The 144,179-nt window shown below is 44.3% G+C and overlaps 2 protein-coding genes and 1 non-coding gene across 4 annotated transcripts; all 3 read right to left on the bottom strand.

Moving 5' to 3' along the window:
• Positions 1-5,139: 5,139 nt before the first annotated feature.
• Positions 5,140-64,874, bottom strand: TRIM71 (tripartite motif containing 71). Its single transcript, XM_010982059.3, has 4 exons — positions 64,023-64,874; positions 20,234-20,401; positions 10,297-10,431; positions 5,140-6,695 (listed from the first exon to the last, which is right to left on the bottom strand). The coding sequence occupies exons 1-4, from the start codon at positions 64,872-64,874 to the stop codon at positions 5,244-5,246; spliced, it is 2,607 nt and encodes an 868-aa protein (XP_010980361.3). The 3' UTR covers positions 5,140-5,243.
• A 23,132-nt stretch (positions 64,875-88,006) lies between these two features.
• CNOT10 (CCR4-NOT transcription complex subunit 10) lies at positions 88,007-142,098 on the bottom strand. 2 transcript variants are annotated; one of them, XM_010982057.3, is made up of 19 exons: positions 141,805-142,098; positions 130,643-130,737; positions 129,618-129,779; positions 126,612-126,762; positions 124,036-124,178; positions 121,677-121,763; positions 121,036-121,119; positions 119,277-119,394; positions 116,623-116,772; positions 115,367-115,569; positions 111,770-111,891; positions 109,866-110,042; positions 108,873-108,953; positions 96,802-96,915; positions 93,569-93,699; positions 92,970-93,005; positions 92,647-92,774; positions 89,133-89,208; positions 88,007-88,452 (listed from the first exon to the last, which is right to left on the bottom strand). In XM_010982057.3, the coding sequence occupies exons 1-19, from the start codon at positions 141,824-141,826 to the stop codon at positions 88,301-88,303; spliced, it is 2,232 nt and encodes a 743-aa protein (XP_010980359.1). In that variant the 5' UTR covers positions 141,827-142,098; the 3' UTR covers positions 88,007-88,300. The 2 variants fall into 2 exon arrangements, with proteins under 2 accessions (XP_010980359.1, XP_031325687.1); XM_031469827.2 differs by having other exon boundaries at positions 108,873-108,950.
• On the bottom strand, positions 89,489-89,561 carry TRNAT-AGU (transfer RNA threonine (anticodon AGU)). The gene has a single exon. It is a non-coding gene; the product is annotated as a tRNA-Thr (tRNA).
• Positions 142,099-144,179: the final 2,081 nt, after the last annotated feature.

Here is a 144,179-nt window from a genome sequence, read left to right as displayed (position 1 = left end):
ACACAAAGAACTATTCCAGAGCTGGTTATTTAAAGAAAGTAAACACTTTGCTACACACATTAACATTCAGTCAGTGTGCTCTGAGATAGAGCCTTAAGAGAAATACTACCTGAGCTTGTAAGTTAATACAATCATTAAAAGGAGGTCTACGACCATGTGGATACACAAACTTTTAGAACCATTACTGGTTAAATGATGATGGAAAACATCCCACCAGACTGGCTTGTTAACCCGTAAGATCAGTTTTAAAATTAGGCATCACTGAGGTATTTCTTCACCATGACATTTGAAACCAAATTCACAAGAATGACAGTGGTCTTAGGACCCTCTCTTCCAACCAAAACCAAAATGAGCTGGGAGGGGAAGGGAGGTGGGAGAGGCCATATAGTATATCATGGTAATGTGCTTCTCAACTTTATCAAGTATTTCTTCAACAAGCAAAGGACAAGAACAACCCGTCAAAGAACATGTTACCTTTGGTAGGGGGAGGAAAAAAGCAAACAAAAGAACCCACCAACCAACCTCAAAACAAAAGAACACACAGGGCATGGTCCGCACTCAGTGAAGCAGTGACTGTTCCAATGTCATGAGGAACATCCTGCTAGGTCCAGAAAAGGTACAAATACAATCACGAGGTCCAAAGGACGCACATTCCCTTCAAATAAGTGATGTTCCCAACGAGACCCTTAGAATTGCTCCTAAAAGGGTGTATCAGCAGACATTCAAAATACAGATAAAATATTTTCCTCTTGAAGAGGAAAAAAAAAAAAAAAAAAAAAAGACCTAAAGGTCTTCATTTGCAGTTAAATCCTCAAGTAGGACAGATGGACCAGTAGTTTCCTAATACTGAACCACGTGGTAATGGTGTGCGCAACTCCTAGCCAGGTGGGTGGGGGTGGAAAGGCCAGATTGGTAAGACTTGGATTTATGACTACGCTTGCCTGAGTATAGGAATGTTTGGTTTCAAAGTTTCTTTCTTAAGGTCAATCGAACGTTTCTCCCGGGAAACGTCAGTTTTGGATTTACAAAAGTATTTCCTTCCAGAGGTAGCTCCCCACTCCCACCCATCCCCCGGTGGGTTAACACTCTTCAGAGACCAATCAGATGTTAACATGAGGTAGATGACTTTCTGGCCAAAAGTGAGGTAGAAACTAAACAAAAGCAAACGGGGTAGGGCTGGGGGTGGGGGTGGGGGTGTGTCCTGTGCCCTGGCCCGCAGGCAGCCGGAGAAAGCTGGGGCCTTGGGAGGGCCCGTCTCTGCGATCCCATCACACGCGAGTACAAGACTCAGATTTTTATACAGCCCCAGACTGTTGGAAACTCAATGAGAGTGATGTAAATAAATACATTTTGGCACCACTGGATTTTTTCTTTTTAAACAGAAAAACAAGCCCATAACTTTGGCATCTCTTTTGCTATCTACCAGAACACAGCAATCTTAGAATCTTCCAAAGAGGAAGACAACACACACACAATAGGATTCTGCTGCTTCAAGCCTAAAAGACTCCCCCCAGCCCCCACCCCCCGTCAAACCATTAAGCTTTGGCTTAACTAGAAAAAAACAGACTGAGCCAAACCCCCACCACTCTTACAACTCCATCACAAAGTGCCTTCAATCTGGCAACTTGTTTTTTGGCCCAGTGCATAATTTAGATTCTGTTTATGGTACCCTTCTCTGTGGTTCCCTGATTCCCCAAATAAGTTATACTTAAAAGGGTATCCTACAAATCCGTCCATCCATCCAAGTCAGTGCACTTGGGGTCCTGTCCGGGCCACTGGGCTCCAGACAACTCGCATGCCACCTGGCAGCCACCGCACAGCACAGGTTCTGAGACCACACTGCTTCTCATGACCAAATTCAGAGGAATAATGGGAAGGAAAAAAACAAACAAACAAAAAAGACAAAAAGCAAAAACAACAACCAAAAAAAACCAGTAGCACTTTTGAAATGTCAGTGTTAACCAAAGTGGTTTTTATCTGTGGGTTAATTTCCTTTAGCCATCTCAAAGCCCAAACCTATCTATCCAAATCCAACTGGCATCTCAAACCAGAAACTGAGCTTACACACCCCACCCCACCACCTGGCCGGATCAGACATACATGCGGATAATTGTCCAACTATCACATTTCCTCAATAGAAACATTTTATTCTCCTCCCTCACAGCACCCAGGGCCTTGTGTTTTCACCACCTTAAAGACTCCCTCTTTCACCCAATTCCTGCTCCCCTAGCAACACCTCACAATGGGCAGGAGGAACGCAATGAGATACATTTATTCTAAACAGCCTCCCTCACACTAGGGAGGTCCAAACGTTGGCTTTTCTCATCTTTCTTTCATTTGGAGCATTCTGCATCGTACAGGAAACACACTCCAAAGTGCTTCGCACCATTTCCTGGGGGTCAGGAGTCAATCGGCGGCAGCCACAGATGGCAATGTTTTAGAAACAAAAGCTTCCCAAGTGTGACCCTGTTTCTCAAATGGCAGTGATACACCACGCTGGGTGCAAAGAGGTAAGGAGAGGTACCACTGAGGAGGGCAAGGCGGCATCGCCAACCTGCATGCTCAGGGGCGAGGGACACCTGCTAGCTTTAAGCCTACAAATTGGACTGTCTATTAATTTAAGCCCTGATGATTCCAGCCATGCATGGAAACGCTGGCTTGACAACCAACCAAATCCACAGAAAAATGTCAAATACGCAGTTTTAGTTGCTGCTACCCACCAAGAAAATTCCCCACTCAGGTCCCACTGTTTCCCATATATGGGGACACTGAGAAGGAAGGCTCAGAGTGGAGATGAAAAATGAAGACAGAATAATCCAAGGCAGTGACTACCTGAAATGACTCAGCCAGCCATACTTGTGACTCTGAGAACACTTTAAAGAATGTTCTAGATGCACTGATTCAATAAGAAAAACTTTTAAGCATTTAAAACCAGTTGTCTTTGGTGTTTAAAGGGTGACTGGTTGCAGGGGCAGGGAGGTTGAGGGATGGACGGTCTGCACCATGTTATTCCAGAAGGAAAAACGGTAGAAGTGTTTAATTACATGAGCTCTTGACCAAAGAACTCTGGGGAAACACAAAAGGCAACTGAAGGGATTGGAGATGGATTGTTAACTTCAAAAAAGAAGAGGCGCTTCTACAAAACAAGATCTGCCGACGCCTCCCCAGCCTGGGACACAGCAGCTGGGAGGCAGCAGTTCGAGGCTACTTTCCAGATTTTGGATCCTCTCCTGCATGCAGTTCACCTTTATGAAACGAGTTCTCCCCATTTGTGTCACTCAGCAACCCTAGAATAAAGCCACGGGAAGAGACAGGGGGCTGAGAAGAGGCCAATGAAATGTCAACAAGAGTGTGTTGGGAAACACAATGTGCTTTGCTGGCAAACACTCTTCCACACCATCCCCTTTTCTTTGGGGACGACAGAAACAACTGTTTCACTTATTAGAATTCTGTTCAGTAGAAACTACATCCAAGTTGCAAGAGAAATCTCTCTTCGATATAGGAGAAGAAACTGATCTGTTAAGTCTTTCTATTTAAACAAGAGGTGTCGCCGGAAAGCCACTGTCATCTGAGAGCGCCTTGTCCTCCTGGGGTGTGCTGCTCTGGAATTTGGCTCTTATTTCAGTATTTGAAAGACAGCTAACGCCCAGAAGCACAAGGTTCTGCACCCAAGTCCAGCTCACTAAGAACCAACCCTGTAAAGTGACGGATGCCGACCGACAGTTCTGCAGCGGGAACCTGACTTACATTTTCATTCTTTGGTACCGAGACAGAGGTTGGAGAGAAGATCATATCCTATGTTTCAGGTTGGGGCAATTCGGTTTACAAATCCTTTACATTCAAAGGCCTTAGAGGGGGCTCGAGGGGATATTCACGTTAACCACGAGACCCCCATCAGGGCTCGGGGGGAGCAGACTGCTCTGTAAAAGTGATCTGAGCAGAGGGTGTGGAGGTGGACTGTTCCTATGAACCTGACTTGCAAACATCCTACTTCCCTGAACTTCCTAAGTGGGAAAAATTGTGCTTTTAAAACAAAAGTGCATCCCTTTGCCTACTCTTCTTAGGAAAAGAAATGCCTGGCATTAACAGAACAACATTCAACCGAGGGGAGGGCCGGACAGCGCCTGCCCTCCGCAGTCTGGGGGTACCTTGCCTGTTTCTCCTGCTCTCTGCTGACGGACTGAGCACACGCCCGCCCGCTCTCGTCCACATGCCAGTCTGTGTCCGAAATCCCTCTTTCTGAGAAGGAGGTTAATTTTCTTCTTCCTCCTAGTTTTTTATAACCAACAGCAAACTAAAAACACTTAACTTTTTGAGAATACTTTAAATCAAAATTCCTAAACTACATCTATTTTTTTGGAAACCAAAGTTGTGAAGAGAAAAAGTTCTTTGGGAGGTGGTTTATCATTTCCAGTTTTACTATTTTGGTGTAAGGTGGCTTCACAGCCCCTCAACACACGTACACACACACACCCTCCCCTAAAAGAAACAAAGACTACATACCCTAAAATAGGAACAGTCTGCTTTTCTTGGCTAGCAAGCCACAGCCACCCCTTCCAGGAATAAGAAAAGATGCTAATGCTGAACAAGCTGATAAACACACTGAGGTATAAAATGAGAACACAGGAAAGTTCCCTGTTGCAGCATTAAAAAAAAAAAAAATCCCCCAAAAGATCAAGATCACACAACACAACCTAACCCCATAAACACAGTATTCTCAAGAACACAAATACACTACAATTAAGCATCTTAAATCCTATTTTTCCCCGTTTTATAGTTTTTCGTTTTTCTTAGTAGTTTTCTCGTGTTTCCTTGGCTCAATCTACAGAATGCACCCCACTGCACACATCCAGCGCCCTCCCAACCACAGAGATGCCAGGCTTGTGCATGTCCCGCCCGGCGGAGGGAGAAGGGATGTGGGCTCTGCTGAGTGGGGGCGGGCGGAGGGCAGAGGGCCTGCTGGAGAAGGAGACGTAAAGGTTTCTGAGGTAGATAGTAATCATCACTTCACAGGCTCAATCCCTGCAGAAAAGGTAAGTACATTCATCTGTAAAAAAATAAAGATGAGGTAGGACGTAAGCAATGTTGTACTTTTCTTGTTCTCTTTCAACAAAAGAAAAAAAGAAATTTCCCTGAGACGGTTTCTTCTTTGAAATTCAAAAGAGGGGAGAGATAAAGACAGAAAGAGAGAGCGAGAGAGACGGACACCGCACACCCCGAACACAGATGCCTAGGAGATGTGATCAGAAGACCAGGATCCGATTGTTGCCGAAGTCCACCACCACGATCATCCCGTCCGGCGTGACGGCGATGCCGGAGGGGCGGTCCATCTGCCCGAAGCCGCTGCCCTGGCTGCCGAACTTGCACAGGAAGCTGCCGTTGGACTCGAACATCTGTACCCGGTGGTTCCTGGAGTCCGCCACGATGATGCGCCCCTCCTGGTCCACGGCCACGCCCTGCGGGCGCAGGAACTGCCCGCTGCCGGTGCCCTCCGAGCCCAGGAAGCGGGCCGACTGGCAGTCGGGGTGGATGACCAGGAGCCGGTGGTTGTTGAAGTCGGTGACCACCAGGTGGCCCTCGTGGTTGAAGGCCACGCCCCGCGGGGAGTCAAAGTGCTTCCAGAGAGCCCCCTCGAAGCCGTACTTATTCAGGAAGACCCCATCGGGCCCGAAGAGCTGGATGCGGTGGTTCCGGGTGTCGGAGACGAGGATCTTGCCCTCGGAACTGACCGCCACGTCCCAGGGGTAGTTGAACTGCCCGTTCTTGGTCCCCTTCTCGCCAAACTTGAGGAGGAACTGGCCCTCGAAGGTGAAGACCTGGATGCGATGATTGTCCTTGTCGGCCACCACGATCCTGCGGGAGGCGTCACAGGCCACCCCGGCCGGCCGGTCGAACTGCCCGGGCCGGGAGCCCAGCGAGCCGAACTTGTGGTGGAAGGCGCCGCAGGGCTTGAACACCTGGATGCGGTTGTTGCTGCGGTCGGCCACCACGATGTAGCCCTCCTTGTCCACGCTCACGCCCCACGGCCGGCATAGCCGGCCGTCCCCGTCGCCCTCGCTGCCGAAGCTCAGGCCTGGGAGCCCGATGCCCACGTAGCTGCGGCCAGACTTGACCAGCACCTTGAACGGGCTGTTCTCGATGTGCTGGTTGCACAGGGTGACCGACACCAGGTGCTCACCCTCCAGCTGGGGCCGGTAGCTCACCACGTATGTCCCGTTCTGCTGGTCGCTCACTTCGGCGCCAAACAGGTTGCCGTCGGGGCCCAGGACCACGGCTGACATGAGGTCACCGCCCGAGAGGCGAGGCTCCCCGTCATGGTCATAGCCGATGACAGTGAAGGAGGCCACCTTTCCCTGGAGGGCGCGCTTGAGGCCGTCACCCGTGGCCTTGGTGAGCGGCGCGAAGGCCCCGCTGCTGACGAAGCCAAAGGACTTGATGGCAAGGTACAGCGCCTGGTCGGGGGGCGTGAACATGACCCGGTCGTCCTCCTGGGGCTGCAGGAGGCTGCGTACGGTCTTGAGCTCCTGCACCTGAGCCAGCATGCGGTCGCGCGCCAGCAGGATGTCCAGCGCCCGGCCCTCCTCCAGCACCTGCTGGACGGCGCTGATGGTGCTCTCCAGCTTGCTGAGATTTTGCCGCAGCTTCTCCACCTGCAGGTACAGAGACTTGGCTTTCACCTGGCGGATCTTCTCTACCTGGAGGGAAAAGTGAGAGTCGGGAGAGAGGACACAGGGGCTTAGAATCAGGACAGAAAGTAGCACATCAGCTGACCCCAGCGACGAGGAAGCCTCATACTGAGGGAGAGTCTGCAGAAATGACGGGTCTGCACTCTCCAAAAATGGCCAAATTCAAAGGCAGAGGAAGGCAGAGGACTGTCCCCAATGACAGGAGACGGTGACGAAACAACAATGGCTGATCCTGGGTTGGGGAGACTGCTATTACCAACACTGCTGACGAAATGTGACTCTGAACTGAAGATTACATATTAGTGTTGTATCAAGATTCAGCTTCCTGTTTCTGATCAACTGGGATTATGTCAGAGAACATCCTTGCTCAGAGGAAATTGAAGTATTTAGGTGTAAAAGGGACAGCATCTCCAACAAGCCAACTTACTCTCAAATCACAAACATACAGAGAGAGAGGAAATGATGAAAACAGAGCAGGATGTAAATCACTGGTGAATCTCGGTAAAGGATACATGGAGTCCTCTTGTTATTCCTACAACTTCTCTGTAAACTAGAAATTACACAAAAAGAAAAGTTAAAAACAGCCATATAACAAATGTTTCCTGGGCACCTAGTCTGTGCCAGGCGCTGGAGGTACACACGGCCAGTAGAAAACATACAAGTCCAGAGGGAGGGTACAGCTCAGTGGTAGAGCACATGCTTAGCATGCACGAGGTCCTGGGTTCAATCCCCAGAAACTCCACTTAAAAGGAAAAGAAAGAAAAGAAAGAAAAGAAAGAAAAGAAAGAAAGAAAGAAAGAAAGGAAGAAAGGAGGGAAGGAAGGAAGGAAGGAAGGAAGGAAGGAAGGAAGGAAGGAAGAAAGGAAGAAAGGAAGAAAGGAAGAAAGGAAGAAAGGAAGAAAGGAAGAAAGGAAGAAAGGAAGAAAGGAAGGAAGAAAGGAAGAAAGGAAGGAAGAAAGGAAGAAAGGAAGGAAGAAAGAAAGAAAGAAAGAAAGAAAGAAAGAAAGAAAGAAAGAAAGAAAGAAAGAGAGAAAGAAAAGAAAGACTAAGCCCCACTGAGCTTATAAAGGGACAGACACAAAGCAAGCAAGCAAAGAAAAGCTGCAGGACAATTTCAGAGTACTGGCGATTAGAGTAGAAATAGCGTGAGTCACTGTGATGACAGGCCTGGTGTAGAGACAGGGTTGGCAGGGACAAGTGGGTTTGGTCCTGCACTCCAACAGAGCCTGAAGTCTCTTGAAAAATCTCTCTCCCTCCTTCACACATGTACACACACAACGAGAGGGAGAAAGACTGTGGATGCAGAGTAAAGGGATGCGGTGAGGATCTAATTCAAGATGACAACCCCCCACCCCTTCCATGTCCCCTGTCTTGACTGTTTTCTCTCCTCACAGGTTTTGGAAATCTTCAACAGGGAGCCAGAGATACCAACTTTTTGGCAACCATTAGCCTGGATTATTTCCTAAGGAGCCCTCTGAATCTACAATGCTGTAAGACAGATAAATGGATTCGGACCTGCCTCTGGGGCTCTCAAACCACACTATTAGGGAATATGGGTTTTTTGTTTGACTGATGAAACAGCCATTTCTTCATTCTTTTGCATGAGATAACTAAAAGCCCTCTAAGTGATTTCCCTTATGAGGAGAACAAACAGGTCGCCCAGCTGGTCTGTGCTGTTTTGCAAAGAGGACCAAGACTTCTGAGTGCTTGACTGATCTGAAAGCCACAGAAAGTCTCTATTAGAATAAAGTGTCCACTGTTGGGAAGGCTAGATTTTAATCAGACTTTCCCTTTGGGGGTGGATGATGTGATTTTTGACCCCATTCATGCTTATTCATCCGTCCACTCTGGAAGGACACGTGTGTGCAGAGAGGCCCATGTGGGGACAGGTTAAAGGAAGCTTTGTCCTTTGGCCTTGCACTGGGCCAAACCTCTGGGCTTTGGTTCTGATCTCTCAACTCAGTGCTTACAGCTACCCTCTCCTCAAGAGGCAGCCATGTCCACCGGAAATGCATAAGCCACAGGAAAGAAGAGGTCTGTCCCAATACCTAAAACTGGTCACCTGGCACCCAGATATCTTCAATGACCAGGAATGCAAGAAAACAAAATGTTTTATAACAAGGAGGCGCCCAGGCAGAGACAGGCGGGAAGGAGCAGAAAAATGAGGAATGAGTGAAGGAGAAGAGGGGGACTCCCACAGGACTGTGGCGAGGTACCCCAGCAAAAAGTAGAGACAAACGGGACTGAGGTGTGTCCAGAATGAGCAAGCTTATTTCAGAGTTATCCACGAATGAGTTTTCAGGCAAGGGAAGAAGTTTATTACACAAAGAAAAGACTGACTCTTCTTCCCGATTTGCTTCTCCTATGGTATTAGAAAACAAACAAACAAAAACACCTTGAGCTTCCTATTCCTCCTGAAAGAGAGCTGCCTTGAGAGAGAGGCTGGGAGTCAGCCCCACAGGAGGGAGGGGAACGAAGGTGAGACCTGCAGAAGCCCCTGCACACAAAGGCCTTTTCATCAGCAAACCCAGAAGAGCAAGTCTGTGGCAGAGTTCATCACACAGCTCTCAGGTTGCAAGAAGGGGGCCCCTTCCAGTTATAATTAACATTCGTGGGTGGCATGAGACCCGCAGAGCATGGGGACATCGGCGTGTCTGAAAACCACATCAGGCTCACAGAGGTGCTTGAATAACTTATGTGAATTAAATCTTGGACTGTTTCCATCCAAGGACTCGTCTCTTCTGTCAACGGGCAAAGGAGCCATATTCCTGGAGAGGTCAGAGAGTCGGAAGGCAACTGTGCGCGCACTAACTCAAAGGAAGAGGCACCGCAGAAGAAGCCCATGCAGCCAGCATTCCCACGCAGGCCAGGGCACAGCGCCTGGCCAGGGTCACTTCCAGAAAAGTGAGATGCCACCTCCCCCATCACATCGATTACATGAACCAAACAAGCACCACGCACCCAAGCGCACCCTTTCTAATCAGCTTTTTATAGTCTTATTTGGGTGTTTGGAGAACGTGATCACGGTGAAACTGGCAAGGTACCGGCCCAGGCTGGGCACGTCCCTCTCTTGTGCCTGAATGGGGATGGAAGGTCAGAGGGGGCCATGACACATGGGGATGTGGGTGGGGCGACTCATCTCTCCAGCTGATCTTCTCTAAACAGCCCATCAGCCTGCTCAGTGCCTAGCCCTACTCTAGCAGAAAGGAAGGGCACCAGGCTCCCCGTCCCCAGGAGGGGAAGCTGGTTTTCCACAGGGGTCAGGGAGCACAACCAGCCAGGACACCAAACTAAGGGTGTGCCCAGCAGTCTGCTGTCCTGACAATAATCTCAACCCTGCTCCCTCCTTTCTGCCCCCTTGAGTGTGTGCAGGACAAACCTGAGATTCCGTCCTTCCAGTCTCGGGGACTCGACTGCTTCTGGAAGGGCTTCTGGTTTGTTTTACTGTTCAGAGGGCACCCGCAGTGTTCACGGACCCCTACATCTCTCTGCCAACAAACGTGGGGGAAGACCACCAAGTGTTCTAAACTCAGAGCTGGGGTCCAGGGTGTGTGGTACCCAAAAGACGTGCAGCGGCTAAGGGGGGCCCCGGGTGGGGCAGCCCCGTTACCTTCCACAGCAGCTCACACTCCCGCTCCTCCAGGGCCTTCTTGTGTCTTGCAGTCACGGCCTTGACCTCCGACTGTACCACCTTTGCCTTCATCTCCACTTGCTCAGCCACCGTCTGGGCCTGCTCAATGCTCAGCTGGAAAACCAAAAACAGTCAGTCTCACAACACGAGAAGGACCTTCGCTCCACGCTGAAGTCTGCTTTTTTTCCAGCCCTGAAAGTGAACACCCTGGGCCCCCGAACCGGGTGGCCCACGTCCTTGGAAAGAGAGCAGGCCTCTCGGGGGAGAACGGCATCTGTCTGACTGTAACTGAAGGAGCTGCTTGGCAAGGGCTGGGTGTCCCTGCAGGGGAAACGGCACCTCTGCGGTGAAAGTCAGGACTATTGAGAGCTGCTCCGACACGGGAAAACCAGTGTAGCTGGGTCCCTGCCCAAATCCAGGAGCGAGGACCCGGTGTGAAATGGACTACTCTGGGCACACGAGCAACTTCCCACAGACCATCCAGCCTTCCTCCCCACCTGGGGGAGACCCTCGGGGGGGGGGGGGGTGCGCACCAGGCTGCAGCCCAGCTCAGAGGCCACGCCAAGTGCAAACTGGGAACAGTGTCTGACCCACCTGAGAAACCATGCCCGTGGCCAGCCAGAGACCATCTACACAGCCCTGCGCCCCCCGACCCCGTGCCACCAGGCCTCGTAAAGCAGCCAGTTTAATCAGATGTATTATTGTCCATAAAAAATTAATCCCAACAGAAGGACTGGTGTTTTCATGCATATTACATGATGTGTCTTGAAAAGCCACAAGGATTTGTTTGAGATACTGAGGTATTAAATCAGGGATTCCAAACTGACCGCTGGGGTGCAACAGGTTTTAGAACAGGTGTCCCAGATTAGGAGGGACCCGGGGAAGCTTCAAGACTTGGGAACCTGCCGGGACTCAGGAATCAGCTCTGGGTTGACCTGCACAGGAACACATGTCAAAACTGGCAAAGTCCTGGGCAAACCAGGCCGGATGGTCATCCCAGAAGTCAGATAAGTCCTAGCCCCACCCCCTACTAGTTCTAAGGCCGCAGACAAGTTCCTGGCCCTCTACAAATCTGGGGTGAATGTGAGAAAAGTGGAGGACAATATATGAGAAGAGCCGAGTCCAGCACCTGGCCCAGGATAAAATACTGTTCCTAACGATAGTGCTCAGCTGATAAACTAAACGCCTGCACCAAAAGCTCAGCCATCCCTTCCCCTCATCCTACTTAGCTCTCATCATAGAAGCAGCATCATGCACCTGGGCCTAGTCACGCTTTCTACCTTGTTTCGTTTTTACTTTTAACGTAAAACGTCCCGCTAGCAACGCCTGGCATACTCCACGTGGAGCGGTCATCACCCTTCTCCAGCTACGGACACTTCTTTACACCAGAGGACAGTTCCACGCCCAGGAAGCAGTCGTTCCACGCCCAGGAAGCAGTCGTTCCACGCCCAGGAAGCAGTCGTTCTCCACCTCCGCGGCTCTCCCCTGGGGCGTCCCGAGTCTACTCTGCCTCTCTAAGATCTGCCCGGCCTGGGCATCTCACTCAAATGCAATCCAACAATACACGACCAGCCTTATTGTTCAGAACGTGCTTTCCGCGAATCAGCTGTGACTCGTCGGGTCATCCGTAACTGGGACCCCTGACTTACCACCTTCCATCCTCTCGCAGTCTGGGAGACCCACAGTGCAGTGCCCCCAGACCATACACAGCCGACACGGCTGACTGCTCACTGCCCCCTCTGCCCTAATCCCTGTCAGGCCTCAGAGTCCACTGAGCCAAGGGGAGCTGGCACTTGGCTGATCTGGGAGGCTCACGGGTTCTCCATGGCCTGGAATGCCTTTCTCTTCCAAGCTCACCATAAAGTTTCAAAATCCAGCTCAGATGCCACTTCCTTCCTTCCTAAAACTGGAAAAGAGTGACACCTACCCATGATTCCGCCCCCCCTTTACTCTCCTGTCCCAAGTGTCAGGACATAGGAAACCAAAGTCTACCGTACTTACAACGGGGCTGTAACAGGAACAATGTATACGTTTAGTATTTACTCATGTCTATGGCTAGAACCATGTTTACCAAAGCACGAAGTAACTTCACTGGGTTACATACTGTCCTCCCAAAATTCAGCTGCACCTGAAATCTCAGAATGTGACCTTACTTGGAAATAAGGTCTTTGCAAACGTAACTGGTTAAGATGAGGTCATACTGGAGTAGGGCGAGTCCTAAACCCAATGACTGATATCCACGCAGGGCCATGTGAGGGAGGAGGCAGACACTGGGGGCGGTACAGGTACAAGCTTAGGCAGGAAGAAGGAAGGGAAGAGTCTTTCCTAGCGCCTTCACCAGGAGGACACCTTGAGTTTGGACTTCTATCCTCCATAACTCTGAGAATAAACCCTATTGTCTTCAGTCACCCAGTTTATGGGACTTTGTTCTAGCAGCCCCAGGAAACCAAGACCATAGCCAACAAGGTCAAGTAGATGGAGATACTCAAATCACCCACAAGGTAAAAAAAAATCAGGCTGGCCAATCAGTAAGTATGCATGTAAGCAGACATCACAGCGGGGTTGGTAGGTTGCAAATGCCTCCGGCTGTCAGTCAGGACTGATTCAGAAAAAGAGGAGCCTCACTAGACATTTAAACAGAGACAATTTAACGTAGGAAATCTGGTTAAAACAGGAAGCAGAGAACTGCCAGGGCAAAGTGCACACCGAGGATGAAGCAGACAAAAACTGCAGTCGGCAGCTCCCACCCCCTGGGCTCAGAGGACAAGGAGAAGGAAGTAGGGGTTACAAGGACCCAGAGATACTGGGTGGAGGGAGGCCCAGTTCATTCTGAGTGGCGAAAGCTAGAAATTTGGTGCCAACTTCTGCTGCCAGGGTGGAAAAGAGCTGCTGATAAGAACAGGAAGTGAAAACGAAGGAACAAGTCCCTTCTCTGCACTTCAGGACACGTGGTCTGCAGCCCCAGCATCACGGGCATGACCGGGAAAGGGTAGGTTGGTGAGGTAATTACTGGTTCACCCTTTTTTCAGATGTGTTGGCTCTTCATTAGCACAGAGCTGGTGTCCAAGTCAACATGTAACCGAGGCAACCAAGCTTCTGTCAGTAACATGCCTTAACGGTCCCTCAAAGGAAGGCCCAGGCCGCAAACTGCCTTCTGTTTATATTAATGTCTTATTAGTTATCTAACTCACCTTCCACCTAAATCAGAAGATATGGAAAGAACAGGACCCCCCATTCCTGCAGGACAAGAACTGGCCGGATGGAGAGCAGTGACCACGTCCTGTGCATGGACTGGGAGCGCCTGCTCACCCGCCCCGTCCCACCAGCCTCCCAGCCAGGCTGCTCCCTGTGTTTCCTCCCAGGTCCCCAGCAGGCCCTTGGGTTTGGAACTCCAGTTCTGTGACAAGAAGTTATTTCTTCCATTTTCCAAATAGGTAGAAGGGGTGCAAAACTCTGGCTGCCCTTTGAGTCACCCCGTTCCTAGAGTCATAAAAGCTCCACGTGCAGGACAAAATGGATCCTACGTTCCCCTCCAAATCATGCACAACCCAGGCAGGCACCACATTCCTGAGACGTGCAGACCAGGACCTGCTCGGCAAGTCCCCCTTATCTCACGTTTGAATTGAAGAGTGTATGAGGCATGGCGTTGGGGGAAATGGCAGAGGGTTAAAAGGGCTGGGGAAACTCCTAAAATGGAAACGCATACTTAATGTAGAAGAAAGGAAAAAGGGAAGGAAGAAGGGAGGATCATCCAACCAGCAGGGGGCTTGAGAAAAAATGTTATCTTTAAATGTTAACAGATTCAATCATCCAAGGTTGAGAGTCTCAATCTGGGCAGGCGAGTCAGTGATGCCAGCTGACTGGTGAGTGACGGCCACTTAGCACTGGGGAGGCGTCTGAGGCCGGATCTGGGTTTCATAGAGAGGAGTGCAGACAGCGATCAGTGACGTCTGCTAGGAGAACACTGGTGGCCTGATGACAGCTATCGAAAGTGTCCAGATAGAAGATAACAGAAGATGCAAGTGTCACCCATAAACTCAAAGGCCACCATACCAGATATGGGCATTACTGTAGTTCACTCTAAAATGTGACTGTTCATCCCATTTACGATCTTTGAACTTACGATCATCTTAACACTGTCAGTGGGCTTCTTCCCTTTGTTAGTTGTATGTAAAATAAATGTGTATCTTACAATTAATGGCATCTTAAATGTGATGAAAGTAAGAGGAAAGAAAGAATCAAGGCTCCCTTGCATGGAGCAGACCATGGACATCCCCAGGGAATCAGTGCACCTTTATGAACTCCTCTCCTTACATCAGTGACCAAACTGTTGTACTTTCAGGAAGGTAAAAGGATGTTCTAAAAAGCAACAAAAATGAGTGGCTGTCCCAGGAAGACCGATAAGGTACACCATAGACATTCTCCACACTGTCTTTGTTGCGGGCAACTCAAGACCCTCATCAGGGTAAATTCTCTTCACAAGATGATCTAGAATTAATTAAAGGATTTACTTCTGGGTGTTTTTTTTTTTCCCCCGGAGAACTGAGACTCTCAAGTTAAATGTAGACAAATTATGAGTTTCTCAGAGTCCTAACTTAGGAACTGTGGTTCACAGTCAACTGTACAGCTGACACTTGTAATTTAATACTGGATAAAAAACAAGATCGTCAGTTGTGCGGCGGACAGGGGTGGGGGGGAGTGGGGGGGGGTAGGCCTTTTATATGTATACTGATCCCATCCAGGAATGATTTATTGGAAAGCTTATACACAAACTAATCTTGCAAACCAGTAGATGAGGCTATCGGGACTGGAGGAAAATCCAACAGAAGGTGACTTGCATGCAGGATGTACTACAGGAGAGGAGCCAATACAAGTCTCAAGCCTTTGACACCCACACAAACACATCAACTTGGATCAGTGGTGTGATTCCGGGTCCCGAGTGGCTGAAGAAAGGCAGAAACATCTCTGCTGAGTCTCTAGTGAGTGTATATTATCTCTGACTACAGAGGAGAAGCTAAGACACAAACGTCCTTGGCTGAAGAAAGGGAATGAGTTCCTGAAAAGGTTTTTTTCTGAACAAAAGCCAGTAAGTGGAAATTAAAATACCCAAACTCCCAGTGGTACTGGGTCCGGATATACTGTAAAATGCCACTGATAACTCATTTAAAGGACTTAAATTTACCTGCAGACGTGGCTGCTAGTATCCTTTACTTTTAGGGATGTGTTCAAGCTCTCATTTGGTCCAAAGGGAGCTCCCAATCATATGTCCCCCGGCAAGGACTGTCTGCAGGCTACTCAGTGTCAAAATGATCAAACAAAACCAGAAGTCAGGGACCAAGGTAATCCAGGAAGTCTAGTTAACTTACAATTTCACCTGTACCCTTCAAAATAATTATGCTTAGCATTTAAGTTTGGTTCTCCTCATTTTGGGGCCAATGTTTACTTTTGTAACGAGGCAGACAACTTACATGCAATAAAGGAAATCAGGAAGAGGGTAGGGCAAAGATAGCTGATTGCTCACAACATCCATTTCATCTTTACTACTAGCACTGATTTACTAGTAACATCAGAGCAAAAGTTAACAAAAACTCCATCTTATCTAAGTCTATAGGGAGCTGGGATGAAAACTCCCTTGCAACTGATGTTGTCATGGGTGTTGGCCAAAAGATAGAAGAAATGTTATGCAGAACTTCTGGGAAACCTCTAAAAGGTAGGTGTATGCCCCCTTCCTTTCAACTGTCCAGAACCTAAGAATGTGATGGCTTGAGTTCCTGCAGCCATTTTGGGCCACAGGGATGAATGTCAATACTTACAAATGGTGGGATAAAGCTGAAGAATTGTCCAATAACTGTTTGTATCCCCAGACTATTTTTTTAATAGGAGGGATTAAAACCTTGAGTATTTAAACCACTGCTTTTGGGGAGCAGAGTGAAGGCCAGTTTCTCATTGCTAAGTTCCTTTCCTAACTGATTTAAAAAAACACACACAAACAAAACCAAACCTTAATCTACGGCGCAGAAAGCAGGTGAGCAATTAGTTGGGAACACGGGCAGAGGGAAGGATTACCCTAAGGATAAGGAACCTTTTTGGAGGTGATGGACACGTTCACAGTCTTGCCTGTGGTGATGTGTTCTTGGTTGAAACCCATGCCAAACGTATGTTATGCAACACAAAAACGTGCCGTTTACTGTGGACCAGTTTTCCTCAATAAAGCTGAAAAACCTCTGCCTCACTCCCAGCACAACTGAGAAAACACTACTATTAATATTTTGGTCAATTTCTACTTCCTCCCCCTACAATTTTTCTGTGTGTTATTTTCTGGGTTCTGCATAATTTTTCTTGAATCAACTTCAGTTTGCTCCTTTTACTTAACATGATGTGTGTGTGTGAGAGAGGGAGAGAGAGAGGTAGATAGATTTATTTATTTCTTTACTTAGGGGGTGGTCATTAGGTCTATTTATTTATTGGTTTATTATTACGGGTTTTCCCCCCAGTGGAGGTGCTAGGAATCGACCCCAGGACCTGATGCATGCTAAGCACGCACTCTACCACTGAGCATAGTCTCCCCCTCTGTGTGTGTTTTTAATGCAAACTATTTCTAAAAGTGCATGGCTTAAAAAAAAATCCTAAACTCACACTGGTGACCATACATAATGGTGCAGGAGCTTCAAAGGATTATCCAAACTCCATTTTCCATTTTAGAGTCCCTGGGGTTTTTTTTAAAATGCTCCCCGACTCCATGTAGCCCTTTAACCCAGCTAGGGCTTCTCTTTGGTATTGCTGTGCTAATTTCAATCTATTCCGTCTCCCTCTTTCATCACACTTTGGTTTGGTATCTTAATTTTCTCTTAAGAGTTATTAGCAAAATAAAGTAGATATTCTAGAAAGAGGCTTTATTTCTTGGATCTGTCAATTTGCCATGACAAATTAGTAGCTTTTAAAAGTTCCAAAATGACACACTTCATACATCAATATGACCAAGAGCAAACGAACAAAGAACAAACCTAGGACAGTTTCTTAGACAAAGGACTTCCAGGTCAAACTTGCCGTTTCAGTGTTCTCTGTGAAAGACAACATCTCTCCATACCCTGTGACCAGGATCATTGTGTCTTTTGCTTTGGGTGGATTAAGTGGTTTCCTTTTTTTCAATTAAAAAAAAAGAGGAGGGGTGTAATATGTCTGTTTTCAAGAAACATTACCACCCCCCCCAGACTGTACGGAAGCTGATGGCATCCTTCCTTCTCCAATGTTCACATCAAGAACAGAAGACAGTCTTCACACCGCCTTTGCTATACTCCTTAATATAAGTGCTATTAAGTGACAACATAAAAATCACGTGGTTGGCCCATCTACCTCACTTAACATTTGACCAACTGCACCAAGAAGCAGTGAAGCACCGTGCAGCCAGACCACTGTTCTCTTCTGGCATTTCCAGGTCACTCCTTTAGCCTCTGAGGCACATCTCAAAATTTCAGTGGCTATCATCCTTTCCTATGCTTAGTAACCAACAAAGGAGAAAACACCTGTATATTCACACAAATCCAAATAACCTCCTTGTATAAATAAATGAATACACAGCCTGAGCTACACAGTGGCTGCTCTTCCTGTGTCCTCCCTCCAGGTGTACTTTTAATTAAGATGACTTTTGGATTAGTCCCCGAGACTGATGCCTACAAAAGCTCTCAGAACACTGCTCTCCCCTTGGGAAAGAGCAAAAGCTCTGTTATTTGCTGAACACACACAGGACACCCCCGCCCCTCACTCTCACCACCCTCCAGCCTCAGGGACACACAACTGACTGTCCCCACCCCGATGAGGAACCTGGGGGCAAAACATTTGTTTATAATGAAAACGGTCACACCATTCTTCTGACTTTGTGGACAGAGCTCACGTGGGAACAAATGGACATTTTGGCAAGTGGTTTTTCAGCAAAGCTAACTTGTCCTCAGTCCTCACCTTCCTGCCCCTACAGGCGTGAGCCAGCATCAGAGTTAATTCAGAGGGAAGAGTGCTTTGTACCAACACCCGAGGACTTCTCTTTTAAAAGGAACGAACCCTGATGCTCTGTGTTCAGTGGCCCCCAGAGTCTTCTAGGAATAGTCAATCATTGAGAACACGTTAAGAACTTTCAGATAGAAATGGGTGACCAATCATACACCAATCTTCAGATGACTGGTTGAATGTAGATTTTCGACACTTATAACCAAGAGCCATGAAAGGGTGTACATACACGTACACACACACACACACACGCAGCATGGTCACAAGAACTTTCTAGGAAGATAATTCACAACCTATGCAGTTGATGTACCTGGGTGTAGGTGTAGAGATTACTAACATACCGAGCCTCCCACCTCCCTCTCCCCCAAGAACCCACCTGTCACCTGGCTCCTCTACACAAAACCCCCCGGGATCCAGTATTTCCAGCAGCAGCAGGCACAGTAGCAGCAACTAACACCTGAATTTCACTCCTAGGGTCCTTTCACTACCCCCGCGGCAGACGCTCAGCTAACCTGCACTAGTTTCAGAAAGTGGAACGTGGCAGACAAAATCTTCCAACCCTCTACTTCTCTCCACGAGAAGCCCAAATTTCCACTTCCCTGCAATTTCCTGACTTTAACCACAGATCTCCCCTTCAGCCTTTGGCAAATCACTAACAACTCACTCACTTTTCACTCCAGAGTGGCTGACCCCACAAAGCACAGGGAGTACCAGGAATTCTCTCAATCATGTTTCAAGACCCCCTCCAGTGTTCTGTCCCCAAGGACAGGAAGAGGTCAGAAAGATTATACCACCGTCTAGGGGGTGGGACCTAAACACCAGCAGATCTTTTCCCTCCCAGGTGATGCCAACACCAGAAAGGAAGGCGTCCGACAAGGTCCTAACTGCAGTGGCATAAAAACAAAGCCACAAACCACTTATTTCATCCACAGGGACAGAGTCACAGAAAGAGAACAGAAAGGCCAGCACTGCGGCCTAAGTATGACAGACTAAGTCATCCCAGAAATACAGACCCTCAAACTTCCTATTTTATAACATGACTACCAGATAATCTGACTCATCAGAAAGATTACTTCAATATCATGCACAGGAATCTGACAGAAACTTATGAAAATCCTAAACCATCTTTCTGCCCCGTCCTTTAGAGCACATGATCAATTCTGTAGCATTTCCCAAAAAAGGTCTTTTTTTTAAAATAATTCACATATTCTAATGCTCATACTAAGCAGTTTCTTACTCACTTTCTGCTCGAGGATTAGCAATGTTTCTTGACTTTCAAGCTTATCCTACAAGACGAGGATAACAACCTATGATTTTTTGTTTTCCTAAAATCTTGTCACCTGGATCAGAGAAGACTCAAAATCAATTCAGCCACACTGTTACCTGCCTCTGTAAGAGAACTTCACTGTGCCCCAAAGTTACACGTGTCCCCTCCTAACCCCAAAGGGATGGGAGTCAACAGAAACAAGGGTCCAAATTACGAGGATGTGACCTTACTGACACCCCAGGAAAGCATTTGAGACTCTGACCCTTATATAAAATTTCCCAGGCTCACTTATTTGTTACCTATAAATAAATAAATCTGAGCAGCAAGATCTCTGTCTGAGAATCATGAAGTGCCCCGTCTTTCTGTAGTCCTGACTGAAGCATGCTAATGTCCACTTGGATCTGGGGAGGGGACCGGATGGAAAACAGGCAGCTGACATGAGGGGGGTCCAGCCTAGGTGTCTGGAACAAGCCCTGAGTGGCCAGCAGCTCTGGCTACAACACTCTCATCTTCACAAGACTGCGGGGAGGTCTCCGTGCACCCCTGTGGGTCACTGTCCCGTGGCTCCAGACAATGGAATATATATATGTCTGGAAGGGAGTGCAAGAAAGAAGAAGGGGAGGAGGTGAAGGGTGGGGAGGGACTGACCTGGATGGCCTGGCGGCCCTGCTGGGCGTCAGCCAGCAGCTGGATGGTGAGTGCCCGTGAGTCCTGCAGCGCCTCCTGGAGGTAGACAAAGCTGTGGCCGCCGTGCCGGCCCACCGTGCACTCCCGGCAGATGGGCACCGAGCACGTGTCACAGTACAGGTGCAGCACCTGGGGACCAGAGAGGCAGCAGGGTTAGTGAGATGCAGGATGGGGAGGGAGGCTGACTGAGTACTCTGGCTCCCGGAACCCCGCCATAAACAAGCACACCCCACAGGGAGCACCAGCCCTGCAGTCAACAGTGAGCACTTCCTCAATAAGAAAAAACAACCAACTCCCTCATTCTACTCCAGTATCATTCAGAACCGTAATGGAGACACTTCAAAGGCAAAGACGAAACAAAACAATCTCCTGGCATAAGAGATTTCCCTGTATCTCAGATTAATTACTCCCAGAAGTTTCAAGATTCTGTTTCCTTGGTATCAGATTGGCGGCGGCAAAGCTTCCCTCGCCACCCCAGCCTCTGGTGTGTGAAGCCAGGTTAGGGGCGAGGATTCACGGCCCTCACAGCACAGCCTGCTGCCCCTCCCTCCCTATCAAGGATCTAGATGATTGCACCCAAGGCACTCAAGCAGGGTGCGGGCCTAAGCTCCTGGAACGAAGGCAGAAAGAAAGCCAGCCAGCTTCTTGTCTTTCCTCTTCCTGTCAAGTTGTTCCAAGGAGCTGACCCTGGGAGGCAGTCTGAGCCCACGGGACTGCTTTATGTGATGCTCTGTGTTTCCCTGGGGCCCAGAATGCTGGGCAGGGAGAGCGTGCTTGCCATCACCTCCTTCTGCTGGTAAGTCAGGAGCTCCCAAGAGTCACTGTTCCTTGGCCCAGAAACTGGGCAGCCCCGGCATATCCCTCCACAGGGCAGGCACTCCGGAAATGTCCGCTGGATTGCTTTCAAGACCAGAGCTTCAATCTGCCTCTGGTACACCTGGGGGTGAGGGAAAGCCAGCCAACTTGCAACAGGCAGGGAAGTCTTGTCCAAGAAAAGGGGGGGAGAGGGGTCTTTCAAAGACACAAGCGCTCAGTCCCTATAGAAGGTGTGTAAGGCCACATGGGGAGCAACGGCGGGGCACTCCGACGAGCTGGGTCCAACACAGGGGCCCTGGAGACCTCATCCAGAGCACAGAGCACCTGGCGGACTTGAGACTCAGGGCACTTCTGGGAGCAGAATGCTGTGGCAGGGAGCAAGGGCTGGAGGCGGCCCTGAGGTCCAGAAACTTCCCACGAGTGAAAGCCCCAAGGAGTGAGAAGTCTGCTTCACTCATTCTCCAGAGGTTATCTTATTCCAACCAAAGTCGTGGTGTGGAGCGTGTCCACAGGAAGTGATCTCCCAAATGGCTGTCAGGCAAGCAGCGGGTGTGACCCAGCAAGGCTTAGGCTGCTTCTCGGGGAACTCTGGGATCCAGAAATAGGAAAAAGGAAAGATTTAGGCTATCACATTTCTACTTTCAAGAAATGGCTGGTGGGGAGGGAGGGTACAGCTCAGTGGTAGAACGCACGCTTAGCATGCACAAGGTCCTGGGTTCCATCCCAGTACCTCCTCCCCCCCCCCAAAATTAAAAATAATATAATAAATTTTTTTAATGAATGAATGAAGGAACATAAATGTGCCATACCAAAAAATGGTTGTGATATGGCAAGTTTTATGGACACTATTTTATAGCAGGAAATGTGATCAGGTTTGTAACCTTTACTGCTGTTTTTGTCCCATGAAGTACGTGTCCAGCAACCATGGGAGACACTGCCTTCTTGAAGGCCAATCACTTTTTGAAGAAGGTCCACCATCCAGAGACCACCTAATCTTTATGATGTGATAAATCTAAAATTCTCAAGCTAGCCTTTGATACTAATTGAAAAATGCTCAAGTGGGTGAACCTGGGGACACTGCTGGACACTTTTTGCAACGTGGTGCTAAAGCAATTCTCTCATCACCTTCGACAACTCAACCGCATTCCTCCCCTCTGCTCTCCCCATTTGTCACGGGAATAAAGGGATCACTAGGCTCGTGTGAAGTGTGAAAATCTTCCACCACTATGTTCCCTGCTCTTCCCAAACAGCTAAGCCATCTCCTTTTTATCTCTTCTCAGGATTTACCTTTTCTCGGGACAGCTGTGTGCTGGGTTTAGCATCCTCAGTCTGTGGGCTCATGGATATGGTAAAGGCTCATCTGCGCAGGGCGTGAGCAGGAAAGAACCTCGAGCCCCAGCCGGGCACTACCTGGCCAGGATACACTATCCAGTCACCTGTCTGGGCTTCAGTCCCACATGTGGAACACACGGGGGTCTGACAAGGTACCTCAGGAAACTCCTTCCGCTCCGGAAATCCCAAGAACCCTATCTTTGAGGACACTGGAAAGCTACGGCTTTGAGTTATTAATTCTGGGCTGAGCCAGAAGCCAAGTTCCAGGTGCCAGTTGTGCAACTACAAGGAATTGGGGCGATTTTTCTGGGCTTTGGGTTTGCAAAATCCAGAGCCTGGATGATGCTGTGCATGGGAGCTATCTTACAAATGGTAGGTTTTAAAGGATTCTTCAGATGAAAAGGCTGGGGAAGAAATCCTGGTCATGATGGGTGGCCGCAGGATGCCCGAAGCCCGCGTTCCCAGCCCCACCAGGCCCAGCCTGGAGAGCCCAGATCCTCTCAAATGGGCAACTGGGTCCTGGGATGTTATCCTGCCCGACATCATCTCACACGGGACTGATGCTGCTCTAAGTGCCTAGAACACACTGTGACTTTCGAAAGTGCCCCCGTTTCTGCAGTTCCAGGCTAACTGGACCACGGAGATGGGGCTGGGGCTGGGCGTGGGGGGCACCCAGCTAGTGGATAATACAAGACTCTGGGTGGGTTAAAGCAGAGCCCCTGTGGTGCTTTTCATTAACAGACTATTGATTTTTTTTAAAGAACACATCGTCTAAACCTGAAAATGCCATCACATTTTGTGAACTTGCTAGTGAAATGCTGGAGTAAAGCTTTGGGAAGATGTTGCACTCCATTTAGAAGCTCCACATCTCAATTTCTAAAGTCGAAAACCTACAATTTTAGGGCTTGTGAAACTCAATGAACAGGCAAGGATGCATATGGGTGCAACTCTCTCTGAAGCAGCTTATTTAAGGCAATTTTATAAGAATAAACTGGAGGGCTGCTCAGAGGGTCCACAGCCAGGAATGAGGCAGAGGCCCTGCAATGCAGCTCCGGGAAGGGGGCGGGGGCGGGGGCAGGAGCAGTGCTCCGGTGGCAGGAATTCCAGGGCCTGGAGCAGCCGGTCTGGGGCTTCCCGGGCAGATGCTCGGACACGCCCCCTCCCCCCCACATGGCGACAATCTGGCTGCCCCAGCTGAATGGAGCAGGCTCGACCTCTGACCTTGCAAGTGACCACCCTCTTCCCTGCCCCCAGCTTCCAGAATGCCCCACCCACTGCCTTCCTCTCCCAAAATTTCTAAAATACCAGGCGGAGACAAAGACCCAGGAATGTGGGCTCAGCAGGAGAGGAAGGGGGAAGGTTTCAGAAATAAGTAAATAAATAAATAAAAATACCAAGCAGGCAGGTTTACCTTAGCCAGTGTGTGAATTGCTTTGTTAATGAAAAACTGCGCGTGTCTGCGTGCGCACGCGCATTCCCAGAATCTACTTTTTTATACCACGTGTGATCCAACAAGGAACACCCCACCCGCCCCCAAGTCCTATTGGAGCACCAGGTTAAAATACAACTACCCGCACCAGTGAGAGGTGTGCAGAGAAAGGGTGGAGGCGGCCTCTCACTGTCAAGATGCCCCCACTGAAATAATAAATATGAGTCGCTGATAAACGTATTTTTTGCGATGTCTTTGACGGGGGACGTCTAGCTTCCCACAAGCTCAGGCCTAGACAGAAGGGTTGTCCACCTGCCTGGGAGGGTTTCTGTGTCTCCACCACAGACTGAAGTGGAGGAGGGCTGGTGACAAGCAGAAGCCTTATCTGTCCCTGCCACTCAGCAGGCTCTCCTACTTACAAATGGTACAAGGAGTGAAGCCCAGCCCTGAAACTAAGTCTAGTCAACAACATCAAACCAAGCTTTAGAGGCGGGGAGGAGGGTACAGCTCAGTGGTAGAGCCCATGCTTAGCATGCACGAGGTCCTGGGCTCAACCCCCAGCGCCTCCATTACTATGTAAGTTTAAAAAGCTAAAGATCTAATCTGTTCTTAGAAACAATAATTGGTACATATATGTAAACTAAAAAAAACGTGCAGTATACTGTATATATGTATTTACATGCAATATAATGTGTATGTGCAGCTGAACTGTAATAATTATACATAATAAAGCTGAAAAAGGAAAAAAGTTAATAAATAAACCTAATTACCTACCTCCCCCCCAAAAATTAAAAATAAAAACAAAAAAGCAAAAAACCAAGCTTTACTCGATTTAGGGAAAGCACACTGAATGTCGGGAGCTCTTAAACCCGCAGAAGAAGCCTTTCTGCATCCTGGGCCACGTGCTGTGGCCTCGGGCGCCTGGGAAGAGAGCAAAGAAAGGAATCTGGCCCCTCCTTACACCGTCAGTACCAGCTCAGGACAGCAGAGCCCCGCTGAGGACAAATGACCTCTTTGGGGAGTAAAGGGGTCTGGAAATCTTTTTAAAAACTTAGACAAGGAACACATATGCATTTTCAATGCAAAAAAACACACACAGATGCAAACAGTTTTTTTCGAATCTCCCCCAATTTCTCATTCAGTTGTTTCTAACTTTTTTAACCTAATCACTCAAAATGATGCTCTATTCTATGCAAACATGAATTGTTTTTTAAAGATGCAAATAGGAGAGTGCTATGCTAGACTTTTTTCACTTAACTATATTAACTTGGAGAATGTTCTGGGTCCACTGGGTGTTTTATGAATGGTTATGTGGTGTGTCTGTCAATGTACAACTTATTTAATTAGTACCTGCTGATAGGATTTTACCCTGTTTCCCAGTTTTTGAAAAACCACAAGCAATGCTGCAGTGAATATTTGGCGTGGGGGGAGTAATTAGGTTTATTTATTTATTAGAGGAGGTACTGGGGATTGATCCCAGGACCTCGTGCATGCTAAGCATGCACTCTACCACTGAGCTATATGTTCCCCCTGCAGTGAATATTCTTTATATGGGTCTTTATAAAGCCCAGAATTTTCAACGTGCTAATATATTCAACTGCTATACCATTTGCCCTAGGAGAAGGAAAAAAAATCTACTCACAAGTGTGGACAGGAAGGCTTTTTTAATTTAATAACTTGAAGTCAGGTCAACCTCCATCTCTGTGAGGAACCAAGGTTGTCAAGTGCCAGTTTCTGTTCCCAACAAGACCGAACATACACAGTGAGGCCAGCTCAGGGACACCAGGGAGACAACGGGGGACTGGGAGTTGAGGTCCACTCTGCTGGGCTGGGAAGGGGGGGAAGGTGGAGGCTGAGACTGAAAGAAGCCCAGAGCAGAGGAGCAGCAAGAAAGGAAGGCTTGTGCTTTGTGTCCTCAGAAGTGGCCGCTAGGAGATTCTCCCAAACACAAAAGGCTGGGGACAAGTGAGGCTGCTTGGGGGACGACTCCAGGGGGACAGTGCAAGGGGTCTCAGGCAACGTACAGGCTGAAGGGTGTTGAGGATAAACAGTCCCAGAGGGTCTTTCAAACATCCAGTGAAACAAACACGGGGGAGCCGCAGACAAGCCCAGAAGCCCTCCTGCGATCCTCAAGTCCAGCAGAAGCTGGAAACCAGAACTTTTTACATAGTTAGCAGCAAACCTGAACTGGCATGGAAATGATTCCTAATTTTAATCTATACCATCTAGTGTGAGTTTTCATATATTTCACTGAAGAAACAGAAGGCTAATATTCATTATTTTGTGGTGCTGTTTCATACTATCCAGTTCCCAAAATCAGAAATTCTGGGTGTCGAGGCACACCTGATCCCAAGAGCTGGACTAAGAGACTGGATGTGAACCTGTCGGGCCAGGGAGCCGAGTCAGGCTCATCATTGGCTAAACGAGCAATGGGAAGAGCTGAGACCCTGAGGTGGAGGGGGTGAGGGTACACACAAGAGCCCACGTGGGGTCAGAGCAGCTCTAGACCCAATTTGTCAGCTCCTGTGGACAAGGCCAATCCAAAAAGGAAGGGTTGGAAGCAGGAACGCCACTGGCTCCAACGACACCTTCAGAGCCAGTGTGGTCGCCAGTGCCAAAGAGAAGCACAGTTCTGCGATCACGTGTTGCTCACCTGTGATTTCTGCGCCACTCTAAAGCCACATCGTGACCCCTCTGCTATTTTCTGGAAGAAAATTTTCACACTCCTAAATGACCACTGCTGCTCCTTTTCCCTACGCCGACCAACCGCCAGCTACACCTAGCGAGACCCAGCTCCTCTGGCATCCCAAGCCACGAGGCTTCCTTGAGGCTCCCCTTCCCCCATCACCTGCCCCCCTGCTTGTGGGACGGGGTCCCAACACCCCAGAGCCGGGTGCACCAGGTCCCCACTTTATATACCAGCAATATTTATATTTCGTACTTTATATTCCATGACTCAGGGCCCTCAAATACACCGTCCATTCCCCCAGGAAGAACCCTCTCTGAGTACGCAGTTTTTAGTATAAATACATGCAAAAAGCAGAACCATGGGTTTTATGGAAAGGCACAGATGGTTTTATAAAAAGGCACAGATAATTAGAAGAGTAAGATGTGTTCCAAAGTTTTAAATTCGACAGACCTTACCTGCGGATTTGGTAAAAAGGAGAAGTAACTCAACGTGGGGAGGGAGGGGTGCTCACAGAACTGTCAGATTTGAAAGTACGAAAATGAGTTCACCCTGGAAGAAAACCATTTCCCCTCTGGCACCAGAGAACAGGGACACCCTGGCCAGCACAGCACACGGCTCTGTCCACCAGCTGTGCCAGAGTCACAGACAAAACAGCTGTACCAATACTTCTTACCACAGCTCCCCTCTAAAACTTAGGTTGAGGCAGTACATCTGAGTCCAAAGGGCCTTTAGGAGGCAAGAAAGGACATATAACCCAGGTGTGTGTTTTTCTGGGATCCTGGCCCTAAGGGGGATGGGGTGGGGTGGGGGCTGCAGTTAGTTTTTCAGGGCAGAAGAAATCCTCCAACTGAGCTGTATATAAATAAGCCCAGATATCGAGGTGACGACGTGGGTAGGAAAACGGCTGGCAGAAGACTGAGCTACTGTTAGCATTTCCCACGGCCATGTGAAACCCCACAAAGAAACATGTAACCTATAGAAGTTTAATCGCGAAGTCACAAAACACTCAGCGCGGGACAACACACACGGGGACTCGACATACAAGCCAGAGGGGGACACAGCTATGCCTCTGTCCACTCCCTTCTGGTACCCGGAGCGTCCTCCTGCCACCAGCCCCGGCCGGCAGCTGCTGGCATCACTGAGCCTCCTCGGGCACCTGCATCCCTCCTGCTTCCTCCCTTGCCTCACGCCCCACCCCCACCCCGACGCCCACCCCCGGGGCTGCTGACAAACCAGTTCTCCATCTAAACTCCCCCAGCCTCCAGGGGGCCCAACCTGCACCAGCTCCTTCCTGCTCTGGACTCTGCATGGTCTCCTGATTTTCAGGCTGGAGTCCTGTGATCTCTGCCAACACACACAGCTTGAAGCACATTCATGGCCACCACAACCCCTGAGGCCAGCAGGTTCTGCCCACAGCCTGGGGTGACTGATGTCACTTCCGTCTGGAAGGCTTTGACACCGGCCCACAGTGACAGAGGGTCCTAACAGCAGCAAGTGACTCACCTGTGCTGGGGGTTCCCTCCAACAGACCCAGGTTACCTGACACAGAGTGACACTTTGGAACATGCCAGAACTGTGTTTTGGATCACTGCCTACCAAGCAGTTTTTAGCAAATTAACTTGTTTACTTAAATTTAAAACAAAAATTTTTTTTCAGTTCAAAAATATAAGTAAAACTTCCCTATCAACAAAGACACAGGTATATCCATCCACACAACAGACTATTTTTAGTGATGAAGATCAATTACTGATTTGGGCAATCACTCAGATGCTTGATGGAAAAATCTGAGAATCAAGAAAGCATATCCTGCATACGTCCATTTATATTAAGGCAAAACTAAGGTTAAAAAAATTAAACAAGTTGCGATGACTACTGTGTAGCACAGGGAACTATATTCAGTACCTTGTAACAGCCTATAATGAAAAAGAATATAGAAAGGAATATATATACATATGTACAACTGAATCACTATGCTGTACACCAGAAATTAACAGTGTAAACTGAGTATACTTCAATAATAAGTAAGTAAATTAATAAAAAATTTTAGTGAAAAAATTTCAGGCGAGAACAGGTATGACTGGGGGGAACTGAAAGAGAAATACTCTGGAGTGATGGATATGTTCTATTACTTTGGTGGAAGGAGTGGGTACACAGATGTATATAACTGTAAAAATGTATACTTGTTTATGTAAATTATACCTTAAAAATAATCACTGAGGGGAAGCCCTCCCACCTACCACCTGGTGTTGGTGGGGTGAAGCTTGCAGCCTAGCCCTGGCCAGGTTCTTCATCGCTAAAGACCTAATAAATACTCGCTGAGCCCATAAATGAGTTCCTCCAAAGGCCCCACGTAATTTACTTCTAATAGGTTGCTACCATTCTTCCCACAATGTTCCCATTAGGCATTATTTTTCCTGTGTCCTCCACTATAAATATTATCTTAAGTTCAATCTCACAAGAGGCAAGTCGGACTAACTCCCTGGAGGTTTGGATAAAATTAGAACCCCGAGTCCGATTTACAGCACCACAGGCGGCCAGTGGTCACACAAAGCCGTATGAAATCATTAGTGTCCCAGCGGCCGCCGCGGCGTGCATCTGACCTCGGATGTACTAATGAGTGGCCCAGGCAGCTTCCCGCAGCAAATAAAAGAGATTTGTTCCAACACTCAGATCACTGCCCACGTAAATTGTAGATTTTTAAACCAGCCATGAAAGGACAGATTTTGACACAGATACACAGTTTTCCTGTCGCCTCCAAGGTTGCAAAAGCAAGACCCAGTTTTAATCTGCTGGTTTCTAGACAAAAGTTGGTGACACTTACAGGCCAACTTTAAAAAAGGACCAGACTCTGTAGGTGGCCATGTAACTCAGTCCTCACCTCTTAAACAGTGGGTGACACTGTGCACCTGAAATCTTTCACGCCCCCAAAGTAGCAAAAGAGGTCTCAATGGCCAGTGTGGCTGCAATCACATGGTCAGGTGGACTTAAAGCAAGGGAAGGCACTTATCACCTACAGAAAACTGTCTCCAGAAGGAAGCAGAAATACTCAAGTATAAAATTAATCACAGAAAAGTTTAAAAATATTACTGGCCATATTTTATCCCTCCAACCCAATAAAAATGTTCCTTTCTCTCCCCAGTTCAGCAAGTTCTATTACCTTGAGTGGCTGGGCACCTACATTAATGTTGTCCACCGCTTTGGGCAAGACAGGTCAACTCTAGCCTTCCAGATGGCCCCAGGTTACACTCTCGCATCCGGTGACAATTTTAAGAGCGGGCTAACCTTACTGAGCACTGCCTCCAAATCAAGAGGTTAACCAAGTATTTACTGCTGCAGGAATCTTGTTTGAATCCGGAGTTGTTCACAGGCAGGGATTATTTACATGAGGAATAGGACCAATCAAGGGAGCAGTAGATGGCCTCTGTGAATTCTCTCAACGCCAGCCAGTGACGCTCCTTGGCAAGGACTCCTGTGTGTCTGCAGTGTGGGGCCTGACTCCAAGTTCCAGGCCAAGGCTTTTTCTGAGGCACTCCTCAAAACTGCCCCATCAACCTAATTAAACGTAAAAGCTTTTGCACAGAAAAGAAAACCATAAACAAAACTAAAAGACAACCTACTGAATGGAGAAAATATTTGCAAATGAAGCAACTGACAAGGGATTAATTTCCAAAATAGACCAACAGCTCATACAGCTTAATATCAAAACAAGCAAACAAAAAAACCAAACAACCCAATCAAAAAATGGCCAGAAGACTTACACAGACATTTCTCCAAAGACACACAGTAGGCCAATAGGCAAAAGAAAAGAATGTTCAATGTCCCTAATTATTAGAGAAATTCAAATTAAAACTACAATGAGGTATCACCTCACACCAGTCAGAATGGCCATCAATGAAAAGTCTATGAACAACAAATGCTGGAGAGGGTGTGGAGAAAAGGGAACCCTCCGACACTGTTGTTGGGAATGCAAATTGGTGCAGGCATTGTGGAGAACCATAGGGAAATGATCCAGCAATCCCACTCCTGGGCATATATGGGGAGAAAACTCCAATTTGAAAAGATATATGCACCCTAATGTTCATAGCAGCCCTATTTACAGTAGCCAAGACATGGAAGCCACCTAAATGTCCATCAATAGATGACTGGATAAAGAAGCTGTGTATGGGGTGTGTGTGTGTGTGTGTATACACACACACATACATAATACATGTACAGAGCAGAGGAAGACATATGATATCACTTATATGTGGAATCTTAAAAAATGATACAAATGAACTTACTTAGAAAACAGAAACAGATTCACAAACATAGAAAACAAACTCATCGTTACCAAAGGGGAAAGGGCAGGGGAGGGATAAATTACAAGTTTAGGATTAGCAGATACACACTACTATATACAAAATAAACAAGGACCTACTGTATAGCACAAGGAACTAAATTTAATACCCTCTAATAACCTGTAATGGAAGAGAACTGAAGAATATGTGTATGTATAACTGAATCAATTTGCTGTACACCTAAAACTTGTAAATCAATTATATTTCAATAAAAATAAATTTAAAAATAAACAAAATCTGCCCCATGGAGGAAAGTGTTAAACAGAGGGCAGACACACTCAGGAATCAGTGGAGCTTCCTCTGTGAGCAAGAGCAGAGGGGCCTCAAACCTGAGCTCGGAGCAGCTGCCGGGGGAAAAAGGAAAGCCTTAGTCTTGTCAAGAAATGGATTTTTTAAAAACTCTTTTCAAGTTAGCACTTCATTACGCAATTAACTTAAAATCACACCCTCGTTCAACTCCAAAAACAGGAATCAAAATCGCAGACACCCCCACAAATGCAACAGAGCCAGGCCAGGCTAGGAGGCCGGCTTTAAAGAGTCATCCACGTGGAGACACGGAGGAACAGGAGCCCGGGGCCGTTTCTGGGGTGCAGGCAGTTTACAGAGTGTGTTTCCCCTTCCCTCCTCCGACCACTGACCTGGGTCGGGTGGGAATAAGAGGCCAGCTGATACATGAACAAAGCAGGACACCTCACTCAGAGGAAGCACCACTAACATTTAAAGACCTTTTGCAAGAAGAAGGAGGGGAGCAGAAACCAAGCTCAAAGGGGAGGAATTGGAGCCTAGGCAAACCAGAGGAAGCTGGTCCAGCAGGGAAAGCGCTGGGTGGCAGGAAAGCTGTGTTCCAGTCTGCAGTGACCTCACCTGGGGAAAGAAGGGCCCATCCGAGGCAGGAAGCACAAGGCACAAACAGGGATGAGCCCTCCAGCTGCAAAGGATCAATTCAGCAGCCAAAACAGGCGAATGGGAACCGTGGCTGGGCTCCACTAAGACCAGCAATGAGGTGCTGGCGCCTTGGAGCTCACCCATCCCGCTTCCCACTGGTGCACCCAGCTCTTAACAACTGTGGTTTCAAAGAAGCATTAACTACAGCAGGAATTGGCAAGGAGTCGGAGAACCCCAACACCCAGGCCAGCAGGATTTCAGTCAGGGGAATGCCAAGTAACGGGTAAAATAAGGTACACTCTGGAAACAGATCAATGCTAACACTGCCAGTAAAACCACTGGAGTCAAAGTTTAGAAGCCAGAGTTCCCCAGATCACTCACCGTGCATGAATGAATGAATGGTCTAGGGAGAAAATGACGATGAGGAGAAATAATTTCAACCCTCAGATATGGAGCTTCCTTAGAAATCCCACTTCATCCCAACAAACGGAGCCTGCGCTTCATCTCTTTGGAACTGCACCTGTGCACCTGTCAACAGAACTTAATGGATGACCTGCTGACCCTGACCCAGCAGGTAATGCAACCAGGAGCCCCTATTTTCTGCCAAACATAGAAGTGAGGGGCAGAACCCTCCCCCGCCAATACCTCCCAAGCAGATATTCAAGGAGAAACTCCTGAAAAGGACTGAGGTGGAAGATTTGTAAATGAAATTAAAAAGAGCACCCTGAGCACCTTGGCCCAAGTGCAGGGGAAGAATCTGGAGTAGATGGGAGGGGAAAGTTAGCTGAAGGTCAAGGACCAGAGGGGAAGGAAATGAGGGGCTGGGGGAGGCTTCTGAGCCGGGATCTAAGTGGCAGCCGGGTGACCTTGAGGGGACAGCCTGCCCCAGTCGCCTAGACTTGGAAGAAGACCAGGGCACAGCCTGGGGGCACCTCTGAGAAGTCAAATACCTGGGTTCAAACATGGATGTGGTCCTTCCTTCTCCAGCTGTTCTGGCTAAGTTGGTTCACCGAGATGTTCCTGCCCACAAAATAGGGAGAAGGCACTTCATCTCTCGGGAGGTGGAAAAGAAAGTGCATGAAATCCAAATGGCTGTTCTAACAGGAAGGAGAGGGTAGCAGCTGCTCCAGCTTGGTAAGGGGCAGGGCACGTAAAGTCCATCTCCAGGGGCCGTTTGCAAGGCTGGACATGTTAGCAAGGCAGAACTGATCGGGCTGTAAAGCCACTCCAATGGCCTTTCCAGCGTTCTCCAGGGCTGCGATTCTCTTTGCCCACTGAATGGAAGGAATGTTGAGCGATTCCACAAATATGACTGGGAAAAGCATACTGAATGTGACCACCTCTGTCTCACATCTCCAACTTCCTATGGGGTCATAGCACCTGCCCACGAGCCAAGGACCCCGCCCCTCCACTCTCATCGGTCAGATCAGCACCTTCCAGGCCCCAGCAACAGTCATTTTCAATATGACTCCGCAAAGCACGCGCATTTCCTTAACTGCACCCATTCTCGGCACCATGCCCTTCCCCTCAAAGAGGCTACAGTCCACCAGGAGGGACGATGAGGAAAGCCAAGTTTAGGGCTGAGGGAAGAAAACCAGAAAACCCTGGGCTTTCGATGGTAATCTCAGCAGACCTCTTGGAGGAAGGGAAGCCTGAGCTTAGTCTAAAAGTGCAAACAGGAACGGGTGGGATAAATGGTCCAGACAAGGAAGGCTCTACCTTCTCACTCTGCCTGCCAAATTCAGCACTTCCACGACTGCGCCCAACGGTTTCTTCTTCATGCAGAGAGTGCCTTTTAAAAAGTCAGAGCACAGCCCCCTCCTTGACGCCCTCCAGGGGCTCTCCATCCACTCTGTGCAGCTGGGCCGTCCTGGGCTCCTTGGCACAGGCTCCACCTGCTGCTGAGAGCCCTATTCCCACCCCCTGCTGCTGCCCTACCTACAAGGCTCTCTTCTCAGTTCACTCATCTGGGAATCACTTCCCCTGACTAGCAGTGGTGTGGTCCTGGGTTCCCGGCTTCCTCTGCTGAACTTTCTCTTCACTCCCTGAAAAGAAAATTCAGCCCACGGTCTGTCTCCTCACTGGAATTTAAGCCCTGCAAATGCTGCGAATTTTGTCTTGTTCAGTGCTTCGTTCCCAGCCCCTCAGTGTCTGACACATGGGTGCTCAATAAATATTTGGATAATTCTATTTAGGTCGGGGGGGGGTGGCACTGGATCCCACCAGAACAAACAGAAAAGGGGCGAAGACCGCCTCCTGCTCGACCAGCAGGGCTACAGCAGCTCCCCAGGTGATGGACTGATTGACCCTGCTTAGCAATCAAACCAACTGCCGACAATAAACACCCCACCGCAAAATGAAAACCAAACAAACAAACAAGGAAAATGGAAGGGGGAAGGAGACAGGGTGGGAGATAAAATAGAAAAACATGTGTCAAGGTGCACAGGTCTAACTGTGAACAGAAATCTAGGTTATGATAAGGAAACCCAGTTCCCATCACTGGGCACTGGTATCTGGGTGCATTTACGAACTTTTCCAGGAAAAGCCACTTGTGCACAAGTGAAGATGGCTGCACATCTTTTGCTATTCTTCTCATCAAAATACAAAATCAGCTTCCCCTCTGCTTGAATCTGGGCTGGTCTTGCAACCTCCCCTGCCCAGCGCAGTGCAGCAGCCACACCATCAAACTTGATGTGCTTGGTCAGAGCAAGCACTCAGGCTACGAGAAACCCAGGCCACAAGGAGAACTGGCACTGGGGCTGACAGCCGGGGCTGGACCCTCCACCTCCAGTAACAAGGACGAAAGACTCCCTCAGCTGAGTCATGAGAAACAGTCAGTAAGCAAAATGCCATTTTAATTCGATCCATTAGGAAAGACAGAACCGTTTTCACTGAGTTGGAGCGAGAATGCTTCCTTTCCTTCTTTCCCAGGGATTGAACAGACAGCCAGGGTTCCTTCCTAGCTCTGCCCACAGCTAACCCCATCAAGACTCCATCTGTGGATACCATTCCGGACCCTGACTGGGCAGCAGCCACAAGGAGAGTCCGAGGCAAATTCAGGCCTCCGAAACCCCAAGAGCTGGTCACAACCCCTCGGAGTCAACAGCCTACTAAGCCCGACCAGAAGCATCTTACGCCCATGTCTGAGACCAGGTCTATGAACAGGTGGTTCTCCAGAAATAACTGCCCATGAGAATTAGGTGGAAAACCACTGAAGTGGGGGAAAGGAGGGTTTAAATTCCCAGTAAGCTTCCCAAAGGGCCAACCCTAAGATGTCTTTCCACAGGGCTCCCCCAAGCCTCTGTGTCTCCCACATGCTTTCGACAAAACCAAACCCCTGATCTGACACACCTGTGTGTGGGTCCAGAGCTATAATCTTATTTCTCACCCAAAGAGGGCACATACTTCTCTGGTAAGCAAGAACCTTTACAAGCTACAGGACATATCCTGATATGTTCAAGCCACCCAGCTAGGAATTCAACACTCCCTTGGAAAAACAAATGACTTACGGCATTGTGTCTGAGATCAGAAGCAAACTCAATGTCCATCAATAGGGGACTAGTTAAACAACTGTTAAATAGACTGATTACTGGGCAACCATGAAAACGAATGAGGTGATTCAAGGAATAATCTCCAGAACACATTATGGAAAAAATACAGAAGGAGTAGTGTACACAGTGCATCATTTGTGTAAAGGAGGAAAACAGGTCCAAGTGTTTCCTGTCCACCAAGTCTACAGTGAGGGGTCCCTGACTGTGCTTACCTGCCATCACACACTATCGTGGAGCATTTTTCAGGCCACGCCAAACTGGGACATGTCTACCTAGTTAAGTTATCCAGAACTTAATGAAACTGTAAATATTTGTAGCAACAAATATTTCACATTCCTAAAATATTTGCTAAGCTACATATTTTGTTTACACTAAACAACTAATACCAGGTATTAACCCGATACACTGTGAACTGAAAAACAATGTAAGTAAGTACTCACAGTACAACCTTAATAGAGGAATGGGGGGCAGGGAGAGGCATGTGCTTTCTTTTAAGTCATAAAATCAAGAATGATATAAACCAAATTGTTAACTCTGGGTTAAGGTGACAAGCAATTTAATTTTTAAAAATTTTTAGCTCCCACACAGGGCATCTATAGGAGGCTTGAATGAAGCACAGGGCTCTCTGCTGAGTTCTGTCTGTCCGAACACTGTCAGACTCAGGAGGAACTGAGTAACAGCAAACATTTCTCTAAGCATGTAGCAGGGTCAGCTCTAGAGAAGATGCTTACAAGCATTAACTTGTCTAGTCCTCATTGCAGCCCTGTGGTGTACGTAGCTACGGTATATAGCTACTATTATTATCCATTCGACAGATGAAGAAACTGAGGCAGACAGTAACTTGCCCAAAGACATGATTAGAAAGTGGGAGAGCTTGACTCCAGAGTCAACCACGGGGCTTTGCCATCTCTACGAACAGTAACACTCCCTCCCTGCCAACTGCCTTGGAAAACTCAACTTCCAGCTACTTAACCTGGGCTTTATCATCCCAGGGCACAGGCATTTTGATCGTGTATCAACAACCACTGCTGACATCAATCCTCCAACTGATTTTTTTCAGGACAACCAAACTCAACAACCCTTAATGGCTCCCTACTACCTGCGGGTCAAGAATAAACTCTCTCTCTCTCTCTCTCTCTCTCTCTATATGAAATCATTGAAAAGAATGAAATTTTGCCATTTGGAACAACATGGATGGACTTGAAGGGTATTATGCTAAGTGAAATAAGTCAGACAAATACTGTATGATATCACTTACCCGTGTAATCTGATAAACACAACAAACAAGCGGATAGTAACAAAAAAGCAGCAGATTCACAGATATAGAGAACAAATCAGTGGTTACCAGTGGGGGTTAACAGGAAGCAGTAGGGAATTGTGAGATACAAGCTATTATGTATAAGCTAAACCACAGTAATATATTGTACAACACAGGGAATACAGACAATATTTTAATAATAACTATAAATAGAGTATAACCTTTAAAAATTGTGAATCACTATACTGTAACCTATAACTGTACATAATTTTGTATATCAACTATACTTCAATAAAATGTTCAAACAAATTTAAAAAAAAAAGAAGAAGAAACTCCTCAAGCTTAGCACATCTTACTTGAACAGCACATTGCCAAGGCACCCTAGAATGAACTTAGCAGGATGAACCCTCTCTGGGTCACCAAAGATTCTTGTCCTGCTTTGTGCCCCTGCTCCTCAGGGGTTGCCTCTGAGGGCCCCCCTCCTCCCAGCTCTCAGGGAGCCTCTTCCCTCTGGGCAGCATTTATTCAAACCACCCCTCAAGTTTCTATAGACAACCCCCTCAGGCATAACCCCGTAGTGGACACATGGTGAGACGGGAAAACCTTTTCATCTGCCCCCCAACCCCCATCTCGCTGGTCAGAGGGAAGGAACACAGCTCTCAGTGTCCTTTTCCAGGATGTGCCCCCGGGCTCCAAGTTTAGGCAACAACACTGTCCCTGTCCCTAATTTCACTCAGGCCCCACAATCCAAAAGGCTACCCCCAGGGGATCTGTGATCAATTTGGTCCAAGGCTGAGGGCCAATCATAAAAGAGCGGGGTCCAAGATGGCAGCTGGTCCAATACAGGGCCTTTGTTCCTCCAAGCTCCTGCAGGCCCACTCCAGCAAGAAGTTCCAGGCACACTCTCCCTCCCTCCAGTCTCTTGCAAGAGGGAAGCTGATGGAAGAGGGAAGTTGATGGAAAATTCCTTCCCCACCCCCCAAGAGATAGCTGTTCTTATGCCTGGATGGTAAAATGAGGTTTCCTTTCTTTCCCTTTTGTAACTTTAATACACCCTTCAGACCACGCCCCACCACCATCTTGCCACCCTGAAATCATTAGTTCCTAAAAGTACATTTCTGTGATTGTCACACACAGGAGGTAATTACTTTAAACCAGAATTGCCCCCATCCCTCCCAAAGCTGCCAGCTCTAATATCATTACCAATCGGAAGAAAAGGTGTGGATAACACCAACTGAGACTTCAAACGGCTTTGCATTAGCTGAGAGAACTCAGTTGGGGAGGAGAAAAGCACACAGTCAACTCTGCACTCGCTCGTTAGGGACTCAGCTCTTGGGCGTGCTGTATGCGATCAGCTATTTCCAACTGTGTTCATCTGGTATCAACTGTATTCCGTTTCTCTGCTATTTATAGGCTGAAGTTTAAATTTCAGGTTCTAGGAATTGTTTAAAAAGTAGAAGTAGGGGTGGGGGCGGAATTGAAAACACTTATCAAAAAGAACAATTTTTTTTAAAGGCCTGTTCACGAAAGTCCTAAAACAACAAAAACAAAAACAAAAACAGGAAGGTGGAGAGGATTGTTTTAAAAAGTAATAGTGGTGTTCATTTTGTGTATTTTGATAAACAACTTTTTCTATTCAACCCCCTCCCCCACTCCCACCCTCGGGTTAGGTTCCTAATGTGAATGGGGTGGCTGGTGGGGGTGGAGAAATGACTTGAGATTTCAGGATTTGATCAATGCAACATGTTAGGGGCAGAGCACAAGGTCAAAAGGAAATGATTAATCCCACAAGAGAAACAGGCGAATGGGGCAGGGAATGGCTCCCCTACAGAAACCTCACTAATAAATAGGTCAAAAGATACTCTGGCGAGCACAGTTTTCTCCCCAACCCAGACTCGGCAGCTCATCCTAAACCAGTTTTTAAAATCCAAAGCGCATTCATCAATTGACAGGAGCTAGTGTTCCTTAGGGTTATTTTTATTGGCCGATTACATTCCAGCTGTTGCCAGAGGGGGTCCAGAATCGAGGGAGAAAGACTCCAGTCATCTGGACGACTAGACACTATGACAATTTCCATTACTGGCGGGAACCACGCTGTCATTAATGCAGACGGGGATATTTCAGGCCTACTTAAAAGAAGTCAGCAGTCCAGACATACAATATCCCTTTGAAATGCTATGACATCAACACTCTGAAAGTACATAAATAGGTCAAACACAAGGGAGGGGGAGGGGAATGGCTCACAAAAACCCTCTGGGAGACAATTTTCCTCTTAGCTTTTTTTCACCCTTTTAAAGCTTGCTTTTAGAGACTGCCACGCAAAGATTCGTATTTCTAATTAATGATGCTCATCTTCCCCCTCTAACCAGCACGTTTGCCGACACAAACCCCAGATCTGCACGCTGTCAACCAGCTCAGACCCTCCTGCCCCATCCCCTACCTCATCCCCCTGAAGCACAAATCCAGAGGGGAAGGCTCCCTCGCCGCCAGCCTCAGACTCAATCCTGACACCACCCAGGCTGGGTGCGGGTCTGTTCCACTTTTTAAAACTCATGGGAACAGATGACTATCTTGACTGAGAGGCACTCAAGACATCCCCCAAGTACGCTTTGAGCCACCAAATCTTACAAGCTCCAGGGAATGACCCTCAATTTGTGTGCAAATTATGAGTGTGCACTTTCTGTGTACACTTGTGTGCAAATGAGTGTCTTTCTGGGGAGAAGGAACACAGGTATCAGATTCCCAAAGGTCCCTATTCCCAGCCCCCCCAAAAGTAAAGAATCCAGTCAATGCACTGAACTCTGCCACTTCCATCAGGCAAAAAAGTGGGGAGGAAGGGGTCCTCCCTAGGATTAGAACTTGGTCCTTTAGGGCCCCCTACCCAGGCTCCTTCCTCTACCCATGCTGTTTACAAATCAGTCCTAGGAGGGGAGCCCAATGCCAGGTTTACGGTCCAAGGTAAGCAAGAGGACTCAGCCCCATCAGAAAAGATCTGGTCCCTTTTGACCTTGTCCATCCAAACTGAGGCCCATTTTCCAACTGACAGTTTGTAACCTGAAGGTGCACTTATCACGCCCATCCCCTCAGCTCTCTGCTTACGGCCCCCTGACCTCCCAGGGCCAGGCTCCCTAGGATCCCATTTCTTAAAACAGGAGAGTCCTTGAAAACGTTTAGTGTCTTAACCCTCCCCCGACCCCAGACACGGAGGCTGCAGGGAGCTCACTCACTGAGCTGGAGGTGAAGGTGGAGGGTGTGTGGGTCCGTGGTAGGCAGGGCCCCAGCCTCTAACTGGCCCCGGGGAGCGGGGGCAGAAGCAGCAACCCACCCAGTACTGCAGCCACAGGAGGCCTGCTTGGTAAGCAGGGTTTTCCTGCAACCTTGGGTCCCAGCTGCTCCTCCACTGGGTCCACCTCAGCCTGGCTCCTGGCCCAGGCTCCAGCCAACTGCCACCACTGGTAGCCCAAGAGTGAAAATGAAGAACACACAGCATTTTAAAGATGTGCAGCAAGGGGAAAGCAACCCCACACTCCTGTTCATGGATGAAGGACAGTGTATTTTTGAGCCTCATTTCCCAAAGGAGCACGAAAAGAAGCAATATTTAGAAACATGAAATGAAGACAGGGCAAAGAATCAGCAAAAGCCATCTCCTTTTGTCTTCAGAGACATTCCCAACCACCCGATGCTGGGATGACTCAGGCCCCCATCCCTCGGGGCAGAGGGGCGGTGCCAGGGACAGCAGGGAGGAAACCAGCTGACTTCTGCAGAAACTTTAAGAGTGGATGGGCCAGACTTGCGGAACTCCCTCAGCAGGATTCCTCCGTCCTGTGCAACCAAGAGGGCAGAAACGCACCCTACCCTGAGGTGCACAATTGTCAAAACTCAAACATCTCAGATGGTGCGTGTAGGAATGCACCCACCCTTATCCCTGCGCAACAAATAAGGAAATCGGGGCAAAGGGAGAAAGGAGTAAACCTGTACGAGGTCACACGATAGCAGGTGGCGCTTGGCTCTGCCACTTTTGCATAAATGACACTGAACTCACTCCTTCCAAAACATGTCCTGTCAGAAAAGGACAGAGCCCCCAGACAGAGCCACCTGAGCTCAGACAGAGCCACAGACTCAGAGACTGTGCAGGAGGGGGTAGACCCTAGGCAAATCTGTCTGGTTGTCAGCACATTCATTTGTCACCCGAGGAAAGGGCTGTACTTAACTGAGCGCAGAGCTGAGCTCACCAGACACTCAACACATACTTGCCAAACGGACGGATACAGTGAGTCAGGCACTGTCTTTACAAAGCGCAACTAATGAGGCATAGTCCCATCTCCATTTTACACAGGGTGGAAACCCAAGTCACATGGCTGGCATGCAATCTGACCCAAAAACCTCATGAAAGACACCAAGGGGCTTTATTCTCTCACGGAGCTGGGCAAGTTGATATTATTAATCCACAATATGCACATCTGGTTTGTAATTGCATTTAATACTCGGTCACCCGGTGCCCTCTGCTCTAAGGTTTGTACATGTAACCCCCTACCACTCGGCTACAGTGTGCCAAAGGCAGAAGTACGGGTTCACCAGAGAGCTAACTGCTATATAGGCAACACTGAAAAGAAAGAAAGGAATGAGGGGAGGGAGGGAGGAAAGGGAGAGAAAGGAGAGAAGGGAGGGAGGGAGGAAGGAAGGAAGGAAGGAAGGAAGGAAGGAAGGAAGGAAGGGAGGAAGGGAGGAAGGAAGGAAGGGAGGAAGGAAGGGAGGAAGGAAGGAAGGGAGGAAGGAAGGAATCAGCCAGGCACCCTGGAGTAGCAGCAGGAGCTGCTCAGGAAGCTGAGGGACAAGGGGACTGAGAACTAGCTGTGAGCAGAGCAGCTGCACTCTCCTTCCATCTTTTTTGCCCCGAGGGAATCCTACATCTTTGCAAAGTTTCTGTAGGTCTAGTTCTGTATCAGGAGCAGGGTAGGGGCCACTATCTCCCACATCTCCACCCAAGCAGTGGAATTCACCCTGGACAGTGAATGGCAGCCCTGGGGCTTGGTCTGGGGGACATAGCCACAAGCTCACCATTTCAGCTTTGTCTTCTTCCCTCTTTTTGGTCCTAGGCAGAGTTCTTTTTCTTCTTCTTTTTTTTTTTTTAACTTTTTAAAAATTGAAGTACAGTCAATTTACAATGCTGTGTTAATTTCTGGTGTACAACATAGTGATTCATTTATACATATATATTCATTTTCATATTCTATTTCATCATAGGCTATTACAAGGTATTGAATATAGTTCCCTGTGCTGTACAGTAGGTTCTTATTGTTTATCTATTTTATATATGGTAGCATGTATCTGCAGCTTTTTCTTAAAATTACTCCCTACCACAGCACAGCAGCAGCTATTTCAATACAACCTTTAAATGAAAGGGACACATGGGGAAGATGTGTCCCATTATGAACGTTCCTCCATGCACTTGTCAATGGCTGCTCTGCTGGGGGTGGGGGCAGCAAATGAATTCAAGGTGGCCTTTGCCACTGTAAGGAGTCTGGATGAAACAACTAGACAGAGGACTTACGGGGAGAAAAAAAGAGAAAAGCTTTATTTACTGACTTAGTCTTTCAAGGAAACATGGAGATTTAAAAAAAAAAAAAACCTGGGCGATAGCACAGTATGAACAGATACCTTCCCCACAGAATAGCAGTGTAGCTCTAGAATTATTATTTCTTAAGCCCAAACGAAAGCTGAGTGTGCACCTCCACAAGTCACGGGGAGGAAGGCCCGAGCTGCTTCCACCCTTCCTTTCTCCTGCAAGTGGCCCTGAGACCCTTCTGCAGCCTCCCAGCAGCCTGAGTGCCTGCGCAGGCCTGGGGCCCCGTGCCCTGCAGACCAGTACCTGGAAGGCCTCCAGGTGGCCCCCGCGTGGCTCTGTTTAGACAGAGGAGGTGCCAGCTGGCAGCAAGAGCAGCAGCTGAAGACCTGGCAACAGACGCAGCCTCTCCCTTGGCAGCTGCGCGGGCACCGGGAATCCCGTCCGGGGTGTGTGTGGGTGTGTGTGCGTGTGTGTTGGTGGGGGTGCCCTGTTCCAGCTGCTTCTGTCTGTGGACAGCAGAGGTCCGCAGTCACAACTCTGGCAATTTCACTCTGACCCAGGCAAAAACATTCGCTGTCTTTGTTAACTGGTCTAAACTGGATTTTCATCCCGATGGTAGTAAGATCGGAGAACTTTGGGAACACAAAGTAATTTCTCAGAAACAGAGTGGCCCCTGACTCTTTTCAAAAGTGGTTCAGAAAAGAGGATGGGATCCAAAGTCTGTAATGTTACAGCCTGCAGTTGAAGCAGCAAGAAATGCTATGTTAGAGCGGCGCCACTAACAAGGGCCGCTGAAATCAGGGTACCTGCCTGATGATCAACAGACTTGGTAACTCAGCTCCAGTCACTTAGGATGAATGATAAGAGAATTTGTGATTGATATTTGGGTCTTAAAATGCTAATACAAAAAAATGAAACAGTGTGCTCAGGGCTCTGCTGCGACCTTAAATCCCCTCTCCCAAGGAACCATTTAAATCTCTCTCTCAAACGGGCCACCTGCATTAGAACCCCAAGGTACTTGTTAAAAATGCAAATCAGAACCCCACCTCACTTTTAAAGAATCAGAATCTCTGTGGGGTAGGGAGCCCCAGGGTTAATCAACTCCCGTCACTGTTAAACAGGAAAAAGCTGATTTTAGCAAGAAATAAAGACTGAAATGAGAAAATATAAGCATGCTCAGAGTAGGCAGTCACTAAAAATGCTCTCTACATAAAATAAAGCTTCTGCTCTCAAAGTTTAGGACACTTTTCCCTCTTTATTTCACCTCCAGGCACCTTAACAGAAAAGGTACATGTTATTTGCACATCATTAAATCCAGGAGCGCCTCCTGGGGCTGGTGTGAGTTTCATGGGCAGGTCCCAGATTAACGCAGGTTGCTTGCCCTGGGTGCTTTGGGGTTTGGCTGCACACCGTCCCAGGAGGGCAGCAAGACACGAGTTTTCAGGGAGGTTCTAATAGCCCTTGGGCAAGGACTCCTTCCCAGAATGTTACTTGTCCTTAGCTAGGCTGGAACAGAAACTCAGCAGGTAATGGGATAAGTATGCAGGCGGGCAGCCCCGGCGAAGATTAAAAACAGTTCATTAAAACCTTCAGAATGGGGGAGGCAGGGCACTAGTTAGAAAGCAAGGAAAAGAAGAGATGCCTACCTTCCCAGCTGTCTCGCCCCAGTAACATCCAATGTGCAGTGCACCCCAGCCATCATTCCACTGGCAAGGTCCCAGCATCCCTTACTTAATCCCAAGAGCCAGGCAATCTCAAACACTTTTTTCATCAAAAAAATGAAGTTTCCTGAGGGGTAACTGCTACATCTTAAAATGCTGATGAATGAAACAAAGGGAATGGGGTGGGGAGGGATTCTCTGAAATGCAACAATCACTCAACCCTCTGTTATGGGCACCTTACATTTTCTCCCCCACCTACCCAGTCACGCAGGCCAGATGTGGGGGGACTGCAAACAGCAGGAGCGTGAGGTCCCGCCCCTCCAGGATTCCCCTGTGCCTCTCAGTGCCCCCATCCAGTAGAACCCAGTACCCAGGGGGCCCTTGTTCAGTCACAATCTCTCCAGCCCAGGCCCAGCTGGAAAGGGCTCAAGCCACCACCCTGGTGATCCTCCAAGGCCTCCCATCTCACCTCCCAACTACAGAAAACCAAGGGCATCCCCATCAAACAGCATTTATTAAGCACCTAACTGCCTAGAGTCTGGGCAAAGATTCCGAGGGGCCTGGCCCCTGCCCTGGGAGAGGGTCATTTATGACCATTAAGACCAGAGTAAGGCAGGCTCCCCGAGGCCCATAAAACTCCCAGGGAAGGAAGTGGGGATTAACCACTTCCTCCCGCCCCTCAAGAAGGGGTTTCAAGCTCTACCAAATTGCAGAACAGAAGGGTTCCCAGGGTGGGAGGAGACAGGGACGCGGGTCAGAAGATCCTACACACGGCCACAGCCCCCAGGGGACACAACTGACACTGGGGTCTCTCAGATTGCTTTGACTTTCACAAGTGAGGGCTTCAGAGGTCCTGTTGCCCCCGCAGCAATGCGGGGCGCACAACAGCAAGTTTCCTCAGCACCCCTCAGCACGGGCCGGACTCTGTCCAGGGATGGACAGAGCATACATGAGGATTACGTGCTTATTTGACAAGTACTACGCTGGCACAATGGCTTAATTCTTTTAAGCTTACAACTCCCTCATCTTTCATTCATTTTTTTTTAAGTAAAAGCAGATTTATTTAGAGAGATGTACACGGGGTGGGGTTTCGGGGGGCAGTTAAAGTAAAGGTAGATACACACTCTACAGAGTGCAGGCTGTCTCGGAAGGCAAGAGAGAGGCTGTTTCACTCAACTTTTACTGAAATTTGTTTCAGCAACTCTTACCCATTTCTAAGAAAAGCAGCTTAGAAAGCAAGCCAGTAACATGCAGAAACAAACCTGGAGAAGGCATGCCAATGAGACGTCCTGGATTGAAACCAGGAGTTTGGCTCTGAGTTTCCTGGCAGTCGAAGCAAAATGGGCAGTACTACACAATTACGTCATTGTCAAACCATCAGTGTGAGAGAACCAGTAGTCTTCTTGGCAGCAAATTCAGACACAGCAATGTGCCTGCAAGTCACCCTCTCCTCAACAGTCCCAAATATGCATGTGTAACCTGCTCTCTGGGTTCCCTTATCCCCTCCTCTCTGAGCTGTGCAAATCCCTGCTGAAATCCTATAGGGTCAATCTTTCTTCTGGTAGAGAAAAGCAGATACAGGTGCCCAGAGCCCCTACGGTGTGTGGAAGAAGTTCCCTACCAAATCCTCTTCCAGAAATCCGGGAACTACTCTCCCTCGTGTCGAAACCCTTTGGACAGGAGAAATGAGATACCCTACCCCTGTAACGACCTGGGTGGCGGCAGGGCGGCAGAAGGGGCAGTGTTCGGCAGCAATGGATCAAGAGCAGGGGGAAAGAGCTACGCTTTCTCTGACTCCTAAGCTGGCATTTGGTTTCCAAGGTAAGCCTCCTTCTCTCTAACCAATTTTTGGTTGCCAGGACCTGCAGCGACTGGGGTAGGGGTGAGGAGCTCAGAGAAATCCTATTCCAGGTATTTTGTCCTGTGACAAACTGCAGTCACCTATGAGGAACTGTGCAACAAGGGTCGGTAGGACCCAGATGCAGAGTGGGGGAGGGGTGGTCCCCTGGGGAACCCGCCTTTCAGGTTGGGAAGTCCGGCCTCTCCCAATAGCTGTAAGAGGAGCGTCAGAAGCAGAACTGCCATATAAAATACAGCACCACCCAGTTAAATTTTAATTTACGACAATTTCTTCTCTAGGTGTGTCGCAAATATTGCATGGGGCATATTCATAACTAAAAAAAGTATTTACTGTTTATGAACTGAGCCTCTTGGGGGGCTGGAGGGGGGTAGCTAGAGCTGGCAATGCTGGTCAGTGGGCCTCCTGGTGAGTTCTGGGGGGGGTCCCCACTTGGATGGAGCAAATCTCGAGAAGGGGAGAAGGGGAGTCCGGAAATTTGAGATTAACCCTCATAACAAGTTTTATTTTTTTTAATGAGGGGAAGAGTCTTTAGTTTGATTGTAGTTAGGACAAAAGCTGGCTCACTTAATCCAGCCCGAGGGTGACTGAACTGGGAGATGCACCCCCTCTATCCCCACCCCTATGGAGCCCTAAGAACCACCCCCCAGGAGCGGAGACCTACGGCTTCAATGGTGCTGGCCACTCAAGCCAAGGTGATCAACATTCCGGGAGGCAGCCCTTGCCGCCCTTCTGGAGGAACAAAGAGCCTGGGGAAATTCCTGCTGCCCCAAGCCTGGGGGTGGGGTGCTATCCAAACAAAACGGGGCAGAAAAAAGCGCCCCCAACAAGAGGCCCTAGAAAGAGCCCACACCCGCCACGTCCAGTTAGAGGAATGAGGGCCCGAGGAGAGACTCCAGCGCAGATATTAGAACTGGACCTTATAAACACGGAAAGCAATTTGGGGGCTGAGTCTCTAACCGGGAATAAAGTTCAAGAGAGAAAATTCTCTAAAGGAAGCAGGCCAAAAAGCTCTGCATTTAATCATTAACTTTATCTCGAGGGTCTCTGTATTCTTGCTATGGACTGGCTTTTACTGTAACCAGTGCAAACATTTTACTGTCCTTCAAAACAGAGGGTGGGATTCGCGGGCTTGTTTTTCCTGCATCGCCAGAGATGATTCCAGGCAGATTCCAACCAGGGAGCCCCAGCCCAGGACCTCCGGAAGGGGAGCAGGCAGGGATGAGAACTGAGGACATCAGCGTGTCTCCCTCTCCCGTGTGCATGGGCACGCACCTCTGGGGACCACAGTGGACAGATCTTCAGACAGCTTGAGGGGAGAGGAGAGACTTGGGTTCTCCAAGACCTTGGTAAAGAAGTCTGGGGACAGGCTGGCAACTGCAAGGGTCTCCACTGCTTTGAGGGCAGAGGTGGTTCCCAATATTCCCATGAAAGTCCCCTCTCACCGTCCCCAACCACAGGTTTTAAAGGGGGCGCCAACAGTTCCCTGGAGCCTGTTTGAATTAACTCGGTAAACATTGGTTGAACATTTGCTTTGCAGATAAAGTTCTAATCGCCAAAGGAGTCCTCAGCAAAATGCTTCCCAGTCTTTCAAATGCTCTCAAAGGCTCCAGGTCTTTTTTTCTGGAGCACCACCCTGGTCCTCCCCCTCTGCCGAGGTACCTGGGTCCCTCCCCACCCACCACCCACCTCTGCCTGCACCAAAGAGTTTGTTTTCATGCCTTGTACCCAGTACCCTCTCCTTACTCTGTCCCAGCACAGCTCAGCAACCTGCCACTTCCTTCAGCCAACCCAGTTCTCCCTGGGCCAGACACCATGCAGGAGGAAGAAGGAAAGTGCAGAAACCAGGGGTGGGGGAGGGTTGTAGAGCTCAGTGGCAGAGTATGTGCTCAGCATGCAGGAGGGTCCTGGGTTCAATCCCCAGTGCCTCCTCTAAAAATAAATAGACCTAATTACCTCGCCTCCAAAATACAGTGCAGAAACCAGCTCTGAACCGTGACAGTATCGGAGGTGAAGGACCCCACCCCCCACAGCAAAACTCGATGATCAACTTTCTAAACTGAAGATGCAACAATTCTGCACACAGGAAAACAGCCTGAAACCAGTGCAAGGCAGTTCCGAATGACGGAGGTTTCCAATAGCTGCTGGTTGGGGCAAGGAACTGTCCCCACCCCAAAGTGAAGCACGTCTTCTGGAACCACTCTTTATTTTCTAAGAAGCTCAAAACCAACAATTTCCTAAAAGGAGGAGACTTTGGACATGGAAGCCACCAACGTGTCACCTCCAACTGACTTGGCAGGCCTGGAAAGCTATGGATTTTTTGTCCTAGACTCAAGGACAGGACAGCTTCTACTCCCCTCCACCGACCCTCTCCTGAGGGACACGCAGGAAGCTGGCACTCTGCTGTTAGAACTTCACTCCTCCATGGACTCACCCTTTCCTGAGCCCTTGAATTTAGCTATCATACTTAACCAGAAACAATTTAGTATTTTTACATGTACCTCACTCATCAGAACACCCCAAATCCCTGGTCATTCTATTTCCCCTTTATAGTGATGTTAAGAGTCCTCAGAAGGCAACCTCCGTTTTCTTCCTTTGTGTCCTCAAACACCCGGAGAGAGCCAGGCACATGGCACATTCAATAAGAAGTGTGCTGATGGAACGGAATTCACTTCCACATTTTCCGAGCAATCCTGGAGGAATTTGCCTCCCAGCAGGCAACTGCTTGCTGGAAAACAATGTTCCCTGACCATTTGCATTGTGGCCCTGAAATAGCAAATGTTTAAGAGAGGTGGAAAAAAGAGATATAATCTGGGCCTTGCAGAGGCCAAAATGTCTCAGAGGTTAAAGATTTTTTTTTTAGGGCGTTTCACAGCTACCCCCGCATCAGCAATAAACCAGGACATCAGCCATGGCAAGACTCATTCACATCCAAAGGCCCACGTCTTGCTCTGGTTTCCATAAATCCTCCCGAGACCCATGGCCAGAGCAGCATGCCAAACTCTCCAGAGACTACCGCTGAAGGCACTGCTGCAGCCAGGAACCTTCTAGGGTGGTGGAAATGTCCTGCCTCGATTGTGGCTGTGGTAGCACAGATTATACATCTGCCAGAATCCGTCAAAAGCTGTGCTTAATATGAGGGCATCGGATCATGCCTAAACTACACTACACCTCAGTAAAGATGGTGTTGGGTGAACAAGCTGAATATTGTCATGCAAGGGTGTACCAGGTTATTAGACTTAAAAAACAAAGCAAAACGTAGAACTATAGACGCAGTGTACAAATGAGAGTTTGAAACAGCTTTATTCACGTCAGTGTATGCACACAATGAAGGACTAAATAAAAGACAGAGTCATAATGCTGCAAAGGCATAGGAAATATGGCCAATGATACAATCCAACCTGCGACCGCAGCAGTTACATCTGGGAAGGGGAATTAGCAAGGTGTGTATTTTTTAAAGATTTAACCCTTGCCTGTGTTAAAATGACTACTTCTCTTCCAGTTTAAAAAGCCCAGTGAAGATAAAAAAAAAAATAAGGGGAGAAAGGCGGGTCGGTAGGGCCCTGGACAATATGAGCGGTACACAGTTAGGCAACAGAGCAACACGTGCTCCAACCCTGATGGACGCCTCACAGGAGCACTGGCACTCATCTGCTCTCTGTTTCCTTCATAGCTACCAAACATCAAAGAGATTTTTGGGACATCACCGGTATAGGACCACAAAGCATGAACACTCAATATACATACATTACACTGCAACCCAGTTGGCACTCATGGAGTAAAGGCCTTAATACCCGCCCTCTCCACCCCCAGCTAACAGCTATATTCAGAGCTGTTTCCCAGAAATGTAAGGTTCAGAGAAAAGGGGGAAATGAGACCGTTCACTAGCAGTCAGGACATCGGGCTCATCATTTGTTCTAGACAAAATTAGATCCTCACCTCCCACAAGACACCAAGACTGTATTCTAAAGTAGGATTAAAGCCACAAGATGTCGAGAAACTGAAAGACGATCAATCACACTAACATTTAAAACGTCTACCAAGTGAACCTCATCGAGGCAAGCCCAGGAATCCTCTGCAAGAAACACCTAGGACTGGGTATTTATCCAAAATGCCTACAAAATGGTTTTTGAAAAACCCAGGAGAGAGAGACCCAGGATTCAAGGCAGTTCGGGGAGGAAACCCAAATGGTCAATAAACAAATGAAAAGATGCCCACCCCACAGTAATCACAGAAATGCAAAGTAAAACAACAGGACAAGCCATTTCTCCCAGTAGATGGATGGCCACAAGGCCGGGTGGGTGGGAGGAAATGTGGCTGGCAGAGAGGCAGGCTCTCAGGAGCAAATTAACATTTCAAATGTGCCCCTTCAGTATCTCAGCACGTCCCTGGCTGGGGGAGGGGGTGGGGGGTCTTCCCACTACTAATAACAAGGACACAAATCAATAGCAATGGCCAATGCAGAGAAAATCCCAGAGACCAGCTAAATAAACTGCAGACTATGAACACCAAGTTTGGCGCAGTAATGCCAAGCAAAGTACAGAAAGATGTCTACATGTTTTTAAGACTGTGTTTCTATACTTGTGTGTGTTGAGGGGGTGGGGGGAGGGAATGGCTGTTAACGTTTGGAAGAAAACACACACCCAGATCACACCCTTTGGGAAGAAGTGGGGCTGGGGGAACTCTTCTAATCATTTTCTACAGATAATCTGAACAAAGATATTTATGTGTTACTTGCATAATTAAATCAGGATTAGAGTTAACTGGTCCAAGTTACTTCCTGAGAATACAAGGCAGCCCCGAGAAAAATCTCCATTTTCCATTCATCCAGCAACTACGAGGTAAGGATGGTGCAGGAAAGAAAGAAAAGTCAAATAAATGGTCAGAGACATATTCAGAAAAATTACCACCCAAAATGACAACTGCTGTGAAGTCTAAACAAAATGTCAGTTAAGGGGAAAAAACAAAGACAAAACTTTTCAGTGCTGTTCAAAGAACACAAATTTCAAACAAAATTGTTTCCTCTTCTCCCCTTTGTAACCCCCATCAAGTGTTTGCAAATGTTCTATAGTTATTATTATTATTAAGCACTCATTCATCTGGGGTTTTTTTGTTCAGCATGGCAAACCTGTCTGCCTTTAGCACCAAGATGGGGTGAGACCCTCACCAGGTGAGTGACACCATTCCCAAGTGGAAGCGAAATGAGAAGGGCCTGGCAGATAGCACAGCGATGTACCCCCAAGTTAATTTTTTACTTTTGTTTTCTTCATCTGCTGAAACCACAGAACATTATACCTTGGATACTCTGGACTCCCCCCTACGCAACACCCCCTCCTCCATCATATTCCACGAGGCAGCAACAGAGCCTGAAATGCAATCCTTTCCCCAAAACCCTGAAAATGAGTTCTATGAGGCTGGAACAAACAGGCACTGATGAACATTAAATTCAGACAAATTCTGCACTTGGTCCTGCAGCAGACCCTACACAACCAATTCAGGGGAAACTACAAATGCTGAAAACACCAAATGTCAACATCATCCCTCCTTTTATGAGAGGGGAATGTCTGCTTTCCAACCTCAAAACTAGCTGCAGGAGAAGCATTTGCACAGGCTGAGATGCCCGGGTACAGGCAGTGCCTTTTTTTTTTTTTGGCATGTTTTTCTATGTTACTAACATTTAAATATAATTAACAATGACATAAACAAGTTTATACTGTAGAGCAGAGACAACCATATTCAATATCTTGTAGTAACCTGTGGTGAAGAATGAGAATGAATGTATGTTCCTGTACGACTGAAGCATTGTGCCGTACACCAGAACTGACAAAACACTGTAAACTGACTGTACTTCAATAAAAATAGATTTAAATAAATAAAATTAACAGTGATACCTCAGTTCTTAGATATCAAGGCACATCTGTGTTTTTACTGCACAGTGCACTTAAGGACAAATAATAAGATTACAAAATTAGCAGCTGTTGAAGTGAGCCCCAAATGTTGTCTAGAATTAACCGCTCTCTCTCGCCAGGAGAGGATTTTGCTGTCCCTTCATAAACTGGTTTCCACTGATCACCACAAATATAAACCCAAACATGAAAACCCCTTTTCTCTAGTCACCTTCAGTTGAAAGTGGAGACACTTAAACCTTACTTTATCCACGTTACATGGAAGTGATTCTTCCCAAGGTTCCCTCAAAGCTCCAAGTATCTGGACTCATCCATCGCTGATCTGAGCTATCTTTTTCAATTTTTTATTGGCACCCAGGTGACTTTTTAAAAATCCAATTAAATTGGGAAAATAAATTCTCCTCTTAGAATACCTCTAAATCCCTCAGAGCTCTGATAAAGGTAGCAACAAAGAAACAAAGGAAATAAAAACCAAGGGAAATTTTTCCAAAAAATTATTAACAATAAATATAGGGCAGGACTGGGTGCTTCCACTGCCCACCCCCGCCCCCCGCCCCCAGCACTGTTCCTTCACTTTGGATTTGTCTTCACTTGCATTTATATATACGGCACATGCAATTTTTACTCAGAAAATAATTCACTTGATTCTCAAACAAAAAAGATAGCCCTGGGCAGACAGAAGCAAACGTTACCACCCTACAGAAGGATGAGGAAAGCAGGAGGCTCATGGCCACACAATTTTGCTGACAAATGTTCCAGATCAAAACGGGGGCTCCAGAGGGAGAAAGAGACCCGACACCGCTCGTACTCCAGGCATTAACATAAATAGTCACAGTTGCCAAAAACAGGAAACTCACGTGCCCTTCAACTGGTGAATGTGTAAACTGTGGTACATTCATACAATGGAAAACTACTCAGCTACAAATAGGGAGGGAGGAACTCCTGGTACCAGCAACCTCGCGATGACTTGTGAATGCACGGCCCGGCAAGTGAGGAAACTCACTAAAGGATTCAACAACAACAAGGATCAGCTCCATTTCATAACCTTCCAGGGAGGACAAAACGATGGGGCTGGAGAGCAGGTCCCTGGCTGCCCGAGGCTGGGGGCCCGGGCACTTACGGGCTGATGCAACTGCTCTGTCTTGGGAGCAGGAGTGACTGCACACCGCATGCTTGTCAAAAGGTGCAGATTGTATGCCAAAAAAGGCGAAGTTTATGATGTGTACATTTACCTCAATAAACAAGAACAATACCAAAAACATCAAATAGGAAATCACCAGAGTATAAAGAAGTGAAGTCTTCCCTCCCAGCCTAAAGTTATGCAGCACGAACTGCAGGACAAAGCCTGGGATTGGGGGGGTGGCGGGGACGGGCCACCTCCAAGGCAGAGGAGAGGAAGGGGAAGCAGGGAGGGGGGCTCCTTCCTGCAGGGCTGAGGCTCCTCCCCTCACTGGAGGCTGTGACCACAATGGGCCCAGACAGCCCAGCTCACCCCAGGGCAGTACCCACAGATGCCCCTAGGCGCCAGACCAAAACACAAATCAGGGCCTCTGGGGGAGGGAGGGAGAATCCCCAGGCTTCTGGGGTGGTGTCAGCTCCCGAGGAAAGGGGTTTGGGGCTATTTTGCTCACTGCTGTTTCCCCGGGCCTCCTACTTTACCAAATCCCTGTCTTCACAGAATTTCAGGTTTGTCTACATAGAAACTGTACCCACGTCATTTTCACTTAAACTGTGTAATAATCCATGTATGAAGGACACACACAGGTCTGCCTCTCTTGGCCAGCACACCACTCACTGGACAGAGCTGGGCGGGGCGCAGGGCGGGGGTGCCGCCTGGGGCGCGTGCAGCTGGCTGGCAAGAGTCAACAGCAAGCCGGCCAGTCACATGGACGGGGACAGACGGCACTGCTAACTCTGCACACATCCCGGTTCTCCTTAGCCTGAGGTCTCCCTGCTATTTTCATGAAACTGTCAAATGAAGTCCAGTACCAAGTGATGCCGCTGGAGCACTGGCCCAAGCGGGTGGCACCTTCGCAGCTGTGCTGCTGAGCTCCTACTGTCTCCCAGCCTCACACCCATCCTCTACTTTGCCTGCTGAATCCCTGTGACGCTGACAAGAGGGGCTGCTGGAGGAGACAGGACACGTTCTCCTGCCTGCTTCCCAACAGACTCCTTTACTCCAGCAACACTGGGTCGTCACTCCAGGGGCGGCACCAGATTCCAGTCTTCAACACTGAAGAACTGGCTTCATCGTCCCTACCCAGAAGCCAAACCCACAGGAACCCTCCCCCTAAGTATTACCGACTCCAACCGCTCCTCTTTGGATCTCCCAGGCCTAGGATGGCAGCTGCTGCCCACAGCTGCTACTTCCCAGTTACTTCTCTTTGCATTTCAGCTTCCCAGGTTAACAACTCAAATAACAGGCGACAATTGTTTACATTAAATTATCTGTTGAAGTAACTAAGGTGGCTCTGGCTCAGGGACTGACAGTTATTTCCTTTACAGATTAGTAACCACGCCACTAGGATGGGTAAAAAGGGACCCCTAAAAATACAACTACCATATGATCCAGCAATTACACTCCTGGGTAGGTATCTGGAAAAAAATGAAAACACCAATTTGAAAAGATACACGCACCCTAATGTTCATAGCAGCATTGTTTACAATTGCCAAGAGATGGAAACCACCCAAGTGCCCATTAACAGATGAAAAGATAAAGATGTGGTACAGATCTACAACGGAATATCACTCAGCCATAAAAAAGGAACAAAATTTTGCCATTTGCAGTAATGTAGACAGGCCTAGAAAATATTATGCTCAGTGGAACAAATCAGACAGAGAAAGACAACTACAGTATGACATCAGTTATTTGTGGAATTTTAAAAAATAAAACAAGTGAAATAGCAAAACAGATTCAGACATGGAGAACAAACCAGTGGTTGCCAGCGGGGAGAGGGGCAAGATAAAGGCAGGGGATTGAGGAGATACAAACTACTAAGCGCAAGACGGATAAGCAACAAGAATACAGCACAGGGAGTTATAGCCATTATTTTGCAATGACTTTTGATGGAGGATAATCCATCAAAATACTGAATCACTATGCTGTACACTTAAAATTAATAATATTGTAAATCAACTGTACAACAAAAAGGGGGAGGGGACCCTAACACCTTTCTTAGGGAGGTCAAAAGGAAAAACTTGGTAGAAGATCTAAATTACACTCTCCTCTAGAGTCAATCCAGTGCAGGCTCCTAGAAACCCACTTCTGTCTTTCTCTCCACTTTCTTCCTGTAACACACCATCCTCCAAGTTTCATCTTAAATTCCTCTTTCAGCCCAAACTCCTAGATTTCCTCTGGTGATGTAAATAAGACCACATTTAGGGCTGTCGTGTAGGAAGGTAAGAACCCCCTCCCCATTCACCTACTTCCTTCCAGTTCTGTCTTCTCCAAGAGACAAACCAGGAGGCTCAGGGAGGGAACAGATCTCAGACTGTTCTTATCTGTCTTCAACAAGGGGCATGATTTTCAGCAGCAGACACTCAAATACCTTGATGACAAATCTTAACACATCAAGTCCTGCTGGCAATAAGGAACTGCCCAAATTATTTCATGGTACCAAATATTACTTGGCCATCAACCAGGTAATATTTTTCTGAGAAAGATAAGCAGCGTATTTAACTTCACGAAAAAGGAATTTTACCCGTTTGGCTGCGACTTGCAGGAAAAGCTGAAGACAATTTTTTTTCCACACATGGTTATGTACGTGTATATTGAAACACAAATTTTTCTACCTCCTTCTTCAAAGCATCTCTGTGTAAATTATAACACCCTCTACCATAGGTCTCTGAAAAGGTAACTCCTACCACCCCTACCTGAAAAGTCAGGTTAAGTGACTTGTCCAAGGTCACACCACTACTGCAGGGTAACACTGAACTGTAAACCCAGGTCTTCTTACTCTAAAGCTCATGCTCTTGTTACCAAGAGGCTACAAGCATTTCCCCATTTACTGTTGCCCTTTTCATCCCGAAACTCTCCCCTCCTTTCGCTTAACGTGAGAGATGACATTTACACAGCTGAGCAGCTTCTGAGTCAAACCCAACCTGCATTACCTCTGAGAACTGACAAAATCTTCCTGGAATTGGTCCTTCAATCCATCCACTAACATCAACCAAGGCCAGATCTGGTGTAAGAGCCCGACCAACTACTGCCAGAGTGCTTGCTCTTAAGTGCTGACGCCTCGGTGCAAGGACGCTGGGGCAGGGGCAGGGGCAGGGGCAGGGGGCGGCCTCCACTGCCCAAGATCACGGATAGAACAGGCCTGTGTCAGGCTGTTCGGCAGAGGAAGCACCATCGCATTCGGATACTGTAGAGATCTCCTGTGAGATGCAGTCATCAGTTCTAGAAATCAATTAAAACGCAAGGCTTCTTCCTGGCTGAATTATTGTTCTGGTAATACTCTGCATCGCGTTAATCCTGGGAGGGGAGAGGCAGTCACAGTAATGACTGTCACACTCACTTTTGCCAAGAGACAAAAGTGGCCCGTTTGTAATTATCTGTATGCTATTTAATTTCTCTGCAATAATTTAGAAAAGATGAAAACAAGATAAGACACAAGAAGCTAAAGATTCAAGCAACGTATTTAATACTAAATATCAGATTTTTAAGGACTAGTTTCAAAAAAATTTTTGCCAAATATTATATATAAATAGTGCTGTGAAGAGGGCTGGACCAGGGCAAGTTCCTGATAAGTTCCTTTCACCACCCCAGCCTGTATCCCCCTTTGTAAAGGAGCCATTTTTCCACGATGATTTAAGGTCTTTCTTGTAATAACTGAGGTTTCCTCTTCAGGGACACCTGAACACACACCTGACAACACCGTGAAATTAAAGCTTATAAAATATTCCAGTCCCTGAAATCAGGCTGTTCCCTTGAGCAAGTTGATCCGTTTCCTTGAAAGGCCAGGGTTCCAAAAAAGATCAAGACTTTAAAGATTAATGGTTCTCAAATACATCCCATAAAATGTGACCAGAGAAACTGGCCTTCCATCTTAAAAAAAAAAAAAAAAAAAAAAGCTGAGGGCATTGATGTAGCCTCTAAGTACACTCATGCCTCTTTGCCCCTCGGCTCAGGGAGCCCTGGAACCTTAAAATGGTCTAGAAACCAGAAGTTAAAGTTGAGTTCCAGCTTTTCTAAAGTCAAACAAAGTTTATGCATGTTCTCCAGTTCACCTAGAATCACCCGAAATAATCACTACATCTTTCCACTTAGATCACAGCAAACTGACAGAGAAGCACAGCTCAGCCACAATTTCCAGCGCTGACAATTAGTTTTCTTCTACAGCACCCCCTTTTGGGGAAAGGGGGTGGGGTGGGGTGAGGAGTCAGCTTCAATACTCTTAACAGTTTATTAATAAAAGCTATTACAAGTGTTTACAGCTGCCTTCTACTGTGGGACCCTGCCATGACGGTTAACTGGAATCCTCACGCACTGCAAAGTGTTACTGCTATTTTATTATAGATGAGAAAACAAAGGCTGAGCAAGAATCTCGATCTAAAACCACACTAAGAGTGCTTGAGTAAAAAATAAAGCTAAATAAACAGACACCTTTAATCAGAAACATCACAAAAACATTTTCCCAACTACGACTAAACTTTCCTTACCACAGCCACTTTGCTGCTCAACAAGCATTCAGAACAAGCTTACAGATGATCCTAAGACAGGAAGATCTCCCTCTGACACTGATCCCAAATAGAGGCAGAAGGCACAGACCACAATCTGCAGAGGTGGTCTATCTAACCCATAATCGCGACAGCTAATGTCACCTATTCACAATTCTCATTCTGTAAACACCTGTGCTGAAGAAGTCATAGCAGACCCACAGTTAGCAGGAAATCTACACGTGCAGATCTTTTTAGTACAAGAGCATTTCTGTAATTATCTCAATTAGTCAAAGATAGGAAAGTTTGCAAAAACCCACTGGCATATCAAGAGAAAAACACATTTTTAATTGCAAACAGTTAAGGTTAGAAGGAAATGTCGGACAAAACTTTCCAGAAGTAACAATTAAAGGATATAGTTGCTGACAGAGGACAGAGGCTGGGGGGACGGGGGTCCTCTCAGGGGCTCTCAAAATTCAGAGTGCGGGAGTTGGGGGGACGCCCTCAGTCTACACAACTGGCTCTGACCCACTCTGTACTCCTGTGCACACTGCTCTGCTTCATTCAAATTCCATTAATGTAGACGGGATCTGCAACTCGGCAGAAGCCTGTCTGATAATCACAGTCAAGAATTATCCCCTTATTCATGATCAAGGGTCCCCTTCTCAATATCTGCAACTTCAGGTTGCTAACCTATTAGTAGTAACTTTATCACCAAAGAGCACAGTTCCGTAGGGCATGTGTGTGGAAAATTGTTTTGAACAAATTACCAACTTCTTGGGCGCACTGATCATTAAACTGGGGTCATCACGCAGATTTACTCAAAATAGGACTCAATGGGTGGGAACTGGAGCTCAGGTAAGGAACTGTCTGGGGGGGGGGGTAACAGAAAACCTGTATCAAGGAGGACAAAATACTGGCCTGATGTCTTCAGATTGAAAATCAATCTCCCAAAATCTCAGTTGGGTGTGGGTGGGAGATGCAACCCAGCAGCTGGGGGTCTTTCTGTCCCCCCTCGTCATTCCACCCTCCCTTCAAAGCCAACTGTAAGCAAACTATCTAAAACATGAAGGAAGCTGGAGAGGCAATCTGAAGAGGGGAAGAATTATGCTGGAATAGGGTTTAAGCCAAATAGTTTCAGATGTAAATAGCCAAAGCTCAGCCCCGTACTCCTCCCAATTTTTCTGTTAAAAAGTCAGAGTTCTGTCAGTCAAAACAGTCAGTCTGGTTTCAGTCAACTACGTTTGTGGGTACAGACAAAACCTCAAAGGGAGAAGAATAATTTAGTATTGAAGTAGCATGAGGTCACATCAGCTGAAGAGGAAAGATGGCTCGAGCTCCCTCCTACAAGTCACAAAGCTTGGAAGGTCGAGGAAATGGGGAACAGAGTGGGCTCCAATGGTGGCATTGAGCTCCCTTTAGGTAACTGTAATTCTTTATCAACATCTTTCCTCTGCTCTCTTCCAAAATAAGAAACGGCCACAAAAGCCTTTAGTGAGCCAAGCCTTTAACTCTGTTAGTGTTATGCGGAAAGCGGGGAGGGACCACCACTTTGAAAGTGCCTGCATGGTAGAATTCTTCTCAACCTCTCCCTGAAGTGTCCTGAAGGAATGACATAGAAACGGTCCTTTATTCACAAAGAATGAATACATCTGAAATAAACCATGCCCAGTGTGAGGAACGGGTAAGAAAAAGCAACTCACGTGACTTAAGTTAGCACCAAAGGAAATACAACTTGGAGGTGACTAAACTTTACAGCTACAGGATTATCAAAGAAGTTAAAATTTCTCATAATCAGAAGAACTTAAACCCTTTCTTCTGGCAAACTACGTCAACAACAAAAGCATTTTAACCATTTCACCTCATTTTTATCTTCCTCCAAAGGTATTCCCTTTCCATATATGCACAAGTTGCTTTTAAAATGAAAATATAAATAGCCAAACAGCTGTGCTCAAAACTGTACACGACAGAGGAGAAAGTTGCTTCCATTAAGCAGTGCTTCAGGAAAGTAGGTTTTACTGCTGGTTTTAGCACCCTGAAATCTGAAAGGGGCTCTCAAATTAGTATTTTTAAGTGGCTAAAATGGGAAGGAACACGTGGGGGGAAAAGGGGGATTTTACTCAGTCTTCACTTTCAGATTTCTTTATACCATGTACAACTATTTAACTTGAAAACACCTGAATCATAAACAGTGTGCAGTACTATCACAGGAAGAACGAAGTCTGAGAAAGTGCCTGTTTTCTTCCTAAAATATCTTCATTGTTTCCAAAATATGTATCCCTAGATGGGAAATAAAGACCTTGCAGACCAAAAGCAAGTCTACGCAGCCCCAAACCAGTGTTTACTCCTTAGGAAGGAAAACGAGTCTCAAGTCTCCCCAGACAGTGCTAACACTTCCTCGGCCTCAACGTTACCAGCGCCCTTCAGGACCCCGGGCTGTGCCTGGAGGTGAGCGCTCCATCGCAAGCCAACCAGCCAGGGCCCACCTCCCTGGGAGCCATGTTGATAAAGCCCATCTCGGTGCACTTCAATGGAGGACAGCATATTCCTCAGCTCCAACGTGAATATTTAAAAGGCCCACAAGTAAATTACACGTAAAGCTAAGTTACTAAGATCTCAATAATGAACAATTCTCTCCCATATAGTCTCACCAAGCATTTTCTTAATTCAACAGATTTCAATCTACAAACATCTCCCTTCCTGCTGAACTGGATTCAAAGCAGGAAATCTCCAGTTACTTCCAAGGTATGGAAAGTTCGGTTTTCTGGTGAATAGGTGAGCTGTATGTGCAAAGCAGACACACATGCACCTAGCCTACGGAACGGGTCAAAAATGGGGTGCTGAAACAATGAGAATGCATATATCTTCACTTTTTCTCTTGTCCTTATCAAAAAAAAAAAAAGTCTGCATATAAGTTTTACAATTTACACAACACATGCACATGCATTTTAAAACTTCCACTGGGTATGCATGCCTGAAAAGCTCAGACTCTGGGAGTGCAGAATAAAATGAACATTGGTGCCAACACTAGCACAATCGTCATTTACAGTGACTTATTCGACTTATTCGAAGTAAGATCACAAGACAGGAATTCATTCCACAACCAATTATTTTAGGCAGCAAACCGCCTTCCTCAAAGTGGTTTGAGGCTGATTTTGAGAATGGTGTTCAGGGGAAAGACAGTCCCAGTCCCCCTCCAAACCTAGAATGGCTCAATATTCAAGGTCACATTGGGTTGGAATTCTAGGACTTATCTTTCCAGGAACTCTATTTTTTTTTTAAGTCCAATGCAGGGACCAAAAATTAATTCTACCAATACCTACACCCCATTTTCCATCTAGGAGACTCAGGAAAAATCACCCCCACCCCACTGCCTTCCTAACTGGGAACAATATTGATACCCTTGGTGTGACAGTTTACAAAGTATCCCTCAAGATGGCAACTGTGTCACCCCCTCCCCCCAGGGACAAAGTCCAGGGAACAGGAGAACAGGAACATGCTCCTACCCCACTCTCTCCATTTACAGAATGAACTCTCGCCACGTACAGAATCCTGACGCCCAGCCCTGAACACACACCCTTTCTGCTCCCAGTGTCGCCTCGAGGCAGCACAGGGCTCACATCCCATTTGCAGTAACAACATTAAAGGGCACCTCGGGCCGGCTGCTGCAGTGCGCTCCAGTCCCGTCCACCCTCTACCTCACCTCGCAAAGGGGTGCAGACCCTCGCCCAGTCCCGCTGTGCCCCCCTGGTCCCGCGCCGCCTCCCCCCACCTCTCCGGGGCCCCTGTCTCCAGTTCCCCGCCCGCCAATCCGTCCGTCCATCTGTCCGTCCGCGGGGCCTGTAGGCCTCTGGAACTGACCACCCAAACTATGTTTTTGAAATGGGCCAAATATAGAGTGGGAGCAAACAACTCTTATCCTTTTGCTGGAAAGCTCACCTCCCTCCTTTTTGGTTTTAAAGTCATGTTTTAAACCAAAGGCTCAGACTACCTTGTCAGTCCTGAGGGGCCATTCCCAGGGGGATGTTCAAGGAGAGTCCTCGGGAAGAGACCCTACCAGCTGCCCCCCACACCCTCCCTAAAATTAAATGGGGAAAGCCAGGGTCGGGGGGGCCCCCTTCCCAAGGTCAGGTGGCATCAGTCCCCATAAGGCAAGGAAGCTCTGAATTATTTAATGGAGCCTGTTGAGACGGGAAGCAACTCAGGAAAGTAGCACATTTCAAAAATTGAAGTAGGTTATACATACAGTACGTGTACATTTTACAATACATGGATTTAGGCATTCAGATCCTCACAATCAGACAGAGGACAGGAAGGTCATCCTCCCAAGTGCCCTCAGACTTCTTTTCCCAACCAGAAGAAAACTACATTTTTTTTACAGGAACAATATTCCAAAGCTGTTAAGGGTCACTCTTTTGGAAGGAGAGAAAGAACTGAGGCCGTGAGTGGGGCCCCCAGGTGAACCTCCTGACTTACCTCCTAACACTTCAAGTTCTCTATTCACCCCATTGTTTTGTCCCTTTAAACTTGAATTTTCTAACATCCCAAATCCAGGAACGACTAAAGAGATCTAAAAATAAACTTCCAAGTTTCCTTCCTTTAATGAAAAAAATCAACGAGAAGTAGAATTTTTGCTCAAAATTGAGCAAATTTCACGTTTCTAAAGGATAGCTCCTCTAACAATGTGATCCCTTAATGCTTTTGCTCAACTTCAATCTAGTATTGCACAAGTTAAAAAATCCGATTTTCAAGGCATCCAGGTACCTTCCAGGGTGAGGGGAGTGCCACTTCTCACTTAATCCGCTCCCATACCGTTTGAATGGTTTTATAATTTAAAAAGTGTATAAACCTTTTACAAGTCTGGCAACACTGAGCATCTACTGTTTTAGCCCAAATAAAACGTATGTGGATCTTTAACTGGGAATATAAATAAAACCTGACATTTAAACTCAACTGGTGGGAGGGAGGGTTCAATCAACGCCCCTGCCAGGAGGGAAATTGTGGCGGATTCAAGGCGCCTTCTCCCTCGGCTCCCCCTCCTCCTAATCTTCCCAGTGAATTGGCTCTCTCCATTCCTGGGATTCGAATGATCGGTATTTGACTCAATCCATTTTTGAAAGAACTTTCTAGAAACATTCACCCATGAATGTGGGAAAACTTAAGGTTAGTTCACTTGAAACTTAAAAAAGGAAAGAAAAAAAAAACTACCCCCTATGTTTCATGCCTAGAAGGAAACTTTTTAAAAAATGATGCGTCCACAACAAGTACATTAGAATTTCAACTTTTTTCCAATAGGAGAAGCCGGCTGAAGGCCAGCAGGCAATAGCTCCGCCCTCCTCCCCAAATAACAGGTTAGGAGCCGAGCTGGCTGCGCTGGGCAAGCCTCAGCCGCGCTCGGAACCAGCACGCCCGCTCCACCTCGCAGGCAGCAACTCCCACCCCGACTTTGAAATCTGCTCCCCTCCAAGGCGAGACCATAGCACCAGGTCTCACCGGTCTACAGGTACAGATTGCATTAAGTTACCGACCCACTCAACAGAGGGTGCGCCTCAAAACTTCCCTCTGGTGTGTTCCGGTGGATTGGAAGTAGTCACATGGTGTGAAAAAAAGCAACAAAGGTTTATTCCACAGCCAAAAGAGCCAAATCAAGCCCAAAGGCTGCTATGCAGCCCTGGGACTCTGCGCACCGGGTTCGAGCCGCCTGCAGCTGGGTCGGCTTGTTTTCCATGGGAAGTCGAGCCCCTGGTTGAACGGGGTGGGGACACCTCCCAACCAGGGAAACCGGTTCCCGTAGGGATCGAAGCCGGCGCAGCCGGGGATGGCCCAAGGACTCCCAGCTGGGTGAGGGCAATGGGCAAGGTCCCCCGAGTCCGCTTCTCCGGGAGCAGCGGAGGGCCCACGAGGCCAAAGGGCGATTCCACACAAGGGAAGTTCAGCGGCCAAAACACGCTTTTTCCAGAACCGCGGGAGTAGAAGGTCTGAAAACCCAAGGCCCCTTGGCCCTCAAAGATCCGTAGTTGCCCTCCTACCCAACACAAGGAGACAACGACTACCAGCATCCCAACAAAAAATACAGTCCTCCCTCATAAGGGCGCACGTGGAAACCAGGTCTGCACACGCACACGCACACGCACTCCACAACCATCCACTCACCCACACGGCCATCTCTTCCTGGCTCATGCCGTACCTAAAGCAACAGTCGACGAATTCTACAAACAAACCTGGGGGGTGGGGGGTAGGGGGCCTAAAGCAGAGCCCTCACCAAGCTGGAAGGCCTCTAGTGTACCCGCACAAGGAGACTGCGTCTACACACACACACACACACGCTTCCATCCCGTGTCTCACTAAAACAATAGTCTGCAAGCTTTATCAAACAGAAATAAAAAAAATCGAAGTCCATCAAGAAGAAGGGGTGTCTCCAACCCCGGGAACCGTCGGGGAGCAGATGAGGGACCCTAGCACATAGAGGCCAGGAGTACACAGACACACATCTACCTCTTCCCGGCTCATACCTAACCGTTTTGCCACACAGAAAATGAGATACGGAAGCGGGGGACTTCACGTTTTGGGACCCTTCGGGGAGGCCCGCACAGAGACCAGGTCTTCTATATACAAAACTTCCCAGGTCGTGATCTACTTGGTGGCAGCAACTGCCACGTAGCCAAACGAAAAAGAAAGAATCCGGAAAGGAGTGGACACTTCCCTGGCTTAGGAACCAGTCCGGAGGCCCCCGCGAGCCCGCACGCGGCCCCCCGGGGGACAAACCCGCGCCCCACGCCGCCATGCCGCGGCACCCGCACTCACCTCGTCGTCGTGGTGCTGGCAGAAGCCGAGGCGCTCGGGGAAGACCGAGAGGATGGAGAAGGGCGCGCCAGGGAAGGACGGCCCGAGTCCGAGCTGCTGCGCCGCGGCGGCGGCGGGGCCGGGCGGGCCGCGTTCGATGTAGTGGTCCTTGGTGAGGCGCACGCGCTGGTGCGCGCGGACGCAGTTGTCGCACAGGTGCTCTTGGCAGTCGAGACAGCGCGACGAGGCCGCGTTGCCCTCGTCGCAAGAGCTGCACCCATGGGGCCGGCGCAGCAGCAGCGCCGACGGGGAGGCCGCGGGGCCGCCGGGGGCTGAGCGGGGAGGCGCGGGCGGCGGCGGCGCGGGCGGGAGCGGCGGCGGTGCCGAGGCGGCCGCGCGCGGGTGCGCGTGGTGCGCGTGGTGCCGGTGGTTACTGTGGCCGCCCGCGCCTGCCGCGGCGCCCGCCCGCCCGTTCTTGGGCGGCGGCTCGTCGGCTGTGGCCACCACGGCGTCGAGCAGGTTGCTGAGGAGGAAGGCGGACGACGGCAGCGCGTCCATGCCCGCCGCCTCGGCCAGTACGACCTTCTGGTCGCACACGGGACAGCGCAGCTTGAGCGGCTCTCCCGGCGCGCCGCCGCCCGCCGCCGGCAGTCGGTGCGCCTCGAGGCACGGGCGGCAGAAGGCGTGCAGGCAGGGCAGGACGTGCAGGCGGCGCGCCGCGGCCCCGGGGCCCCCGCCGCCGCCCCCCGACGACGTGGACGTCTGCGAGGACGACGACGACGCCGACGAGTTGGAGGAGAGCGGCGCCGGCGAGCCGCACATCTCCTTGCACAGCAGGCAGATCTGGAAGTCGGTCTCAGGGAACGAAGCCATTTGCAACCAGGCCCGAGGAGGGAGGAGACCAGAGAGGAAGAGGAGGAGGAGGAGAGAGCGGACGAGGTGGGTGGGGGAGCCGCCGACTCACTCAGAAAAAGGCATCGATTAGGCCTGCAATCCGGGCGCCCGCACCAGAGCGGCGCGGCCCGCTCGGCCTCGTCTTGTCCGGCCCGCGCGCTGCCACCCCGACAATGCGGGCATTAAATGCCACTCTCCAGAGGCGACACAGATTCCTCCCGGAGTAGGACGTGGGGGCTGCGTGCCTTCCGAAGCGGGAGCGCCGGAACAAGTCCCGACACGCGAGGGGCGAGCGGGGGCAGGGAGGTCAGAGGACTCCCTGGAGCAGCTGCAGCTTAGCTTCTCGCCAGCCGTGGGGAGTCCCCGAAAGTCGAGTCCGCTGTGCAATCCCAGTCCCGGCGGGAGAAGTAGAATTTGGTTCGACGAGTATTTGGTGCGTGGCTTTTCTTTAACCGGATTTAGTTAGTCTCTTCTTGGGAGAGGAAGGCTCCCCAAACTAGTAAAGGCGGGAGCGGGGCGACGCCGAGCCCGTGTCCCCCCGCGCGACGCCGGCCGCCCCGCCGCATGACGCGGTGGCCGGGGCTCCTGGGTGGCCCGGCGTGCGGCGCTCCGGGCTTGCGCACGGCCCGTTGCGGCCTCCCTGCAGGGCGGTCGGCCCCGCCGCAGCTGCAGCTAGTGGGGGCCGGCCGCGGCCGCACGAGTGTAGTACGCACGCGCGCCCCACGCGCCTCGAGTCTCCCGCGCGCCGGCCTAACCCGGCCGCGCTGCCGGCGCTTAACACGCACGCGCGCCCCACGCGGCCCGGGGCCCTCTCGCCCCCGCCTCGCCCAGGCTGGGCGCCTCCCGCGCGCTCCTTCTCCTCTGGTTTAGCCGCGCCGTAGCGCGGGGCCGCAGGTCCCCGCGGGCCGTCCTGAATTATTCATCGGCAGGAAGATATTAGATGTACTCGCTGCCCGCTCCGCGCGAGCCGTCGTGCAATGCTATCCGAGCTCCGCGCGCGCCCCGCGCCCCTCCTCCTCCTCACGTCCGTCCTCTCTGAAACCTTGGCAGCGAAGGGGGATCACATTTCCTTTGTCATCGGGCCATTTCGCCCTCGCTTGGTCCCCCCTCCGATCCCTAGCCGCGGGGACGGAGCCTCCACCGGGGCGCGCCGGAATCAGTGGAACCGGCTACGGCCCGGCGCGGGGAGCTCGGGAGCCGCGTGGTCAGCGCCGCCGGCCAGCGCCCGCGTCATCTTCTTTTTGAAAGGAGTCACCGAGCAAGACTCGGGTGGCCCGGCCGCGCTGCGTCTACCGGGCTTTGCTCGCGCCGTGCGCTCGGGCCTCCTGGGGCTTTGCACAGCTCCCCAATTCGGGGTGCGTGCGCGCGCGCGCCCCCCTCTTTCTCTGCTTTGCCGCCTCTTCTCCTCCTCCTCTCAGTAGGCTGGTTATTGGGACTGATCGGAATTCGGAATCCTTTTAATCTCCAAAGGAGCAAACTCACTTCCGCCCGAGTGCTGGGAGGGGGCTGGGGGAGGGGACACAGAGGAGGGGGTTCCAGGCAAACAGGAAACATTAGCCCTCACGGCACGGCTCGCTTTTGTGTGCTCCCTCCCTTCTCCCTCCCACCTCCTCCCTTCTCCAGGCCGCTGGGGAGATGAACGCCCCCGGGCTTCAGTGTGACGACCTTTGAAACCTTCCGAGCGAGGAATGGAGAGGGACTCTTCCGTTTATTTCAAAAAAGAAAAAAGATTTCATTCTGAATCCTGGTTCTACAGAGGCTGATATACACTGCCCTTGAGATCTGGATTCCCCACCATAACCACCTTTTTTCTTTTTCTTTTTACGTTTTTTTTTGGGACTGCATATCTGTGATCAACACCAAAACATCAAGCACTTGTGTGCAGTCGAAATTAAACAAATCTGAATTTTGATCTGCAGAGGGGTCAGTTTCCTTTTGAGTTTTACTGGGGGGAGGTGGGGGGCAGAGGGCAGCTGTTCAGGGGAGGTTCCTGGTGACGGCCCCACGGCCATCTGGGTGGTGCCCGAGGCTGCCTGGGCGGTTCTGGGAGTCGCACTCGCTCGGTCCTGGAAAGAGACTGACTTGGGAGAGCATAGAGGGCCACAAACCAGGCTTTAGAGGGTATCTGGTGTGGAGGCCTGCGGGTGGAACAACTGTCCCAGTCTTAACACCAAGCTGTGAGTGACATCTTGGGTCCCACTTATATAGGCAGCAGCCTGGATGAATCTCAGAAACATCATGTTAGGAGAAAGAAACCAAACACAAAAGAGTTCATACTGTGTGATTGCATAAAGAAGAAATTCTAGAACAGGCAAAACTAAGCTGTGGGGATGGGAAAAGAACACTCGAGTAGTGACTGGGAAGGATGAGAGAATCTTCTGGGGTGATGAAATAGAAATATATTTGTGTGTAATTTGTCAAAACTTGTAAATCTGCCATTTAAGATCTGTGCAAAATTTCACATCTGTGTAAATTATACTTAAATTAAAAAAAAAAAACTTGGTGTCCAACCTAAATAACCATGCCTGTATCATAACAATGAAATAAAAAAAGAAAAACAGTATATATACATCCCAGCTCTTTCTCTTTATTGGCTCACCAGAATTCAGGGAGTTTTCTAAAGAAACACCCCTTAAATCAACCTGCCGGACAAGCATGTAGAAGGCCCCAGGCTGCGAAACACCACTCTAAAGGGACAAAGCCATCGTGGGGGCCAGCGCTGTCAGAGATGGTTAGAATTCCAGGTGAGGGCAAGCCATGGCCCAAGCCCTCAGCTGCCCTCAGGAGTGGTCTCCTCAGCACCTGGAGCCAATCTGAGCTCAGTGAACATTCACCGAGATGTGTGAGCAATGCAAAAGTTATTATCAAATAAAACCAGAACATATGTCAATTTTATCTCATTAAAACTGGGGTTAAAAAAAAGGAGGCAAGTATTAGCTCAGTGGCAGAGTACATGCTTAGCGTGCACAAGGTCCTGGGTTCAATCCCCAGTACCTCCATTAAAAAATAAATAAACCTAATTACCTACACCCTCCAAAAAAAAAAAAAAAAGTGCTCCTTCTTTGCCAATGAAAGAGAAGTAAACATTTTATACTTTAAAGATTAGAGAGGAGCTTTTCATGCAACCATCTTCTTCCACGGTTTGAGACCTGAGTGTAAACACATGCAGGCTCACATGTGAATTTTCCTACAGAATTTTGTCCCATTCTGGCCTTGCTTCAGCAGAGGTGTTGTATGTATCCTTTCATTGTTTCTTTTTCTTTCTTTAATTTGCTTGCTTTTTTTTTTTTTTAAAGGAAAACAGATGGGGGAGGAGAATCTCCAGAAGGAAGATGGCCCCAGAGGGTCAGAAAAGGGATGGGCCAGACCTGCTGTCTCTCCCTTGGGTTGGCCCCACCCACAAGCATCTAAGAAGGTTTTTTTTTTTTAAAAAAAAAAAAAAAAAAAGGATTACCAGAGTTGGGGAAAAAATTACCAGTCCTCCTGGTCCTACAACACTAAATATCTTGCCAGTGGCTAGCGGAGGTGGCTAGTCAGCTGAGAGAGACATCTTGGAGGAGCAGGAAGGCTGTAACTCCAGAAAGAGGAATCAAACTTGACAGCAGTTGGTGAGTTTGTTTCCTGGGGACGATTGCGCACAATAAGCCAAAAAGAAAAGGAAAAAAAAAAAAAAAGGAAAGAGAAGGAGCAAAAGGGTTTTGATTTCTCTACATGAAGTAGCTTCCCTTTCTTTCCTTTCTTGAACTGACGGGACATTGCCAGGAATCAGGGCTGCAGTGTAAATTGTTAAATTAGCACATTTCTTATTTCCATTAAGACTAAATTTACCCTAGGTGGGAAAGAGGGAAATTTTTAAAGCAACTACTTTAATCTCAATTGTATAGAGATACAGTTATGGGTTTTTTAAATATGGTATAGTGATAAAGAACAAATTAGGATTCGACTTTAATAAGGTTATAGCTTTTCCAGGAGAGGAACAGGAGCCACATATCCAGATGAAAGGCCAAAGACAGTCTCTTGCTATAAACTAGTATTAAATTTTTCATTGCCATCCTAGCTAATAAACACCCTTTCTTAGCAAGGGAGGAGCAAGCAGCCATCCAGTTTTCCTTAATATTAGAAAGGGAGTATATATATACCTTTCCGAATCCTGAAAATAAATCATTTGTATTTAAATAAGCAACCACTTTTTAAAAGAAACCAGTTCTGAAATTATGGAGGCAGTAAATTTGCATGCTTTCTCAAATTCATTTGTAACCATATTTTGTTTTCAAAGATGACACTGGCCCCTGCTGCTCTCAGACCTGGGGTTGGGGTTCCACCACACTGCCATCTGAGTGACTCTGCATCTGCTTTTTCCATCTGATCCTTTAATTAAATATCTGATGTACCCGCTTGTTTTCATGTCAAAATTGCACCTTTCACCATGGTCCTCAGGGTGCATTCACATAAGTTTTAAATACATAAATCACCAGGAAATTCTTTTTAAACATTAAACAAACATTACATCACAATAACTATTTTAAACCATGGGGGCGGGGGTTGGGGGAGGCAGTACCAGACAACCAGACAACCCCTGAATCTTTGCCTGCAATCTGCCAGTGGAAGGCGGATTGGCGTTCCACACACCGGGTCAACTCTTAACTCTGCCCTGACTCTGGCCTTGGAGCCGTTATCAGGAGTGTGTCAGCTGCTTTCAACAACCCAGAGTTCAGAATAGCAACAAATTAGAGGATATAAACTCTGGTCGCCTACAACTTTATAGGCTAGGGTAAAGAACCTTGAATTTTACATGTGAGGTTAAAGTCAATATCCAGCTTTGGGAGTTAAAAGTAGTTCAGCGTTCAGCCAGGCTTACATCCCAGCTCAACAGTCTTAACTCTGTGGCCTTGAGCGAGTTACTTCACCTCTCTGTGCCTCCGATTTCTCATGCACATAACCGGACTGGTGCAAATACCCATCAGAATTAAACGAGCTACTGTGTGTACAGTGCTTAGTACAGTACCAATGACCTGGAAGCACACATTTAAACATTAGCTTTTTGTAGGGGAGGGTAGAGCTCAATGGTAGAGTGTGTGCTTAGCATGCAAGAAGTCCTGGGTTCAATCTCCAGTACCTCCATCAAATAAATAAATAAACCTAATTACCTACCCCCAAAACAAAAACAAACAAAAACAAAAATATATTTTTTAAAAAGAAAAGAAAATGCTTAAAAAATTTAGCCTTTTGTTTTCATTGCTGTTATTACCATCATTACTGTACTGCAGAGTAGTTTACAAACTGCCTGCCTACCCCTTAAATGTGCTGTTGCCCAGTCGCTACCCTCCACTGAACCTCAGCGTCTCATCCTCCTTCCCCTCCATCATAGAGTTGGAGTCTCGCCTCCCACCGCTCACAGCTCAAGACCCCATGGCGGCTGCCTGTGGCCCACCATGTTTAAGCTAAGTTCTCAGCCTAGATTTTCTAAAATGAAATGTGTGTCTTTCATAATAAAGGGGCAAAAAACTATAAAAGTCGTTTTTTACATAAACATAGCAGAAAATCAAGAGATACATAAATCGGTACCTACTGATCCGTAACTGCGGAAGCCTGACCAGCTTCTCATTCCAAACAGTCTGATTTTGTAGCTTCAAAAGACTGTCTGCCATTTAAGTTATCCCTGTTTCAGCCTACACCGACCCTTACTCATTCCAACTGCTCCAGACTTCATGCGCTCCCTCTTACCTGAAGAAGTCAACTCAGACTGCTTTCCCTCTCGTCCAAGGACCTATCTGCCCTGTCCCAAATCTTCGTTTCCATTGCTTTTCCGCACAAGCCCTGCCCACTGTCCACATACACCCAACTCAACGGCTTAGGACCCATGATGTCCTTCCTCTGTCAGGGCTATTCCTGAGGGGGGGAGTATCGCCCCTCCCCCAGGGTCTGGGCTGGCCCCTGGCTACTTGGGCCACTAGAGTATGGCAGAAGTGATGCTATGTCTGTTCTTCAGAACTGGCAGCATCCACCTGGGTCTTTTGTAGCCTGAGCCACCATGTAAGAAGTCTGACATCCCTTCTATACAGACCACATGGAAAGTCCAAGTGAGGGAAAGGGGCCCATTGGAGCCCAGCCTCCCAGCCGTCTCCACCAAGGATGCAGGCATGTGGGTGAAGCCATCTTGGACCACCTGGACCATCCCAGCTTGAATACCACCAAGTTGGTGCCACTGGGCTTCACTCACTGAGCCAGACTGAATTCCTGATCCACAAAATTGCAAAATATGATAAAATGGTGGCTGTTTTAAGCCACTAAATTTTGGGGTCATTTGTTACACAGCAATAGATCACTGGGACATGCCCACCCGCACCTGACACACATTCTCTGCCAGATTAACATCCCTGAGTTTCTTCTTCCTTTCTTTTTTCCTTCCTTTTTTTCCTTTCCTTCCCTTTCACTTTTCCTTCCTTCCTTCCTTCCTTCCTTCCTTCCTTCCTTTCTTTCTTTCTTTCTTTCTTTCTTTCTTTCTTTCTTTCTTTCTTTCTTTCCTCTTCCTTTCTTTCTTTCAACAGCTTTATTGAGGCACAACTGACATATAATAAACTACACACATTTAGAGATAGTTTGATACACTTCGATTTATGGATATCCCCATAAAAACTACACCAAAGTTTTCTTGGACCCCTTTCTTTTTTAAATTTTTTTAGTTTGAAGTTGATTTACCATGTTGTGTTAATTTCTAGCGTACAGCATAGTGATCAGTTATCATATATATATTCCTTTTTCATATTTTTTCATCATTGGCCATTACAAGGTATTGAATACTGTCCCTGTGCTCTACAGTAGGACTTTGTTGTCTAATTTATGTATAGTAGTTAGTAGTATCTGCAAATCTCGAACTCCCAGTTTATCCCTCCACCCCCACTGAACTCCCCCCTGGTAACCGTAAGTTCATTTTCTATATCTGTGAGTCTGTCTCTGTTTTGTAAATAAATTCATTTGTGTTCTTGGACCCCTTGATAAACCCTGCTTTTAACCTCTCCCCAAGCAACCACCCATCTGCTTTCTGTCACTATAGATAAGTTTGCATTTTCTGGAGTTTTGTATAAATGGAACCATATAACACGTATTCCTCTGCACCATTTCTACTTTCTCGAGGGGCGGGGATCTGGCTTCTTTCACTCAGCATAATTACTTTGTGATTAATCCATGATGTCCATGGATTGGTAATTCCTTTCTTTGTACTGCTGAGTAGATGGATACACTGCAATTTGCTGATCCACTTACCTGTTGATGGGTCATTTGGGTTTGTTTTCAAGTTTTGGCTATTACAAATACGGTTGCTCTGAACATTCATATACAAGCCTTTGTTTGGAAGTGTATATCATTTCTCTTGAAGAAATACCTATGCGTGGACTGGCTGGATCACAGAGCAGGTGTTTGTAAACTTTTCAAGGAACCACAAAATGGTTTTAAATAGTGTTGTACCATTTTGCATTTCCACCAGCAGCGTATGGGAGCTCAGCTTTGTCCACATCCTCACCAAAACTTTGTATAGTCAGTTACGGTTTTTGTTTAATTTTAGCCATTCTAATAGGTGTATGGTAGTATCTCATTGTGGTTATAATTTGCATTTCTCTAATATCTAGTGATGTTGTTTCTTCTTCTCATTTGTGTCTTTCTTACGAATCATAGATCTTCTTTGGTGCAGTGTCTGTTCAAAGTTTTTGCCTTTTTAAAACTGGGTTGTTTGCTTTCTTATTGCTTGAGAGTTCTTTATATATTTTGGATATGACTCCTTTATGAGACACATGCTTTGCAAAGATTTTTCTCCAAGTCTGTAGCCTGTGTTTTCACTCTCTTTTGAATGAATTTTACATTTTGATGAAGTTCAGTTTCTCTATTATTTTTAAAAACTGTTTTAGGAGAATATAAAACTGATTAAAGAATTAAATTGGGTGACCTGGGTTTACTCTAAATATGTTTATTTGTTTGTTTACTTATTTATTTTTATTGAAATATAGTTGGTTTACAATGTGTTAGTTGCTGGTGTACAGCCTAGTGGTTGGGATATATATATATATATATATATATATATATATATATATATATATATATTTCTTTTCATTATAAGCAATTACAAGGTATTGAATATAGCTCCCTGTGCTCTACAGTAGAACCTTGTTGTTTATCTGTTTTATATATAGTAGTGTGTATCTGTAAATCCTGAATTCTCAGTTTATCCCTCTACTCACCCCTTTAGTAACCAAAGCTTGCTCTCTATGTCTCTGAGTCTGTCTCTGTTTTGTAAATAAGTTCATTTGTGTCACTTTTTAAGATTCCACATATAAGTGATACCATAGTATTTTTCTTTCTCTGTCTTGCTTACTTCACTTAGTATGATGATCTCCAGATCCAACCACGTTGCTGCAGATGGCATTATTTTATTCTTTTTTATGATGGGTAGGATTCCATTTACCATAATGTCAGTATTCCAGTCATCTGTCAGTGGACATTTAGGTTGTTTGCACACATTGTCTATTATAAATAGTGCTGCTATGAACATTGGGGTCCATGTGTCTTTTTGAGTTAGAGTCTTCTCTGTGCACGGGAGTGGGATTCCTGGATCATAGGGCAAATATATTTATTTTTTGAGGAATCTCCTTACTGTTTTCCATAATGGCTGCACCAAACTACGTTCCCACCAACAGTGTAGGAGGGTTCCGTTCGATAGGTAGATAGTAGATAATAGATCACCAGAGGGCCCCATCTATTCTTGTCATCCCAACCAAGGAGCCAGACGTGCGCAAAGTCATCTCTGGATGATTCTAGCCTCAAACCCTTAGAGTCACCCTAGCCGTTCAAGTCTTCCCAGCTGAGATTTCAGGCATTGTGAAGCTGACACAAATAGCCCATGCCTTGCCTTGTCTGAACTCCAGACCCACAGAATCTGTGAGTACAATAAAATGGTGGTTGTTTATGCAACTAAGGTTGGGAATGGTTTGTTAAGCAGCAATCCATAATCAGAGCATTTACCATTATTACCATATGAAAAAATGTGCCTCTTCAAAATAATGAAATACACTGTATTTTGAAAGTAGAGCCAGGAAGATCTGCTGGTGGCATGGATAAGAGAAAGATAAAAAATCAGGAAGCACAAGTGGGGATGACTCCAAAGCTTTTGGCCTGAGTGGTTGGACAAATAGTGGTACCTTTTCCTGAGCTACAGAATCCTGGGGGATGGAGTGAGTTTATGCCTACTATAGTACTAAAACAACTGTGTAACCTACAGGTAGGACAGAAGACAATTCCCGGAGAAGTCCTGACCGGGCTGCTTCTGGACCTGTGTGCCCTCAGGTCTGTTCCCTGCCCTTCCCTGCTCTGTTCTGAGTCACAGAGGCCCTGATCCTTGTGGCCCCCGTCCCCAGGTTCCTGAATCAGCTGGCTTCTGGCTGGGTCTGGCCAATAGGAGTCTGGCGCTGATTTGGGAGCCTGAAGAAGCGTAACACCAGGTGTTCTGCCCTCTCTCCTTACCTTGGGTAGCAGCTCCAGTCTCCAGCCATGGCTGCAGCTCTTTCTGGCTGCATCTCGAGGCCCGTTGTGATTGTAGCTTCTGGCCGGGGTCCCCTGGGTCCTGATAACTCTGTCGCCTCCTTTGATCCTCCAGCCAGGAGAAGTGGCTGCAGCTTCCTGACCTCTGTGTTCCATCACCTCCTACCAAACCTCTGCATTAAATTCCCTCTGTTAGAAATCTGTGAAGTCATTTCTGTTTTGCTGGGTTGCCCCTGACCATGGCGCTGCAGGCTGAGGACTCGGGTGAAGGCCTGCTGGCTCAGGTGAGCAGCAAACCCCTTGCCCAGCCCCACCCGGGCAGACTCCCGGGCTCCAAGGTGTTTACCAGGCCTTCACCTTGGGATTTACTCATTCGTGACCTCTGTACTTTTGTACCAGACATTCCCTCCGTCCGTGTGCAATTTGTGGTTTCCATGCATTGGAGGCAATGCCCCCTTCAACCCCGGCTCAGAACCCTTCGCCCCCGTGGCCTCCTGTAAGCCTGTCAGCAATGACTCACCTGTCGAGCCTCCAGCTTGTGGCCTTGGCTCAATGTACACTTGCTGAAAAATCGCTCGGTATTGCATCCTGTCTCCTGCCTCTGTGCTTGGCAGACGGTCTCCTCTCCCATTGCTCACAACTTCCCTTTACTGGAAAACTTCAACTCAGCCTTCAAACCCTACTTCAAGTGTCCCACATGGGGAGTAAGTGATTTCTGGTAGGTTTCCTCCCCAGACCGAGAAGCAAACTCCTGCCTTACTGCTGCTGTCCGGATCCTGTCAAACCACACTGCAGTCATTTTACACTTACGTCTTCCAACTACGACTGCCAGCTCCTTGGAGGGGAGGCTAAGTCACCAGCTTCGGTCTGGGCACCAGTGGCCTCAGGAACTCTTGGCTGAATGCTGGCTCTGGGCATGTGGATGACCATTGCTTTCCGGTGATTGAAGGCAAGTGCCTTAGGTCTCCCCAGTCTGGTTGCAAGCCTCTCTGAGGAAGATTCCTAATTCTTGTCCAGCTTGTTGGTACCTATTTCAGGGCATTTTTCAGACAGGAGGAAACCAATAAATGCTGTCAACAGACGTGAACATTTTGTTTGTTTCCTTTCGTACCACATCTTTTCTTTCTTTTATTTCTTTTTTAAATTGTAGTTGATTTACAATGTTGTGTTAGTTTCTGCTGTACAGCCATAGTGTTTCAGCTATACATACAGATATTCTTTTTCATATTTTTTAATTATAGGTTATTACGAGATATTGAATTTAGTTCCCTGTGATGTACAGTGGGTCCTTGTTGTTCATCTATTTTATATATAGTAGTGTGTATCTGCTAATCTCAGACTCCTAATTTATCCCTCCTCTTCCCTCTTTCCCTTTTGGTAACCATAAGTTTGTTTTCTGTCATACCTTTTCTTTCTTTCCTTCTTTCTTTCTTCCTTTCTTTCTAAGCTCTAATCTCTTCTTTATTTAGTTTTACTTATTTTTATTTTATTATTACTTTAAAAATTTTTTCAGCTTTTTTTGGGGAGGGTAGGTAATTCAGTTTATTTTTCTCTAATGGAGGTACAGGGGATAGAATCCAGGACCTCGTGCTTGCTAAGCATGCGCTCTACCACTCAGCTATATTCTCCCCCCCACTTATTTTTGTTTTTGCTAATTTGTATATTGAAATAATTTTATTTTTTAATTATTTTTTTATTTTTTGAAGGGGGGAGGTAATTAGGTTTGTTTATTTATTTATTTATTTATTTATTTATTTATTTATTTATTTATTTATTAATTATAATGGAGGTCGTGGGGATTGAACCCAGGACCTCGTGCGTGCTAAGCATGCACTCTACCACTGAGCTCTACCCTCCCCCCCAAGAAATAATTTTAAATGTAGAGAAAAGTTACAATAATAACACAAAGAACTGCCATATATTCTTCACCCAGAGACCCTAAAGGTTAACATTTCCCCATTTGCATTATCACACCCTCTCCCTCCCCGTACATGTTATTATACACATGTAATATGTGTATAGTACATAATATGTGCATTGTATATCTGTATATATATGTGTGTGTATCTATGTATAAAATACAGATAGATGTAAAATAAAATACAGATACAGATAGAGGTAAAACTGGCTTTTCTGAACCATCTGGGAGGGTAAGATGCCCCTCGCTACTCCTAATCACTTCCTGGTGCCTTTCCAAAGAACACGAGCATTATCTTATGTAACCAAAGCACAGTATCTGAATCAGGAAATTCAGCGTTGATACACGACTATTATCTAATCCACAGACATATTCACATTTCACCAGTTGCCCCAATCATGTCCCTTCCGGGCGCGTTTGTTTTTCCCTCCCAGGACCCGGTCAGGGGCCCATCCCTCCAATCCCCTTTAATCAGCTCAGGTCGCCAGCCCGCCTTTGTCTTTCAGGACCTGACATTTGTGAAACATCCAGGCCAGTTGTTTTGTTTCCTCACAGGTTTCAGAATGCCCCAGAAGATTTCACCTCTCACCACGTTGTTACCAAACTCTCCTCTTGTCCAGACTCAGGGGAGGACTCTTTGCAGAGCCTTGTAAAACCTTAAATAAACTCCATGAACAAATTCCACTTTGACCACTGTCTTGTTAAAATTCCTTCCAAAAGTTAACTCGTTGGGCCCAAAGTACCTTAACAAAAGCCAGGCCGGACTTCTAGTCTTCCCCTTTCCTCGAAGGGTTTTATGTGCTGTTTAATGATTTTTCACAAATAGTTTTTCTTGCCCTTAAAAGTCAGATTAATTGAATTTTAATTCATTAGGATCACCCTCTAAAATGAGAGACCGTGGCCCTGCAGGCCAAGTGCTGGCCGCCAGACCCAGTAGGGATTTCAGAGGGCGGAAAATCCTGCCACACGGCACCCTACACTCATCTCTGTTTTGGATCATAGGGAAGAAATCCCTTTTCCTCCTCAGCAGAGGAAAATCTGGATGGCCTACCAAGGGAAGCTGGGCAGTCCTGGCTCCATCTGTCACCTCTCACATTTGAGGCCCCCGCCTTGGATGGGTGGGGGGCCTGACACCACTCTCCTGGGCACCTCCTGTCAGCAACATGCTCTTCCTTTTGTCCTGACCCTTGCTGAACTTCACTCTTATATTTAACAACAACACAACAACACAAACGTCTTATTTTGATTAAAGGTTTTTTGAACAACTAAACATCGTTAGAATTCCCCCAAATACAGAAGACTACCAAGAAAAGCCTAGACTTTCTCTCCTGAATTCTGGCCTCAATGTCCCCATCCGCAGGCGCTTCTGGCTCAGGCAGGCTTCCAGGGGCCTTGAACCTTTTTGCCGAATGAGTTTTACTGAATGAATCCTTAAATGAGGGACCAAAGCTTGTCATTTACCCCCAGAATCCTGTCCACCATTTTCCTGATCGCCTGGCCTGGACTTTAGTTAATGACGGATGGATAGCTAGACAGACAGACAGAAATGGATGGATGGATGGATGGATGGATGGATTGATAGATGACAGACAGGTAGATAGAAAAATAAGATAGCCCATACTCAGGGTGCTAGAAAACATTCCAACTTTAAGTAGAGAGGACAGTCATCACAGAAATACCAGGTAGCCAACAGCCACTCTGTTTCTATGGCCTCTGAGGGGCTGATAGAGGCTAAATGAGGGGCTGCCAGTGGCCTCAGAGTCCTCATCCATGAAGCCACTGTTTGGTTTTACAGGGTTTATTGCACTGTTCTTATGAAAGACCTAAAAGGAAGAAGAAACCCATTGCCAGGGAGAGAAGGCCTGGAAAAGTCAGAGGCTCCAGGCCAGGGGCAACCAGAGGAGGCCCTTTGCCACCTACTCATTCCTGAGCACACTGGCTTCTAACAGGCAGAAATTAAAAACTCAAGGCACCCCTCTTAAAACGGCTAGAGGCCCTTGCCTGAGCAGCTTCTCTAAGGAAGCACTTCTTGACATCGCCTGCAAAGTGAGCCTTACTCTCATTCTAATTGTGGAAGCTGAGGCCCAGAGAGGGCAAGCAATGGGCACATAGTCACACAGCTAGGAAGTGGCAGAGCTGGGAGCTGAATCCGGAAGTGTCTGATTTCAATACTTTCCCATGAAACCATCCTACATTCTTTCCCAAAAAGTAGAAGACAGCTGGATTCAGGGTCTCCAGAAGGCATTTTATAGTAGCTTCTACATCTTTTTTCTTTTAAATTTTTTTATTGAGTTATAGTCATTTTACAATGCTGTGTCAATACATTTTCTTAATTTATCTTTATTTTTGGTAGGAGGAGGTAATTAGATTTATTTATTTATTTTTACTGGAGGTACTAGGGATTGAACCCAGGACCTCATGAATGTTAGGCATGTGCTCTACCACTGAGCTACACCCTCCCCTCATAGCTTAATTTATTTAACCTTCACTGATCTGGCACTTAGTAGGTGCAGGGCCCTGTTTCTAGAGCTTTATAAATATTACCTCATTTAACCCTCATAACAGGTCTATGAGGTTCATATTATGATCCTAAGTTACAAATGAGGAAACTGCAGCACAGAGAGGTGAAGTAACTTGCCCAAAGTCACACAGGAAGCAGTGGAACTGGGATTTGGATCCAGCAATTGAGTTTCAGAGTATGTATGTTTCCTACCCTCCCTAAAGCCAGATCCAAAAAGAGGAGAGGGTGTACGAGAAGATGCTTCACAAACATATTAGAAAGCAAAGTAGGACACCTCCCAAAATTCATGGAAAGGAAACTCATCTTTTGCCCAGTTTGAGTGTTGAGAGCTTCCCTGGGAGTCAGGCCCAGACAGTGTCTTCACTGGGCTCATGGCAACCCCGTTCTTCCCGGGGAGCCCTTTCCCACAGGCACAGCAAAAACCCTGTCCAAGCAGGGCCCTTAGCCCTACCACTGGCTGTGGCAGCAGGGCCACGGGGCCAGGACTGGAAGGCGGCTTCCTTCTTTACACCACCTCCCACCCACGCCAGACTCTGAAAGCCCTGTGTGAGCTCGAGGTCCCCAAACACCTGCCCCCACCTGCACGTGGATTCATCAACTCAGGACTGCTGTCCACCCTGCGTTTCACCAGATGTGGGTCAGGCCCGAATAGCTGTGGCCATCCCCTTCTTTCCACCATGGTACTTCTCGGGATCCCAACTCGTTTTCTCCAACCAGCGTTTTGGGTGTGGCCTGGGGCTGCAACCACTTCCCATATCCCCCAGAGGCCTCCCTTTCCAGCATTCAGTGCTAAGGACAGCCACATCACTAAAGGGCAACACAGGAAATACTTCAAACATAGACATCAGAGACTGACACCTGTGGAGTCATTATGGAGCCATATTCTGTATCCAACCTTATCATTATGCGTGTTTGAGTCAGACCTTTTTAAAGAAAGAAAACATTATAGGAACAGTTGAGACTTTCTATACCCCTCCCTGACCCCATCCTCTTTTCTTCCTCCTTAGAGCTAATACTGTTATGAATTTGGTGTTTATCAGTTTCAGGCATGATTTCTTACTTTTAGTACATGCTTATGAATCCATAAACAATATAATAATTTTTCATATTTTTAGTGTTTTTAATTGTATTCAAAAGAACATATTATTCTACAACTTACTTTTTGTGTTCAACAGTATTTTTTTTCTTTTAAAAAAATTGAAGTATAAATCAGTTTACAATGTTGTGTCAGTTTCTGGTGTACAGCTTAGTGATTCAGTCATATATATATATATATATATACACACACATATGTTCCTTTTCATATTCTTTTTCAGTATAGGTTAATACAAGATACTGAATATAATTCCCTGTGCTGTACAGAAGAAACTTGTTGTTTATCTATTTTACATATAGCAGTTAGTATCTGCAAATCTCGAACTCCCAATTTATCCCTTCCCACCATCTTCACCCCTGTAACCATAAGTTTGTTTTCTATGTCTGTGAGCCTGTTTGTTTTGTAAATAAGTTCATTTGTGGCATTTTTTAAGATTCCACACATAAATTTTTAGATTCCATTTTTCAGATTCCACATATGATGTCATATGCTATTTTTCTTCCTTAGACTGACTTACTTCACTTAGTATGACAATCTTCAGGTCCATCCATGTTGCTGCAAATGGCATTATTTTATTCTTTTTTATGGCTGAGTAGTATTCCATCGTATACATATACCATAGCTGCTTTATCCAGTCACCTGTTGATGGACATTTAGGTTGCTTCCATGTCTTGGCTCAACAATATGGTTTTTTTTTCTTCAACAATATGTTTTTGAGATTTATCCACAATGATATATGCAGCTCTAGCTCTTTAACTGTTAAATGCTGTGTAGTATTCCATTATATGAATATACCAAAATTTAGTCATCCATTTTCCTGTAATTATATATTGAAACAAGATTCTGGTATTGTTTTGACTCAAAACGTATCTAATGAACTTGTCATAATACTGGAACTTACCTGTTTTAGTAATAAAAGTACAAAACTATTCACAGTATATATATATATTTTTAAAAAGGAGCAATACAAAGTTGAATTTCTCAACCCAGAAAGAGTGCCATTTTTAAAAGGGAAATATGGATGTCCTGGAGCTTGCCTTATTAGGTTGTTTGGGAGTGATGTTGGGGGTAGAGGTGTTGGAATTTAAAGAGACAGGACAGCAAGAACAGAAAACTTTAGAAACCACAGTCCAGGCTTCTGAGGAGAGGTCCTTCAGAGATCCTTCAGGGACAGGGTGTCAGGAATGAAAAAGTGACCAAAAAGGTTAGAGGAATGTTCTGAATTAAAGACTCAAGACAACCAAATGCAATGCAGGGTACTGACCAAGGGGAAAAACAGCCAGGTGTTCTGGGAGCAAATGAAGAAACTGAATATGGACTGTGTATTATTAAATTCTTATAATAAGTTATTACAATAAAATTACTATGGTTATGCAGAGAATGGCCCTGTTCTTAGAGACACGGGCTGAAGCATTCAGTGCTGAAGTTTCATGTCTACAATTTACTCTCAGAAGTTCACTTGAAAAATACACATAGAGAAGAGAGGGAGGAAACGAAAGCAAATGTTAGCCAAGTGGTAACTGGTGGATCTGGGGTATAAAGGTGTTCACTATGCCACTTTTTCATCTTTTCCATGTTCAATCTTTTTCCAAATAAAAGGTTGGGGGAAGATAAGGTGAAAACCCAGAAATGCAATTCCTAGTGCCTTCCAGAGAATTGATAGCAAATAGTGACTCACCCTCCCCTTCCCCAAAATAACATAAGACACACACCATATTGTACATGGTTTCAGGGAGTCACGAGCGCTCTGGTCCTCCAGGGAACACATAGAATCATCAGATCTGAGAGCCGAGGCTGCTCTGACAAATAAATGACCCCTTGCCTACCTCAAATACAGACCACTCTCCCTGCAGCACCTGAGACCCACTGCAGTGTGACAGGAAACAAAACAAAACAAAACCAAACCCTGGGAACTTCTTTCCTAGTCTTATTTATCTGGAAGGAGCCCGTTATGGTCCAGTCACTTGGTGCCGTCTCCCGCCCCCCTCCACCTGCCTACCTGAAGTGACACGTCCTCCATGAAGCCTTGTTGGAATTCCTGGGTCCTTTTTTCTGTCCTCAGTTTGGCATGGAGCTCCTGAGGCTAACAATCATGCCCAGAGCAGGTATCTTGATGTAGCTTAAAATATATGACTGATGGACATTATGTCAACTGGCTCTTGGTCAACACATTTCTCTGGCCAAATTATGACATCAAACCTTGCCCTTGACTTTTAGTGCTTCCAATTTAGTTGTGAGGATGAGACAAACATCCTTAATAATTAGCTGAGATAGTATTTGTCTTCACTATTTCTCAAAACTCAGAGGCAGGAAAATACATAAGCTTCAGAGTAGGATAAAAAAGTATCCATTTTTTTCCCTTCAACCACAAATAAAGTAAAATAAGAGGAAATGAATTTTAAAATAAGTGAAATGAGATAAAATGAATAAAATAAAATTAAAAGTCAATTAATGGCATGAAGAGAAAATAAAAATAAACAAAAATAATGAAATATTAGTAAAATCAAAAGAATATGAAATGAAATAACAGACCAAGTAAAATAACGAAGTGGAATAAATGGAACAAAAACGAAATAAAAGGAAGTAACTAAAATAAATAAAGCTAAATAATTATAAGAAAATCAGTAAAATAAAAAGGAACGAAATGAATCAAACACCGTGACGACTGGAGGAGAGTGAGCATGTTCCTTGGGCAGGATCCCATTTTTCTGTCTGCATCCCTTGGCCCCTGGGGGTCGGCCAGAATAAAGTTCAGCCCTGGGAAATGCTGGGTCCCCTGTGCACTGCGCCCTCGGGTTGGGTGGCTTTCCAAGCCGGTAAACGTGGAGCATTGCTGGGGAGACCGGGTCCCCTGGGCCGCCAGTGTCTGGGTTCTTCTGGGTTCTTCTGGGGCTGGTTCACCGCCGGCAGGTGGCGCTCTGGGCCCCGAGGCCCAAGCGTGGCCCCCGCGGAGCAGGTCCCCTCCTTGAGCCTTTGCTGCGGGACCACCAGCCCGCTTAACTCTCTGGACTCTCCCCTCCCCCGGCCACCTGCGGGCTCTTGGCTGCTCCCTCGGAGGTTAGTTTGGAGCCCCTGCAAAGTGTCACATCAGACGCAGGGTTCTTGCCATCAATGGGAAACTGGACTGGAGGATGTTCATGCTACGCCTTGATCTTCCTCGATGGGATAAACTGTTTCATATAAAATAACTGAAAGCGTTAAATAACCTGTTGGAGTAAAAAAAAAAAATTCACCTGCCTGGTGCCTCAGGGGAAAGGATATTCTTTCAGAAAGTTTCGAATAGCTACCTGTGGCTTTCGCAGGGACTGAATGATGGCAGAGGGGCGTCGCGGGCGGCCTTCCCTCAGTCCCAGGAGCCCCCCCCCCCCCCCCCGCAAAGCCGTGCTGGGGGAGGGGAGCGGTGGGGGTGGGGATGGGGACGGGGCCGCTCACATGCAAATGCAGCTGTGACAATCCGGTCGGGCGCCTCCGCGCCTCCGGGAGGCCGGCGCTGGAACAAAGCATTAGCATTTTCTCCATGTGAAAAGCCCGCATTCCTGGGCGGGGAGGCCATGAGGGCGCCGCCCCCCTCTCCCCATTCACACTCCGGACCACACAGAGCGCCTCTCGCGCCAAATGCTCGAAGGTTCGTTTCAGCTTTTCTTTTGACCAGGGCGATGCATACGAAATGTAGATATTTCCCTAAACGCCGGCTTTGACATTTAATGCGATCCTAAGTAGTCTGAAATGTGGACGGGATTAGGAGGAGGCTTGGGGCCCACAGGGACACTTGGCCAAATCCTCCTAAATCCTCCAGGACAATTGTTTGTCACCACACGGATCCCCTTTGCCCCAAATGAGGGGGCTAATGAACTCCGCGGCCTCCTCCCGCGACACTCCCACTCCCACCCCAGAGCCCTTATTTCTGCCGTTTTGCCCAGGGAGGAAGAGAAGCTGAGTGTGTAAATGGCTTGCCCGGTGTCTGTACAGGTCTGGTTACTTTCGGCTTGGCCAGCAGTTTGACCAGTAACCCACCCACCCTGGGCCACTGTTAAACTCGCTCTGAAAAGCTCTGAGGGTCAAGGAAGCTGAGGCCCTGTGAACCTTGGGATTATGTTAATAAGCCATCGCCACCTTGAAAGAAGTCACTCTGACACTGCCAGGCCCAGAAAGAAGTCACCCTAACTCCTGTTCTGCAGATTTCATCGTTCATGTAGAATAATCCACACACTTATAAGGCACAGTCCTGTCTTCAAAGCACTTGCAATCTGGGAAGGGAAGGAAAACAGATGACAGAGAACAGAACAGTGACTAAACCCCAAGGTCCAACAGGTTATAGTTGGGGGGGGGCTCACCTGAAAAGCTCACCAGAACAGAACACGCTCCCCTGTAAACCCCTGTGGAATGAAGAGCTGAGACCTAAGAGGTATCTCCTTGGGAGTCATGGACACGAAGAGGCCAGGATATGTGCACACTGGAACTGGAACAAAGTTTGAGGGGGTGGAGGAAACTGAGGCAAAGCCCTGAGGGTGGGAAGTGGTGATTCCTTTTGGGAGGTGCACAGATTCCAGTTTGAGTAACACATAGGGTGTAAGGGAGGGACCAAAGGAAGCTAAGGAACAGTGGCACAAGGACCAGGTAGAGACCCCTGGTGGGAGTCAGAGCTGTATTACAGGCAGTCAGGCCACAGGCGGAGGTGAGGAGGAAAGGGTAGAGGAAGGCTTCGACCTCTTGTCATCAAGGGATAAGGTTTGAGGAAGGCAGGCGAGAATGGGGTGAGAACATAGGATGCCAGTGGACACTGAACAACTCCCACGGCCCAGACACTGGACACATCCAAAGTGAAGGAGGCAGTTGTCTGCCTCATGGAGTCCCCTGCTCTCCAGCACTCAATTCCACAATGTCAGTGGCTCAGAAAAGTCTCTGCTTTGATAATCCTTTCTATTACGTAGTAAAAATTATAGAGTTCCCTTTCAAACATTTGGAATTCAAGGCACATCTGGCAACAGTAATGATGTCCAGCACCTTACACCTCATTCCAAACCCACGAGGTAGGCACTGTTAGAACCCTGTTTTTAAGAGACGAGGACACTGAGGCACAAAGAAGCAAAACAACGTGTTCCAGATCAGTCTGTCCCAGCGAGAGAGCTGAGATCTGAAGCCAGTCCAAGAATCTGGTTCGGGGTCCACAACGTCACTGGTCACTTTTCTCCAGGATGGCTTCCAAGAAGGGGCATGCTGGGAGGCTGAGAGGTGACCCTGAGATGAAGGTGTAGAGGGTGACCGGGCTGAGCAGGTCTTTCAGGCAGCAGCAGGTTAGGTGAACTCACCTGTAGTGAATGTCCACCAGGTGCTCTTTGATTCATTATCCCATTTCAATCTTCACACTGGGCCCTGAGGAAAGTTACCCTCATTTTGCCAACCCATCGAAAACCTTGAGAGATCAGGTCACTTTGGTTGGTCACAGGGGCAGAGATCCCAGTGAACCAGCCAGTGAGGGCCCCCGCATGGTGGGAGCACCAGGCATGCTGCCCTGAGGAGGGTGTGGGGGTGAGTGGTGTCCACGCAGGTGAGCCCAGGGGGCAGGAGAGACCCCAAAGGCACAGGCTGTCCTGTGGGTTGGGGGCCGGGGGCAAAATCAAAGACTACTCCAGCTCCTCTGAGGGTTCATGCCTTGCAGTTTTGGGGATACCTGCAGTCACGTTCTCTGTGGGTCTGTGAAGGGGTCCACGCAGTGAACTCTGCCCTGTTTTGCCGATGATGCCGCTGAATAGGTGGCGGAGCTGGAACAGAAGCTGCTGAGGCTCGTCTCAGAATTCACAACCCATCAAATATCACCCCACCCTTTGAGCCTCATGCCCACAGCACCCCACCTGTTACACTACAGAAAACCACAGACCGCAAGGGGGGAAGGGTACAGCTCAGTGGCAGAGCGCATGCTTAGCCTGCCCAAGGCCCTGGGTTCGATTTTACCTCCATTAAAATAAAAAGAAAGAAAACCATATACCGTAGAAGAAAAAGTGTGTATCAAGAGAGACACAAAGAGGGGAGAAGTGAGGAGAAATCAGGACAGCCAGGAAAAACTCCACGGACGGGGCATCTAAAACCTCTCAGCACAGTTTGCTTGCAGAGGCAGTGTGAACAGACTGGGGCAGGACAAACTGGCAGGAGGAGCCTTTCTGGCGTGTAGACTCAGGAGGATGGAGTCACAGCGGCGAGGAGCTGACGCTCACTGTGCCTGGATCTGCCCAGGGTGGCTGTGGAAGGCAAGGCTGGGCTGCTCGGACGATAATGTGACAAGGCATCCAGCAGAGTCCTCCAGCGGGAGACACTCCACTGGCCTCTCCTGAAGTCGCGCGGGCTATCCCAGCAACCGCGGCTAAGGATGATGCCTGGACGCCCCGACAGCAGAAGCAAGCTGGGGTCTGTGGGGGCTTCTGGGAAACTCTGTTCCTGAGGGTCTCCTATCAACACAGGAGGGCTGCCTCTGCTCTCTTCTTTTTTGCCTTCAATGCAGCTGTACTGTGGGAACATTCTGTGACCACGGGGACAAAAGCCCAAATACCAAGGATGGTGGCATGGAAAAAGAGTTGATCCCTGATGGCATCACTCAGCAAAAAAGCCAAGGCCGCTGGCTGCCAATGTGCCCCCTTCTCCAGTGAGAGGAAAACTCTTTGTTTAAATTATGGGTCCATTTTTTGCCACTTGCAGCCAAAAGTATTCTTATTTAACACAGCACCTAGGGCCTAATCTGCCTCATAGCTATTCCTGCTTTTCCAAAAACCAACTAGCAAGCAGGGAAAGTTCCAATTTCTTGAGGTTCCTCCAAACATGTAGTGTTCTCAAGTACAATGACAGGCTTTCCACCACATGACACTACCCGAGACACTGTGGAATCCCAGCAGTTTACGAAGTGTGTGGACTCTGTCCTGAAAATGCCCAGGCCAAGCAACTCTGCTACCAGCCTGCAGCATGGGAGGGCTCCTGTCGGGGGCTGGGAGAGTCGCAGCTGCAGACCTGGACCAACACCAGTGCAGCTGACGGGTCCTACTCCCATCTCATTTGGAAAAGGCTTTGAGACGCCCAAGGAAACTGGGTCACCTGTTTTCCGTATCCTCCCAGAAAGAATCTACTCTGTAAATAAAACAACTGCAATGTGGCAAAAGAGCAATTGAGCTGTGCACACCCATCCCATGCTCAAGTGGAAGGAGAATCCCCCTTCTCTGCGTCAGCCGTGGACAGTAGGTCCAGTCACACCACAAATCCTCAGTTCCGGTGTAGATCCCTAACTCAACTGATGTGAGCAACGGAATACCTCAGGTAATGTTCTGGATAAATCACATGCTTAGCTCCCCTCTCCAGCCATGAAACCGAGGATCTTGTAGATTCAGCTGGTATGTTTCCCTACCTGAACTTGGTCTCCAAAGTAGGGAGCCGAAGAGATGTCAACAGCAAGGGATGATCCTAACGACAAGCTTTGATGACTCTACCAAATGTGATCTTAACTAGGGGCCCACCAGTTTTTTTAAAGCAAGTCTGTAGAGTGTGTTTTTTTTCCTACTTTGAAGTTAGTGTATCGACCCTATGGACAAATTTTAGCCATGTCAACCACACAACACATAACCTGTCTCTTGGAAAGAAGCTTTTAAATTCTTGTTTGCATTTGCAAAGGGGTTAGCAATGAACCTTGAACTCCCTGCTAACAGACTCCAGAACGACTGCCTCTGCCTCCAGGTACAGGAGGCCGAGCAAGTGCCCTGAACGCTGTTTGTCTTCATCTGTAATTTTTAAGCAAAACGATTGATTCCTATCAGATCAGTCATCTCTTCTTAACTCGTCTGCTAGCCCTGTGGGTCTTATTAAGCATTTTCTGGTCCTTTTCGTCACAACTGTCACAACTAGGCACACAACACATCAGCTGCCCCTTCCCTCGGCCCTGGTCGGCCTCTAGACTGGCTACTCGTCTACTGCTTCTGTTCTGCTCTCCATTTTTAAAACTTTAACACTAAATCTCAGAGGCCAAAACACTCAGTAGTTCCAAGAAAGATAAAATGCATTCTACAAGACTATTCTAATAAGATTGTGTTTTAATTGCCTATGACACAGGCATCTCACATAATGGCTCAAAATTAATAGTCTAGCAACGATGAACGGAAAAGAGATGAAAATGAGTTTGTGAATCCTTAATTTTAAGTAAGCTTCTGGCAAAACAAAAAATCATGGGCTAGAATCGTTTCAAAATTGTGCCTTCAAAACTAGCACCCTTCATCATCTGTCTTTTATTCATTTTGCTGTGATGCAACTAAAAAGGTCTTGTAGATACTCCCCTGGGTCTCAGGTAACAGTTTTCCAAAAGCAAAATATCACTTTCTCTGTACAGTGAAAGCCGGCATTTGGATGGGCTGGATCGGATGGACAGGCTGAAACACTGGCTTCTTTCTCATTTCAGAGAGTGTTTTCACTGCAGGGAGCAGCTGATTCCTTTTGATGATCTGCAAGGCCAGCTGGGTATTACCTATAAAAACACTTCCCATTAAAAAAAGCGTATGACTGTGCCACCCCGTACAAAGCCAGCCATGGGAACCCTGCAAGCGGGGCAGAGGTGATGTGGAGGAGCGGTGGTCTGGAGTCACAGAACACCACTGTTCCGTCCCCAGACTCCGAGGGAAGAAACTCAGTGTGTGACCCGGGCAATGGGATTTTTAAAAGTTCCCCACTGATTTGAGGGTTTAGCCCAGTTTGAGAACTTGCCTACAGGGAGACTGCGCAGAAGGAGGGTGCTAAGAGCAGGCGGTGAGCAGTCATGCCTCGCAGGGGGCAAGGCCTGCCGGGGGCCCCTTCTTCAGCTGTCAGAGGGGAGCCCTGTGCAGAGGCCCGTGGTCAACAGGAAGGTATGACTAACAGCCCGTGCTACTTCCGTCCCCTTTCCCTTCTCCCATTCGTCTCTCCGTTTCTGTTTCACTCCACCTCTCCTGTGGGGCCCACAGCCTTTCCTCTAGCAAGCTACATCCAGGAGGCGGTATATGCCTCAGAGCTGTGACCTGGATTTAGCTACATTCCTGTTGAGAAGAACTTGATGGGTAACATCTTCAAGGAAGGCAAAGTTTCCATTTTGAAGGGAAAAAGCAGACATCAAAAATCTTGGGCTCTTTGAGGGGATGGATACAGTCCTGACTCAAGAGAAGAACCTCTTACCATTCTGCAGTTCGAGGTAGACGGCCAGTAAGATGGCTTCAGGGGGCACTTCTTTGGGATGGATCATTGAAGCCGCCTTTGCTCAAAACAAAAAGGAGACCCATGAAAAACCAACAGCTTAAGATACAAACTCCAAGTAATGCCACACACACAGACACACACACGTCAGCCTACCAATGAATGACAAGGTAGCAAACTTCTTCAAGCCCACTGGGGACCACTATAGTTCTGCTCTGGTGGCCCTCAGCTGGCTGTCTTAATCCCTACCGATTAAAGCAGATGTAATTTTATCTTTTTGTTTTTTTTTTTTTTGCAGGGGGAGGTAATTAGTTCTATTTATTTAGTTAGTTTTTTGATGGAGGTACTGGGGATTGAACCCAAGACCTCATGCATACTAAGCATGTGCTCTACCACTGAGCCATACCCTCCCCCTAAAGCAGATGTAATTTTAAATTAAATTTTAATCTTCCCTTACCTAGTCCACACTGAGTTCTTAGTATGAGAAAGCTTTTCTTCCCTCTTGGCTTTCAGCTGCCAGGGGTTCTTCTGCCTCTTGGCTGAACTTGGTTGTGAGGTGGGTGCTCAGACACTTGTGACTACACTCCCGTCTGCCGGTACTTCTTCACCGCAGACACAGGTACACCTCTGTCAAAATCTGCACGTCTACTTGTCTTCCCAAGTAACAACCCAATATTGTAAGCTGCCGGTTCCCAATGTCACGAGTAAGAATTCAAATTTAGGAGGTTGTAAATACAGGAAAAATATCTACCACTAAGCATGTTTGATGTCTCCCTTCTTAAGGACTGAAACAGCACAGTTTACTCAAATACAATAATTTATTTGTTTAGGCAACATGCCGTCCTTTCCTGGATCTGAGAGCCAGAGCACCAGCCAGCAGCTGCCTCTCTGATCCAGTCCTGACAAAAAGACGCCAGGGCCGCTCTGATTAAAGGTGCTGAGATTAAAGGACCCAAGTCTGGGTCCTCCTGGGCCTCATGCTGTGGCCTCACGCTGCCTTTTCCTCAACTCCCTATCACCTGGTATCGCCCCCTTCAGGTTCAGGTGCTCATGCTTCCAGACTCTGCATCTCCCCTTAATCTAATCAGAAAGTGTCCTTTACAAATCTTTACTGACCAGAGTGAGGCATGACGGTAAGACAGGGACATACCCTGACAATAAACAAGCCTGCAAATAACTAAAAATAATCCAAACAAATTTTCCTAACTGTGAGGGAGAAAGGGAAGTGGATGTACTATGAACATGAAGAGAGAAAACAGCTTCTTTCGAGTGGAGGGTTTTGGGTGAGGGGAGCCTGCCTTAGTCCTCGCAGGATAGACATCCTCCTGGGAGAAGATGGGGAGGAACAGAACTGCGGGCCAAGGTGTGAACGTGGGAGATGTCTGGGGGACCAGAAGCACGCACAAGGCCCGTTCCTGGCAGAATCAGAAGGAATCTCAGGCTAGTGGAGATTCTCATCCAGAGCACATGCTCCCAAGGTCCACATTGTGAACGAAGCTGGGAGGCTTTTATTCCTCCTGCCACATCACTGAGGTATAACAAAACTCAACTTAGAAAGTAAGATTTGATACTTTTGGCCTAGCTTTATACGGGCAAGGCCATCTTTACATCATTTTTGTGGGTACTAAAATCTCCACCTCCACTCCAGTTGGCTAGTTAGCACAGGTCATTTATCGTTCTTTGCTCTGACCACAGTCTGCAGCTTCTTCAAAAACACAAGAATTCATGGCAACAACTTTACGAGAGAATGGTATTTTGCTTACTGGCTGTTCAGAATGGTTAGTGGTGGGCAGGCAACCTTGGAAACATCTACTTGGAGCCCTTTCCAACTCTTCACACATCACTGTTCTGCCCTCCCAGGCACGGGGGGCCTCCCAATTAACAAAGGTCCAGCCATTGGATTAACCTAAAAACCAAGGGACCAAAACAAAACCCCCTTCAGACCCCGAACCAGGCCTGACCCCATCTGTCTCTCCCAGCGCGGCAGCCGCCGGGGCCACCTGCTGCACGGGAACCCGAGCGGGACCGTGCACACTGCGACTTCCCATCACAGGCCCTGCGTGCTGCGGCCGCCGCTGTCCACGGGCACTTTCACCAGGGCTGTTAACTACCCTCGCCTTGCCACGGAGAGCAGCGCCCCATTTCTCTCACCCGACTAACTCGGGCACTCAGCTCCCAGGGAGTATCAAACATGCTCCCTGGACAGTCAGTCCATCATTTTATAACTTTCCTGATTTTGGATCAGAAATGCTGACCCGATGCCCTAACTTGACTAAATATTCATGGTCATTTTCTACATGGAAAAACTTCACTTCCAGACACAACAAGGAAGGCAGACACACTTCCTTCCTTCTTCAGAGGAAGGAAATTTCCAAAAGCCACCTTCTCTCCCGAGAACAGGTTTCATCTCAGTTTCTGGTACTCTGGTAAACACCTGGTGAGATGCAGGCTCGCTTATGTGCTGCTGGTGAATACACCATTTGGCATAAAGTTTCAACATTAGAAGCAAAATTCTGCACACCCTCTGATCCTGCAATGCCCTTTTTAGGACAGCTCCTCACTGTAAGGTCCATGGGGCAAGGCTGTGCCTCTGTTACTGACTTACTGTCTCACTCCCTGGGCTCAGCCCAGCACTCCCTGGGCTCAGCCCAGCAGTCAGGGTGCTGAATTACACCCTTCTGAGGAATAAGCCCTTTCCAATTTGGTGAAGTCCTCAGTGGCAGTACCTGATCCCCTACTCCAGGTACGGGTCTCATGATCAGTCCAGGGTGGGCAGGTGACCTAAAGAAGCCCGATCACAACCTTCGCTGAGACCTGCTGACGAGGCGCCCTTCCAGTGCCGGAAGTCAGAGGTCTATTTTGGTTACACATCTCAGTCGCTTCCTTTACTGTATGTGCAATTTCTTTAGAACTGGCTTTGTGAACCCTTCTTTCTAAAAGGTGTAATTTAACTTTCTGAATAGACAGAGGTTCATACAATTCAGAATTTTAAAAAGCACATGAGTATCCAGTGAAAAGTCTCCCATTTCAGTGTTCCAGCTACAGAGTATTTACCTTGCCTGCCCTGCAGCCAAGGTTGGCAGTTGCTGGTGTGTCTGTTTAGAGATTTTTTTATGCATATATAGGACTATACAAAACTGCTCTGCATCTTGTTCTTTTCACTTAATATGTCTGGGCTATCTTATCATTTCAGTCCACAGAGTTTACAGCTACACTGTGTTTAACTATATGGACACACCATTGTAAGAGATCCTTATTTAGATGGTTTCCAATCTTTTGAAATTTTCATGATTAAAATCATCAGAAAAAAACTCCAATAAGCACCCAGGTTCATTTGCAACAAGAATCAGCTGTTTACCTTGCAAGACTATGCTTGGAAGAGCAACATTCAAACGTTTAACAAATTGACCAGAAGCCTCAAACAAACAACGAAGCCCATGAACTCCAACGCTCTGCTGGCTGCCTCACAAGGGGGTTGGCAGCGTCCCTGCCTCACCTGGTGGAGACACTTTCGGGCCTTGTCATACTCGCTCCGCAGGCAGTAGGCGCTCCCCAGGTTGAACAGCATCACGGTCCTGGCTGAGCTGACGGAGCTGGGGTAGCACTGAGGGGCCCGCTTCCCGGCTGCGGAGGAGACCAGACCCAGGTGAAGAGGACGGCCAAGGGCAGGGGAGCGACCCAGTCCACTGCCCCCAGGATCCGCCCAAGATAAAACCCAGCACCACTCCTCTGGTGGCAAAGGAAAGACACAGAGGCTTGAGTGTAAGTGTTTGGGACGCAGGCCCGGCTACTTCAGTATTGACAAAGCTGCTTACTTACAGGATTCCATTGCTTCGTTTTCACCCTTGTCTGATCCTACAAAGACATGAAAATAAAATCTGAGGGGGCAGGACAACAGAATCCGTTTTCTAAAAACCTACTTTTCTTCATGAAATGGAAATCTACTATTAAAGGAATGTCATAACATTTTTCCTTTCCAGGTGCTGGAGGTTCTATTAAAAGACACTGGAATGCTCCCACTCATCACCACCCCACGCCTGAGAAATAACCCTGAACAGAGTGAATGCTGGTTTCACTCCTTCAAAAACTTAGCCATGATTGAAAACCGACTCGTGAATGCAGTATTTTTACTCTCCCTGGATTGTGGAATCCCTCCGAAGAGAAAAATACAGTATGAAAATCAAAATGAATTGTTCCAACACAACCAGCCTTTCAAAAGTTAGAATTTAGACCATGTGATAATCAGCTCCTAGGTCAACTTAGCAAACAACTAGTACAAAGTACAGCCCATACTGTGGAGTGCCGACCTAGAACTCCCTTCACTTCACAACCGTGCCCTTAAATTTCCACACATCCTAAGTTATAACAGAAAGGCAGTGGAAATGGTGAACAGTTTTGATCAATGTGTCCTCATTAACCTTGGTCTTGCTCATTTGAAGAGATCCCCAAGGAGACATCAGTGACATTCTCTGGGTTCAAGTGAGTAATAGCATCAGATATTCTGTCCAGAGAGATGAGGGCTTCTGCAGCATATAAATGGCCCAAAAACCTAAAATTTGGGGGGGAAGAAAAGATTCCAAACTGAAAAGTAGGTCATCACAAAAATACCCAATGCGTAATAAAATCTGGTGTTGTGTATGTTTCACATTTCACATATTTCAAGTATTTAAATTGAAATTTAAGTTTATAAATGGATTAAGAGTCACTTAAATTTTCTCTCTTTAAAAATATCTTAAAATATACAGTAACTTTTATGTTAGCTGAGTAGAGGCAAATGACACATACTCATTAAGACAGCAAATTTATGCTGTTCTATGTATACAGAAAATAACACGAACAGTTCTGAAATGAGAGGCATGACTGAGGATGGAGGCCCTCCAGCGGAACATCACAGTTAGGGTCCTCCAGCCTCCGGTGCTGGAACAGTCAAACAGGCACGAGGCTGGGTGGGATTAACTTCACAATGGCTTCCCCCTCCTACATCATCCATCTGACGCCCACTTGGCAGATGTGCTGCCTCCAGGCTTCCAAGAGCCTGCTCCTTCCAGTGTCTGACTTTGAGCCATTTTCCCCATGATCATCTGATCGATTTTTCAAAATTAAACTAGTCTTAGACATATTACACCCTTACTAAAAATCTTAAATGACTTTTTCTACTTGAGAACAAGACAGAGCAAACAAAACTAAACTTTGATGGATTTAAAGCTCTCCACAATTCGGTCCCAGTTTCCTATATTCAGTTCACCCTCACTCCTGCGGAGTCCTCTGTTCCCACCAGACACAGTGTCCTGGGCAGGACACCCTGCTGCCTGCCTCTGAGGGCTCAAAGCCAGGCCAAAATCCAACTCCTCCCTTCAAAGGACAGCTCAGGTCTCACCTCCTCTAGACAGCCAGTCTCAGCTGCATCTGTCTACATGGATTTGGGTCCTTGAATCCTAGCCTGTTTATAATTTGACCATTTTTCTGGGATGTATGCACATTAATCACACAAGAGCTATTTCTTTTTTAAAAAAAAATTCATTATTTTTGTTGTTGTTGGGGGGAAGGTAATTAAATTTGTTTATTTATTTATTTTTAATGGAGGTACTGGGGATTGAACCCAGGACTTTGTGCATGCCAAGCATGCACTCTGCCACTGAACTATATACTCTACCCTCAAGAGCTATTTCTTTACGAAGCAGTTTCTTCTAATGCGCTGGAGTTGTAATGACCTTCTATTTTGCTTCCCCACCAAACACTAACAGAAATGACCAAAAAACAAAAACAAAAACAAAAAAAAAGTAACTTCAAATATATTCTGAAATAAGGTATTTCAAAAATTTCATTAAAGCAGCATCCATAAGCCAATAATCATTACAAAACACAGACATATTCAAAGAACTACTTCAAACTCTTCTCTGTGAATTTACTTAAAATTTTTTTAAAAAAACCAAATTAAATGCCTTCTTGACATTCAAAGCCCAGAACTCCTTGATGAGGTGTTTGGGAAGCAACTGTGGGATCTGGGCTGCCAAACGGAGAAATACCTGTTTATTTTCACTGGAAAGACAGCGGCCTGGCTATTAATCAGAAACCAACGCTAGGACAGAATGGTTAAGGGATTAAAAATGAAATGATCAGACACGCCGTGGCCAATCCCTCAAAGTTGGCTAAGAAATCACATAACCTAAGAATTTTGTTGCTTTGACATTCAGAGGAAAGAAGCTGCTAAGTGAGGTTAAAAACCCTCCAACGAACGCCAGGTAGACACCCTAGTCGGGATTATCTGAGAATAGTGGCCACAACGTCAGCCAGAGGATTGAAAAAAAAAAAGCAGCGAGGATTTGTGTTTCATTCTTGTTCAAAAGGAGAACACAAAGCACTGCTCTACCGATGCCACGCACACCACAGCCCGAGCGGCGCGCTCCTGGCGGGGCAGAGGCCACGGTTCTGGCCAGAATGCGCAGGGCTGGGTGATGGAAAGGAGCGGAGGAGCCGCAGACGCAACCAAGTGCCCGGCACTCAGCTCAGGGCCCCCCAGGTCTCGACACGAGACAGGGTTTTCTCACAGAAGAGCACTCCTATCTGAATCAGGACAAAGTTTCTTACGTTCCTGGATGTTTTTCATTATCTTTTTAAAAACAAAAACAAAAACACAAGGAATGTTTGGGGAACAATGACCTGAAACAACCTTAATCAATGTTAATTTTAGATGTTTGTATAAAGTAACACATTTTTTAAACAGACTTGCTCCTCACAGTATGACCTCACAGTTCTAAGTGTTGCATGTTACACACAACGCTACTTTTAAAAGGCAAAGGAACATGTTTTGCAGATTTTAAGTACATACCCACAGGGTGAGTGGAAAAACAGTTGCCCTCATTTAATGCTATGCAGAGGACTTGTGGTCCTAGATAGAATTTCTAGTATCAGCATCATACCGAGATTGAAAGAATGCTGCAGCTTACTCTACTTCCATACAAGGAAGGATGAAGTGCTTTAGAAAAGTTAGAATGACAGTGACACTGCTGCTGAGGAGGCATCTGAGGAATCCGAATAAAACTCATGTACTCAGGAAATGGTACAGTAGTTTGGAAAATTATTTTAAAATTCTTATTTGTTTACTTGAATTGCATTCCTCAAAGTTGACCACACTCCTTCTGGTGTGGGACTTCTCCCTGAGGACTCATCTTGTCTGGAGAGCTAACATGTGACAACATGCTCCGGCTGGGCCCAGCAGCGGACACTAGGGAGTCCAGAGTCCCTGCCTCCAAATGCTCAGCGCAGCAAGTGCCACTTCCGCTAACCCCTGAGGTGCAACAAGTGAAAAAAATTTCACTATCAAATAAACAATTACCAAATTAAGAAACTCTGATGGGGAGGGTGTAGCTCAGTGATAGAGCATGTGCTTAGTATGCACGAGGTCCTGGGTTCAATCCCCAGTACCCCCACTAAAAATTAAATAAACAACCTAATTACCTCCCCCCTTCAAAAAAAAAAAAAAAAAGAGTTAAGAAAAAAAAGAAACTTTGTGCTTTCTCTATAACATATATTCAAGTGGGAGAGTTAAAAAAAAAAAAAGCAACAGCAGCAGCAGCTGCAGCACACCACATATTAACTGAAAACCTCCAAACAAAACAAACAAGGAACACGCAGGGCAAGTCACACTTACTTAAGAGACCCTGACAGCTTGGGCTGCTGAAGGAGTTTATCTGCGTGATTCAGAGCCATGAGGTTATCACCCAATGCCAGAGCCACGTAAGCACTGCAGGCGAGAATGGAGCATCTGCAACACAAAAGGCAAGGGCCGTAAACCAGAGTTACAAATGACGATGACAACGTCTGTGAATCGGGAAAGGACGCCCTAATTATGGCTGTGGCAATCTGGACACCAGGAAAGAAGACAGGAAGCCACAATACTAATGGCAAGAATCAGAATGATGGCAAAAACTACAATCTGAGGCTCAGTTTAGCTATTTACCTAAATCATCTTTAGCTTCCATCCAACTGGAAGCCAAAATAACCAACAAAATAACCAAATAGTTACAATATATATTTAGCCTGTAAAAAAAAAAATAATGTAGTTAATGGCCTAGTGACAAGTTCCTTTAACCTCCAAGAAAGCAAGCTATAGAAGCACATCTGCTGCTCTAAGGAACAATTACCTTACTAAAACACCCACTTAGCTCCACTTACTGTAAAGCGTTCTTCTCTGAAACTATTAAGAAGTCTATAGCTCTTGCTAAGCACCAGTGTCCAAAGTAACAGAATTTCATTCACATAGGTAGGTACTACTGTCCTATATGACTATTCAGGAGGGAAAACACACACACACACACACACAGGCTGAATAAATACACGCAAAGATAAAAAATTTAAGTTACACAGATTTTCCTAAGTTGTGTTGGAAACCTAAATTTCCATTTGGTTTTCTACTTAACAGGCAGCTCATTTAAAACAGTACCAAGACACTAATAGATCATTTGAATGTTAAACAATCACTCCACAAAGCAATCTTAAAATAAACCCCTGTCAAATAGAAAAGAGGTCTGAATGGCCGACCACAAATGACCTGACTTAGATACAGGGTTTTGAGTGTTTACAAATTACAATACATATGTATATCATTAAGTGCATCTGGGTTGTAATTTCAGGCTAAGGAGGAATGTAAGCATCACAGAACCAGAGTTTTCTAACACTGAAATCCTCCGACTTCAAATGCCCATCTAGGAAAAGCGCAGCCGGGCAAATTCAGAAGTAGCCTGCCGTTTCCCCGTCACTGGCTCACTTCTGGTTGCTGGAACCTTAGAAAATTATCCACTAAAGGAAAAAACAGGCCCTCGACCCCTAACAACACAGCAGAGTAGACTGGCACAAGGAAACAGATTGATGGCCTTATGCTATGATGTGAAGGGCTGAAAGATCGCCTACTGTGGTGCCTCATTCTATAAGTGAGATTGAAAGTGATTAAACACATCCTAGAGCTTAGAGTCTGGTGAGTCAGGACCAACACCCCACACTGCGGACTCCCAACTCACTGCCCTTCCTGTCCTACCACACTGCTTCTCGGTCAATTCATAAGACTGCCCTACCAATATAAAAGTAGAAAGAAAAGATTACATCATTTTTCCTATGCACACATATGTAATCTAACCTGTCTTTTTTAAAAGGAAGAAAACAGAATTTAACTGAAATATTTCAAGTTTGAATTTTATTACTGAGCCCATGATTTAAAATCTGAGGAGAGTAATTAATTTAAGAGCAGGCAAGTTGTGTCATTTCCGAAGGGATTTTCCCGACAAGTCTACTGTCACCCCTGTGTCTTCACTAGCAAGGCGACCTTGTGGCCACGGCCCCTGGAGGGAGTCCTCTCCCTGATGGAAGACTCAAGGGCCCAAAGGAGGGAGGCACTGGCTAGTTCTCTCCCCTTTTCAGACGCACTTCAGTGGTTGGCTCTGTGTGGAGAGATCAGGGTGACTTAATTACTCTTTTGGTTTATTTGTAGTTTTATTTTTAAATGGCAATAGACATTCACTCATCAGCCAGGTATGCACTGCTTACGAAGAAAAGGAATGACCTGGAAAGGCCTCCATCTCCAGAGGCCCTAGACCATCCTCAGCTCAGATGAGTATATGACTGACAGTCACAAAATTTAAAATCCATTTTCATCTGTGACTTTGCCAAAGGCCAGGGCAAGACAAGCTCCTTAAAAGCAGAAGCCTGCATCTTTCGTTTTCCACATAAAGATGAGAGTAATCTCTCTGTGCTACAGTAGGTGTTTAACAGGTAATCACCAAAGACAACAGTTTTCAACGTTTTAGATTTACCTCTCCAGGAACCCAGACCTCCACCGCCTGGTGGTAGGCCACCTTGCTGACAAAGCCACCTCCTTCCCGGCCCTCAAACACGGGAGTCTCCTGCTCGCTTCAAGTCCCGGAGTCCAGGACCGGCCTCACCTCAGGCAGGCTTGCTGGGAAAAGCCTGCCCCAGCCACTCCTGACAGTAGGGGGGCTATTACTGCTCTAGCCCACTGTCAAGCCCACTTTGGGTCCAGAAATCAGTCATGTACGATTTGCAGCAGGATTCTGTTTCCCAAACTATAATTATGTACAAGGGAAAGATCTGTTTTCCTTAGCTTTTACCTCCTTCCCCGTTAAGATACCATATCAAGTTACAACAGGGTGAAAGATTCTAATAATAACATAAGCTTCCTATTAAAACGTACTTAAATGTGTGGGCTGGCATTCTGATCAAGAGTCATCGGATTCAACCAGTTTCACTACATGAAACTAAAACTAACACATGTGCCCCTCTTCTCAGGGCACCTTCCCCTCCAGCCTACCTCATCTCCCACCACCCTCTTGCTTTTCCACTCCACACTGCATAATTCCTGCAGATGAGAACACTGGAAACACACACGGCACTACCTACTAAGCTTCTGGAAATCATTTTACTTCTGATAGTTGCTACTTAAAATATTGAAACCCCCCCCAACCCTGCCCCACTGCCTCCTCGAGTCACTGTCCAATCTGCTTTAGCAGCCACTCAGTGGATCTGACAGTTCATCAGACTGGAAGAACTCTAGCTCAAGGGAAGGGACACCCCACCTCCCCCCGCGGAAGGTCTGACACAACCCCACCCTCCCTGCCATAGGCTGGAGGAGCTGGCTCTAGAACAGAGCACCAACCCTTGGAAAAGGAAAGAACAAAAAAGCTGAAGAAGAAGAAAGAAAGGAGAGACATGGGGAAGACATGTCCTTAAACAACCAAACTCTAGCAGCAAGCTATGTAAGACTTGGCGTTAAAAATTTGTCAAGCCATATATTCTGTGAGTAAAATGCATCTAAACCAAGTGTCTGAAATAGCTTAACCTGTATCAAAAGAAGCTAAAATGGGGTAAGTCCAGTCAGTCTCCATTTGTCAAAGGAACCTCATACAAACGTTATTTGAAAAACTGGCTCATAAAAATTCTACAAAGAATTTCTTCGAACAGAATGAATATGGTACTGGATTTTAAAATTTAAAATAATGTATTTCAAGCTCTTTCCACTTATCTACGACAATCTAGAAAATGTTAAACTTGCCAACTTTAAATTCTTCAGAAACATTTAAAGTTTTGGATAAGTTTTTCACTTCATGTCTTCCGTAAACACTCTGCTTTCTAGGAACAGTTCTGTACAAAAAGCATCTTACTGACAAACACACCCCAAACCCAACACTAATAAAAGCCCAGCTCAAACAAGCTGAAGAAGTTTTTCTCTTCAACCAAATCTAGCATCTCAAGGAATCCAGTCCTACTCCAGGCAGAAAATAAAATGCATAGTCACAGACCTAGCATTCTATACATGTGCAGGACCTTAAGATCGCTCACTCTAACTTGCTTATTTGACAAAAGGAAAAAGGCCCAAAGGGGTTAAACAATTTGTCCAATGTCGGCAGGAGCCCCATGGGGTTTCTACAGAGTGGGAGACCACTGAAGAATTATTCTAACCCTGGCTTGTGACCAGTCTGATCACCAGTTCATCTAAATGGGGTCCTGGGACTCTGATGTGAATCGTGCCGTCATAAACACAAGCTGCTGCTAAGGTGAGGGATATGTCACACAGGCAGGTTCCCCTCTTTGGTAGAGTTTAGTAGATGAGCAACTTTCAGTAGGACCACATTCAGTTACAAGACTGAAATGGGGATGGGTCCCTAGCAAGAGCAATATGAGATTCAAAAGATTATTAGCCATATTCCTGCTTTTGGTATATCTCACGAGCTAACACCAAAAGAAATATGATTCCTTAAGTACACTAAAACTGTCTGCAATATTTATGTTATCAACCATTTGTTTGACTCGTCTTCTTTTATAAACACTGGGCCATGTAAGGTCCCTTTTAACTGAATGGGAAATAATTCACTTGAGTGTCACATCCGAGTCTAAATGAACTAATTAATTAAGGCTCCATAATTTATACTTGTGGAATAAGTGGGCCTAATTAAATTTTGGCTGAACATTTCTTTTTATCCATTTTGAGACTCTTATTAAAGAAAAAGACAAACTGAAGTTTCATTTTTATTTTGTATACTTTGATTTTAATTTCTCATACACACTATTTCCCAGGTTGGCCCCAACATTATTTCCTACCCTTTTCCAGTTCTGTTATACTCTTTTCCAGGTTCTAGAGAAGCCTCCAATTTAGTTTCAGAAATTAAAAGTTAGCTAATATCACAATCTCAGAATAAATAATAAAGACGTCCTGCAATATGCAACACGTAAGACTTCATACATACCCATGACAGTTATAAAAACACTGCGCAACTAGAAATGTTAATGTGACTAACCCTATGAATGTATTTCCTTACTATTAATAAGATACTAGAATGCAAACAATTAATTTGAGCCCTTACCTCATACCATACATAAAAATTAACTCAAAGTGGATCAAAGGCCTAAATGTAAGCACTAAAATTATAAAACTTTTAAATAACAACATAGGAGTAAACCTCATGACCTTGGATTTGGCAAAGGAGTCTTAGACATGACATGAAAAGCAAGATCAATAAAAGGGAACACAGATACATCGAACTTCATCAAAATGTAAAATATCTGTCATTCAAAGACCACCTCCAAAACGTGAAAAGACAACCGACAGAAGGGGAGGAAATATTTGCCAATCACTTACCTGATAAGGGTCTTGGATCTAAAATACATAAACTCTTACAAGTCAATAATAAAAAGATAAATCACACATTTAAAAAATAGGCAGAGGATCTCAATAAATATTTTTCTAAGGAAAAGATACAAATGTCCAATAAGCACATGAAAAGATGTTCGTCATCATTAGTCCCCAGGGAAACGCAAATCAAAGCCACAAAGAGATAACACTTCATACCCACTTCAATGTATAACCGAAAAGATGAGTAACAAGTGTTGGTGAGGATGCGAAGAAATCGCAACGTTCATACACTGCTGGCAGGATTGTAAAGTGGTGCAGCCGCTTTGGAAAAGTCTGGTCATTCCTCAAATGATTAAACAGTTACTTATGACCCAGCAATTCTACGTCTAGGTATACAACCAAGGAAAAAAAAATGTGTTTACACAAAATCTGGTACATGAATGTTTATAGCAGCATTATTCTAAGCAGTCTAAAGATAGAAACAACCCAAATGTCTATTAATGAATGAATGAACAAAATGTGATATATCCATACAATGAAGTATTTTTCTACAATGAAATGGCAATGATACATGCTACAACTTGGATACACCTTGAAAACTTTACCCTAAGTGAAAGAAGTCAGTCATAAAAGCCCACATGTTACGTGATTCCATCCATAGGAAAGTCTAGAATGGGGAAAGCTACAGCGACAGAAGGTAGATTAATTAAGGCTGGGGAGCAGACTCGGGATAAAGGGGTCACAGCTAAAGGGTACAGGGTTTCCCTCTGAGGTGATGAAAATGTTCGAAAACTGACTGTGGTGATGATTGCACAACACTGTGAATCAACTAAAAAACACTGGATTGTACACTTTAATTGTATAGTATGTGAATCAGATCTCAAAGCTGTTTTGAAAATATTATCAGTAGTCAGTCAATAAATGTCTGACTTCAAAAAAATAAAGATATTAAAAGTACATCCTTATAATAAAAACCAATCACTAGATAAGAAAATCATTATCTCCCAAATGCTTGTGGAGACATTAGTATTTAAATCAGCATGTGGCCAAAATATCAATCATGCACATGTGTCTACATTCTCAGATTCATGTGGATGTTAGGCCTTTTTTTTCTGAAGAGAGATTCAGCTACATTTTGTGGTACGTGAGAAAAACGGCCCAGCAACAATACCGCACATTCGTAGAAACCACATAGCGACAAACAGGCCCTTCAAACGCGTCTGAACCCTTAGAGCGGTGCTGCCCAACAGGGATTTAATTGGAGCCATAAATATAATGTTGTATTTTCTAGTAGACACATTAAAAAAAAAAACAGAAACAGGTGAAAAGAATGAATTTTAATATATTTAAATTAATCCAGTATATCTAAGATATCATTTCAACATATGGTCAATATAAAAAATTACTGATGTGTTGTATATTTTTTTTCAGTTTTGAAATTCTGTGTGTATCGTACACCTGAACAGTGTAGCTTTCATGAGTCACATTTCCTGCGCTCAGGAGCCTCCTATGATGACTGGTGCTGGCACTGGACACTGCAGCCTTAGGGTCTGATGAATACATGATAAATAGGCAGAGAGATGTTTCTCTGTTGTTGTTAAGAAGCCAAGTTTTCCATGTCATGTCACCTCTAAGTGATACGTAAGAGAAGCTGACCACTGATCATTAGTGATTAACTCACATTTTCAAAAATAGTAAGTTTACAATTATATTAACTGAAAAATTTCAAAATATCTTAAAAATGTTCAGCTAGGTATACTTTTTATATATTAAAACATATTATTTTAAGTGTAAAGTTTGAAGGGTTTGAATACACACATGTAACCACCAGCCCAATGAAGATACAGAACATTTCTTTCACCTCAGAAAGATTCCTTCCAGGCAATTCTCCAACCACTGTTTTAATTTCTATGAATATAAATTAGTTTTGTATAGTTTTGCCTGTCATACAAATGGTATCAATGGAATTATACAGTTTATACCTTATACTGATTAAAGAAGAAATAGGAAATGTTTTGAGATTCATATTGTGTTGACTTGTGTACCAGTACTTGTTCCTTTTTTACAGCTGAGTAGTATTCCAATATATAGAGAGGACTAAAACTGAGTTGCCCACCCTCCCACTGATGCATACCAATGGGCTAGTTCTACTTTTTGTCTATCATAAGCAAAGCCGCTGTGAAATTCTTGTGTGGACAAGTCTTCATCTCTCTTACACAAAAAACTAGAAACAGAATCATCTTTTACTTAAAAAATTTAAAGTCATAGCATTTATTTATTTCAAGGCTACTGTGTGTATGTGTTCTTAATCAAAAGAAACTGATAGCTTTGCAAAGCTGTGGGTAGTTCAGGAATTGAAGCAACAGTCTAACAGTGTCATTATATTGTTGATCCATTGTATCAGTACCTCTAAGTTCATGTGAGCCTCACAATGTAACTATTTAGTTGATTTGTGAGACATCTTCATGTTTTGGGGACAGATTTCTGTTTTAATTGTGAGAATATTTTTCTGAAAGCTACCTTGTTTTAATACAACATCTCACAACTGCTTCAGGTATCTCATGCCTTCTAAAGACATACTTGTTACTTGGTTAGAATAAATTTTTCTTAGATCCATCTCCTTTTATGTACAAATGAAAAGAAAAAAATGAAAATACTCAAGAGGCTCAACCCATACGGTAAGAAGTGGCCATTAGAACAGTCATGATAATTTACTGCATATTAGTTATGCTGGAAATAGGAAATGAGGTTTTGCATTGGTGTCTTGGGTATTATAGAGCGCAAAGGGTCAAACATAATAGTCCATAAAAACTAAACTATATACTAGTCACACACATTTCCAATCACATAAAAGAATTCAGGTCAGAAGTGGATGAAATCTCTAAATTCCAGGATCTTAACAGAGAAACAGTGTGCTCCGCCTCCTCCCTTCTGTGGAAAACAGCTGGCTCCTGCCTCCAAACTGCCCTTTAACACACCCAACTGCACTGTGAGCTTTTATAGCTTTGAAAATCGCGACACAAATCTTTTGCGACTCCTTCCCCCACCCCATTTGTCTCCACATCACCATTACCACTGTCCTGCAGAGCAGTTCTTTTTTTTTATAAATCTACCCTAAGGCTCCTTCCGTCTTGTTCCATTTCCTTTCTCCCATCTGCTCCATAAGAAAAAAAGGTTAATCTACATCAGCAAGCCCATCTTTAGCTCACTTTATGATGATGGAATTCCCTATGGAGACCCTTTGCCCCTTCCCACAAAAATAGGGACATAATTTTATTTTCTCTGAAAAGCACCACTCCTTCTACAAGGATATGTGGAAAGCAAAGAGCTGTTGTGCCATGAAAGGCCACTCTGCTGGTACCCTTCTCTTTAATGCCATCTTCAGAAGGTAAAGTTAAATCACACAACTCTGCAGCTGTTCAACGGTATGAGATAATGCATGCATACATAAAGCAACCCTAAGATTAGTACTTGTTCAAATAAATTCATAAAAATTAAATCAAGTTTAAAAATCATTTCAAAAAACTTCATCACTAAGAGTTCCCCTTGAAAATCATGTCCAGTGATATACACTGCAGCATTATTTGTAATAGCAAAGACTGAAAACACCACAAAGAGCTAAATATAAATCAGTGTGAAATGGCGGGGGGAGGGTATAGCTCAAGTGGGTATAGGGTATAGGGCACAAGCTTAGCATGCAGGAGGTCCTGGGTTCAATCCCCAGCACCTCCTCTAAAAACAAATATGTAAACCTAATTACCTCCCCCTCCAAAAACAAAAGACCAACAATAAATCAATGTGAAATGAACTGTCATATCTATACACTGCAATTCTGTACACCCATTAGAAAAGGATGCAACAGAGCTCCGTGTACTGATACAGAACAACCTTGAAACCTCACTGGAAGGACACATAAGAAGTGGGTCAGTGGTTGCCCCTCAGAGGAGAGGAAGCAGAGGACCTGATGGGACAAGATTCACTTTACACTGTAGAACCTTCTGTCTTACTTGGATATTTACCATATAAAACAACCTATAAAAAATAGATAAACCCTGAGATAAATATGAAATGCAGGTGGCTCTATAAACAGACTCCTACAGAAAATATTAGGCATATGGTGGAGGGGGATGGTATACTATCCTTGGCTATATCAGAGTGTTCTCTCAAATGCAGTCCTGGCTGAAGTTTACAATCTACCCCTTCTCACCAGCTTATTTTATACAAAATCCAGTTTAACTTTACTTAATTTGCTTTCTTTTTACACATTTCCACTCAGGACAAAAATCCAGCGTAGTGAATTTATTTTAGTTCTATGTTTGGAATTTTGTTTTTTAAATTCAATTTTATTTCATTCAACAGCAATATTCTTTTGCATATTTTGTTTCTTCCATTGTTTCACTGGTAATCTGTCATAGTATTTTTTATTTTCTTGCTTCTTATGATTCATACAAGAAATAAGAAATCAAGAAATTTTAATATAACTGAAGATAATTAAAAAAAATTTAATTACCTTTGCCAAGTTTTAAAAAACCAAAACACTGCTTTCAAAACCTTAAATGACCAACTCCTCATTTCTAACTAAATTTGAGATTTTAGATTTTCCTCCATATAATTAGAAGATTAATGCTTTCCTCCAGACAATACAATACAGTGGGGATACACATATGTATGAAACCCAGGATAGAGAGGGTGTTACTGCAAAGTGGGAATTTATGGTATATTTTGACAGAATGAAATAAAGAGGTAAAAAGCTATTGTTTTGTTGAACAGGGTGCCTGGAGCCCTGAGCTCGCTGACAGTCATACCCCTCCGTGAACCCACTGGTCTGACAATACAGGACCAGAAAAGGGCACATCTGCTGGCCAGTCTTTCCTCCAAAGGGAATCAGTAAGATTAATGAAGTATCTTCATCTTTTAAAAGTTGGAAAAAACAGATATGCAATAAGAAAATAAAAATCATCAGTTACCCCACCATTCGGGGCTAATCACCTTGAAAGTTTTGACACAGATCCCCTCCAGACTTTAAAAAAATGAAAATAGAAATACATATATGTTATTTTATAAAAATGTAATTTAAACCATTTAGACACAAAATCTTCACATTTTATACCTCTGTTTCATGTTTTATTCGGAAAATTCAATGAAGCTATTAATCAAATGAATGTTTCAAATAAATATACTATGAAAAATCACACAAAATAAGGATAGATTCCCTACCTTATTTGCTTAGATAAATTCTAGATGAAACAAAATTTAGATTGGTGGTAATGATAGTATAACAGTAAAAAAAAAAGCTAGAAAACATGGCTAAATTATTTTTTAAATCTTGGAGATAAGAAAGGCTTTTCTAAACATTGCACAAAATGGAAAAAAGTAAAGAAGACTTATAAATATGATACTTAAAAAATGAAACTCTCCTTTAAAACTAAATGTCAGAAACAATGTTTCAGGACAAATGATAGAGGCCAATTTCCTTAATATAGAAGAACTCTTATAAAAATGAAAAGGATGAAAAAACCCAGTATGAAAATGATAAATCCTACAATCACAGAAAAGGTAACATAGGTAAACCTCGGCATCAGACTGAGCACCTTGAATGGACTGGAAGAAGGGCAAAATTTTAAATGGGTCATTTTCCACTCGTCAGGGTGATCAAATTCTCACCAGAAGAAAAGAGACGCCCCAAATCTCACCACCTAGTAACTAATCTAACTAGTATCATTTTCTCCTAAGTGTCTGCCATCTGCTTTTGAGGGCAGTGCTGCTTCTTTTACCTCTGATTCCCCTCCAACTACTACAAGCACTAACGTTTGTGGAAAAAAGAGGAGTAAACAAAATGCTTTCCAAAAGTAATGCATCAATTTACAGTACTACTAGCAACGTATGAATGTTTTAACTGTACCCATGTCATTTTTTTGCAACTTAATAGGTGAAAACACAACTGATGATGGCTCTTTCTTTCCACTTTAATTTGCAGTTCCATTATTAAAATTATTCCTAAAAGTAACACTGTACTTCCAAAAGCAACATGAAAAAAATCATGGTAAAAAATACCCCAGATTTGTTGAAAGATAAATTTATAGATTTAAGAAAGTCAGCTAACCCAAAGGAAGATTAAAAACAAACAAAAAAATCACACTTAGACTCATCATAGTCTAAACTGCTGAAAAACAAAGACAATCAACGTTGACAGAGAGACGGCAGCTACAATACAGTGGCTGTGATCAGAGACAGTGGACAGCAGACAGCACAGTGACATATTGAATGAGCCGAATGAAAGGAAAGCAAAAACAAAACCAAAACCTAGAATTCCATACTCAGTGAAAACATCCTCCAAGAGTGAAGCTGAAATAAAGACAATTCTAGATTTAGAAAGGAAAAAAACAAAAACAAACAAAACACTGAAACTTTAGGAAAACCAACACCTGTACTATTAGAAACACTGAAGGAAGATATTCAGACTGAAGGGAACTACCTTACAAAAGCTAGAGTCATCAGGAAGTGGTAATTGTGTGGCTAAACATAAAAGAATACTCTGTTCTTTCAATTTATACCTGACTGTTCAAAACAAAAATAATGGGGCTTAGAATCTATATGGACAAAAACATAACTTACCCAAACCGACACAGATGAAATAGGAAATCCAAAAAGCCCTCATCTATTGAAGAACTTGAATTCATTACCAAAAATTTCCCACAGAGAAAACCCTAGGCCAGATGGTTTCACTGGCGAATTCTATCAAACATATGAGGAAGGAGAAATACCGATCTTACACAAACTAAAAAACAGAGGAAGCAGCACTTCCCAGCTCATTCATATGTTCAGCATAACCTTGAAACCAAAGCCCAGCCAAGACATCATAAGCAAAGCATGGACCACCCTTCCTTGTGAACACAAAATATTAACAAATCCAACAACTGAGGAAAAAGGTAATACATTCTGACTAGTAGGGTTTAATCACAAGACTGAAAGGCTGGTTTACCATCTGACATTTCATCAGTGTAATTCACAACATTAACAGAACAAAGGAGATAATGTGCTCACGTCAACAGGTGCAACGCTAATTTTGTGTAGATACTCACTTTAAGTTTTCTAATTCCTGTTTTCTCAATGGAGAAGAAGGTGGAGCTGGAATGAATTTATCTCCATCATGGCTTTTACTGCTAAAATAAAGACAGATTCCTAACTATGAAGAGCATAAATAAACAACTAAATGTAAATTTTTGTTTCCCCATTCCCCACTCCCAATTTTTTATGACGAAAGTGTAAAACAATCAAAACATTGAAAAATGTTTAGTAACTTGGTATCACTAACATGTTAAAGTGATACTGTATATTAGCCTCTTTTCCCCAGTACATACTACTTTCAAAAATCTCTAACAGAAAACACCTCTGCTATACAAAGGAAACCATTCCAGTACCTTCACACATTTCTCATTCTTTTAACTGTCTTTTACCAACATAATAAAGCACAATCTCTTGATGGAGGGAAAAAAATTACACAATTTTGTTTTAATTTTCTACAATAAACATGTATTTCTATTATAATCAAGAAAAAATGTTGGAATGGGAGACCTGACTTTAAAGGTGCTGTGTGTAAAAAGAACTTTCTACATATAATAGTGTTTGTTTTATTACTACATAAACTCTCCCAATTTCTACAGATTAGCATAATATTTAATTTATGCTAGGAAACTAGAAATACATAGAAATATTCTGGAGGTTAGTGGCTTAGAGTACATTAAGAGAAAAAGTATAAGATAATAAAAAATGAAAAGTTTTAGGGATTTAAGTATTTATCTCAATAAAAATTAAAAAAAAAAAGCTGTCTGGTAGCAAAATGATTTCTTGCAACTATTCCTCCTATTAGTTGTTACTTTCCACTTTTCTCTTTCAAGGTTCTCTCCTCACTTAAGCCTTCACCTTATTTCTCTCTTCCAGAAATGCTTAAACAGTTGTATTTTCCTTTCTTTTACTCCAAACAGAGAATTTTGGAAACTCAGGCTGAAGATTTCAGGAACTCCTGTAAAGGCCAAGGGCTCACTCTGCCCAGGAAGGTAAAGGGCTCAGGATACCTGCAAGTTTCGCTGCTCTCGCTGCTCTCTGTGTTACCACCTAACTGACTGCTATTTTTAGACCCATTTTCCTGCTTTGGATCTTGCTGTTCTTCAGGTAACAGCAGCAAGGCGTTTCTGAGACAGATGGCTGCAAACTCCATACTGGCTACCGGAATGGCTGAAGACTGTCCATCACTGAAAAGAACAAAATCAAGTTAGCAGAGAAAACAACAAAAATAAATAAGACCTCTCCATTATCAGGAATGAAACCAATATAATTGTAAAAATAAAAACTGTGCCGTCTGATAGGTAGACATTTTAATATAAGCAGTTGTAAGAGAATGCTAAAGAACCCAAATCCTAAATGTTACACAGGCACACCTTAGACATATTGTGGGTTCAGTTCCAGACCACCGCAATAAAGTGAATATCACAGTACAGTAAGACACATGAATTTTTTGCTTTCCCAGCGCGTATAAAAGCTATGCTTACACTATGCAGTAGTCTATTCAGTGTGCAATAGCGTCATGTTTAAACATGACGTATATACCTTAAAAAAATATTTTATTGCTAAAAACTGCATCATGAGCCTTCAGCAAGTCATAATCTTTTTGCAATACTATCATCTTTGATCACTGACCACAGATCACTGACCACTGACCATAACAAGCAATAATGAGAAAATCTGAAATATTCTAAGAATTACCATATTGTGACACAGAGACACGAAGTGAGCACCTGTTGTTGGAAAAATGGCACCAATAGACCTGCTCTACGCAAGGATGCCACAAACATGCCGTTAAAAAAAAAAAAGCAACATCTGCAAAGCACAACAAAGTGCAATAAAAGGAGGTATGTCTGTATATAAGATGTATGAAGTGTAAATAGTAGATTGCAAGTATACACATTATACACCACAGTGTGTCTGCAGGAATGGGACCAAGGCTAGGAGACAACGTGAGGGATACTTGCAGTATCAATGTTAACCTAACACAGGAGTTACAGATGGGAAAACTGTGAGGCCGGCCAGGATAGGTACTCTGAGAACTGGTCTTTTCAGGTAAGGAAATAGATTTTCACATTTGAGCCCTGTCTTGGTTGATGCTTGGTTTTGAAAATGCCTTATTGATAAGTTTTGAAAAAGCAGTGCTATCTGTCTTACAACTTTGCTGAGATTTTATATGTTTCTATTGGTTTTATATATCAAACTGAGTCAGCTTTATTAGGGGAAAAAAGTAAAAAGCAGTAACAATTTTGAAATTGTCGGAATGTTTTAACTTGTCTTTTGAAAGAAATTTGCCTTATTGCTGGAATAAATTAAGAGCAAAATACTGTGCGCCAGAAACTTCAAAACTTTGGAAAAGTGAACAACTTTTTGGAAAAGAAAGGAGTGAATTTTTTAGAGCTTACTACTTTAGAAATAACAGCAACTCCACACTGGAATCGTTATAAACATATTCACGCTGAAAAGCTGTTCAACTGCAAAGTCGTTCTACATGTGACAGCTTTGTATTACTTGGGTTGCTATATGTACTACTGCTTTTTTCTCCTAATACAAAGAATCAGCTTTAGGGACTATGAGAAAATAACTAAATGAAAAGTACCATAACAAATAATAAACTATATAAAAAGTTAACCTCAAGATGCCCTCTTCTGGACATTCTGAATAACGGCACTGAATAGATCAGGGTTTCTCAGGCCACCAACAATTTTAGCACCCATGGATGTAATAAACCAAAATCAGATGTCAAATAACATTCCCTGTGGAGCTAGTATCGGGGTCTATTTATTGAAGGAGCAATAAAACCTAGTTAAAAGTGGCTCCTCCTAAGAAATAATTCCAAAGACTATTTTTTATACACAAGTAACATTATTATGAAATAGCATTAAATATATACACTTATTCTTTACAAAATACTTACTTATACACAGTATTTTGTATGGACTGTGATGCCAGGACGATTTTCCGATGATAGCCTTGACCAACAATAGACTGTACAATTCCCTTTTTACTTGGAAGACCTTTAGTTTCTTGTTCAGAAGTCTACAAAATACAAATCATTTCCAATTAACTTAATGGAGCTGTAAGGTGGGGCATGAAAATTAATCCAATACCTTTCATAATTACTCTAAGAAAGTTCTTAAGATCCATCAATGGGAGTTTCGAGTGATAAAGGAAATACGTTTGATGGCGAAGGGAAGAGTGCGTGAGGCTCAGAGTCTGTGATAGATGCCACATTTGATTAGCATGAGGCCAAAGGTAATCCTGAGGATGAAAAACAATTCAAGAATGACTTAAGCATTTATGTAGAATGATTTACACAGACCACTCTGTGCCCCAGGCACCATGCTGCATATTACGGGCACTTTGACGTCAGAGTAAGGAAAATAAGAGGGCCCCAAATACACAGTGAAAAAGAAAAGGGAAGCAGCCCCACTTTCTAAAACACAGATCTTTTTTATCTTAACTGAAAGCATCAATTAAATTGTCAACAACACAGAAACACTAACAAGCTACATATGTTAAAATTTACATGGGCGCAACTCTTACCTTCTAGGAAATACAAACCCTAAAGCCCCATACGCGAACTGAAATACTAAAAGCTGCCTACACATTACATAGTATTTTAGGATATCTCACTAAGGTACATCATCTCACTATAGGAGCTCACTGGTGCCAATTTCTTTTCTCTCCCCCTTCACGCTAAGGCTCTGATTTACCCGCAGGTAGAATCCCAACTAGTCATTTTATTAAGCCATGCAGAGTCACACACACCAGAACAAACTTGCAGAGGTAAACTCTGCCCTGCAAAAAGTCCTCCAAACACAAATGTTCCTGTACCGTTACTTCTTGCTCCCTAACATACCTTTACTATAGCTGTACTTCCACTGATGACCAACAAAACAAGGATTCACTTAAATATTCATTTTAGAGAGAAAATATTACACAATGCTTAAACGATACAATAAAACTGACTGGAACTAATTTTGTGTTGAGGAGGCAGCCAAGCAATATTAATAAAAAGTAAGAGTGGATGTTCTGAACCATGATGGGAAGGCTCCTCATTCTGACCTCTTTTCCTAGTGGTGGTGATAAATTTGTAATATTTCATCCATATACTCTCTTTCCTGATGCCTAAGGCCATACAAATTGATCAGATGGCTAGATCTAGATGGAATAAAAAATCCACAATAATAAATCATATCTTCAATAATACACCAGTAGCCAGAAAGTGTGCCAGAACAGTCTTGATGTAGAACAGTAATATGTAATTAAAATATTTCTGATTTTACAGTGCCTTGGCAGCAACTGCACTCAAAAAATGTTTCAGAACTCAGAAAAATAAATGGCAAGTTTCCAGAGAAGTAAAGGTACATTTTGATTTTTAAAGCAGCCTTCTCTTAAATACTCTAATTGAGTCTGGGTTTTTTTGGGGAGGGTGGGACTTAATTCGCTTTATTGGGTGATTCATGAATCAGGCAATGTCCCATCTAACAACTAGAAAAGGGTTCCAGGAGTGGTACAAAACAGAAGGTCTTACAGAATGGAGGGTGAGGCAAGAAAGTTATCAGCAAAAGAAAAGGGTTATTTTGGGCCAGGTCATCTTCTTTTTGAGGGGAAGGGAATAGCAAGGTTTTTTTTTTCCTTTTCCTCCTTTATGCAGTGAATATTTATTGAATAACTTTAATATATCAGGTGCAAAATCTGCTATTTCTCCTCTCGCACTATCTCAGATGATAGCCACACAGAAATCATTTTTCTCTTCTGTGCACATAGACTCTTGTTAATTCCACCCCGGAAGTGTCTCCAGATTGGCACCCTCTTCTCACTTCTCCCAGTGAGATGAATTCTCATCTCTGTGTTCCAGGAGTGGGAGTCTGTTTTTAATTTAGCAAATCTTTTCTTATATATTATACACTGCCCAGGTAAACATAAACCCTGCATCTGCCAAAAGAGGTCTGAAACAACTTGCATCAGATAATCAGGACAAAATGACCTAATCATCACTAATTTAACAATTAAATTTAACAATTAAACTGGTTCTGTTTATTTAAAAATGAATTTATTTTGGAAGGTACAAACTGCTTTGTTCAGCATCCCTTCTGTCCTGATTAAATGTTACGAAATTTTATTTTGGGTTTACAATCCTTCCTGTTGGGATTGTGCTCTCTGATTTTATTCAAGAGTCTTTTTCTTTTCTTTTCTTTTCTTTTTTTTTTACTGTCTTTTAGGACACCTCAGGTTTTAGAAGGAGCAGAAGCACAAAGAGAGATAATTATTTCTGGCAAATTTCCTATTAGAAGCACAGTCTGTGAGTATTCTGGTATTCACCAAGTTATGGTAACCAAGTCATCTTTATTACTTTTTAAAAGTTCCAAATTTGTAACTTTCTAGAAGAAAATGGGAGGAAAAAAATCTCAGAATGCAATCCATTGAACAAAGACAATCCTAAAAGTACTGTTTCTAAAAATAATTTAAAAAGAAAATATTAAACCTTACTAAGGCCTCCAACACTGATCAAATTAATCAAATTAAAGAGAATAAGCAATTTCTGAAAATCCTTTTGTTTTCAAAAAAAGTATAAATTCTGCCTAGAGCTGTTTATCAGTTAATTTAAGAATTATCCAATTCAAAGTTGTCCCTTAAAAGGAAAAGTACAAGGAAGTAAATCATTAAAGCCTTTCAGAAGACAACATTCATCTCTTTTCCCCAGTGGGGTACTCTCTTAATCATAAACTACTTTAGTATCAAGTGTGAAAGTCAGCAGGCAAACACACCTCTTTAATCCCTTTAGTTCCTATAGCTGCTTCTGAGGAAGTGCTATCACCTATGGCAAGCCGGCCAGGCAAAACCTCAGGCTGCCCTACCTCCAGGCCTCCAGACCCAAGGAGCCCGGCAACGGCAAGGGGGCTAGGAAATGGGGTGGTACAGACATCTGGTAATTCTGATACAACCTGTCTTTCCCCTACCCTCTAGTGACCCCTCCCAGCTTGAGATTCAAAAGGCTTTCACTAACTGCCATTTGGAGACAACCTAGGCATGGACACTAGCGTAAACTAGCCTATTTCTCATAGCCCTCATGGACAAAAGTGTGTCAGAGAGACACAGCCTGGTAATCCTCTAACTCTAAAACATTTACTGAATCTAAAGTAAACCCACAGGCACTGGAGGAAAACACAGGGTAATGTGGCTCTTTCCACACTCACTATGTTATCAGCAGTCCTTCTTTAATCACTGGGCACACACACCTCTCTCAGGTCAGCTGACGGCACGGCCCCTGCCCCAGCAGCGAGCAGACCACTGTTTGAACAGATACGACCCTAACGGCTTCAGCTTTCCGGTGTGACTGCTGATACAAGCTGCCATACTTACCAAAAGCTGGAAAGTGAACACATGACTTTATAAAACTAAATTTTGTCCAACTGATAGGGCAGGTCTTTATGTTTACAAGTATTTTTTGATCTCCATGTAACAAATGGGGGTGGGGGGAAGGGTGTGAGTTCAAAAAGACACTCACCCCCTTATTGGCGGCAATGCAGCACTCAGCCAACCGCAGCCAGAGGCGGGGGTTTGCGTGATACACCTGAACGGCTTCAATCAGACACTCAAACGCAGCCAGAGGCCGTCCAATGTGGAGGAGCTGAATCCCACAGTTATACAGCAACTCATACCTCTTGTTGGTTAGTAATGTACACATGGGTCTTCCTGAGAATTTTTTGCCTGATGATAAAAAAAAAAGTACATGAGAATAAATCATTAAATTTAAAACAACAGTTCCACTGAAAACACTTGCTCCACTGAGGACTCAGCCTCTATCTTGTTCAATACCAATGACCCCAATCTCCAATCTGAAGTTGTCAACAGCTCTCACCACAGTGATGACCTCCGCCCCTAACCTCATGAATACCCTCCAGAGTCATCTCAGCTGTCTGCTGGGGGAGCCAGAGATGTGTCTTCTCATTTGCCAGCTCCTCAGGCCACAATGCTCCAGGAAGGCAAAGGAAAGAGACAGGACCCGCTCCCACTGCAGTGAAACTTACACTACTTTTCCACATCTTTAGAGCCTGTAAGATCCCACAATTTCACTTTCAGTTTAGCTACCCTTTTTATCATTATGCGTTTTCTTAACCAGAAGTATTCAGGTAATGTTAAGGTGTTAGGGAACTTTATTATGGAAATAAAAATTAATGTACTATACCTACAGTGACTACTGTTCACTCATTCTGGGTTTCACAGGCCATGATAAAACCAGACTATTTGTGGGGTTTTTTGGGATACATTTTTCATAAATTTAATAGTTTGTAAAATATTTTATAAAGCTAAATAATTGCTTGATTTTAAGCATTTCAGATCAAGGATCCATATACCATGAGTATAAGAGGAATAGACTTCAGGAATTTGCTTAAAGACTGTTACGTGCTGCCAACAGTATATAACAAGAAATCCTGAAAAGAAGCTATAATAAAACTAGTTTGGCACAGTCAAGAAATCTTAGCAAAATATTTTGCTTTATAACATTACCATATGGAAATACTGATTTTCAAATCCATGAAAAAGTGAATGTAATTTAAACTTCTTTGATTATAATTCCTAACACTTTGCTATTCAAAGTAGCAATATCTACTAAAAACCCCCAGAGTCAACTGTTGGAGCAGGATCAGTGTTCAGTGTATGCAAGTACACAAGGCATGCATTTTAACCAGATGCTTGCTCTTTAAAATCACGCTTTCCTCAAGCAGTAAAATACAAACTGTCCCCCAGCGACGGGCTTACCTGGATCAGGGCTGCCTGCACTGAGCTGTGCACAGACATTGTCATTCTCCTGCAGAGCCTTTTTAAAGTAGAAAATTCCCAAATTGTGTTTGCTCATGGCAAAATGGATACAACCAAGATTATTCCAGAACATGCATCTCAAGCATTCACCTGAGAAAAGCACAAATGAATTTACCCACAGATTAAAATTCTACTGTTGATACATGTCATACAAGAATCAGGTTTATCCAGCATGAGTTAACGCTGCGTGCAATTCCACTCAGTCCCTACAGAACAGTTTAAAAGGCACTGGAAATTTAGGGAACATCTGAAAATTTTGTAAACTCCTTTTCTCTTAAAATATTTTATTAAAGGTGATGAACCAACCCCCAACATTGATTTTGTTAGCCCGTTTAGCTGGTTGTTTTGTTCTCATTTAATTTTTAAAAATCATAAGCAAATGATACAAAAATGTTAAGGACAAGAAATATTCTCAATTATATAGTATGTGTGTACTGCATCCACACAACAAAATACTATGTAGAAACTGGAAGGAATGATGCACGTGTTTTGGAAACAGTCAAAACACTATGGTTGAGCATTTATCTTCCCATGTTGGTTGGGCATTTGTATTATCCTGTACACTGCTCTTCACACTCATTTAAAAAATCTGGTTACAGATGTTTTTCCTATTGGTTACCTGCTAGTGTGTATGTTACAGAAGCCTGCTGTCACGTGTTTCAAATATCCCCCTCCACTGCCAGTTTGTCATCTGTCTTGTGACTTAGTTCAGTGTGTGTATGTGCATGCTTACGACTTTAATTATAAAAAGTTTTACTTATTTATGTGGTCAAATTTAGTAACCTTTTCTAAACCGTATAGTTCTTAGATTTTGCATAATGTTTAATCAAGGCTTCCCCACCACACAAATAAAATATTCATCCAAGTTTTCTTTTGCTGCTTTTATGATTTTATTTTTACATTTTAATCCTTCATCTCTTTGGGTTTTATTCTGGTGTAATGAAACCAATCCAGTTTTCTTTTTCTAAATGGTTTCCCAAATATTCCAAAACAATTTACAGACAGTCTATCTTTTCCTCAATGACATGAAACACTTGACTAGATTGATAAAATTAATAATCAGAATATTCACTCAATGCTTATTAATGCTAAAAACTAAAGGTTGGCTTCTGATATATTTTAAAATTAAGCCATAATATTTAAGAAAAAGAGTGGGAAATACACTAATATGTTCAAAGGAGGCTGTTCCTGGGAAGCAGCACTGTGAACAGTTTAAGAAAAATTCCATTCCCAAATCTTCCCTAATAAGCCTATTTTTTCAGCAGCAAACACTAAATATGATAAATGGGAAACAAGCTGAAGATTTTAAAAATTAACTATGAAAATAATCAATACATAAAAGTACACAACTATGTAAAACATCTTTCCTATTAGATTATCACAACTGTTGACTAGTCAACTATATGCCCTGCTCCGTTTTACAGACTGAAGTATCAACTTCAGTACCAATTCTGAAATCTGGACTAGTGTCAATCCTAAGCAAAATTTCTGCCAAGTATATTATTTTTTTAGTCTGAGATCATTCCAGTTTGGGTGTTAGAAGGTCTGAGGGGAAATCATGACAATAAAAACATGAAAAATAAAAATTCAGCAGAATTGGAAATGGGTACTCTGGGGGAGGGTATAGCTCAAGTGGTAGGGCGCATGCTTAGCATGCATGAGGTCCTGGGTTCAATCCCCAGTATCTCCTCTAAAGATAAATAAATAAACTTAATTACCTCCCTGCCCAAAGAAAAGATTAAAAAAAAGAAAAAAAAAGAAAAGAAAGAAATGGGTACTCACAACAGAGTACCCAAGAGAACTGCAGCCTCAGTTCTCAGAAACTGCCTTTCTCAGTCCTCTATGACTCCACTGAACTAAAGGGTAAGTGGAGGAAAGTCTGATTATGTTTGCATGGGTGTTCTGTGCACTGATCTGAGCAGAATCTAAAACAAAACAAACACCATATTCATCCTTTGCATTTTGAACTTGGTAAAAAACATTTTCAATAGTTTAACCTCATTTCTTGAATACACTGATTTTTCTCCTTTCTCCCCATAAAACAGAAATGATACGAACTTAAACGACAGCCTCAAACTTTATCTTTCATTTTATTATTAACATTAATCAGTTTGGTAAAGCTTTCTAAATAGAGGCAAGAAGAGATAACAGCAATTAGCTTCCTAAGCTTATAAAAATATTTTTGATATAGTTAATGGCCTAAAAATATTGTATTATTCACTGCTTTTATGAGAGAGAAGGGAAAAGTAAAAACAGTATCATCTCATTTCCTTAAAGGGAGTCATTTCACAAAGCAAAAGCCCAAAGACTTTATGCTCTGGATATAATTTCTAAGCTGGTATTAAAACCAAAATGATAGAGGGAACATTTGAGGTGAAAGAAAAGTAAAAAGAAGAATGAGGCTTCTACTAAAATGGAAACAATAATAAAATAAAATTCCAGGGATTTCCTGCAGCAGAAGTAATAAAACATTTTCATTTAAAAAATTAGCAAAAATTATTCTGAAAAGCAGCCTAGTAAAAACAAAAAAACAAGCATCAAGGCATAGAAGAGTCAGGAAGAAAAAATAGCAAAACTTCCCATCTTTCTTTTACCTGTTTTCATGAATCCCGGATGCTCAGCAATGTTTGAACTATTCAATAGCTTCACAGCTTTTCGATAATTGCCTCTTAAGTACTCAAAGTTACTTTTGAGAAACAGAGAAGGTGCAGACTGTAAAGAAAATACAAGTTACTTACAAATTGTTTTCAGATCATAATCGTGCTGTTGTATAAGCATAAATGAATCACTTAAGTCATGGGCACGAAAGACTAGAGTCTCTGAGTTTCCCACTGCTCTCACAATCATAAAAACTGAAACCTGGCAGAGAGCACTTTATAAACTGATTATTAAAGGTCTACCTAAAAAAATACACACAACATATACGTATAAGAATACAGTCTGCAAAGTATCAACTGACTGTCTCTATCTATCACTGTATCAACTGAAAACCAACTCAACAGCACAAACCAGGTCCTTCATTTTAATGGTTATTAGAGAGAACAGTGATCTCTCTTATTTTTTTTGGATACAAATACACCTTCATTAGAACCCAGAGAGGTAGAAATAATCAAATGCTTTGCCAAGTAAGGAAAAAAGGTGTCATTCTATGAATGGAAAAATTTCCAATCAGAATGTCTTGTTTTCAAGGGCTAATATTGCCATTAGAAAAAATCATGTTTTGGATCGCAGACCACATTTTGCTTCTCCTAAGAATCCTTGTGGTGAGGGTCTCCTTCATAGCAACTAAGTTTAGAATGCAAAAAGCACGCAGAGATCTGGAGATCCTGGAGGACAGCTGGGATCCTTGCCTCGTTACTCATTCACTTGAGCTTAGCTACAGGTTTTCCTTCCAAACCCTCCCTCATGCTCTGCTCTGCCCCCTGGTCACCAAGGGAACAAGGCATTCAAAGCTGATTCCAGGAGGCAGTGTTTCCTCCTGGAGTTTTCCCTGATTTGGGTGTGACGAACAATTACTTATTTTCCCATCTGTCTCTTCCCCACGGCTGTGGCATCCTCTGAGACAGGGGATCATGTATTTTCTCCCAAAATAGGTGTGTTAATGGCTGGTTGGCTAGTTAAGCCTTTCCCCCTTAGCCTGAAGTCTACCCTACCCCCTCAGGTCTAGACAACAGTTGTTCTACAACATCACCTAAGCACTACTGACCCAGTGGCTCATCTGGAACCTGTCTGAGGTTTCTGGAGTCACGTTCTTAAGCTGTACCTACTATAAACTGGATCTCTTCAGGGTTTCACACTCTTTAATTAACAGGTTTCCTCAAAGTATCTGTCTCTTCCCTCTACTGTCTCAAAAATCATTTATCAGTGGAGGAAAAGGAAGGAGTAATTATATCTGAAATACCACTCTAGTATCAATCAAACTGAAGGTACCATCGGGCCAAAGATCATTTGGAAGGGGCAAGTTAGGACTACAACTAGACTGCTTATTGTTAATAATTGTTTTGAGTATAATCTAGAAAAGTCCTAAAGTGTCTAATAACAGTAAATGTTTAAGTGAACTGTGACAAACCACTCACTGAATACTAGACAGCCATTTAAAATGGTGTTTTGAAGGCTACGTACCAAGGGGAGATGCTTGTTATAACTTTGAGTAAAGTATTGCATTAAATGGCAGACACAGAGTGAGCACTACTACACAACTCAATATAAAGGTTTACAGCTGGTAGTGTACATACACTATAATCGAGTATGATAAATTATTTAAGACTAGCAAATACCTATTAACCAAACAAGAAAATTTTAGGACATAAAAGCCACTAATTGAAGAAAAGAAAAAGTCAAGAAGAAACTTACATTTCCAGCTGTGTTCATGACCGACTTGATTTCCCTTTTGCAAGCCTTCAGGGACTTCATTTGGATATAAGCTCTTACTTTATACTGTCGGAAGGAAAAATGCTATTGTGTAAGAACTGTGGTGCACTTACACACGCTGGAGTAGTTTTACTTTCTAAAGTTAAGAAAATTAAACCCAATCTGTTTACAACACAGTTATACTAGTTACTTGGAAAAGCATGTTTAAAATTATCTTAAATAGCTTATTTTTACTGTACTCTTGGAACATACTTTTAAAAACTGAAACACAGTAGAGTGAAATTTATACTTCAGTTCCAAGCAAAAATTCTACCAATCCTTATCTGCATATGGCTAACTAACAATGAATTTTAAAATTCTACAAACTGATTTTATCCTCCAGTAGGTTCTCAGGTCATTTCTCTCAATTTTTCATAGAGAATTAAAAGAAATGACATTGCATTATCATCTTTAGCAAAATATATTTAGAAGGATAAATGTGCTTCTAAACTGTAATACTTCAAAGACAAATAAACACACCTGCCTTGAATTATTTATGGCTTTCCATGACCTATCACATCCTTCATCATCCATAACTACAAGGAAATACATGCGACATGTAGCTTCTTTTAAATTTACACTACCTGATGTATCTTTGACTTTGCAGCTTCTATTAGAGCTCCACTTTCGGCTTTATGATTAGATCCTTCTTTGTTGGTGTTATTACCAGTCTGTAGGGTAGTGAAACAAAGTTAACTAAAATTAAATATTTTTGACCATAATTGAAATCACTAAGTTTCAAGAGAATTAATCTGAATCACCCAGAGAACATTTTCAAAATTCCAAATTCCAAGCTGCAGACATTCAGTTGTAACAGTCTGGAGTGGGTGACAGGAAACTCCACTTAAAGAAGCTCACAGTTGAGTGTATAAAAAGGGCTGGGTTTAAAAAGCATAGATGAGGGGAGGTATAGCTCAGTGGCAGAGTGCGTGCCTAGCATGCATGAGGTCCTAGGTTCAATCTCCAGCACCTTCACCAATTACCCCCCACAAAAAAAATTATATATATGTATATATACACACATATACAAAAAGCATGGATATTACTTGGGTAAAACTCAGATGATCTTTCTGAAACCCAAAACAGATTAAGTCTTTCCCTGTCTAAAAACTTACTCTGGTATAAACACTACCAACATCAAACGCTAAGCTCCTGGTAAAGCATTCCAAGTCCTCCATGACAGGACCTATCCCTGAGTCACCTGTTGCATCCCCCATCCCTGAGTAGCCCGTCGCATCCCCCGATGAGCTTCACGACATTCTCAGGCACTCCCCACGTCAGATTACCAGAAATTCCCCCAACACAGCACTCTCACGCTCTCTGTATTACCTTCCCTGCCAGGATGGCCATCCTGCTCCACCCTTCCTCTCCCAACTTGTTCAGCTATCACATCTTTCGAGGCTCAAAACAAACATCCCAACTACTCTGAAACATTCCCTAATGTCCTTCCTCCCTGTTCATGAATAGATATTGTTCCATCTTTCTCTCCCCACAGACCTGAGTTTCTTGAAAAGCAAGAACTGCAATGTTTTTATTTTTGTCACCTTAGTACCCAGGAGAGCACACAAGCATCTGTTGAAACGAGTTATATTTCATAAACTGTTACAAGTATTGAATATGAAAGTGAAATATTTTACTACACAGTATTTGGGAACAATGCCAAGATTATTTAACTGATCTTTCTTATATACACACTTAAAAAAAGTACTGCTAGATTTTTTTTTTTTGATGTTTATTTTTAAACCTCAAGGGTTTATACAGGTAGAAAGAAAGGTACTGACAACCTGTTTTCTGCAAATACTCTTTTTTTTAACAAAGGAGGAGGAACAGGAAGAAAGGATCATGCCCGGGCAGTCGGAAGCACAAGCAAAATGAAAAAAAAACATGACAACCAAGACGTATTCTTAATGTGCACCCAGTCTCTCACCGGAACATGGTGAAGCTTAACTGTCATAAATGTGTGCTCTTTCTGAAGAGCTTTAATGATGAAATTTTGTCTAGTGAAAGCTACTCTGTTTAACCAGATTATGGAATTTTGTTATCTTAATTCTAGTCTTTACATTCTGTTAAATTAGTACCCCACACATGAAAAGGTTTCAGCATGTATCCCTAGCCATTAGGGAAATCAAAACTATTTTGAGAAACCACTTTACACCCATTAGGACGGTCAAAATTCTTAAAAAGACAGACAAGGGACGGCGAGAACGTGGAGAAACTGGAACCCTCAAAAGTTGCTGACAGGAATATAAAATAGTGTAGCTGCCTCGGAAACTACTCTGATGGTCCCTCCTAAAGTTAAACAAAGTTACCGTATGATCTAGCTATTCCATTCTTATATAGATACCCAGGAGAACTGAAACCATATGCCCCCACAAAAATTTGAATATAAATGTTCATAGCAGCATTATTAATAATAGACAGAAGAGGAAAACAACCCAACTTTCATCGGCTGATGAATGGATAAAAAAAGTTGGCCTACCCACATAAAGGAATAGTATGTGGCCATGAAAAGCACTGAAATACAAGAAAAAGGAATGCCACAGGTTACAACACAGTAAAATTTGAAAATAACACGCTACGTGAAAGAGGCCAATCACAAAAGATCACACAGTGTACGATTCCATTTGTGTGAAGTGTCAACAACAGGTAAATCCACCAAGACAGGCAGATGAGTGGCTGCCCAGGGCCGAGGGAAGGAGGGGCAGAGTGACTGCTCACAGGTACAGGGGTTCTTTCTGGAGGGATGAAAATGTTCTGGAATTTAGACAGTGGTGATGGTTGTACAACTCTGTGAGTAAACTAAAAACCACTGAATTCTAACCTTACAAACAATAAATTCAGTGTATGTGAATTATGTTTCAGTAGAGCTGTTAAAATAATACTTAATAACCACAAATGTTAATCAAACTTTAAATTTTAGCCTGATCACCTGAGAACACTCACCTCATTCTTTCCGTTTTTGTTATTGTTGCCCTGGGAAATCATTTTTTCTAGAACAGCAAGAAGATGTAGAGCTTTCTCAGCTTGGTAGGTTAATATATACAGGTCTACCAGCAAAAAACACACTGCTTGGGCAAATTTTTCTTCTAGGGTGAAAAAAAAAAACAGGAAAAGAAAAGTCACAATCCAAAGTGAAGCAGACATCTCAGGTCACTCCCCCAACAAAAAGCTTTAAAAAGCAAAGTCCAAGTCTTTACTTATAGGAATGTTCATTACTGAGAGCCATGGATGGAGGCAAGTTGCAGTGTCAACAATGTGACTCTATGAAGCATCTCAAGGCCTCTCTTATCAGGGATTCTAGTGACTGAACTTCCTTTGGCAAAATACCTACCAAATACCAGTACATGAAATGAAGAGTATTACTTAAGGTGGAAGAAAATCTCAATTCCAGTACCTGCTTGGCTACTTAACAGACATGCAGCCTCTGCACATCACTGAACTACTTTGATCTCAGCTGGCTGACCTGTAAGATGGGGAGAATACTTTACATGCCTGAAGAGAGGGGACCCCAGGTGACCTCTTGAAGTTCCTTCTAACTCTAAGATGGTCTATGAGTCTGGAAAACAGACTTCCTCTCCAGGCACAGAGATGAGGAAGAAACACAGGCTGATTACAGAGACAAAAGAAACCAGGTGTGGACTGGAGGATACCAGAAAACTGAAATAGCCAAGAGGAAGAAATAAAGACAAGGACTTCAAAGGACGAGGAGCCTACTGAAGAGAGGAGGGGTAACCTGGCATATGACATAACACTGTTTTCTCTTCTTTCAATAAAAAAGATAAACAGAGAGTCTAAAAGAAGGCTGCCATAGTCAAGAACCGAACATTGCAAAACCCCTTAGGAGCCTCCTAACAAGTCTTCCTGACCTCATTCTTGGAGTGGAATCCACTTAGAACTAACATCAGTGCAGCCGGTGTGCAAAAGGCCACACATCTCCAAGGGTCTCGCACCACACTTCAACAGTGAGTCCTCACCGAGGCCACAGCGTGCTGCCTGCTCCCCCAACCCAGCTCCAGTCACAGGGGCACGCCTGCTGCTCCTCCCCGACCCTGCTCACCTCCGGGCCTCTGCACGTACTGTTACCTCTGGCTGGGAGGCTTCCCACCCCCACACTGCAGGACTCACCTCTTCCCTTCATTCAAGTCTCTTTTCAAATACTGTCTTATCCCAGGCCTTCCTCAATTACCTTATCTAAAAATAACATCCCCAGTCAACCCTCTTACCCAATTTCAGCTTTTCATTGCAGCATTTAACTGCCTCACATACGCATTTATTGTACCGCTCTCCCTCCCATCAGAATATAAGCTTAATGAGAAGAAAGCCTTTCTCTATTTCATTCACTGTATTATCTTCAGATCCCAGAACAGTGTCAGTCCATAGCACATGCTCAATAAATATACGCTGTATGAAGAACCAAGTAATAAAGTTAAAAAAAAAAAAAGAGTTTCAAAGAAGAAGAAAAACGGCTCTGAACACTGACTCGCTGGTTGCCATATTCTGCTCAGCCATGGTACAGATTAACAGCATTTCATCAACTGCTCTGGAAATTCTAAAAACCAGTTTTATAGAAAAGACACATCTGTGCCATCCTAGAAGTGTAATTCTGATTTCCAGCTTTACAGGAGAAAGGAACAGGTCACTAGTTACATAATCTTCCACCCCTGACGGGACACTCCTGCCCAGTCTGTCAGCCGTGTCCCCAGGGCGGAGGGGAAGGAGGGCTCCCTGAAGAGGTGTCCAGCCAGCTGTCAGCAAGAGGGACCCTGGAACTTTCCCAGAGCGGCCATCACACTCCCCTACCTCCCCTTGGTGACCATAACAGCAATCAGGGTCTTATAAGTCAGGAATTGGCACTAGTGTTTTGAATTTAAAAGAAAATAGCCATGGAGAAAAAGTTGAAATCTGACAGCCTGTGGGATGGAAATATTTCCTCTCTAGACATTTCTGGGTCCAACTTTGCTGCGCTTTTGCTCCCTCTTTCTTCTTTGCCCTTACTTTTCTTACTACTCTTACTCCAGGCTTGTAATTATAAAGTAGTTAAGACAACAAAAAAGCTAACATAGCTCTATACTATCTACTCTATGATTACCCACAAAAATTTCAATTAGGCAATACACAAAATAAAATACTACCCTGTTCCCTAACATTCCAAAACACTCCTTCCTTCATGCCTACTCAAGTAAGGAGGGATCAGGTACAGTAAGGCAGGATTTAAACAGCAAGGGGAACAAAAAAAAGAAATCAGTAAGTCTTTCCAATTAGAAACAGCATTTCTAACAGTTACCTTCCAAAACTGGGGTGGCGGGAATGGGGCACAGGATGTTGAAAGAAAGCCTGGATTCATCTAAAAGTAATATAGTTTTAATTTTTTTGAACTATTATTAAGAAAACGTGACAAAGCTTTCTTTCTCTCTTTAAACACACACACAGTTCTGATTTAGATGGTCTAGGTAAAAGTAGCAGGGACCTCAGCAAGTATGAGAAGACAGGCACATTTCTGACTTGACGGATTAACATACCGAAAGGTTCTATGAACTGATAAAGTTTTTCACCGACTGATATGGCTTCTGTGTACTGCCGCAGATGATAGAGAATGACTGCCTGGTTGTAATACAGCATGCTGTTCTCAACATCATCTAATCCGTCCATTTCTTCAACAGCCGAGTGGACCTATAAAACACTCACCAGGGATTATATTCTAATAACACAGTGAAAGAATCTATATGAATAAACAGGCCAACATTACTTTAAAATTTCCCAAATTTTCAACAGGATTGTGCATTTGAATTACTCTCACATACTACAAATCATTTCATTCATAATAAAGTTCTGTTAAATAAAACATTTTCTTGGGACTTTATTAAGTGCCTTGCACAAGGCAAGGTGAGTCTCTTCCTTGCTACTATGAAGACATCTTCAGTGCTTTTTAACAGCCAACGTGGCATCTGAGTCGGAGCCCCACTTTCTAGCCTCACGTATCAAGAGGCTACAAAGGGACTGGGCGAAACTCAAAATGACCTTTCCTATGAAAATGTTATGAGGTACATATACATAAGCCTGCTTCCATTTTGTACAAACTAAATTTAAACATTAACAAACAATAGCTAACTAATAACTAAGTGGTAGGCCTGCTCCATTAAATCCTTTACAGAGAACACCTCATTTAACCCTCCCCACACCTCAAGGACACAGATCACATTATCAGTTTCATTTTATAAATAAGCAAACCAGCACAAAAAGCTTAATTATTCTGCCCAAGGCCATGTGGCTAGGAAGTATATTTTCTAGTTTTCCTATTATATTCAGGTTTTATTCCCATAATAAAAAAAAAATAGATTTTTTCAAAGTAATGAACAACAAAAATACACTCTGTCATACATAACAGTGAACACAGGCTTTAATAGCTTTACTAGAACCCTGATACCACATCTGATACCAAAAGAAAAAAAGTCAACACTGCATTTTAGAGCTAGTGACTATCTGTATGCCCAATTTCTTCAGGCTGAAGCAATAGGCTTTTAAATTTTAATCAAGTTTCACAACCATTCTGTGATTCCATATAACACATTAAAATGGAATTCTACCTGTATTAAAACTTAACTTTCTTTGCCATTACAAAGACTGCAATAAATTATTGAGGAATGTGAAGTAATTAATTCTAAGACTGATATTTCCCTAAATTACACAGTAGAACTTTGATATACAGTTGGCCCTCTGTACCTATGGGTCTGGCATTTGTGGATTCAACCAACTGCAGTTGGGGAAAAAAAATGCCAGAAGTTCCAAAAAGCAAAATTTGAATTTACTGTGCACTGGCAATTTTTTACATAGCATTTACATAGCATTGTAAATGATTAGATGATTTAAATGTAAATGATTTAAAGTATATGGGAATGTGCATAGGTTATATCAAAAGGATTTCAAAAAGCAGTCTTCTTGGCTTAACAGGAAGTTTGGAGAAACCTCTTATTCTACAGAAAGTTTAAGGATGAACTTGTGCTCAAAGACCAAATGTTCCCTGCAAGAAACTGTCTATGGGGTTGCAGGGCACGTGTACCAGACAACAAACATCACTATTCCTTTGATTCTGGAGCTAAGTCATGGCTAACACTACTAGAGTAGTGATGCAATGTGATGACAGACATTTACAACAAAGACTGAGGCAGTTACGAGAACAGGTCCAGAAGTCAGGTCTGGGTCAAAGTCTGCTCCTTCCCTACTCAGCTGTAAGGTTAGGCTCTCCAAACCCCAGTTTAAAATTGAGATAACAAGTACCTACTTTTATAGGAAGACTACATGACATACAGTGCAAAAAGCACTTTATATGAAATTTGGAATCAAATAATAGGCATTTAATAAATGTTGGCTATTAGTCTCACTTTTGTTGAAGAACAGTAATAGGGTTAAAAATTACTTTACTCTTACGAAGAATCATGAAAAGCCCGAAGGGGTCACTTATTTCTAGCCATGTCACATTTCAGGTGATACTCTAAAGCACAGTGGTACTTGTGAAAATAGGACAGGGGCTCAAACTGTCTCAAGACCTTTTTCTATAGCATGAAACCGTAATTAAAGGCACAGGCTCTAGCATCAAACAGAACTGGGTTCATGTAGCTTCTTTTGGGGGGGGGTATTAGGTTTGTTTGTTGGTTTGTTTTTAGAGGAAGTACTGGGGATTGAACCTAGGACCTCGTGCATGCTAAGCATGCACTCTACTGCTTGAGATATACCCTTCCATGCCTCATGTAGCTCTTACTACTTAAAAGTTTGTGTCTTTGGGTTTTAGACTTGGAGGGACACCTGGGTATACTTTTATGGTATGTATTTTGGAAAAATAATCATTAAAAAAAAAAAAAGCTTTGTGTCTTTGGACAATTTACACAAGCTTCCCCATCTACAAAAGAAAAACTATAGTAGCTAGTTCACAGGGCTCCTGGGAGGAATAAGCAAGATGCCCCATACGAGGCTCTTAGCTACATGGCAAGCACTGAACGTCTGCTAGCTGATCTCGTCATCAGCCCTCCTGAATATCAAGCCCTGTCTAACCTTGTGATGCTGTCATGACCAGCCAGTGACCAAGGCAAGACCTAAACCATATATAAATCAGAGTATCTTCCATGTAATCAATTAATCATCTGAACCAAAATCCTAAAATAATTTAACATTGTTATTAATAATCAGCTCTTTACAGTTATAAATAAGCTATAATCTTAGCAGCTAATCCTTTTCATATGTTTCTATTTTCATTCTTTCTCAAAACTCCAAATTCTCCAAAGCTCATTCAAATTTGGTATATTAGTCCATTCTGCTCAAGTTCAAAACCAATAGAAAATAAAATAATGTTTCATTTCCTGGAATAATAATTTTATACAAATAAAAATTAATAGCAACAAATGTTTCAGATATATTAGAAACTGTGTTATAAATATCAGATAAGAAGTCACATTAATTTTACTTAACTAATTTTATTTCACAATTTAGAGAGCACCACAGTATTTTTAGAGTGAAATTCATTTCTGTATCACCTGATTCTTCAGCTGGTTAAGCGTCTGTCTCAAACTATCTGTTGTTGTTTGGTTACTTTTAAAAAACTCAGCCACTGCTGTATTCAAAATTATTTTATAATCATCTTTGTTTATATCTTGTAGGCAGGCAAGGTGTTGCAGACAGACATCATAATTTCCAGCCTAAAACAAAAACACACAAACAAAATTACACACCAACTTTAAGAACTACACATTCACTTCCAAATGTATTCCATTTATCTTTATTTAAAAACTGTTAAAAAAAAGACAGATAAAATTTCACTAAATATACTAAACCATTAGATTAAGTAATAGTCACGTCAATTAAGAACCTATGATATGTCAGTTATATCTTAATAAAACAAAAAAACCTGGATATTCATTTCTTAAGACTCTAACACTGACACATGTGCATTGTATCTACAGGACATACACATACACATATTCGGTATATTATATACCTATATATATATTATAATCACATATAATATATGAGTACATATTGGTATACATTGCTAGCAGGATATAATAGCCAAGGCTAGCTAAGAAAGGCAATATGATTAATTACTCCAAATTTTAATTTTTAGTATACTTTGAATACCCAGGTATCAAGTTCTTCTGCTTATATGTATGTAACTGGTAATCAAATAAGGTTTCCTTTCATATTGTTTAATGTCAAAAAAGTTAAAGTTTTGACAATAAACTTTCGTTGGGGTTCCATTTTAAAGCACAGTCAAGGAAGAGAACTGAAGAGAGCAGTGAAATGAAAAAACCAACCCATATATTTACAAATCTAAATTTAAGAGACTTAACAGTGAGAGTTAAAACATTATTTGTGGAAATACAAAAACTTAGGAATGGCTCAAATTACTCTCATTTGTCTTACATATTTAAACTCTAAAATTAAAAATAAAGAAAACAACTTGAATTAGTACAGAACAAAAATTATAAATTAAATTCACTGTAAAAAGATTTGCACTTGACAGATGCTAAAAACGGAGCAGACTGAGAGAAACCATTCTTACTGTGAAGGCTTGGAAAGCACTGGTGGACAATTCCTTCTCCTGATCAGTGATCCCAGAGGACTGACCTGTCCCTTCATGTTTCTCTGCTCCCTGATCTGCAAACACACAAGTTTTGTAGTTCTTTAGAAATAACAGCTATTCAGAGAATGTGTCCCTAGTTTTCTTCTTAATTGTCTTCTTCCTAACGAAGGTGCCAAGGTTAGACCTCTCTCAACCACAATGGCTAGTTAGTGTTGTAAGTGAGTAAAATGCCACTGCTTCGAAAACTTAGGAAATGTTTCTCTTTGTTGTGGAAGTCCTTATATAAGGATTACAGCCCTGTCCATCAGGACATTCAGGCTGAGAATACTGTGCTCTCTTGAAAATATTAGATCTGCCCCCCAGCAATATGCTCCAAATCCCACATATTTAAGAAACTATGCCAGGCCCTGAAGACATAAGGAGATTATAAATATATGTACAATGCCTTCAAAAATTATAATCCAATTGGATTGTAGTAACATTTAACAATGAAAAAACTATACTGATAAGAACTCACAAGTAATTTTCAGGCAAAGAATGCTTTCATAGGCTTAAAAATTCAAAAGCCAAGCTTAATACATTTAAAAAGTTTCCTTAACATGTGTTCATATACATTCTAAGATTAACAATTTTTCCCCCTTAATTTACTGTTTTAAAAATTAGATTTTTTTTTTTTAAATTTTAAACAAGAACCCCAAAAATAAACGTAAAAATCTCAGCTGAAGCAACTCCTAAACTACTCTAGTATGACACCTGTTGAGTGTGAGTAAAAACTGGTACAACCTCCTGGGAGGTAACTGGCAATACATACCTATGTAATGACCTTGACCAAAGAACCCCACTTCTAGGCATTCACTCTACAAATGCAAAGATGCTCACTGTAGCACTGTTTACGATAGCAAATGTCTAGAAATAACTTAAATATCCTTCAGTTAAGAAAACTGCTAACAAAAAAAAAAAAAAAAAGAAGAAAATTGCTAACTATAGAAAAATAATTGCACACTGAACAATTGTTAAAGAAGTTGAGTCTGCATATGTGGACACAGAAAAATATCTTCAACATCTTCTTAAATGAAAGAAAACAGACTGCCCAAGACATGGAAGCAACCTAAATGTCCACTGACAGATGACTGGATAAAGAAGTTGTGATAGATTTATATAATGGAACACTCTCGGCCATAAAAAAATAATAAAATAATGCCATTTACAGCAACACGGATGGACCTGGAGACCGTCATTCTTAGCGAAGTAAGCTAGAAAGAGGAAGAAAAGTACCACGTGATAGCACTTACATGTGGAATCTAAAAAAGAAAAAGGACAAACTTATTTACAAAATAGAAACCGACTCACAGACACAGAAAACAAACTTACCGTTACTAGCGGGGAAGAGGGTGGGAAGGGATAAATTGGGAGTTCGAGATTTGCAGATACTAACTACTATATATAAAATAGATAAATAACAAGTTTATACTATACAGCACAGGGAACTATATTCAGTATTTTGTAGTAACTTATGGTTAAAAAGAATATGAAAATCAACATATGTATATGACTAAAGTATTGCGCTGTACACCAGATATTGACACAACATTGTAAACTGACTATACTTAAATAAAAATATATTAAAAATTTAAAATAAAAAAAGATGAGCACCACGTTCCTGGACACTGCTCTGTCACCCTCACCAATAACTAATCAAAAGAAAGTCACACACCTTGCCGCCCCTACCCCAAATTTTGCTTGTTAAAAATTTTTCACTGAAAACCATAGGGGAGTTGGAGTTTTTTGAGCACAAGCTACCTGTTCTCCTTGCTTGGCCCCGCAATAAACCTTTCTCTGCTCCAAACTTTGACACTTTGGTTTGTTTGGCCTCACTGTGCTTGGCACAAGAACTTCTGTTCAGCAATTTAAATTTTTATAATGAATATGAATTACTTTTTTAAAAAGTTTTATTTTTAAATGCCTGCCTAAAACTAATATAAGGTTTAGAAGTCAGGAAAGGGGTTACCTTCAGGAGTCTGGTTAGATGCATCTGGTGGGGTTGGGTAGGTGCTTCTGGGTGTGTGAGAATTCATTAAACTGTATGTACACCTACAGTGTGGGCATTTTTTTTTGATAACTGCCTAGAAACCTGTATTCCAGGAGCACTTCAGAGAACTGATCCTCAGCAGCGCTGACTTTGGGAAGCCCTGGCCTGGCACAAGTCAGCAGTCAGTGAAGACCCAATTTCCCTCTCTCTAGAGGGTAACATGGCATAATGGAAACAAAAGTCTCAGAAGACCAGTCTTCAGCCTGGTCTCCTCTTGGCCAGCTCACTCTCTGCTTAGAGATGCTAAATAAATATTAGCTCTCTTCCGCCTTCCGTTTTGACAGAACAACTAAGGATTCTTACAGTTTTTTTTTTATACTTATTTCTGCACTTTAAACATACAAATTAACAATGAAATTAGATTTAGTATGAACAGCCCCTCAGATCACTGTGAAACTCCTATTGTTAGATCAAATGCTCTTTTGAGAATCACCACTTATACTTAAAAACAAAATATAACTTGTTTTTAAGTGAGTTTAGCTAAGACTTAGATCTGCCCTAAAAAAAAAGGTTGTAGTATTTGGGTTTATTAGAAGTTCATTTTTAGTTTGTTACTTCTGATAATTAAAGTTAGAAAATTAGTATTTCATTTTTTCATACAGATAAATAAGAACTGAGACCTAAAAAGGAGGAAAAACTAACAGTTTAATAAAGAGAGCTTATCGATTAAAGAGAACACTGTCAAACAGCCTTTTTTTTTTAGAAAGCCAGTAACAATAAGTTACTGTTAACTCAGCTGTTTACACAACATTTCTGTTTTGCAAAACTTTCAAGTGCACAATAACAGTAAGGGCCAATTTCTTTAAAATGTGTAAAACATGGGGACCCACGATTTCAGGATCTCAGGAAGCAAAGTATGAGTTTAGACTGAGACAGAATCCTTAACTCTATGTATATTCATCATAAAATTTTAACAGTAAACATAAATACTTTAAAAACTTTAGGAAACCTGAAGTGCTTTAAAAATGTATCTCCTTTCATAAAGAAGTACACTATGAACTATGACGCTGCGCACCAGAAATTGACACAACGTTGTGGACTACACTTCAATCAAAAAAAAAGAGAGATTTTAAAAAAATGGCATAATTACTAGGTTAAAAAAAAAGTACACTAAATTTAAACTAAATGCCAAAATTCTTAGTTTGCCATCAAGTTATCTCCATGGCTTCTTCTAAAGCATATCTTCTCTAGATTAGATGACATTCAATGGGACTTCTGGGCCCAACTGTCGCTTATGAATTGTGATTTATAAATACAGGGCAGGGGGAACACCCAACAAGTCACTGAGGCTCTGAAGAGGTTAAGCTTCTACTTCCCATCAAGAGCAGACTGGCTTATGGGGTCACTGCTATCATTATCCTCTAAGGACTGTAAAAATCTCCAAAAATCTTCCAAATAAGTAGAGAAGCCAACTTTAATAAGCTAGATTTTAAGGTTGACAAGACTCTGAAATTCCCATTTCTACAGATATTTTAGAGAATTGAGCTCAATAAATAACCTTTTACATGTTAACCTACCACCTATATTCTTTTACTTCAAGATAAAACTTAGGGAAAAACCCACTTCAATGGGATTACTCTATTTTTATTTTTCTTATCTTTCTGTACTTTCCAAGTTTTCTGCAAGAACAGGTATTATTTTTGCAATTAGTTTTTAAAATACTCTTTTTTTTTTTTTGCAACTACTGACTTCTTACCAGAAAGAGTCTGCACATATTTCCACAATGTGTCTTTATTTGTCCAAAAATAGTCTCCATTGCCGATTGAAAGAGTGTATGACCGTTCATCCATAAGCTTGACTTTCCTTTTACTCTGGCCTAATGAACACGGCTGACTATCCAGGTGTACAGAGCTCTTCGGTGCACAAACCTTGACGCTTTTTAAGCCAACGGGCTTCATTTCTAACCAAACAATTGCCTTTAGGTTTAAACTAAGTAGGAAAGAAATACACTGCTTTTTCAAAGCTGAAAAAAGTCAGTTAACTGAAAGCCCAGACACATTCCAGTACAGAATGTGAACAATTCAAATCTGATTGGAGGAGGGTTTTCCATAAAAGCTACACTTTTCAAAATATAGCTCTAATGATGCTCAAGAAAAGAGAAACTTTCTCCAAAGAAAAAAAAAGAAATTTAAGGCCTGAGGAAATCTACAGGTACAATCACAAAGTAGTGTTGATGCCTTTGTGAAGGAAAATTTTAAATAAGAAGGATGCCATTTCAGAGAAAAATAATACAGGTTTACCAAAGCCACCATATAGCTAAGGTTCACACACCTCACACGTGGTTTTCTATCACTTGAACAAGTTTCCCTGACATATCAAAGCCCCACATATGATGGCTGATTTCCATAGCTGAGAGGACTAACATGTGACCAGCAACGCTATGGGCTTGAGCACTCTAACCAGCACTGCAGAAATAAAGGAACAGAGCACCAAGCATCAAGAGTGTCAGCATACTTTGGGGAAGACAGCAAAGGAGAGCACTACCGCTGCTGACGGGTATTTTTATTTTCCTATCTGAGAGTAGTTTTTACCTACAGAAAAGAGATTTACTCTAGTTTTCAAATATTAATACTTGACTTATTAATATTAAAAATTCAAAAAGCCTAGATTTTCCTCAAACATTTTACATTCAACTTAGACATCTTATTCTATTTGGAGTTTCAAAGGGCTGTGATGCATGTGTTATTTCATTTACAAAGTTAAACACCTTCAAACATAAAATTTTAACTACTTTAAATAATTATACTCAATTAAATTATTTAATTAAATTGAATAAATATATTCCATTTAAAGTACAACTGTTTGACTTAAAAAGGCAAAATTTTCTGAGAACTCAAGTAACTTATAAATCTTAAAAATTAAGCTTATGAAAATAGTGACTACTCTTAGGTACCCTTAAACCAAATGCCAAAAATGTCCACGGAATAATACAGTCAGGCTTCAATTTACATTCACAAATATAAGTCAATTATTCACTCAATTATGTATTTTAAATTGGAATCTTGAGGCTCTAAATTCTTAAACATTAAAACACTTAAAATATCCAATGTAGGTCACTCCTTATTCTGAAAACCGATAAATGAAAAGGCTAAATTAAGTTTTTATTTTTATTTTTGGAGGGAGAGGTAATTAGGTTTACTTATTCATTTTAATGGAGGTACTGGGGATTGAACTCAGAACCCTGTGCATGCCAAGCATGTACTCTATCACTGAACAATACGCCCCACCCCCAATTAAGTTTTTAACAATTAACATGCCTTTCTGGGAAAAATTATAGTTCATCCCCAGCTGACATGTGAGAGCTATTCTTTGCAGAATACCAGCTAATAAATGCAGACACAGTAATAGAACTAAGAGAAGTGCCATTTTGCAACTCCCCATGTTATAACTGATTAAGGCAAAGACCACCAATGGTGGATGTTTACATAATGCCAAGTTATTACCCCATAGATTACTTTTTTTAAAAATTGAGATTTAGTGGACATACAACATTATATTAATTTCAGGTGTACAACATAATGATTTTATGTTTGTGTATATCCCATGGATTACCTCTAACTGCAAATGGAAAAAGCTGTTCCTATCACCATTTAACTGATCAAACTGAGCATCACTAATAGTGAACAAAGTGACATTTGTACTTTATATAAAATACATGGCATCACCTACAAAGTACCTCAAAAATATGTTAAATCTAAGTCTATCAAGCCTGTAGAAAGAACTTTCAGTTTACAGAAAACACAGGAGATAAAGAATTAAAGAATACCAGGAAGAAATAATTAAACAAATCCAGAGTATGGGGTGTTCTACAAGACAGCTGACTTAGTCTTTTCCAAAAAAAAAAAATCTGTCATAAAAACAGATATTGGGAATTAAGACACTCAAGAGACATACCAAAATACAATGAATGGGCTTTGACTGGATCTTATGTGAAAGGCACAGCTTCTTTAAAGCTTTAAATAACATTTTTGAAACAATTAGGGAAATTTAATATATTCAAACATTAATTTTCTCAAGTATGATAACGGCATTGTGGTTATGTAGGTGAATATTCTTATTTTTAATAAACGCATGGTGAAATAGTTAAGAGATAAAGTGTCACGATGTCTATAACTTATTTAGAAATAATTCAAGAATTAAGAATTGTAGCTAGCAGGGTGGTTATAGTTCAGTGGTAGAGCACATGCTTAGCATGCATGAGGTCCTGGATTCAATCCCCAGTACCTTCATGAAAAAAAGAAAAAAAAAAAGAAAAGAATTGTTGCTAGAGACAGGGGATGTAAGCATGGCAAAATGTAACAACTGTTGAACTAGGTGGTAGGTATTTGGATATTCCTTTTCTTTTTTTCCTTTTTTTTTTTGATGTTTGAAATCATTTGCAATAAAAAGTTGGAAATGATCAAATATGCACAGATTTTTGTAACTATATATGGTGGCAGATGTTAACTTGACTTATTATGGTGATCATTTCACATCATACACAAATATCAAACCATTATATTATAAACCTGAAACTGATATAGTTATATATGTCAATTATAGCTTGATTAAAAAAGGAGAAATATCAACCTACACTACACTACTGAATGTTCACTACATTATTTAAGGACCTGGAAAAGATAATATCTAACTATAAAGCTGTGTAAATCCTACCAAGGATGTTTTTTTAAAAAAATTAAATTGATTGACACTAACTTAAAAAAAAAATGCAGAGATTCCTTACTGGACCTTGAAAAAGGCAAATGGCAGGCCAGTATTGCAGTTTATCTCCTCATTTGCATATACACACACTCACAAACATACATGTATATTTAAGTCAACGTGAGCTTGGGTAGGCATAGAAAAAGTCTGGGAGAACACACAGACTCAGTATTGGTTGCCTGGACAGTGGGACTGCGTAGAAGCAACAGAGGACTTCACAGTTCTCACCTTGTACACTTAATTACAACAGAAAGTTTTGAGTGTTTTAAATAAAATAAAAATAGCCTCGGCTTAAAGTATCCCCATTTGTTTGTCCTTCCTACCACCTTACAGTCGTGCTGGCTCACACTTTCAAAGCCACCTTTAAGTACTCTTCTCCTGATTCCCTATTACTCATCTGGTCTTGTCTTTTCCTTATTCACAATGTCATCAACCTTTTCCTAGTAAGTCTACTACCATCATCCTCAAAGTCCAAATTCCCAGATAAATTCGAATCTAGGATTTGAGGTCCTAACTCCAGCCACTTCCTCTTTTCAAATAACTATCAAAAGTAAAGTCGAATAAATCATCCTAAAATACTGCTGGTATTTTAGTCAAAAATGATATTGGTTTCGCACCATTTTTACATATTATGTAGGGACATGAACCTTGGCACTTTCCACCGCCTCTTCAATCTCTGTCTTTGGTTGGTGCCCCATCCACCCTGGGACACCCCTCCCATTAGAATTTGGTTGAAATACAAATCAGGGTGTGAGAACTGCGGGTTGATCAGTCACTCAGAAGCCACATAACCTAGATGCACATGTGAATTAGTTCTCCAGGAGGTGAGTCTTGACCAGTTGGAAACAGGAAATGGGAGAGAGCAGGACAAATAAATCATCCCTTCTTTCTCTCTGGTATGGATTACTCTGAAGTACAGTTTCTCTCAAAAACCTTAAAGAACAGTCCTATGTGCAAATGACCTGCTGTGTCTCTTCCCAAGTCAAGGTGGGTCAGTGGGCAGGGATGGAATGTACTGCATCTTCCTTCTCTCCCTCACCTTCACTCTTCTGGGCTGGCACCTTCATCGGGTTCTGCCTCCCAGAGGACGCGGCTAAAATATACCTCACCTCAGCTGATCCTCACAAACTACAATCCTGTGAGGCAAACAAATCAGAAAGCTACTAGGAATACATTAGGGGACTACTAGGCCCTCATTTGACAAATGAAGAAACCGAGGCTCAACTTAGGACCTTTCCCCAGCAGCAAGGCTGGCTCTCTGCTCCCCGACTCTATCAGATCAGCCACAAATTCTGCCAATTTTACTCCCTCAACACTTCTCACATCTGCCTGTCCTCCAATCTCCTCCAAATCCACTACTCTAAAGTAGTATCAGGCAGCATTTTTTAAAACCAGGGCCTAACCTGGTCTCATTTAAGCCTTTACCAACATTGTGATAGATATTACTACCATTCTCATTCTCCACATAGGAGAGCTGAGGCTTAAAAAAAGAGGTTTCTTAAAATTTGCCCAAGGTCACACAAATACCAAGTGGCAGAGTTAGGATGAACCTAGGCCATCTGATTTCAAACCATGCTCCCAACTCTTCGTCAGCTGGCTCAGTTAAAGCACAAACCAGATCACAGGATTCTAACAGCTTTCCATGAGGTAAAATGAAATTCCAGCCTCTTCTGCAGCTGCGGGGCCTAACTGAAGCTGTCCCTCGACACAGCTCCGACAGCGTCTCTGGCCACGCTTCCTCCGCTCACTATTAAAATGCCCAGCGTGCCTGTGTGCCAGACCCTGGCCTGGGCGCCAGAGACAGCACAGACTAACAGACAACAGCGCCTGTCCTCAAGGGGTCTTCCTGCTGCCTTTAAATGCCTTCCAAGGAGTCTGGACAACTGTGGCATCTCCTACCCCATCATTCTTCCCCCACATGGCTTTGCCTTTAGGGTCTCTGTTCCCCTTCCTTCTCTAACAAGTCCAATCAAAACAGGGTCTCTGCTCTCCATCATCTTCTATCCTCTTACTCATTTTTCTTTTCTTCACAAGATTTATCACAACTTGAAATCATAATTATTTTCTTCCTTTCTTTACAAGTTTCTCCGTCTTTCACAAGCCCTCTGAGGACAGAGACTTTGCAGTGCCTGGCAGAGCAGGCCCCTGGTGAATATTGACTGGATAAATTCCTATCACAACATTACCTGGTCTTAGCTAGTTCCTGGGTTTCCAGTCTTGTTTCATTTAAACCACCCTCTACTGCAGCCAGTGTGACCAGGTCATTTACTTTCTTAAATCCATTCAAGAAGCTCTTTTCTCACCTAATGAAGAACAAGCTCCAGGATGAGGGCCCTGGGCTCGGGAGCTCAGAGATGAAGCAGCGTATAAACTAGAAGGTGAATGAGGAGCGTGCTCACCAGATAGAGCAGAGAAAGAAAGGGCATCACCACTCAGAAGAACAGGGGGCTTTCCAAGAGTCATTTCTGGGGAGAACAGCTAGATGTGTTGTTACAGAAGCATCAGCTGGAAAAAGATTGTGGGGAGCCTCACAAATGACAGGAAGAACTGAGGACTTGATGCACAAAAAATGGTGTAGCCTTAGAAAGTTTACAGGCAGGGGAATGGTGTGATCTAATTAGCGTTTTAGAAATAAAATGAAAAGGCAGCAGTCAGAATGGACTGGATAGGAAGACACAAAGCCACTGAGAAGGCTGCTTAAGGTGAAATAGACCACATCAAGAGATAAAAGCCAGAACCACAGTAGCTGAAATAAAGATGGAGACCAGGAGCAGAGAGATTCAAGGGAGTCACACTAAACACTCATCTACTTAATGCACATTCAACCTACTTATCTAGGTAGGAAGTTTCCTACAACGTTGCCTATAAGCTTAAACCAGTCAAAGAGATGGGCCCCAATTCCCCCCAACCTTACTCTTCTACTATATGTATCACATAGCTCTGATTCAGTGGGAGTACCACTGTAACAGGGCTGTCTCTAACACACTGAAGAGTAGGTCTCCAGAACCAGGGAGTGTGCCATATCCATTTCTTTAACATCAAAGGCAGTGCCTGGCACTAACTCAGTTTTTGTGCACAAATGAATGAACTAGAAGAATGCTTTATGGCTGAGGCAGGACTTGGAAACTAGATAGGTTTTAGGCCTAAAAAGGTCATTCCAGTCCAATGTAGTGGTTTGGGCAAGTAGGAATGGTAAACCCAAGGGAGAGACGGTGCCCCAAATTAAGATGGAATATGATGGCCCCCTTGGTCAGGTCATGCTTATTCCCTGCCTGGAACATTCTTCCACCCACCCCTCACCATTCCATATAGCTCACCCTTCATTTCACTGAGGTGTCTGCTCAAGTATCACCACCAGAGGTTTTCCCTGACCAGCCTACTAAAATTCTCTAGAACACTCTTTTAGCTTCACTTTCTAAACCTTTTTTGTTGTTTTCCTTCTTAGCAGATTACTGGAAAGATCCCCTAACGATTTTAATCATCTGTACCTGCATTAGTGTTGGCTCACTTTAATTTCAAATCAAGTTTATCTACTAAATAAGCCTACAGCACACTGAGATTTTCTTTTCTTTTTTAAAATTAATTCTACAGTCACAACTCTAACCGTTGACCACTTCTAAGTCCTGTCATTTAAGTTACTTCCAACAAAACCTGGATGCCACAGGGAACATTATTTTCTCACAGGAAATATACGCCAGACTGTCCCAGAAGTAGGCAGGAAAGAATTTTACATTCCTTAAAGGAGAAGACTCTAGGGATGGGGCAGTAATCCACAAAGAAAACTGTCGAGATTAAATTAGTTCATCTTGAGAAACTAGGGGAAAATAGGTTCTAAACGCAACATATTAGACGGCACAGACCGAATGAGACACAATAATGTTATGTCCATTTAAATAAGTGGTTTTCACAAAGCTAATCACACTGGACGTCGCTGACCAGAGGCCGGCTATGTGGCCGAAACCACCCAGGTGAGTCCTCCAGGCAGCTGTGTGCTGCGGGGTGAACTTTCTTTGCTCTGCCTTCCCCGGTGGGAAGTCGAAAAGTCTGTGAAGCGGCCACATAGATTTAAGCTTTTTAAACCTGAGATACTCTGGAGAGCGGGGCAAAGGCGGTCAGAAGCCGCTTCATGTTGTACTTGGTAAAAAAAAAACCCCAAAACTATCGAACCTGGGGCCCAAAGACTCACATTAGCGACCGCCAAGGAAAGGGAAGGGGAAGAGAAATGCACGCCCCAACTAGAGTCGCTCTCGAGCCCCCACCCTCTAGTTCCCACCTGGGGCCCCGCCGTCCCAGCTCTCAGGGTCTGCCTGCTCCCGCGTGTCCCCTCCGCCCCAGCGCGCGGGCGCCTCACCTGCAGGCTTGTCTGCAGCCATCTTCCCGCCTCAGCTCGGGTTCTTCCCCGCAGGTGGCGTGGCCTTCACCCCAGCTGCCCGGCTGGCTGCTGTCCTGGACCTCGGAGGACGAGTCTGCGCCCACCCCGGCTCCGGGCCCCTGGGTTCCGGCCTGGGGAGTGGGCAGACGGCGGGCTGAGGAAGTGACGAAGGCTAGTTCGCGTCGTCTAGCAACAGCAACAGCGTCTCCGCCCCAGCGGCGCCACGGCCTCCAGCCATACACAGCTTCCGCCCTGCCGCGTCCCCCCAACACTACTTCCGGGAACCGCGGCCGGCGTGGGAACTGCTGCTGGCCCCGCCCCACGCTGGCGTCCTCCGGCGCCCCGCCCCCGCGGCGTGCGCGCGCGTCCGGCCGGACGTGCGCTCACCCGCGCCTCGGGGCGTGTCCTGGCTGGGCTCGGGGCGTGTCCTGGCTGGGCTCGGGGCGTGTCCTGGCTGGGCTCGGAGCGGGCTGAGTGCCACTTCCTCTTGTTCATCCTAATTAAAATTCCTAAGTATCAGGGCTCTTGTCCCTCGTTTTACATAAATCACAATAACTACACCTGACATTTCTGTGCTAAGCATTGAGCCCTGCACTTGGCCTGTATAATCTTACTGATTTCTCACAGCTGTGTGAGAAGGCACTGCAACGGTTCCCCGTTTAAAAACAAAACATTTTCTTTTAGGATGGTTTTAGATTTACAGAAAAATTGCAAAAATGATACGTAGAGCTCCTGTATACCCCTCACCTAATTTTCCCTGTTGTGAGCATCTTGAGTAATTATTAAATTAGTATGGTACATCCATCACATATAAAAAACCACTTTGGTGCTTTACTATTAACTAAACTCAGCTTTTTGTTTGTTTGTTTGTTTGTTTAACCAGTTTTCACCCAGTGTCCCTTTTCTGTTCTGTGTTCTTGTCCAGGATACCACATTAAATTTATTCGTGTCTCCTTAGGCTATTCTTGACTGTGGTCGTTTCTCAGATTTTCCTTGTTCTTGAAGATTTAGACAGCTGTGAAGAGTACTGGTCAGAATTCTTGAATAATGGACCTTGATTTGGTTTCCTCCAGTGTTTTTTTCATGGTTAGACCAGGATTATAGGTTTTTAGGAGAAAGATCAGAGAGGTGACTTGCCTCACATCAAATCAAGGGTACATGCTAACAAAGTGACTTCTTGATGATGCAGATCTTGATTACCTGGCTCAGGTTAGCGTTTGCCAGGCTTCTGTACTAAAAAGTCACCTCCACACTCCACTCTTTGGAAGTGAGTCATTAAGCGCAGCCCACACTCTGGTGGTGGCAGGTGCTAAGCTCTACCTCCTGCAGTGTGGAGTGTGTACATAAATTATCTTCTCTAAGGGAGATTCATCTCTTCTCCCCCATTTAGTCACTTACTCAATTTTTATGTCAGTATGGATACAAGGATATTTATTTTATATTGTGGTTATAATCCAATACATTATTTTGTTGCTCAAATTTTTTCAGCTTTGTTAATTGGGAGCTTCTTCAGGTTTTCTCCTCTGTCCCTTTGACATGGTTGCCCATTAACATATCCACAGAAAATGCATACCTCATAAGCACAGGGTTTTGAATTTTCATCAGCTTAACATAGCCACCTTCTCATCTAGTCTCTCTCCCTCCTGAATGCCTTCATTTAGCCAGAGACATCTTGGGTCTCTCACCTTTCAATATAGGCAGCTCTCTCTTGTTCACAGCCAGGCTGACCTCAGTGATGGAGAAGAGTTAATTTAGAAGTGGGAGGTGGAAAATCTCAGCGAGACTTTGCTCTGTCACCAACCACAGCGAGTCACTTTGCCTCCAGCTAGTGATGGTACCACTGGGCACCCACAGCACCTCCAACTGGATGTGGTCCTTGCCACTTATGGAAGACTATCTCCAAGGATGGCTGTCATCAGTTACTCCCAACCCGATATGATCATGCTGCTCTTTTGCCTTTGAATCTGAGTTGTGACTTGCTCTTACCAACAGAATGCAGAAGAGATGCTGAGCCAGTTTTGGGTGTAGCCCTTAGAAGGGATGGCATGGGAGAGGGTATAGCTCAGTGGTAGAGCACATATTTAGCATGCACAAGGTCCTGGATTCAATCCCCAGTACATCCAGTTAAAAAAGAATTTTTTTGAAAAAAGGCACGGCAGCTTCCACACATCCTCTTTTGTACTCAGCTACCATGCTGTAAGGCAGTCCTGCTGGAAAGAGACCATGTGAAGTAGATCCAAGATGCCCCAACTGACAGCCAGCACCAAGGTTCCAGACATGAGAATGAAGCTTTCTCGAACTCTCCAGCCCAACTCAACTGCCAGCTGAGTGTAGTCACATGAGTGATCTTAGCT

Source organism: Camelus dromedarius, chromosome 17 (genome assembly GCF_036321535.1).
Source record: "Camelus dromedarius isolate mCamDro1 chromosome 17, mCamDro1.pat, whole genome shotgun sequence".
In the NCBI taxonomy this organism is placed as follows: Eukaryota; Metazoa; Chordata; class Mammalia; order Artiodactyla; family Camelidae; genus Camelus; species Camelus dromedarius.
This window is presented reverse-complemented; position numbering and strand designations above follow the sequence as displayed.

Bases quoted from the DNA above. Each gene is read 5' to 3' on its own strand.
- TRIM71 (XM_010982059.3), bottom strand. From the start codon at position 64,874: ATGGCTTCGTTCCCTGAGACCGACTTCCAGATCTGCCTGCTGTGCAAG. The intron at 20,402-64,022 runs GTGAGTGCGGGT...TCTGGTCCCCAG, and splicing joins GCCAGCACCACGACGACGAG to GTGCTGCACCTGTACTGTGA. The intron at 6,696-10,296 runs GTAACGGGGCTG...TTTTCCCTCCAG, and splicing joins AGTGTGAGCTGCTGTGGAAG to GTAGAGAAGATCCGCCAGGT.
- CNOT10 (XM_010982057.3), bottom strand. From the start codon at position 141,826: ATGGCTGCAGACAAGCCTGCAG. The intron at 111,892-115,366 runs GTGAGTGTCTTT...TGTATTTTGTAG, and splicing joins GCATTGCCGCCAATAAGGGG to ACTTCTGAACAAGAAACTAA. The intron at 108,954-109,865 runs GTATCCTGAGCC...TCTTTATTTTAG, and splicing joins GAGAGCAGCGAAACTTGCAG to CAGTAAAAGCCATGATGGAG.